The 121,896-nt window shown below is 49.8% G+C and overlaps 7 protein-coding genes across 29 annotated transcripts in view; 5 read left to right on the top strand and 2 right to left on the bottom strand.

Annotated features, from left to right (window-relative positions):
* The first annotated feature begins 1,034 nt into the window (after window positions 1–1,034).
* Window positions 1,035–45,927, top strand: MTMR14 (myotubularin related protein 14). 6 transcript variants are annotated; one of them, XM_046661574.1, is made up of 19 exons: window positions 1,035–1,287; window positions 3,004–3,152; window positions 8,855–8,963; window positions 14,820–14,895; window positions 15,209–15,269; window positions 16,751–16,873; window positions 18,005–18,078; window positions 22,294–22,364; window positions 22,981–23,055; window positions 27,887–27,953; window positions 29,226–29,311; window positions 29,586–29,662; window positions 29,922–29,958; window positions 32,441–32,511; window positions 33,298–33,356; window positions 33,518–33,656; window positions 34,638–34,817; window positions 41,984–42,139; window positions 45,322–45,927. In XM_046661574.1, the coding sequence occupies exons 1-19, from the start codon at window positions 1,132–1,134 to the stop codon at window positions 45,503–45,505; spliced, it is 1,950 nt and encodes a 649-aa protein (XP_046517530.1). In that variant the 5' UTR covers window positions 1,035–1,131; the 3' UTR covers window positions 45,506–45,927. The 6 variants fall into 6 exon arrangements, with proteins under 6 accessions (XP_046517530.1, XP_046517561.1, XP_046517551.1 ...); XM_046661605.1 differs by having other exon boundaries at window positions 42,025–42,139; window positions 45,322–45,460; XM_046661595.1 differs by having other exon boundaries at window positions 41,989–42,139; window positions 45,322–45,460.
* Window positions 45,928–47,261: 1,334 nt separating this feature from the next.
* Window positions 47,262–66,510, top strand: CPNE9 (copine family member 9). The gene is made up of 20 exons (XM_046681801.1): window positions 47,262–47,329; window positions 47,847–47,887; window positions 48,002–48,048; window positions 48,142–48,245; window positions 48,575–48,611; window positions 49,100–49,176; window positions 52,734–52,797; window positions 52,914–53,017; window positions 53,267–53,371; window positions 55,346–55,387; window positions 55,723–55,798; window positions 55,907–55,960; window positions 56,381–56,442; window positions 57,160–57,206; window positions 58,145–58,326; window positions 58,600–58,727; window positions 63,328–63,430; window positions 64,028–64,085; window positions 64,468–64,541; window positions 66,161–66,510. The coding sequence occupies exons 1-20, from the start codon at window positions 47,262–47,264 to the stop codon at window positions 66,344–66,346; spliced, it is 1,659 nt and encodes a 552-aa protein (XP_046537757.1). The 3' UTR covers window positions 66,347–66,510.
* A 2,296-nt stretch (window positions 66,511–68,806) lies between these two features.
* On the top strand, window positions 68,807–84,128 carry BRPF1 (bromodomain and PHD finger containing 1). 11 transcript variants are annotated; one of them, XM_046683540.1, is made up of 14 exons: window positions 68,808–69,164; window positions 71,067–71,675; window positions 75,093–75,337; window positions 75,590–76,052; window positions 76,889–77,051; window positions 77,452–77,583; window positions 78,001–78,147; window positions 78,930–79,239; window positions 79,563–79,886; window positions 80,208–80,492; window positions 80,981–81,128; window positions 81,658–82,015; window positions 82,362–82,516; window positions 83,266–84,128. In XM_046683540.1, exons 2-14 carry the CDS (start codon window positions 71,077–71,079, stop codon window positions 83,447–83,449), a joined length of 3,513 nt encoding a protein of 1,170 aa, XP_046539496.1. In that variant the 5' UTR covers window positions 68,808–69,164; window positions 71,067–71,076; the 3' UTR covers window positions 83,450–84,128. The 11 variants fall into 11 exon arrangements, with proteins under 11 accessions (XP_046539506.1, XP_046539496.1, XP_046539480.1 ...); XM_046683524.1 differs by having other exon boundaries at window positions 68,809–69,164; window positions 75,093–76,052; window positions 78,001–78,129; ... (1 more) ...; window positions 81,897–82,015; window positions 83,266–84,127; XM_046683504.1 differs by having other exon boundaries at window positions 68,809–69,164; window positions 75,093–76,052; window positions 81,658–81,794; window positions 81,897–82,015; window positions 83,266–84,127.
* Window positions 84,129–85,879: 1,751 nt separating this feature from the next.
* OGG1 (8-oxoguanine DNA glycosylase) lies at window positions 85,880–104,839 on the top strand. 4 transcript variants are annotated; one of them, XM_046640650.1, is made up of 7 exons: window positions 85,887–86,168; window positions 86,490–86,737; window positions 87,297–87,476; window positions 88,898–89,091; window positions 90,142–90,292; window positions 90,417–90,466; window positions 90,736–90,877. In XM_046640650.1, the coding sequence occupies exons 1-7, from the start codon at window positions 86,035–86,037 to the stop codon at window positions 90,823–90,825; spliced, it is 1,047 nt and encodes a 348-aa protein (XP_046496606.1). In that variant the 5' UTR covers window positions 85,887–86,034; the 3' UTR covers window positions 90,826–90,877. The 4 variants fall into 4 exon arrangements, with proteins under 4 accessions (XP_046496629.1, XP_046496621.1, XP_046496606.1 ...); XM_046640658.1 differs by having other exon boundaries at window positions 85,897–86,168; window positions 88,898–89,079; XM_046640673.1 differs by lacking the exons at window positions 90,417–90,466; window positions 90,736–90,877 and adding an exon at window positions 103,922–104,839 and having other exon boundaries at window positions 85,880–86,168.
* CAMK1 (calcium/calmodulin dependent protein kinase I) lies at window positions 91,007–101,951 on the bottom strand. Of its 3 annotated transcripts, none has more exons than XM_046640635.1 (12): window positions 101,809–101,951; window positions 99,602–99,716; window positions 97,745–97,876; window positions 96,483–96,557; window positions 96,235–96,373; window positions 95,006–95,132; window positions 94,835–94,910; window positions 93,756–93,868; window positions 93,092–93,170; window positions 92,908–92,995; window positions 91,395–91,512; window positions 91,007–91,286 (listed from the first exon to the last, which is right to left on the bottom strand). In XM_046640635.1, the coding sequence occupies exons 2-12, from the start codon at window positions 99,682–99,684 to the stop codon at window positions 91,204–91,206; spliced, it is 1,113 nt and encodes a 370-aa protein (XP_046496591.1). In that variant the 5' UTR covers window positions 99,685–99,716; window positions 101,809–101,951; the 3' UTR covers window positions 91,007–91,203. The 3 variants fall into 3 exon arrangements, with proteins under 3 accessions (XP_046496591.1, XP_046496583.1, XP_046496599.1); XM_046640627.1 differs by lacking the exon at window positions 101,809–101,951 and adding an exon at window positions 101,634–101,776; XM_046640643.1 differs by lacking the exon at window positions 99,602–99,716 and having other exon boundaries at window positions 101,809–101,934.
* A 6,731-nt stretch (window positions 104,840–111,570) lies between the features above and the next one.
* Window positions 111,571–121,663, bottom strand: TADA3 (transcriptional adaptor 3). 3 transcript variants are annotated; one of them, XM_046680703.1, is made up of 10 exons: window positions 121,529–121,663; window positions 121,114–121,171; window positions 120,191–120,423; window positions 118,363–118,613; window positions 118,138–118,243; window positions 116,754–116,895; window positions 116,559–116,662; window positions 115,226–115,335; window positions 114,253–114,438; window positions 111,571–112,152 (listed from the first exon to the last, which is right to left on the bottom strand). In XM_046680703.1, the coding sequence occupies exons 3-10, from the start codon at window positions 120,395–120,397 to the stop codon at window positions 111,960–111,962; spliced, it is 1,299 nt and encodes a 432-aa protein (XP_046536659.1). In that variant the 5' UTR covers window positions 120,398–120,423; window positions 121,114–121,171; window positions 121,529–121,663; the 3' UTR covers window positions 111,571–111,959. The 3 variants fall into 3 exon arrangements, with proteins under 3 accessions (XP_046536659.1, XP_046536650.1, XP_046536668.1); XM_046680694.1 differs by having other exon boundaries at window positions 121,515–121,650; XM_046680712.1 differs by lacking the exon at window positions 121,529–121,663 and adding an exon at window positions 121,292–121,360.
* A 226-nt stretch (window positions 121,664–121,889) lies between these two features.
* Window positions 121,890–121,896, top strand: part of ARPC4 (actin related protein 2/3 complex subunit 4) — a 10,050-nt gene continuing 10,043 nt past the window's right edge. Inside the window, exon 1 of the mRNA XM_046680726.1 lies at window positions 121,890–121,896. This exon is cut by the window's right edge and continues 128 nt beyond it. The gene's annotated coding sequence lies outside the window, so the exon portion shown is untranslated.

Below are 121,896 nucleotides of genomic sequence, written 5' to 3'. Positions count from 1 at the left end.
AACTCAGATAACTTTCTGTCCCTGTAAATGTTCTGCTTGACCAGAAAAGCAGTGTATCTGGTCAGGCAATCCCCAAACGCCAAGCCAATTCTGGGCTCTCTACTGACTTTCTTGTTCCTTGTTCCTTCTTCATTTTCTAATTTTCTCTTCCTTGTTCCTTATTCCTTATTCCTTATCCTATAAAAGTTTCCTGCCTTCTGGCCCATTTTGCAGTTCTCTGGACCCTTGGGAACAGAGACTGCTGCTGAATGAAGTGTTATGTTGTTTGTAACACCTAAATTGTCTCCCTTAATCACTTTTTAACAGTAGTCATCTGTTAGAGACCAACACTGAAGTATTCACAGAAGAAATAACGAAATTTGTTTTAAAATAATTCTGCTGGATGGAGATTGATTAAACAAGATACACTGGCATGTGTTGATTATTGTTGAAACTGGCTAATGGATAAGCGAGGGTTCGTTATGCTATTCTGTCCACTTCTGTGAATGTTTGAAATATTCCACTAAGAATAAAAGAAAAATACGGGGCTTTTCGATCACAGAATTTCAAGCCAGTCGTAACTCCCGGCTTTTTCCTCAACAAAATGGGTTGAAGATACTGGCATTATAATCACAGGGACGTTATGAGGAGCAGTGCAAGTAAAGTGCCTTATGAATGCTGTTTTATTGCTAGTTCACACTACTACTATGGTTGCCACACCAATTAGTCATCTCCAACTGTACCCTCCTCCTCGCCCTGTTAATGGTTCATTCCGCTCTTCCTCTGGTTCCGTCCTCCCAGTTCCCGCACTGTCTCCCCACCCCCCGGCAGCCCCAGTGGTTTAGCCCGGCTTCCCCGGGGGAAACCCCTTGGGGCGGAGCTCGAGGTGTCTGCAGGCGGCAGCGGCCCCCTTGCCGGAAACCACTTGGATTGCTCCGCGTCGCGGGTGGGCCGGTAATCGTGGGGCGGGGCGCGAGTCCCGCGCTCCGATTGGCCAGAGCCGAAGTAAACATCCGGCAGAGTGGGGCGGGGCCGGAAGTGGAAGGGGAAGGCGGTGGCTCAGGCGGTTCGGGAGGTTCCAGGCTTGGGGTCGATGTCTCCAGGTGCCATGGGCCGGGCTGCGGCGCGCTGAGGGGGCCGCGGGGCTGGGCCATGGCCGGCGCTCGAGCCGCCGCCGCCGCCTCAGCGGGGGCCTCGGCGTCTTCGGGCAACCCGCCGCCGCAGGAGCCGGGGCTCGGGGAGCTGCTGGAGGAGTTCTCCCGGACTCAGTACCGGGCCAAGGACTGCAGCGGCACGGGCGGCTCTAAGGTGAGTCCGGAGTCGCGTGAGCAGAAGGATAAGGTCCCTGGCTTGAGGAGTTAACAGAGGAAAGGCTGAGGTCAGGGGTCAGAAGAAAGACAGGGAAGTTCCCCTGGACCCGGAGAGGAAGGGTCCGGTTTAAAAACCAAGGAGGAACTGGGGTCAGAATGAGCAAAGGAAGGAGCCCTTTTGGTTTAAGATAAGGGCTTTAGGAGGTCAAGGATCAGAGCTCAGGGACCAGGTTCAGAGATTAGAGAGGAGGAACTGAGGAGGGTTATTCTCCTGCATCAGGTTTAGGGTCAAAAGTCCCCAGTGTCTAGATAAAAAAAGACTAGGGGATTTCTCCTTGTCACAGGTTAGAATGAAGGGGCTCGAGTAGTGGGGGCAGAATGGAGCGAGGAGATGAACCGAGTGTGTTGCCTCCTTATAAAGTCTCTGCATGACTTTACACCTAGGTCCATCCCTTTCCTTCCCCTGTTAGAACAGGACAGCCTCAGTTTGCTGATTGCCAGACCTGGAAGGCTTCCAGTCTGGACAGGCCATTCCCACCCTGGGCACTGTCTGGCAGTCCAGTGGGAATCTTGCTGAGCCTGCCATCTCTCATTCTGCACATGGTTTTGGCAGGCTTAACATTAGATTTTCCAGTGGGATTCTGTTTCAACCTGGGCCATGAAACTCTTGTTTGGCTCCAGAAGTTACCTATGCTGGGACATTCCGCAGTTGGCATCTGCTAGTCTCTAGAGTAACCCAGCAAAGACTTCAGTAATGTTGGGACTACCTCACTCTCCAAACAACCAAGTAATTATCAGAACTTAGCCTGAGGACTACCTGCTGTAGCATCATCTGAGGTTGCTTATTAAAAATAAAGATTCTTTGGTCCCACCCAGTCCTACTAAGTCAGAATTTCTGAGGGTGGGAACCTGGAATTTGCATTTTTTAAACAGACTTCTTAATAATACTCCTGTACCTTCAAATTTAAGGATTCCTAGTTTAAGCTACTGTGAGTTTTTTCCTCCCCATTGGTCTTTTGAGTGGCTGTAGTGGTCAGTTTTGCCGGACGACTCTTCCATCTTACGTGCCCCTGAAGATCACACTTGTCACAAGTTGTACCTGACTTTCACTACAGTTGGCCTTGAAGGCTCTCTGAGACTCCTGATCTCTTGCAAGCTTCTCAAGATGTTACAGGTCTTATGCCTTTTTTCTAGTGGACCTTTCCCTAAACTGTGAACAAAACGAGCAATTTTAGGGGGAGCTTTTCCTTCTGTTTCATAAGCAAATGGCAAGTAAGGCGAAAACTGTCTGCAGCTTTGACTCATTACACTAACTAGAGCTGCTAGGTACTGGTCTGTGGCTGGAGAATGGGGAAGAATCTGGAGCCAAGGGAAGATAATTATTGCTAGTTAAAGTAACCTGGAGCAAGTTCTTAATATTTTATGGATTATGGACCCCTTTGAGAATCTAATGACAGCTGTAATTCTCTGCTTCAAATGCTTAACACATAATTTCACTGCAATGTTGAGGGGTTCTGAGTCCCTCCAAAAGTGTATGGGTTAATGAACTACACATTTAGGGCCTGTGACCCAGCAATTTGTCTCTTCTTGGGATTGAATAGTAGTCACAGAGGCACATGTCAGTTCCAGTGACTTCTCCAGGTCAAAAACTGCCTAATTCTCACACTCAGAACCACAGAATCTTCTTGATGCTCAAATCTCCTCCTCTGTGCAGGTTGAGCGCATTGAAAAGAGATGTCTGGAGCTGTTTGGCCGAGACTACTGTTACAGCGTGATACAAAATGTGAATGGGGATATCTGCGGCCACTACCCCCAGCACATCGTGTTCCTGGAGTATGAGAGCTCTGAGAAGGAGAAAGACACGTGAGCATCATGTGACCAGAGTAGTGCATGTCTGGGGAGGCCTTGATAGCTCATCCCCAGGGCAAGAAGACTACAGCTGGGCAGGAAGCTGGGCGGAGGCAGACTCACTTTCCCCACGTGTTAAGTCTTATTGGCACCTTTACTTACTTCAGGGTTTGATAAGTTAGATTGGCAAGGTAGCATGGCATAGAATGAGGCATTGTGAGTCACAGCCCTGGACCTCTATTTCACTCCCACCTTAGAACTCATTGTCCTAAGACAGCTGACTTCACCCCTTGCCTCTCTGAACCTCAGTTTCCTTTTTTTCTTTTCTTTTCTCTTTTTTTTTTTTGGTGAGGAACATTGACCCTGAGCTAACGTCCATTTTCAATCTTTTTTTTTTTTTTTTGCTTGAGGAAGATTGTTGCTGAGCTAACATCTGTGCCAGTCTTCCTCTATTTTGTATGTGGGACACTCCCACAGTATGGCTTGATCAGCAATGTGTAGGTCTGTGCCCGGGATCCAAACACATGAAGCCTGGTCTGCCAAAGCAGAGTGTGTGAACTTAACCACTGTGCCACCAGGCTGGCCCTTCAGTGTCCCTTTTTAAGAGAGTGTAGGTGGGAGGTATGCTGTGTCGACATGCTTAAGAGCCTAAGTCTGGAGTCAGACTGCTTGAGTTTACATGCTGGCTGCCCCACTTGCTGGCTGTGTAACTAACTTGGGCAGGTTATTTAACCTCTTTGTCTTTTAGTTTTCTCATCAGTAAGTCTCTACCTCTGTTTAGAAAAGTGGCTAGTGCAGTCCCTGATGATAAATGGGGCTATTGTAAGCCTGATATGTTTGTTGTAAGAATTAGAAATCGCAGGGGCTGGCCCACGGCCGAGTGATTAAGTACACACGCTCAGCTTCAGCGGCCCAGGGTTTCACCAGTTCGGATCCTGGGTGCGGACATGGCACCGCTCATCAGGCCATGCTGAGGCGCGTCCCACATGCCACAGCCAGAGGCACTCACAACTGGAATATACAACTCTGTACTGGGGGGCTTTGGGGAGAAGAAAAAGAGAAGATTGGCAACAGCTGTTAGCTCAGGTGCCAATCGTTGAAAAATAAAAAAGAAACCACAGCTTCCATTTATTGAGAGCCTCCCAAGGCCTGAGTGCTTTCTGTGGGGTAACCGTTCATATCAGAGCGGACATAAAGCGCCTGGCGCAGGATGCCGCCGATGAGTAGTCAGCAACTGGTAGCAGTCGTGTGACACTAATAAATTATCACAGCATCGAGGTTCCAGGAAATGCTTTATTGATCTCTAAGTTTGTTCCCCAGTCTCCCTGCTTGCTGCTGATTTTCAGGGCATCCCAGGAGCTGTTGTCAACAGTATCTGTGAAAGCCTGCCCTGTGGATGCAGTACTGTGATGAGAGCTACAGTAGAGTCGTGCTGCAGAGTGCAGCAGGCCCTCACTGAAAGCATGCGCATCAGGAACCCAGGGACTGGGTAGAGGTCCAGAATCTCAGGCTCCGGAACCACTGAATCAAAATCACAGTGTAATAAGATGCCCCCGCGATTCGGATGCACATTAAGGTTTGAGAAGCTGCTGTCCGCAAACCAGGAGAATGCTTGATTCTGCCTGCTTTTGAATGTTTGGCAAGATCTCCTGCTAGAGATTCTTTGGAGCTGGAACTGGAAGAATGAGTAGGAGTTTCCCTGAAATGTCCTTAGGGACCAACTTGTATAGAGACTTGATTGTCAGGCCAAGGAGTGTGGACTTGTGGGTGTTACAGGTTTTATGGTGCCAGCATCCCCTGAGCACTCATTAAAATCGCAGGTTCTAGGGCCTCTCCTAGGCCCTCTGATCAGAATTTCCAGAATTTCCATTCCCAGAGAGCTCCTTAGATGAGTCGTACCTATGCTATAGTCTGAGAACATCTGCTCCCGGCCACAGGGAGCCACAGAGGGCTTTCAAGCAGAGGAACAACCAGGTCGGAGGAGTTTAAGGACTGAGCTTTAGTTTCCTCACCTGTGAAATGGGAGTGTCTGTAAGTGTGCCCATCTCACAAGGTTGTGGTGAGGTTTGCTGAGAAAAATGAATGTGTTAGAAAAACAGGGGCTGGCCCCATGTTGTGGTGGTTAAGTCCAGCGAGTTCTGCTTCCACAGCCCAGGTTCGCAGACATACACCACTCCTCAAGCCACACTGTGGCGGCAACCCACATAGAAAATAGAGGAAGTTTGGCACAGATGTTAGCTTAGGGCCAGTCTTCCTCAAGCAAAAAAAGAGGAAGATTGGCAACAGGTGTTAGCTCAGGGCAACTTTTCCTCACCAAAAATAATAAAAATTTAAACTATCATTATAAAGAAAAAAAATGGATTGTATATAGATCACAGAAATTGTATCCTTTCCTGGGTTGTATAACCTAAGAACTCGAGGGATCTCAGAGCCTAAAGAATTGGGCTTTGTGATAGCTCTGTTATTTATGGTTCTTATCTCCTCCTAACTTCTTCCAGAGTTAGGTAAACTCACCTTCTAGGAACCTTACATTTTCTGAGAAAAAGCTCTTTTTCCTTGCTCTTGCCCTCCTCTCCACCTCTTCAGTGCCGGCTGGTGGTTTTCTGTCTGTGCCCTGAGGGCACTCTGATACTAAGCTCAGCTGTGGTCAAGGTGGTGCTCCTCCAACTTGACTTGGTGAGTGAATCACCTGGGGCTCTAGTTGCACCGCAGAGTCTGACTTGGTGAGTCTGGAGCGGGGCCTGAGCGTCTCTGTGTTTTCTTATTATAAATCATAGTATCAGGTGGCTAAGATCATGGGCTTCAGTGTCTGCCCAGAAGAGTTTAGAATCTCAGCTGCCCTACTTACCTGTACTGTGACCTTGGGCCAGTGATTTCACTCACTAAGCTGCTTCCTCTGTAAAATGGGGCTAATGAGGACTGAGAGAATGTGGGTCTAAGCTCCTTTTTCCCAAGTATCTCTTAAATGATAGCAGCAGTAACATTTATCTCAGGAAGATTTGGGGTACATAGTAGGAACAATTAACCTAGTCTGGGAGTGTGGTGCTAGTCTGGAAAAGCTTTCCATTGGAAGTTATGTGACAATAGCACTTGATTTTCTTTGTTTGAATATAGTTTGTGTGTAAATGACACTCATGAAAAATGAAATCCAATCAAATAATTCAATTAAATAAATATCAAAAGAAATCTCACCACCTGGCAATGTCTTCCCAGAAATTTCAGTGCATATGTTACAGACATAAATACACAAGCCTACATTTGTTCATTCAAGTATGGGTATCGTGTGACAGACATAGCTCAGTGCTTAGCACTACAAGAAAAAGATCTTAAGGTGGACAGATAATAAAAATAAAAACAGGAACTACTGACAACAGAACCTGGGTTTTTTGAGTAGGGGAACCAGAAAATGAACCATTAGCTAGTCTAAGAAGAAAAGGTTGTGCCTGCCTCTACGTTAAAAGACTGCCCAGAACCCCAAAGAGGGAAATATTGGCACGTTCTCCACATTGGTTTTGTGGAAAGTCTGCTGACTGGAAGGACTCAGTCTGGGAGAATCAAATGCAGTTTAGTTTTAAGGTGGTAGAGCTCAGAGGACTGCTGATGTGAGCTCAGTGAGAGTCACTTGTGACAGATGGTGCTGACCAGATCTGGGAAAATGGCCTGGGGCTGCCAGAGGTGGGAGGAAGACTACTGTGAGCAGTATTGTCTGTGCTGTTTTATATTCCTGTGGAGTCTGAGTTTAATTAGGCAATCGTTGCCTTCTTATTTCATAGAGAAACTGAGGGAGGGGAAGGTGGCAGAATGCCGTTTTCCAGGAAGCCGTGTGTTTTCAAGGGGCTGGCTGGTTGGCTTATGCCCCCTACAGCCACCCCAGCCTCTTCAAGTTTGCCATTCTTCCTCCTTCCTTTGGAAAAGAAAATAATTTTGATTACAAAAGTAACATCTTAAATCAGACCTTAGAGAAAAATACATCATGGGAAGAGTAAGTCCTGTTCCTTTACCCTCTGTTCTCTTTCCAAGATCATCAAACTGTTGGTCCAAATTTTTATTTGAAGACCCCTTTTTAACTTCAGTTTCAGACCCTCACTTGATAGTAGTTACAATTTTAGTAACTGTGACTTGAGAATATATTTATGAAGCCTGCTAAGAAATCAGCAGTTTTTTTTTTTTTTAAGATTTTATTTTTTCCTTTTTCTCCCCAAAGCCCCCCCGGTACATAGTTGTGTATTCTTCGTTGTGGGTCCTTCTAGTTGTGGCATGTGGGACGCTGCCTCAGCGTGGTCTGATGAGCAGAGCCATGTCCGCCCCCAGGATTCGAACTAACGAAACACTGGGCCGCCTGCAGCGGAGCGCGCGAACTTAACCACTCGGCCACAGGGCCAGCCCCAGAAATCAGCAGTGTTTTTAAAAGACTTTGTATTTTTATTAATGCCAACAGTATCCAGATATGCTTAAAAAGGTACCACAGATGTGGGGAGTCACTGAACTTACTCCTTCTGAAACAATTATTTGTATGCCTGTGCCATGCAATAACACGCGGATCCCTAGAAGGATTAGGATGGAGAAGGACTTAAACGCCCTCTAGGACTTGACCTGGAAGCTCAGCCCTTGTAAGGAGGAAACATGAGAGTCTTCCCTCCCATCTGCTCAGCTTCTCTGCATAGCTGGGATCACTTCCCACTCTAACTTTCCTGGCTCTTGTTTCTCTTGCTACCAGAAGCTCTGACTGGCTGATTTGAGGCATTTTGGTAAGGATTAGTAGGTGAATCTATGAGAGTAGACCCTTATTTTAGGGGTCTTCTTATTTGACGTGACTTGATGTGGGTGTGACTTGCTGGACCTCATTTCTAAACCTGACTCTCTCTCATGTTCTTTAGAAGCCCCCTTACTATATCTGGGTCATTAACTACTGTGTGTCCCACTGCCACAAATACCTTCTCTTTCCCCTCCTTTGCTCTAGCGTTCCCTGCCATGTTGGCTATTTGGACTGTTAAAGATAGTTGGAGGGGCCAGCCCCGTGGCCGAGTGGTTAAGTTCTCACACTCCGCTTCGGAGGCCCGGGGTTTCGCCGCTTCGAATCCTGGGTGTGGACATGGCACTGCTCGTCAGGCCATGCTGAGGCAGTATCCCACATGCCACAACTAGAAGGACCCACAACTAAAAATATATAACTATGTCCTGGGGGGCTTTGGGGGAGAAAAAGGAAAAAAATAAAATCTTTAAAAAAAAAAAAAAAGATGTTGATGAGGTATCAGAGGCTTATAGCCATGTGGAGTGGGAGCCTTCATCTTATCCTTCCCCTTAAAAGATCACAAAAGTGGCCCTGTGATTTCCCGAGGATCCCCAGGCACCTATTATCTTACTGTGAAAGTAAAACAACTGGACACTCTAGATATAATTAACATTCAGTTTATGTGTGTATTTCTGTTTTTTATACGCCATGTCTTCAGTTTAGCTCACTTATGTTTTCATCTTAAAAGTTCTGAAGTCGGGATGACTTAAATTTTAATAACTATAATATGGCACTTTTTTCTTTTCCTGAAAAACTTAAAATATCCATGATTAGAATTTAGGAATTATAGCATTTATTAAATTTCAAGTGAGTATTCACACACATATATGCAGACCTAGCATGGGGTCTGTGTGAGCACACACACACGTGCATAAAATGCCCACTTAGAAGCCAACCTGACCTGCTTCTCTTGCCCATGTGTTAGGTTTCAGAGCACTGTGCAAGTGAGCAAGTTGCAAGACCTCGTCTACCGCAGCAAGACGGCCAGGTGCAGGGGACGGTTTGTCTGCCCGGTGATCTTGTTCAAGGGCAAGGTAAGATCACACCATAGCCTTGCACTCCCTGAGACCCTCTTCTGGGGTAACCAGCTTAATGCAAAGTGTAGGGTCTTCTTGTTCTTGGTGTTTGCCCCCTGAGTGTTGGGTGGTTACTGGGTGCCTGGTGGTGTGAGAAGTAGGCCCCAGAGAAACAGACCAGTTCTGATACCACCTTCGAGAATGAGTCTAAGTAAGGAAGGGATGTTCACACTAGTGTACCCCACCCTGTGTTCTCGAGCCAGACTGCCTAAGTTCAAGTCCTGGGTCTGTTACCTGCTGCCTGTGCAAGGCCTCAGTTTCCACCTCTATAAAATGGGAACAGTAATCATGCCTGCCTCAAAGGTTTATGGAATAGACTAGATGAAGTGAGTTAATACATTGTTGTTTGTTCATTCTTGCAATCATATAATTCACCAAGTATTTATTGAGTGCAGCACTGTTTCAGACCTAAAGATGCATCAGTGTGTAAAGCAGATACAAACGCTTAGCCTCGTGGAGCTTATATTCTAGAGACTTTTGTTAGTTTAGCTCCCCAATATGGTTTCATTTCACCTATTTTATTATAATCCTTTGGTGTAAGAGATGTTCCCATTTTGCAGATGAAATGAAGGCTCAGAGTGATTAAATAACTTCCCCCAAGTTTACCTTAGGCGCCTAGAGATCTGGGATTCGACCCTATGCAAAACTCCCTCAGGCTACCACCCTGTGACTTAGGTCACATATGTGGTGGAAGAGGCACTGAGAGGGGCAGTGTGGGCTGACAGAGTGAGGGCCTCGTTCAGTGAGTGGGACTTGACTTGAGAGCGTTGGAGGACAAGCAGAATGCTAATTGGCAGAAAGGGGTAGGAGGGTCTTCCAAGCAGGTGACGCAGGATGGGGAAGGCATGGAGGCAGGAACACAAGCGGCCCAGAGACCTCCCTGAGTGGAATGTTGGAGCAGAGCATGAAAGGGAGTGAATGCAGGAGGCCAAACACTGACCAAGAAATTTATATTGGCAGGAGAGCCATTGTAAATTTTGAGCAGGGAAGTACAGGGTGAAAGTAGCATTTTGAGGTCCAGGAGAATGGACTAAAGCAGAGCCTGGAGTGGAGGAGGTGAGCAAGGACAGTCTCTTTATTCATTTAGCAGATATCTGAGTGCATGTGCGTTGGTCCTGACGGCTTACCGACTGCAGCTGCGGGTACCCAGCATGCGTGGTCAGGGGCCAGGGCAGGGCGGTGGGGAGGAGAGATGTGAGGCTTGTGTCAGTCCCTCAGTGTGCTTTTATTTCGTAAAATGGGAGATGGGCAACTGCGAAAGAGGAGGTAGGAAAGGAGACTTGGCCAAAGGCTTTCTTGAGCGGTCGATTTTAGGGAAGAGTGTGTGTAGAAGTTAAGTCCTAGAAGTTGATCGTCTTAAAGCTGTTTGTTCCTGGTGGCGCAGTGGTTAAGAGTGCACGTTCCACTTCGGCGGCCCGGGGTTTGCCGGTTCGGATCCCGGGTGCAGACATGGCACCGCTTATCAAGCCATGCTGTGGCAGGCGTCCCACATATAAACTAGAGGAAGATGGGCACGGATGTCAGCTCAGGGCCAGTCTTCCTTAGCAAAAAGAAGAGGTTTGGCAGCAGATGTTAGCTCAGGGCTAATCTTCCTCAAAAAAACAACAACAACAACAAAAAATACTATTTGTTCCCCCTTACCCTTAGGAAAGTCTTCATGTTCCTGGAAGTTATTGGAACTCCAGTTGAAAGACCACCATGTTTGTCACTAGAAGTTGCATAGGAAATACTCAAACCAGTGTTTCCCAAAGTGTGTTACATAGAACACTAGTTTAAGGATATGCTTGTGAAAAGCATTCCCTGTCAAACGAGAGTGAGAAACACTGCATCCTAGAATGACCTGACCTCTGATCTCCAGATTCATAAAATTCATGGATGTGTGTCCACTGACATAATAAAGGCTCTGAGAAGTCATGTAGCAGACAGGCCTGTGCGGCTTTGTCAGGTGTGGTGTTTCTCACTCATTTGTCTGCAGACCATGAGTAAGTAACTTCCCTGAATGCATTTGGGAAAAGCCACACTGAGTAGCTTAGCCCAGTGGCGGAACTGAGTGGTAGGTTGTTAGCCTTTGCAGGCGAGGCAGGCCTGTGAGAAAAGAGCCCTGGGCCGGCTGATTTCAGAGGGAGTGTGAGGAGTTGCTTCAAGGGATGATTCTGAGGCGGCTTTGGCATTCTTCAATGTTCATGAGGGCTTTCCATTAATCATGCTTTCTTCTCCCTTTGCACCTTCTTGTACAGGCAGTGATATACCATTTCATACCCGTTAGCTTCCCTTGACTCAATCAGTGTTCACTTACTTAATACCTGTTTACATTGTTCTATTCTAAGTGAGTGTTTGAAAGTCTGTCATTTCCTCTCTGCTATGATCCCTTTGAGGACAGAGGTCTTGTCAGACTGTTGTCTTCCCAGCACCTAGCAAAGTGCCCGCCCAGCTTTTAAGTGTCTGCTCAGCAGGAAGAAAACGCTCTTGAACGAAGCAGTAGTGGTCCTATGCTAGGTTCTCAGAGACAGAGATGAATAGGACAGTCCTTGTCCTCGTGGAGCTCAGTGAGTGGGGAAGGCAGGCAAGTGAACAAGCCGTTGAGAGGAAGATGGGGAAGGCAGGAGAGTGTCCTGGTGAAGTGGAGAGCTCGTCCTCAGAGATTTGTGGCACCCAGCAGGTGCTTGGTAACTGGCGTGCTGATGGCGGTGTTTATTACCAGCACTCCTTCAGAGGCCCCTACCTCTGCCAGATTGGGGAAGGGAGGAATGTTAAGAAGTGCGTGCTTCCTGCTTCCTTCAAAACTCAGTTCACTGTGGCTAGTGCGACTGAGGGACTAAATGTTTAAATTTATTTCTTTTCAATTAATTTACATTTTATAGCTGAAGCAGTGTAGAATTTTTGTGGTTCAATACAACTTTCTTTTGGGGCAGGACTACATTTCCGTTTGAATACTGAAAATAGAGCATCCTAGTTGAGATGTGCTGTAAGTGTAGAATACATAGCAGATTTTGAAGAATTAGTACAAAAAAGTAAAATATTTTTAAAGTGATTACATGTTGACATAATATTTTGGGTATATTGAGTTGAGTAAGATATTAAAATTTTTTTAAAACTCAGTTCAATTATTTAAGGTTGAGATGTTCTCCCATGCCATTTTTCTCCCCCAACACATGTATCTTGCTTTTAGAGAGTTAAAATCAGGACAAGATACTTTTCTCTTTGTTTCCTCCTTTAAGAGGTTGGGAGCAGAGGTCAGCCACCTTTATTCTGAGAGCCCAAGTTGGTTACTATGAGCAAATCCTACAGAGTGGTATTGCACATGCAGAATTAGAGGCCATTTCTAATTAAGTAAATGGAGAGCATTCAGAGTGCAGCCTGCTTTTTCAGTCAAGAAGGAAGCTTAAAGTGCAGAAATGATGGGTTATGAATCAGAGCCGTGAGGCTAGGGAGCAGGGGTCAGGAGTTAGACTCTGCAGTGGGGTACAACTTCCCTCAGGCACTGGCTCAGGAGCATCCTGTGGAGTTTGGTGCCTGACTTGGGGAGTTGGCCAGCTCTCCTGCTCTTCTTGATCTGAGGAGTCCTCTGGGCCCAGGTCTGGCTGCCTCGGTTACCAAAAAGACAAGGACAGGTCGAAGGGATATGGGAGAAGAACTGAGAGCAGAAAGAGATAGCTGAGAACCTTGAAAAGAGTTCAAGAAATGGTCTTAAAGCTCAAAAGCCAAAGAGGGGGTGTGTTTCTGCTCTGAAAGATTTAACAGAAAAAAATGCAGAGAAGATTGAGATTTGATGCCAGCGGTGTAGATGGTGGGGGAGGATGGGCATGATAACACATGCTGGTCAAACTGGAACTCAACAAGCCACATCCCCCCGTTGTCTTGCTCTCAGGAATCAGACCTCCACCTTACCATTAGAGTCTTGGGGGCCCTCATCCTGGGGATTGACACTTCCTGCCACAGCTCTCCATTTTGCTGCTCCTAATCCTGGGCTGGTCCCCTTAGAACAGGGGCTCTTATCAGGGGCTAGAGATGGGTCCATGGATGGACTTGGGAGAGACCAGGAACCCCTGGAAACGTAGGTAAACTATGGTGTGTACATTTTTTTCTGGAGACAGTTTATCATTTTCGTCAGATTTTCAAAATGCTTTTGGACCCAGAAAAAGTTAAGCAGCCCCCTCCACAGTACGTCTGCTTAGACCAGCAGGAATCCCAGCCCAGGTCCTTTGGAGGCTTTCAGGATAACCTTCCCCTGAATCCTTTCCTGCCGCCAGCACTGAAAAAGCGCCCCACCCTGCCCCAGGTTATATCTGGGTTGCTTTTCTGTTACCTGCTCCCTCCCCCAGGCTGCCACTACCTCAGAGAGCCAGAAGATGAGCCAGTGGTTCCCACCCACACGCCTTTCTGTAGCAGCGTCTCTATCTTACAGGTAGAGAAGGAGAAGCCTTCAGGCAGTATTTTGCAGTCTTCCAGGGACCCACTCTACATTGTCAGGCTGTGTGACCCATTCAGAAATGAGCTCCATGACCTGTCTGTCATCTCTTAGCTTCCCCTCTGGCATTTTCTCCTAGCCACCCTCACCGCCACTCCCAGCCTGTAGCTAAACTCTGGGCTGGTTTGCTTCCCCATCACCAGATGTCTCCTTCCATTCCCCCAGTGCTACTGGATCTCATCAAACACAATTTATTTAAAGATGCAGCCTTAAAATTAGATACTGAACTTCATGCCAGTTGTCTGGTTTCTAGAATTCTAGGTATCAAAATGATCCTTCAGTGATGAGGAAGAGAGTAAAAGAATATGTAAGCATAATCACAGCTACTGCATTTCCTTCATAGAGAGGAGAGAGAAGATATAATTTCTTTAAAAAAAAAAAAAGCCCCCAAACATTTCTCCGTTAATTGGCTCTCCTGCTACAAAGGTTGCTCTGCGCACCCCTTTGCCAAAGAGTTCCAAATAACGATAAGCGTGCAGACTCTAGAGGTAGGTGGGTCTCCATCAGATCCCAGCTTACCCCTCGTTGTCTAACCTTACACCTCACTTCACCCCCCTGCCCCTGTCTGTCTGCTCTTCATCTGTGAAGCAGCAGCAGTGCATGCTGCCTGCCACATCTACCTCGTGGGCTCATTGTGACACTTCAGGGAGAAGACTGAATGTTTTAGTACCATGCCCAGCACATATACACGTGATAACCACCAAATCTTACACAAGGACATGTGTGACAGCCACTAAATCTCTCCGTCACTGTTAGTAACACTCTGGTGCCTCTTGTTGGGGAGAGAGACCCTCTGGACAGAGGCTGTACATTAAGTTCTAGGCATATTTCAGACTAAATGCTGTGGCCTCGATAAAACCTTGAGGAGTGCTCCTGGGCCCGTTTTGCTGGCCTAGAAGAGTCAGAGGAGTCCAAGGTGTTCCTTCAGCTGTGAAGGAACTTCACCTGAAGTACTTTTCTGAAGGTGCTTCAGAAAACCATCTGACTGTTGGTCAGAGGGTACAAACTTCCAGTTATAAGATGAATACTTAAGTCCTGCAGATCTAATGGACAGCGTAGTGATTATAGTTAATGATACTGTATTATATACTTGAAAGTTGCAAAGAGAGATGATCTTAAATGTCTTCACCACAAAAAAGAAATGGTAATTATGTGATATGATGGAGGTTGTAGCTAGCTGTGGTGGTAATACTTTTGGAATATACGGTATACACATATCAAACCAGCATGTTGTGCACCTTAAACTTATACAATGTTATGTCAGTTATATCTCAGTAAAGATGGAAAAACAACAACAACAAAACACAGAAAACCATCTGATCCTAAAAATGCTGTTTCTCTCCCAGCACATTTGCAGGTCGGCCACACTGGCTGGATGGGGGGAGCTGTATGGACGCACTGGCTACAACTATATTTTCTCAGGTGAATGTTGAGCTGCATCCTCTGTGACTAAGAGCAAGAGTGCGGTCGTAGAGAATAGCCGCCCACAGCCGCGGTGGCATAGGTAGAGGGTGCGAGTGAGCTGGGGAGACACCAGAGACTCTTCCATTCGTCACCTGAGGAGATGCTTGGGGTAAAGAAGACTGCCAGGCATATGGGGCATCTGGTGCTGCAAGAGACATGAGGGCTGTCCTTGGAGGTGGAACTGGGAGGCGGCGCGGGTGCTGCTTGGGAAGCCCCTGGGTGGAGCCCTGTGCTACTAGCCTTGGTGCTGACAGACAGGTTTCTCTGCCAGGGGGTGCAGATGATGCCTGGGCAGATGCAGAGGACGTCACGGAGGAGGACTGTGCTCTTCGGTCAGTGCCAGGTGGTTATGGGTCAGGGCTTGTGTTGGGGACGGGGTGTCTGACGAGTGGTGGCCCTTTACATACTGATAGTGTGTTCATCACTGATCCAGGTAAGTGGATTGGCTCCCTTCCTCCTGTTGCAAAGTCTGTGTCCCTGAAATAGGGTTGTTGAAGTCTGTTCTATAGCTCCTCACCAAAGCTCACTTTGTTGAATACCTGAGCCGTCTGTCTCCATCCTGGCTGCACATCAGGATCTCAGAGAGGATGGATCCCTGGGTTCCTGCTACTGCAGATCTAGTACAAAGTCCTGCAGTTTTCAGAGTGCTGACTGGCCTACCAGATGTCACACAGCACACCTGGTGCTGAGGCTAGAGTCGCCATGTGGGAGACACAGACTGGAAGATCCACAGCTTGAGATTGCTGCTGGAATAGAGCTTGATACAAAGAAGTATTTTAGGCCCCTATAAAGGGAGGAAATGGGCTGGTTCACACTATTCCTACCTCCTTTCTAAATGTTTTTAGAAAACAAAACTATAGGATATTTTGGAAAAGCTCATTTGCATGGTCTGTACCATGTGGAAAGTCTTTAACTGGCATCAAGCATCTCTGGAATGCATATGAGCACCCTAGAAAGATCAGCTGCCCCACATCATGGTTCGGTGCATGAAAAGGTGTCTTGCTCTGCTGAGGTTCTGCCTGTTAGTTCCGGGAGCAGTGGCTCTGGCTTGTGCTCAAGAATGTTTGGCTCTTCCCCTGAGATCAGACGACCTCTGCCTCAGCCAGGCCGTCTTCCACAGCATACGCTATTCTTGGCAAGGAGGATGCTGGGGACACCAAAGCAGTGGGCGTTAAAAAATAATAATAATGGTGACTGTTTATTCATTCTACTTTTGTCTTTATCTGTATGACTGATCAAAAGGCAGCCTGGAGATTGGGAAAACTTTATCTTTCTCCTGCTTCCTAGGCCTGCTAAGTAGAGGGAATTCACTTGCTAGTATTTCGCAGTCAGTTGGTAAAATAGCTGTAAAATGTCCATCTCCCAACAAGAATTTCAGTGTTATATTATGAGCAAGCCATATGGCTAAAAATGGTCATAAATGGGGGAAAGGGCAGCGGGGGAGGGAGGTAAACTCTGATGGAAGCTCAAAGACTATCTATCAGCCACCAGCTTGCTGCATTTTAGAACTCGGAGATTATCTTGAGTCTTCTGGCTTAATGTCAAGCAGTGCCAAAAAGCCCTTTCCTGTTCCCGCTGCAAAGTGTGCCTCTTTGAAATGCGTCCCTGAGAGCTGGGTAATCTCCTAGAAAGTCACCTTCTCTGCACCTTCCCTGGAACCAGTTGTCCTGTCTTGGCCCTCCCTCCACTTCTGGAGAATGGAAACAGAAGTTCTTGCCAGTGACATCTATACTTCCTTGAACACGGTCTCTACCCCCTAAACTTTCCTGAACGAACGTGCAACGCAGCTTCTCCCTCTGGCTCTCTGTTTCAGAAGTTCCGACACGCATCTTTTTGATAAGGTCAGAGGCTATGATATCAAGCTGCTTCGGTACCTGTCAGTCAAATACATCTGTGACCTGATGGTGGAGAACAAGAAGGTGAAGTTTGGCATGAAGTAAGTACAGGGCACCCACCGCAAAGTGGGCAGACGTGATGTGTTCACAGGCTTGTCAGGTTGGTGATAGGACGTAGCAGTTACCTAATGCTCACCACATGCCAGGCCTCGTGCTGAGGGCTCTCCGTGCATCCTCTCCCTGTATCATCAAACAGCTTTGCAAGGCAGGGACTGGTATCCGCCTCTTACACACAAGAAACTGAAGCACAGAGAGGTTAAGTAACTAGCCCAGGATTGACCAGGTAGTAAATGAGGGAGCCGTGAGCTCTAAGCTGTGCTCTGCTGCCTCCTCCTTTTAGACACCCTAGAAGGCTTTTCCCCAGGCTCCAAGTTCTGCACCATCTCTGGCAGATTAGAATCTCTTTTAAAAGGAACAGAAAAATCAGTGTATACCCAATTTTTACTCCAATGACTGCTATTATATAAAAATACACACGTGGACCAAATCTTCATATAATACAGCAGAGTTTTTAAAAAATAGAACCTTGGTTAGGGTGATGAAATTGTAGGTGTTTTTCTGAAATCTTACTTATTTATTTTAATAATACTGACTTTTAATTATCCTAAGAGGTTGTCTTAGAAAATAAGGCATACTGAGGCTAAGTTAGAGCTCGCCTGTCTTCAGGTATCTGAATATTCCCTTTTCCCCTCCTCCCTTCCTCTGTCAGAGTAGTCCCAAGTCTTTCCCTTTCGGATGCTGTTTGTTCACCCCGTTTAGGAGCGCCCTCAATGAATATTGGAGAAGACAGTAGAGGCAAGAGTCCCCAGAGGGTCCCTTTTGGACAATGTCTTAGTTATTTGACTCATGTTTCACTCCACCGTCCTGGTCAGAGTGGCTGTGCTGCCTTGGTTTGTGGGGCTTAGGTGGAAGGTTGTTTTGTAACTTTAGGTTCCGGTTGTGGTTTGCTGCAGCATCAGAGGGGAGTAACGTCTCTGACTTGATAAGTTAGGGTAAGAGGCAGAGAAGGTAGATTTCTTAATTGTTCAGAGTTAGCACTGCTGGAGGGAATCCTTCCTAACTCTGAAGAGTAGTTTCTTCAGCTGGAGGTTCATTTTAAGTTGTTGTAATACTCATTGGGGAATGGTGTGTATGTGTTGTGATGCCATAACACATTGTGTCCTGTCTTGTAGTGTAACCTCCTCCGAGAAGGTGGACAAAGCCCAGCGCTATGCCGACTTCACTCTCCTCTCCATCCCGTATCCAGGTAGGGAGCTCTTTTCAGGGTCTAGTCAAGTGACAGGCTTCCTAGAATTGGAGGCGAGATCTCAGAGGCCATATGCGGGCCTTCTATATTTAGGTACACCGGTGCCCTGGGAGCATTCTGGGAGGAGCTTGTGTTGATCAGCATAGGCCACTGTGGCCCCCAGTCATAGACTGTCACACTTAGGGTAGGACAGTGTCCTGGAAGGGGCTTTCCACTTGGAGGGTTCGAGGGATGCAGTCTTGGCTCAGGTACTTAATACTACAACCTTGAGCAAGTTACTTCACCTCTCTGAGCCTCAAGTTTTCTCAGGTGTCACTTACAACTTGGAAAGGCGTAGCTTAGGGTTTTGTTGTGAAAATTAGATGAGATCATGTATATCAAAGTGTTCTCTGCAGGTAAAGTACTGTTTTACTGTAAAATGACATTAATACTCTGTGTCAGCAACTGATGATGTTGCGCTGGCCTGTGTGGATGTGAACCTTTGCATGTCAGTTTGCAATAATTGAGTTATTTATAGAAATTGCCAGATTGCCCCAGGCAAGGCTGTTCTGGTGGTGGAAGAACACAATTGCTCTGTCCAGTTGTGCATGGTTAGTGGCCTCACTGTGTGGCAGAGCACTTTGGTGTGCACAGAGCTGCGTTTGTCTCCAGCACACAGACATGTATGTGACCTGGGGCCAGGGCAGTATTCTCTGCACTGGACACTGAAGCTGTGTTAGTCCACTTGGTAACATTTAAGCTTTCTGGCACTGCCTGCTTGTTCAGCAAGGGAGGCCAAGGAGCCCTAACATGAGCATAAGACTGTCAACAGACAGCAGTACTCTTTCTCCTTGAAACCTTTCTCCTGCTTCTCAGCATCAGCATTTGCTTTCAGTCCTATGCTGGACCTTGTTTCCTCATCTTGGAGCCACATATCCAATATCAAGGGCAGGTTGCTGTACAGCCAGAAGGCCTTCTCATTAGAATTACGAGTTCATCTAGTGCCTGGTAGGGAGAGAGTATCCCCATTGGTGTAAGCTGGTGGGATTCAAACCACAATCCCTGATGACCTTGCATTCTTACAGTGGCCTCCACCAGAGTCTCTCCACTCTTCTCTGCCAGCTTAGCATTTGGTGCCAGGTAGAGCTGGGCATGAGTCCTAGCCTTAGCACTGTGTGTCCTTGAACAAGTCCCTTAACCCTTCTGAGCATCAGTTTCATCCTCCATAAAATGAAGATATGCAGATACTTATTTGAGGATAAAGTGTCACACCCATCCCTAACAGCTCAGTAAACACCAGGCTGAATGACAGGTACACAGGAGGAAAGGCTCAGGGAAGCTGCTCTTCCCTAAAAGCCTCTTTGGGCAGATGCAGACCGTAATGGCAATTCCATGGGCTTAACAGCATCAGAGCCGAGTTGTAACAGGAGTGTCCCACCCAACCTGTCTGCGCTGGAGCCGTCAGGTAGCTCTAAAGCTGGTTTTCAGACCAAGCTCCCAACTCCCAGGAGATGCTTTGGAGGGCCACAGACTGAAGTACTCTCTGCTAAACAGGAAAGGTCTGCACTGCCTGAGGAACCAGGCATCACTTCCTTTGTTCATATTTAGGTTCTAAGGAGGACTTGGTTTAGAAAAAATAGTTTTGCTAGAAGTTTGAATACCACTGTTCCAGAACAGTAGCCGGTATTCTTTCTGCTGACTCCCAAAATGTTAACACCCTTTAACCTAGTCATTCAGTAAGCCGTAATCCAGCTAACTTGGGGCTGAAGATGTTCATCATCATGTCTGTTTATATGAGCAAAACATAGGAAATGTTTTCATTAATTAGAATAATGATTATGTAAATGATGGTACAGCCATAGATAGTACAATGAAGTATTAAATAGTATAGAAAAATACTTAAACTTTTTGACATGAAAGAATGAATGCTTAAGAGACTAAGCAGGATACAAAATTATATAATACAATCCCGGCTGTGTAAGAGAAAAAGTGCTTACACGAAAGAGTAAGAAGGAAATATGCCAGAATGCTAAGATGATACATTCTATCTGTGAATTTTTTTCCCTGTTCTTCTCAAAATGTTTATGCACTGTATCTGCTAGTTATGTATGTGTTGAGGGGAGGTTGAGAGGGATCACTAAAATCAAAAAGCCAGGGGTTGGGGAGATGCCATTGCACATCCAGGTACGAGAACAGGAGAGGTACTTTTTACTTGCTATATTTGTGTTCCTGAATTTCTTTACACCCTGTATTACTTCGTAACAAGGAAAAGAAACAAAATTATCATTATCCAAACTGAGTCATGATTTGCACTTTGCTGCTATTTCAGAGGTCTCAGATGAGCCCTCTAAAGACTGAAACCCAGACAGGAACTATGTTGGTATCGGTTCCGGCTGTGTCAGACTAACTTGGGCTTAGACTGGCCCTTGAAATGAGAAGTGTTCTGGGAGCACTTCCTTCAGGGCACCAAAATAGACAGGACTGAAAACTCCACAACACAAATCTAATTTGTTTTCTCCTTGAGTGAGTGGCTTTTGGTCACCCTGCTTTTGGTCCCATCCTTCTTGCCTCTCAGTGGATTTGGAAGCCTGTTCAGGTAATGAACGTCAGGCATTGCCCTGGATGCCAAGTCTATTTTAATTCTATCCATTTCTCACAAAAATTGCTTCTGCATCATAGGCTGTCCTAAGCTGTGCCTACAGCCTGTGGTGTTGATTTGAGCAGCGAGTGTTTTGGAAAACAGAGCACTTGATAGGAGCTCTGAGAGATAATTGGTACCTCTTCTAAACCTGAGCTCAGAAGCTTAGGGCCTCTGTCTGATATTTATATTTCTTCTTTCTCCCAGTGAGGCACCCGAGAATAGGTTGAAGTGTATAGCTGAGGCTTGTCTCCTGACCTCTCAGTCAGCGGTGAGGCCTCGGGGATTAGAGTGCAGGAGTGTATGTGGGATGAGAGCCAAGTCTACAGAACATATGCGCTGTGGCTCCAGGCCTTCCTCTCCAGAGGAAACGTTCCTGTCTTCCTTTGGGTGGCCTTAGCCAGGAACTCGGCTCAAGAGTTGCTAGAGTTCCACCTGAATTTTTTTGGCCTGTGGCCACTTCCACAGAATTTAAATAATTGTTTTGTTGCCTTTGGGGACCTCACCAAACTTGGACCTGTGACCAAAGCCATGTGTGCCCTCCAAAGTTTGCGTTGGCCCTGGTTGAGGAACTGAGAGTAACTGCAAGAAGCTACTCTCGAAGTGCATTTTCCCACCCTGTGGCTTGAAGCCACAGCAGCCCCAGGTTGCTCACTGTTCTGTGGTGTGAGGGCCACCTTCATCCTCTGAGCCAGGCAGTTGACTGTAAGCTGCAGGGCTGGCACCGTAGGCTCTTGTTGCAGCAGCAGTAGGATGATGGTAATAGTGTGCTGTCATTGGAATGCCGCTTGTACCAGTGCTGTGCTCGGTGTTTTATGTGTATTATTTCATTTCATCCTTAACCACTTTACAGATGAGAAAATCAAGGCTTAGAGAAGTTAAACAACTTGTTCACAGTCACAGAGTTAAGTGAAAGCTGAGATCTGAAGCTGAGAATGTTGCCTAACCGCTTTTCTCTCCACTGTTCCTCTCTCTATTCCTGAGGGCTTACCCTGGTGGAGTTTCTTATAATTTTTCTAGCAAATGATACAGAAAAGTACCTCTTGGCCAGGTTTGTTGGAGACAGACATGTCTTTTGAGCTCCTGTCACATTTCAGGCACTGTCCATGGTCCTTTCCGGGATGTTACAATGTTCCGTCCTCACTGAAAGCCTGCAAGGTTGGTATTAGAGAGGAGGGAGAGTGAGCTTCTGTAACTAGGTAAATTGCTGAGAAAGTGCTGTCAGGGCTCAAATTGTAAGCCAAACTTTTGTTTGCTGGCTGTTGGCATTTCAGGGACATGTAGGATGAAAGGACTTGAAATGTGGAAGAAATGACCAGTAACCAGTGAGCAGAGATAGAGATACAGAGTGGTGTGCAGGCAGGCAGTACCTCATTGGGAAGGTGTGTAACTAGAATCCAGAGGAGCACTGGAGACACGTTCCCTGGCTCTTGCCTGCCCGTTCTGGTCCCTACCCGTGTCATCTGTGGCCTCCTCTGGGACCCACCAGTGTGGAGAAGTGTGTGAGCTGGTGGCCACCTCAGGCCTTCAGCACTCAGGGGTGTCTCAGGAGACTGGGCTAGGGAGGGTGGTGTCATAACTCTGCCCTTCTTTTCCAGGCTGTGAATTTTTCAAGGAATATAAGGATCGGGATTACATGGCTGAAGGGCTCATTTTTAACTGGAAGCAGGTATGAACAATAACTTGCATCAGCTTGAGGCTTACGTTTCTTTGTAAAGGAAGACCATAGAGGACAGCTAGCAATCTCTTTGGGGACAACAACTACCTTTTTCCTTTCTCTTCTCTTCTCTGAATGAGTCTTATTATTTTCTCTCCCTCTTCTCCTTGTATATACGTGTTTAAATTCTCATCATATATACTTTCTTCTCCCCCTTTAACTTCTCCCTTTCTTTAAAGGAGTTTTCAAGGACAAGATAGGAGAAGTCCTTCTCTTTGCTCTGCCATCTATGTAAAGAGTGAGACCAGTGTTCTGTTCCTTCCCCAGTTGGTGAGAGCAGGCCACAGGAGCCTGCCGAAGGCTGAATACAGGCGGCTGAATACAGGCTGACTGTGTCTGTCTCAGCAGCAATCAATCAAACGGCATACTGAAAAGCTCCACCCAGCAGCAGTACCTGGTCCCTTTGATTTTCAGAGTAGCATAGGCATCTGACCAGGAGAAGGCAAGCACTGTGGAGGGATGTCCTGCCTGCCTATGGCAGCCACAGCTTCAGGGCCGAGACCTGGCTTGTCACCATGACTTCTGTTGATGGACAGCCCACATCTCACAGGTGTCCTTCTGTCCCCAGGACTACGTCGATGCCCCACTGAGCATCCCCGACTTCCTGACTTGCTCTCTGAACATTGACTGGAGCCAGTATCAGGTGAGGGGCCTGACTTGAGAAGGGCAGGATAAGGGAGGGGGCCGTGGGGACCCCTGGTACCTGCCCTACAAGTCCCTCATGCAGACACCTGAATGCCTGGCTCATGCCCCCTGACCTCTCACAGCCTAGGAAAGGGAGAGGGGACTGCTTATCTGTTTAACTCTTCCTTTCCTGATTTGCTCTTGGCCCAGAAAAATCAAAGCTTTCTGAAGGTGACTCACTCAAAGATTTGCGTCCACCAAGGGCTTCTGTTTCCAGAGGACCTCATGGAGTCTGCTTTTCCAGCTCTGGGCTTTAGTGACTTTTTTTCATTTTTCCTTTTAAATGTGTGTTCTGCTAGAGGAAGTGCAGGGCTGCCTGACCTCATTTGATTATAGAAACTTTAAAATTATTTCCATTGTGCTTCTCTCCTGTCACTATCCACCATGGAAGCAGCCCTAGTCTACTGGATGGATCTCTCTCTCTACCATGTTCAGCCCACTGTATAAGCCCAAAAGCTGTCAGCAGTCTCCTTGCCACTTGCTTCAGCCAGGATAAGGAGCCTTGTTCTTCCTGCCACCTTCCCCATGTCTCTTCCCTCTGCCTGGCTGCCACCTCCTGGCTTCCTCTTATCTGATTGACACACTGCCTTCAGGATTTGGCTCATGTGTCCACTCCGGGAACACTTCCCTGATGTGCCTCCTCTCCCTTGTCCTCAGAGGGTCAGATGCCTGCATCTACATTCCCATTAATCCCTGGGCATATCTATCATGGAATTTTCCGCTGAGCTGTAGGCACTAATTTAGAGATTTGCTTCCCCATCTTCAGTAGACTGAGCTACAGGAGGATGGGGAACAATGGCTTGTGCGTCCCTAGCACAGAAACTGGCACAGACCCAGAAAGGCCAAGCTAGCGAGTACCTAGAAAACATACTGTTTCCCTCCTGTCAGGAAGCTGTGTGCGGCCATATTACCTTGAACTTTGTTGTCCTAGCAGCAAGTGGTCTGTAAAGGCAGACACCGCACTTACCTTGTTTTGTCTCGTGCATCCAGCCCTTAATCACAAGTAGATGCTCCGTAACTATTTGAGTGAATGAGTTAGAGTGGTGTCAAGTCTTCTCTACGCAGGTATTTCTATAAGAGCAGGAGCATTAGGAAGGAGATCAGACCAGTTGTTGTGCCCCAGCAGCCTGGAGAAGGAACATGTTGGGGAGCCCTGTTCCCTGGTCTCAAGTCCCAGGCTGTACCTGGAGGGATTGGAGTGGCCAAAGGAACCTTCAGGCTCCCTTCTTAATTTGTTGTATGCAGAAGTCTTGAGTAGGTCCCACCTAAAGCCACCCTTAGTCTCCCTTCTGGCACTATTTTTTCTCATTATGCAGATATAAACTGGGTCTGATAAACTATTTACTGACCAAGGTAGGACTATATGGGTTCAATGTGTTGACACTGCCAAGGATGTTTGTCTCTAGGAAGAAGTCCTGTGCGTGTGAAGAGGCATTCTGCTTCGTAAATAGAGGCCCTGGATCTAGGCCCCAGCTCGCTCAGCCCTTCTCGAAAGGCTTTGTGGCCTTGAGCAAGTGACCTCACTTCCCTTTCAAAGTGGAGTTGATAACGAGTTGTGGTGAGGTTCAGATATGATCACTGCACGAAAGTGTCCTCTTAGTGAAATGCCAGACAGATTTTAATGATGATAATTAAGAAGTAGGCTACTAGTTTGCTAACTCGAGGGAGTAAACACTAATAAAATACCAGGAACAAAAGTAGGAGGGCAGGGCTTCCTCCCATCATGCCCGCCTCACCAGTGTTGCTCAGCTGGCTGGTCCCACTGGGCCTCTTACCATCGTTTTCTCCAGCCAGGTGTGGGCTCTGCCCTTTCAGCCCCTTCAGCATGGGGGGTCCAGGACTCCCTGTTACTCTTCCTCATCTCCCCAGGTGATCTCATCCATTGTCCATTTCGTCAGCCCATTGCCAGACCTGGGGCTCTGGGCCAGATCTCTCTTGGTGATCCACACCTACATCACTTTTCACAAGTGTCCCTTCATGCAGCCACCTCAAACTCAGGCTGTCCAAAATGGGTTTGGCCACAACCCACAGCACTCCCAGGCCACTATCTACCCAGATGCTCAAACTCAAAACTTGGGTCGTTTTCTCCCCCTACAACCATTCCCAGGTCCCATCAGTTCTCTAAATCTCTGCCCCTGGTGAAACTCCGCAGTCCTCCTCGCCTCCATCTCTTACACCACTCGCCTAGCCCAGGCCACCGTCATCTCAGTGCATCTGATCTCTGAGGGTGGGGCCTGCATTGAGGTGTAACTGGAAATAGTGAATATAAAGCACTTGAAAAGGGCCCGGCAGATAGCACTGCTCGAATGATGGAGCAAGGTCATCATTGTCATTGCCCATCTTTAAAACCCGCCACTGACTTTCCTGTTTTCCTCAGAATACAGTCCAAGGACCCTTACATGGCCCACCCAGCTCCACGTGGTCCAGCCTTGTTCTTGTGACTGGCCGTCGTCCTCTCCCTCCTCTCCTCTAACCACACTAGCCTCCTTTCAGCCCCTTAGGGAAGAGTGTCTCCTGGTTTGCACATGCTGTTCTCTCTACAGAAACACTTGTCTGCTTTCCCTCCCTTCTTATATGCATGTCACCACCTCCAGGAAGGCTTCCTTAATGCTCCCCACAGATTAGGCTAGGTTCGCTTCACCAATTACATGGTCCCAGCATCCCAGAGGTCTCCTTTTAGTCAGCACACGTGTAGCAGTTCACTTTGCCTCCCTTCCCCTGTGGGCCTGTGAGTGCTGGGATCATCATGTTCACTGCTGTGTCCCTGGGCCAGGCCCTCTGGTGTTCACAAGTACAGGAACACTTCTGGTAGTACTTGTGTGGGGTGCCTGCCCTCCATGTAAGCAGACTGAATTCCATAGAGGTCTGCTCGTTCTTTCTGTTCCCTAAGACCCCTTCCAGTGGCTGCTGCTCCTCACGCTGGCTCCTGATCATGAACAGGTGGTGAAGGAACATTTTTCAGGTCCTCCTGGTACCTAAGCACTAAGCCTCGTAAATGCAGATGTGACAAGGGTCTTCACCCTTAGTGGCCTCAGTCTAGAAAAAGAGGCAATGACCTAACTGTCACCTGTGTAGAAGTATTGACCAGTGACCACAGAAGAAGACTCTGGAAAAGAATGGGGCTGAACCTTTGAAGGATGAGTAGGAGTTTGCCAGCCAGGGGGAATAGTACTCCTGGCATAGAAACATAAGCAGAGGCACGTGTTCAGCTCTGCATCCACAGACTTTTTCATGGTACATGGAGGATGAGAGAGTCAGAGATGAGCCTAGATTTTAGCACATTTCCCAGGTCCTGCTCATATTCTGCAGTCCCCTCAAACTTTTGTTTCTTACTCTGGTATTGTAGGAAAAGTCCCTGCAGTGTAGCATATGACTAAGAGCATGAACGTCACAGTCCGGCAGTCTGGGTTCATGCCACAGCTCAGCTTAGCTGTGTGACCTTAGGCCTCTACCAACCCAGTGCTCCCCAACCTGTGGTTCCTATCCAAGCTCTGGGTGCAGTGTGAATCTGCTGCCTCTCCCTGGCTGTCGGTGTCCCCTTCAGATAGCCACAGGCTGTTGGGGCTCCACAGGCTCCAGTCCTTGGTACGTTCCAGCCCTCTCCTGGCTGCTGCAGTCTTCCCCCAGCCTGCCTGACCTCCCTAGGCTTTGTGCTGCATAGCTCCTGCCTCCTGCTCCTGCTTTTCCTCACCCTGCAAGAAACGCAGCTCAGAGGAAATCTATTGGCAATGGTGTGTCTGACATGTTAAGCCAGATGCATGGAGAGACCCCTGTGCTACTATGGGTAATAACTTTATTAGTGCAGCGCTGCAGTGGCTGTCTCTGGAGTGGCTGAAAGTGGGTCAGAACTCTCCAGGGGCCATGGGAGGGTCAGGTAAATGAGCCTGTTTTAAAGTCCTGGGAAAACCATTCCAATTACAGGTGCCGTGTTCACCCTCCCCCTGAAAGTGCTTTCTTACTGGCATTCGCCGCCTTCTGCACAGCCCTAAAGCACTGATACGCAGTTGCGTGGATAGGCTGCCCCAGCTGGGGGGAAGGGGACCCCAGAACTGGGTCAGGCCCCTCCATGGAATTCCACATTCTAAGTGGACTTAGAGCATTTTAGAGTTTCTTAGAGCATCTGGTCTAGACCTCTTGCTTGGGCTAGAACAGAGGTTCCAATCTCTTTAAGGTTTTTGCTTGCTTTTTATCTCCCTCCTCGTGGGCCTCCTGTTTTAAAAGATTTTGTCTGCCAAACAGACTGCATTTATTATTCATCAAAAGACAGAGTATGCAGTGAGTAGCAGTAAAAAGCAAAGGAAATGTGGTTGATGGGAAGGTTAATATTTTCCTTAGTTTCTGTGATGTGAGAGCAGATGAAGGAATGGCTCTTCCATTTGGCGACAGTGGCCACAGGCTCAAAGCTCCTTGTTTGCTTCTGTTCACTCCCTGGACAGCTGTGCCAGGAGCCCAGGGCTAGAGGAGGCTAAAGTACGGCTGCTGCAGGTGCGTGTTGGCCTGTGGGTTGCCCAGGCCTCTGCCTCGCTTTCCCTTCCTCTCCTTCACATGGGATTAGAGTGCCCTGAGTGAGGGGGATCGGGGGTGAGGGTGCAAGGAAGGGTGAAGGGAGCCTTCAGAGTAAGGAGTGAAGTCTCAGATTATCTGGGATCTGGGACCTATTGCCAGTGGCCTAGAGCCTGGGGTACTTGTCACCCCAGAATAACTCTTAGCGTTTTATTCTTTGAATGGTTTAAATCCCCAGTCTGAGTTAAATATATTCCTTGACACCTTTTATCCTTCTTCCCCAACAGAGTTGGGACCTGGTGCAACAAACACAAAACTACCTGAAACTGCTGCTTTCCATAATTAACAGCGACGGTGAGTCTGCCTCTGCCTGAGCCCTGAAGCCGTTGGATCTTGTGCCTGTTCCAGATCATGACACCGCACATGGGTGTTTGTTGGGGCCACACACCTACCTTTGCTCTATGGGAGAAAGATTTGACCATACACCCTTATTCGTTGGCAGCTTTCTTCCATGTCCTCAAAACCCTACAAAACAAAATGATGAACTTCTTGTCATCTGAACCACATACAGAATGTTTCTGCACTGGCTCAGCTGGCCTTTGAGCGTTGAGCGTCAGCGTTTTGTTTGGGGCCAGAATGGCCTCTTACAATTCAGAAAGATGAGGAAAAACCAGTCCTGGCTTCTTCTTGGACACAAAAGCCCATAGAGGGCCTGTTCTCCGGATGGTACTCCAGCCGGTTTGGCTGTTTCAGTTGGACGGTCCTGTCACGCTTGATTTCTCTAGGGCAGGCTGACTGACTCCTCGATATCAGTCAGGACTTCAGTGGGGTTGCACTTGCTTGAACAAGTGGAAATGTCTTAGCTTATGTAACCCAGAAGGCCCAAGAGCAGAGCCTGGTGCCTAACAGATAGCACAAAGAATCTCTCCTTGTTTCTTATACCTGCTGTCCCATTGGCTTAATGGCCAGCAACTATTCCAGACTTGATTCCTGCCATCTTCACTTCCCCAGAAGAGAGAGACTGCCTCTGTGCCAGAGTTCATGTTCATTGGCCCAGTTTGGGTTAAGTGCCCATCTTTGAACCAGTCACTGTGGCTGGGTTTTCAAAAAAGTCACATGTCTGCCCCTGGAGTTAGGCAGTGGTTACCTAGAGCAGTACCACCTGCCAAGGAGGCTTCTGGAGAGTTGAGTGTTGTAGGAACTGGAGGAGGGCTACTAGCATTTGGTGGGTGTTTGCCAAGGATCCTAAATGTCCTGCAATTCCTGGGACAGCCCTGCAAAGTGAAGAATGGTCTTCCCCCAAAAATACCTGTGGTGCTCCCCTGAGAAATGCTGGGCAGGCCGTGCAGGTCAGCCCCACCTAAATGACCTGGGCAGAGTGGACTGTGCAAGTGGTACTGCTTCCCCAGAAGTACACCAAGAACTGGACCCAAAAGAAAGAAGAGATGCTGCAGACAGCGGGGAGTGCCTACCACTCACCCCTTTCTGGGAGTAGGTTGGCAGCCCACCGAGAAGAGGGAGACTAGGGGTGGCCTGGCTGTCTCGCACCAGGCCAGGGTGGTGGCATGTCCCCTTCTTATCAACCCATGTTTGCTTCTCTTCTGCCTTCCTGTGCTTCCTGAGTAGATGACAGTGGGCTGCTGGTGCACTGTATCTCTGGCTGGGATCGGACCCCCCTCTTCATCTCTCTCCTGCGCCTTTCCTTGTGGGCTGTGAGTATGGATGGGCTGGGCCGTGGGGTCAAGGAGCATTCAGAGGTCCCTACCATGATTGACCCTTTGGGAGCATCAGGGCTATCTCCAGAAAGTAGGGAAAATTTTGAGGGAGGGACCGCAGTTGTTTAGAGCAGTGTGTTGTGTTCCTGGGGCTGTGGGCAGCCTTGTTGTCACTGGGTCTGTAGTTGTGGTTCAGCTCCTGGGATGGGGAGGAGGCCTTATCATGGGGGACATCCTTCTGATCCCAGCATGTCTCCCCCATCTCCTCCAGGATGGGCTCATCCACACGTCCCTGAAGCCTGCTGAGATCCTCTACCTAACTGTGGCCTACGACTGGTTCCTCTTTGGGTAAGCATTTCGGGAGTGTCAAGTGTGGCGTGGGGGCTGTGTCTTGGGGACTGCATTTCTGTGTGTACGTGGGTGTGATGGCTCCTGTGACAGGCCAGAGATGGGGACATCCCACCCCCTTGGGAAAGACTGAAGGTGCTGGTCAGGCCCCACCAGAGGCTGTGGTGCCAAAACCATAGCTTGTCCCTGTGACTTCAGTCCCCCTTTGCCCTCCTGTCTTGGCACTGCTCGCTTTGACGTCTTCCCCTTCTTATTTCAGGCACATGTTGGTAGATCGGCTCAGCAAAGGAGAGGAGGTGGGTATTGCTCACAGTCTGCGAGCGCATGCCAGGGCTCCATGAGCTCGGGCTCCTTTACTCACAGGAGGGATAGGATGACAGTCTGTTTGGAGTCTACACTTTAGGGGCAGTTCCTTGCCTGGTGGGATCAGGGAAAAGCACCAGCACAGCAGCCCCTGTTCTGAGCCTCAGATCCTCTCCTGCGTGGTGGAGGTAACACTTGCCCGTACGGCTGCCTGCAACCTTCATCTCAGTCTTCTTCCCCTTCCTTTTGCTGCCGTCCTTCTTATGGGTGATCTTGCTTTCTGTGCTCAGCTCTCGAACCAATTTACAAGTCCTTTTCCGTGCCCCTCCTTACAGCTAACACCCAGAAGCTCTTTCTGTCCTCTCTCCTCTCATCCCACGCACTCAGCAACTTTTAAGCCCCAGGGCTGTCCGTGCAAGCAGGGTCCTGCTCCAGTCCTCACCACCAGCCCAGTGCCTGACCAGCCTCCAGGGTCCCCCTCCTGTCTTGCTGTCCTTTCTTCCTTCTCCCTCCTCTCAACCCTCTCCATGCCCATCCTTTTTGCTGCTTTGCACAGTCTCTGCCTTGTTCGCGTGCCTGTTTCCCAGCCTCTTTTCCCTGCTCACACACCTGAGTTTGAACCCTGGTTGTCCTGCTTATTACCTGGTGATTAACTTTGAATCTCCTGGTGTCACTTGTGCTGCCTCATGAAGAGAATGAGTCCAGATGCCCAGTATGGGAGCCATCACATGACGTTAGTTCTTTTTCTTCTGCCCCCCCCGGCCCCCTTATTTTCCTGAAGCATCTTTCTCACCCTCCTGAGGCTGCCATCTTCACGGGCGTCTTATCTTGCACTTCCTTCTTTTGTTCCTCCGTCTCAGCTGTTCCTCTCCCCATTCCAAATCTCTTCTTCTGAGCACTTATCACATCTGCCAGGGCTGCAGAGCTCATAAGCCTGTTCCTCGGAGGCCTCCATGAACTCTGTCAGAGGCGGTGACTTTGGTATTGAAATCAGCACATAAAGCCCCTGTGCAGCCTCTCATTTTGAGCCTCGCTGGTGCTCTAGGACATTTTGCCCTCTACGCCGTCTCGCCTACCCCCAAAAGCAGGCCTGATCATGCCTTCAGAGACTGGGCGGAGCTTGAGGCTGAGCCCAATGGGATCTGGATTCAAAGTCTGGCCATCTCTCAGCATAAAGAGGGTCTCCTCAACTGGGAGTGTTTGTCTTCAGTGTGGGCTTTCCTCTTACCCCCACCAGACACTTAACACACAGATGCTTTAAAAAATAAAAAAACAAGACCTATTAACAGCACTCTGTCCCCCTACCCTGCCTTTGAGGTTCACAGAGCCTATTAAAGACTAAAAAGTCTGTGGTAAAGACACCTGTTTAATTTTATGTAACACAGCATTCTCATACTGACCTGACCTGGGCACGCCCCCTCTTTTTTTCTTTGAGGAAATCTTATGGGGCTCTAGGATACATGTGGGTATTTTTCCCAGTGAGGGGTTGATGGACCACACCTTTCAGAATCACTGGGGAGTTTGTTTAAAAACTACAGAGACTGTGCCTTGTGTATTCTTCATGGAGGCCTGTTGGACTAGTGCACTGGCTGGAAGGGAGAAGAGAGAATTTGTTCACAGAGTTGGGGATGCAGCTAGAGGTCAGGAGCCTCCTCCTGCCTGTGCCCATTTCAGACTTAGACCTGCCTCTCACAGCTCCTAAGCAGTGCAGTCTTGGGCCAGACAGTTGCTGCCTCTCACCCTTAGTGGTGGTGGTGGTTCTTTTTTTTTTTTTTTTTTTTTTGCTGAGGAAGATTTGCCCTGAGCTAACATCTATTGCCAGTCTTCCTCTATTTTGTGTATGGGTCACCACCACAGCATGGCCGCTGCCAAGTGGTATAGGTCTACACACAGGAACCAAACCTGGGCTGCAGAAGTGGACCCACTGAAGTTAACCACTAGGCCACAGGACTGACCCCTACCCCCAGTTCTTCTGAACCACTATTTCTGGGCATCCTCCCTTCAAAATCTGATTCCCCTCCATTGTGTTACTGTTATGTCCATGAATCTCCTTGCCCCCAAATTCTCTCCCTCCCAGCTATCCTTCCCTGTTAGCCTCTCTCCCCGGGCTTCTTAGGAAAGGCTGAGGGGAGAAGCTGCTGTTCTCATCACCCTTTTCAGTAGCTTAAGAATATGAGTGTTGGGTTTGAAGATGGTTTGAAGACTTGCTGGCTTACTCTTGCATTCCCAGGAAGGAGACACGGTCCCTTCCTCCATTGCCCCCGCCCAAGCACATCTGCCAAGCCTGCTAAGTCCTCTCTGCCACCCATACCATTTACAGACCAGAATACCAGCAGGGTCCCCAAAACTGGGCTGCTCTCCAGCAAGGGGTTGACCAGGGTGGCTGGTTGCCCTCTCCTAGGAGTTCTGCCACCTAGATTCTTCTCCCTGGAGAAGGCTGTCTTCTCATGTGTGCTGCTTTTTGGTCTCCTTCAGATTTTCTTCTTCTGCTTCAATTTTTTGAAGCACATCATCTCTGAGGAGTTCTCTGCTCTGAAGACACAGAGGTAAGGAGAGGCCTGCTCTCTTCTACTGGGACCAATGCACTCTGGGAAGAGCCACTCTAGCACAGGCAGAGTCTTGCTTGCCGTCTTATCCCTGCCTTGCTTCCCTGCATGTTTAACTGGCTGGCCTCCTGTCCCTATCTTCCCTTGAAGCCAGGGTAGGGGTTCCCTGGTGAGTGCCAGTGGATGAAGAGGCTCTTCTGTACGTGAGGCAGGACTGGGATCAGCCTGCAGTCATACTAGCAGAAGGGCTTTGGGACAGATGAGTGGTCTCTCGTGACTAGGACAGGAAGGTGCATTGCTGCAGGGAAAAGCCATCCCAAGGACAGGAGGACTCCCAAGTCCCCATGCCCCCACTGAGGCAGCTGATTCTCCTGTCTGTGCCAATTGCTGCCCTCCCTGGGCTACTGCAGAGGTGTGTCTGCGCTGCTGTGCAGCCTACCACCATGGAGCAGAGTCCACTTCCAGCCTGGGAAATGCAGAAGTGTTGCCTGGCAATTGCCTTAGAACCTCTGTGAGAGTTGGTGTCTTTTCTAAGTTCCGTTGCCTTCCAAATCCAAGCTCCTAGTGTGTGGAGCTAGAGTTGAACTCTAAGGGGCCAAGCTGACAAGGGGGAGTCAGGCTTTGCTGGGCTCCTGGAATTGGGCCTGGCATTTTGCAATGCTCTAGGTAGGATCTGTCTTTGTGAGTTGCTGGTGAGTTGGACCTTCTTTCTTGGGCCAGCAGTGTGGGAGGGACAAAGAGACCCCAGCCCAATCTGGAATTCACTGTTTCGGATTCTGTTTACAGGAGGAAGAGTTTGCCAGCCCGAGATGCAGGCTTCACCCTGGAAGATATCTGCATGCTGAGTGAGTCCCAGGCCCCTGCATCTGCACATCTTTCTGAATATGGACCACACAGCAACTGTTTCTTCTAGAAGCTTCTCTCTCCAGCTATATGGTGTGGAAGAGGTGGGGGACTAGTAGTGGGAGAAGATAATGTGCTGATCAATGGCACTGGCTTCTTTCAGGACGAAAGGACCGTGGCAGCACCACCAGCCTTGGCAGCGACTTCTCTCTGGTCATGGAGAGCTCCCCAGGAGCTGCCGGGAGCTTCACCTATGAGGCTGTGGAGCTGGTTCCGGCAGGAGCACAGACTCAGGCAGCTTGGTGAGGGGGCCAGGCTGGAACTAAGCTTCCTTACAGGGCCACCAGCTCCAGGGAGCCCCAGGAACAAAGGGGGCCCCCGACAGTAGGGCTGAGAGCACAGCTCCGTGCCCTGCTGTCTCTACTGGGCCTTGGAGGCCAGCCATCTGGTTGGTGAGGGGCACTGCCCGTGGTGGCCCAGGAACATAAAGGGCCGGGGCTCCCTGTGGGATGAAGGAAGAAGCTACAGGGCTGGGCAGACAGGGTCGGGTGAGGAGAGGCTGGTGTTAAAGGGAACTCCCTGGGAGAGAGGTCCCTTGTATCATTTGCCTAGGAGGTGAGAGGCCAATTTAGGAAAAAACAAGAGGTGATTACAAAATGATGATTGAGAATTAGGAACTTGTTTGAGGGTCAACTCCTTTGAGAATCTGATGAAATCTGAGAACCTGATGACTTTCTCCCTAGACAAATGGCTCAAGACTTTGTATAACATTTGGAGAGAGGGGCGGTTACTGAACTGTGTTAAGAATCTGTTATCCAGGGGCCAGCCCTGTGGCATAGTGGTTAAGTTCCCACACTCTGCTTTGGTGGCCCTGGGTTCACTGGTTTGGATCCTGGGCACAGACCTGTGCACCACTTATCAAGCCATGCTGTGGCAGGCACCCCACATATAAAATGGAGGAAGGTGGGCACAGATGTTAGCTCAGGGCCAGTCTTCCCCAGCTAAAAGGAGGATTGCCGACAGATGTTAGCTCAGGGCTAATCTTCCTCAAAAAAAAAAAAAAAAAATCCATTTTCCAGCATGTGCTCTGAGGCAAATAGGCCAATGTTATCTGGATGCCACAGTCTCTCCATGAAGACCTAGCTCTTGCTGCCCATGGCTGACCCTCCTGTGTGGCATTTTCCCAGTGGAAGTAAAGACTGAGCACTGAAATTCAGTAAAAGTGGGCAGAGGGCTTGCCTGAGGCGGCCCCTTGGCCAACAGCCCTACTCTTTCCACTTCAGGAGGAAAAGCCACTCATCTTCTCCACAGAGTGTGCTCTGGAATCGGCCGCAGCCCTCAGAGGACCGCCTGCCTTCCCACCAGGGGCTGGTGGAAGCCAAGTCTTCCAGCTCCTCATCCTCAAACCATTCTGACAACTTTTTCAGGATGGGTAGCAGTCCCCTGGAGGTCCCCAAACCCAGGTGAGGAGCTCTAAAGCCCCTGATGGTGGAGGTGGCTAGGCCTCCCCCCTTAATGAGACTGGAGGGTGGGATTCCAGCACCTCAGCTGGTGCCTCAGGTGGTGTCTTAGGACAGAGTTCCTTGGCCTGCGGCCTGGTAGGCAGTATACCCAGGAGGCCAGAGGGCATCGGCGAGCTTGCAGGCCTTCCACCGTTTGGAGGATGGGTTAATGTTGGGTACAGAGCAAGAGGTGTTTGTAGAGTGGTTTGAGACCGTGCCCAGAGTCCTGGCAGATGGGAAATTCAGAACATACAGTGGTTGTGAAGTGATGGGCAGGGAGCCAGGGCTGCCTCTACCTGTTGCCTTTAGCGGGTCTCAGCCCTCTGGGGCCCTCACGTTTTGATTGAAGAGGTAGATCTGGATCTTCTGAGTCCCTTCTGGCTCTCACATTCCGTGTCTGAATTGGTGGGGCAGGGAGGAGAACAGACGGTAGGGAGATAGGCTAGATGTGTATGGCTGGGGCAAACCTCAGGAGACTGTACATCCGGAAAGAGAGCAGCTCAGCCAGGATGGACAGGTGTGGCTGGAATGTGCTGCAGGAATGATGTTTCCTAGGTGACATTAAAGCTGAGCACTGGGGCAGGGAGTTAGGATTGAGGGATGATCTGGCGTTTGGGGAAAGCATTTCCTAGCTGACCCCATACCACTTGTTCCATGCCATACCCCCACAGAAAGAATCTTTGAATTGCTTTGTTTTTTAAAGCCTTGAGAATGTCTGGCCCTTCTGGAGAGAACAAAGCAGTGTGGGACTTAAGAGGTCATTAATAAATTCCAGGGAGAAAGGGACATTTAGTAAAACAAGCATGAGCATTGGAATCCACCCCAGATTCAAGCCCAACTCTGTTGTGTACTGCTCCAGAAGTTTCAGGTCTTTCCTTGTAACAGGCCTATTACAAGAAGGAAACTGAGCCCCAAAGTCACAAGCATATTACAAAGAAAGACCCAAAACTTCTGGAACCCTCCTCTCATCACCATCCTCTGGTTTTTCTCTGTGGGCAAAAGCAGGTGATAGAGGAAGATGAGGAAGAGCACCCTCCCACAGAGGCAGAGCAGATCAGCTGTAAGCAAGTAGGAGCTCCAGACTGCACTGTCCAGGGGGGTCCTGTGTGCTCACCTCTGAAGATGAGCCCTTCAACTCGGAGCACTGACGTGTCTGCCAGTGCCATAGCTGAGTCTGTTAAGCAAAGAGCATGACCCCTCTGACCCCACAGGAGGTTGGGTGGAGGCTGAGCAGAGATGTTGCCAGGCCAACAAGCCCATGCACCTGTGCTCACTCAATCCTCTGCGTATGTCCACAGCCATGCCACCCTGGTCTGCACGCCTGCTTTCCTCAGGGTTACTCAAGCAACACTGCGTGACCCTCGCTATTCTGGGTTGGAGCTGTTGCTCATTGTCCCTGCCTCCTTTTCTGCCTGTGCAGCAGTGCTGGACAACTGGGAAGGCAACCAGAAAACTCTTCTTGTCCTCTGGGTCCTGCCCTGGTCTTAACTGTCCAGTTGCTGGGGGCTTCCCTGCTAAGCACTCCATTACCTCTGCCCACCCCAGTTTTTATCATTCCCTTCCTCCTGCCAGAAGCTCCTACTTTCCAATCTTGTGATAGTTTCCCTCAGTCTCACCAGTGGTTCGCCACCTGCATTGGGTGGCTTGGACTCTTATGGCTGGTCTGAGATGGCCACCAAAGCCTCTCCCTCAGAAAGCTAGGGAGGGTTGGGGGTGTCCTCCTGGCCTCACAGCTCTGTGTGCCAGGCCCTGGTTAAGGCTGGGATAGGTGGACCAAAATGGGGCACAAGGCCTTGGAGAGGCGTGGGGTGGGCGGCTGTGAGGTGTTTGATGGCTCTGCCAGTCTATTCTGGGAATGCCCGCTTGCAGCCTGGCTGGGCTGGCCAGGCAGCAAGGTTCCGGATTGGATGCCTGTTTGCCGGAGGTTTTGAAAGACTAGATTATTCAGATTTGGAGCATTCTAATTATGTATTTCCATTAACATTAAAATTAATTTAGTCTCTTATCTTAAAGTGCCTGAGGGATCCTGTCATTAGCTTCCCTGCCTCTCTTAGGTAACAATAACCAATCAGCTTTTTAATGGAGTAGAGGGAACTGTATGGAAAGAAACCCTTTAGTAAAGCTATCTGTGACAGCCAAAATGCTCCTCATAATGTGAATTCTCTGGGTTTCATATGCTCCAAATTCCATAAGCATATCTCTTTTAAAGAAGGACTTCCCTGTGAAAGGAATCAGTGAAGCTTTGTTCAAAGTTAAGAATTAGGTGTTGGTTGGGAAGAAAGTTCTGTGGGGTGCTGATTCTTATCCAGCCCCAACCCCACGTCCCTCACTGGGAAGACTGGTGGCCTTTTTGCATTATTAGTGCCACTGCAGCAGCTTCTGATGGAGCTGTGTTTCTGGACCATTGTTAAATCTCATCAGCCACAGGATGGGGGCTGGGAAGCTCACATGCCTCCCTGAGTCCTGGTTAGTATGCTGCCCACCTCCTTTTGGTCTTGTTTTCTGCTCCAGAGTCAGACGTCTGATTCTGCCCCAGGAGGGATGGTGCCACCACTGAGCTCAGCTTGAAGCCAAGCTGCCTGAAGAGCAGATGAACTTAGCTGAGGGACACCCAGCATCCTGATTGAATAGCTAAGTAGCAACATAGGAACCGACCTCTGCTGCCCAGTTAGCTGCTCTTCCACCACCTACAAACTTCTCATTGTCAGCAGTGAGCTCTGTCCTGGGCTGTTTAATGAAGCTGAGAAACTAGATTGCTTTCTGTTGCACTTAGGGTTCCTCTCCCAAGTTTGATGTGTTCTTGCATGGGGCCACTGCTCCAGACCAAGAATGAGTGGTGAGAAGCCTAAAGGCGTTGCCAGCTTGAGACCCATAAGAGAAAACTTGGAGCCCCCAAAGACTTCTCCTTGGGCTGCTGCGGGAATGCAGAGGTCCCTGGTTGTGTCACGCACGCTCACACACATTTTAAGGCCAGGCTGAGGGAAGGCAATTTTTTTTTCAAATGTGATAAATCCTATCTAGCCATCTCTGAAGTCAGTTGCTCTGTGAGATCAGGTCACTGTTGAACTGAAGGATTCTTCTCTAAGGCTCCATTCCTGGAGGTGTTCACTTAGGCAGAGGCTGTGGGACCATCATCTGGAGACTTGGGGTTTAACGGGGGGTAAGTGTAGGTTAGGTGACATTCAGGACCCCTCAAAGTCTAGGAGTCTAGGTCTTGGCTCAAACATTCATTTTCTACATGACTTCAGGCATGTCACTTGATGGCTTTGGGTTTCTGTTTTCTCATCTGTATAACAGAGGCTTAGACGGGCAACTCTTAGGTCCTTCCTAGCTGTGTACCTTCAAGCCTTCTGTGTCAGCCATCAGTTCAGGTGCTTTTAGATGCAAGTAATAGAAAAACCATCTCAAATGGGTTTAAATAATAAAGGGAAACTATTGGTTCATATGAAGAAGTCCAGTGGGAAGTACAGCCTTCAGGCACAGTCTGATCCAGGCTCTAACTCCATTTCCCTGTAGTTCTTTCCCCTTGCCTCCTGCCACATGCTAGCTTTGTCTTCTGGCCAGCTTCCCTAATAGTGGCCAGCTACTCCATGTGCTTCCTTTCTCATCTAGGGATCAGAAGCTCTGTGCTTTATTCTAATTGGAAGTTATGTGCCCATCCCTGAACCAATCCCTGAGTCCTCCACCACCCCTTATCAGGAAGGAAGATCAATGTATTATGGGGCTAACATGGCCTTTGGTCACACCTGGGTTGCAATTCCAGCTTTGCCATTCCTAGCTGTATGACTTGGAAAAATCACTTCCCTTCTGAGCTCAGTTTTTTCATCCCATTTTTAAAGTGGGAGTGATGATCTTGGCCTCCATAAGTTTGGATTTAAATAGATAATGGAGGGAAGTACCTGGCACGTAGTAAATACTCATCCTTTCCACAAATGCTCAGGAAACTGTAGCTGTGGCTAAGGACCTGTCCTTATCAGTCACATATCTGAGGGCCTGTGGGCTGTGTCAGGGCACTGGGAAGCTAGGTAAAAGGCCAGGGCAGACCCATTTCTTCTTGCCTTGTCTGTGTGGGTTGGGCCAGCTCTGCTCGTATGGGTATTCTTGTACCCGCTCCCAAAAAGGACTAGCTAAAAGACACCTGCCTGAGTCGGCTCATAGCAAGGATCTGGCAGGAGGCGGGGGAGAGTGGGAGGTGCAGCTCTTTTGGTGCTGTGAAGAGGGGCCTAGGCCATATCCATCTAAAGCAGTACAGTGTTGCCAAGAAGCCAACCTTGGCAGAGGTCTGAGCCCCTTAGCTCCAGAGATGTGAGCAGACGACCTGGGAAGCATTGTCAGCTCCAGAGTTCTCCAGTTTGAGGGGAGCTTGGCCCCATGTTCTCTCCAGTCCTGCAGGTAGGGGATCAGAGGAGGTGAAGCTCAGGCCTCTCTTTTTGCTGCCCTGTTTGTGCTTGAGTAAGGGGACATGGCAGAAGAGTGTGGGGTCTTATTAAAGCTGGTTGAGTTACCTATATACTGAGGCTGATTTAAAGGCTTTCCTTCTCTTACTAGGCAGGTGCAGGTGCTGCTTTCTCATGACTGTTTCCTTTCATCTTTGGGTGTCCCCTCTAACCAGCTAATCCAGATTGGCACTTCTGAGCTACCTCTCTGCTTAGCACAGCCGCTTGTTCTCAAACCTAGGAGCTGAATGGTTGCTTTGCAACCCTTTCTTTGACAAAAGCCTCAAGTAGGAGGATTCATTTAGAGCCTGTGTGCTCACTCTTGAAAAGGATGCAAAAATGGCTGCTTACCGAGATGGCTTTATGTCCCCCGGGATCGTGCATCCTGCTGCTCTCTGTGCTGCCTACTTCATCCCACAACTGTCCCCTAGCTACTCCAAGCATGGTTCTTGCCTGGTGGTGCTGCCTGCTGGATGTTGGGGATGTACAGGGGAGGGTCTAGCCTAGGGGACCAGGAATAATCCTTGCTGGGAATCTCTCTGTAATTGCATTGCTTCTTCTTTTTTTTTTTTTTTTTTTTTTTGAGGAAGATTAGCCCTGAGCTAAGTACTGCCAATCCTCCTCTTTTTGCTGAGGAAGACTGGCCCTGAGCTAACATCCATGCCCATCTTCCTCCACTTTTTATACATGGGACGCCTACCACAGCATGGCTTTTGCCAAGTGGATCCGAACTGGCGAACCCCAGGCCACCAAGAAGCAGAATGTGCGAACTTAACCACTGCGCCACCAGGCCAGCCCCTGTAATTGCATTCATTCTGTCCATCATTTTCCCACTGACAATATGAGTCTCTGATAGCTCTGGGGGAGTGGGGTTGGGGCATAAGAAACCCCATGTTCCCAGCCCCAGGAATGCTTCATCCTACCCAGCATCCCTGCCTTTCCCTTTCCCTCAACACTCTGGTATTTAGCAATTATTTTCCCACAAGCTGCTAAAACTGGAAAAGAAACTTTACCCTAAAGTTTGAACAATAGATGAAATTTATGGAGCCTGGCTGACCTTAGAGGGGTTGTGCTGACTGAAGGCACCAGCGTGACCTGGAGGAAGCATAGGGCAGACACCAGACTAGCATGTTGCTTGCCCTCTCCTGGGCGGCTGTCTCTTTGATTTACAGGCTGCCTGAACTCTACCAAGTTTCTCCATCTAGAAACAAGGAAGCCTTGTTTTGTTGGATACTAGGGGCTTCCACCAGGTAGCAGACCATGTCCTGTTCTCATCGCTAATGCTGCAGTCACAGAGCTTAGCAGGAATGATGAATGTGGCAAGTCTCTATGTTGCAGGGGGTTCCGATTCACTGCGGCCTCTATGTGGAAAGCCATCTTTTTTCCCTGGTCTCAAGGTGGTTCTCTTATAGGGCAAATCTGTAATCAAACGTGGCTTTCAAGATCTCTTATTGCACTCACTTGCTGTGGGACCTTGGGCAAGTATCTTCACCTGTCTCGGCTGCCATTTCTCTGTCTCTAAGATGAGGATGGTTAAAGATCACCAGAGATGCAGTGTCTGGCAAGAGCTGCACTCAAGTGACAGCTGTTTGAGGATAAGGCTGGCCTGATGACTCATGGGGGCTGTCGCCTCAGACTAGGAGCCCTTGATGCCAGCCAACTGGGTTGGACATGGTCAATGAATGTTTTCCTCTGTTCCCCACCCCCTATCCCACTATTCATGCTTCTGCCCTGTTTCTGGGTCCCTACAGGAGCACCTTCAGCTAGGCTTGAATTAAAGAATAAAGGGTTAAGCATCAAAGATGATGCATCTCTGAGGAGTGGGACCTGGGGTAGCTGATGGAAGGGCCTTGTTTGATGTCTCCCTATCTCCTCCCTCATTCCCACTGGCTGGGCTACTATGGAGAGGGGTTGGCTGTGAGTGGAGAGGTGGCTGCAGTAGATTCCCAATACAACTTTCCTCTCCCCACACCCCCAACCTTCCATCTGAAAAAGGCCTGATGAAACTGTCAGGTTGCCTGCCTGATTCATCCCTTCCCTCTGGGCATAGCCAGTGAGTGCTGGGTTGATGCTTGTGAATACAAATTATGGCTCCTGGAAGCCGCTGCAGAGGGAGGGGAGGGAGTATCTTATGTTCCCGTCACCTCACTCTTCAATCTAGGTCACCACTCGCCACCATCCCCAAGAGGGTTGTTCTCCCACCTTTCTGATAGGACCTCAGCAGCCCCTGAGTTCTGTGTTCCCCACCCTGCCAATCTGCATGCCAGGGAGTGTGAGGCAATCCTGCCTGCCTGGCTCCTGGGGCATCCAGCTTTGCTCCCCTCCTTTTGGTGCTGTTGAGATGGTACTTGCTGTGTCAGCTACCAGGTTGGGCATGCCCTGACTCCAGGCTGTGGTTGCAGGCTCACCTCTTGTCACTATGCTTTGCTCTTACTCTTTTGCTCCTGTATGTCTTCGCACAAAGCATTGTCTTCACGGCTGAGCCTACCCTGTGGTCTATACTCTTCTTTCTCGGTCACAACCTATCCAGCTGTTTTTGCACTTTTGGAGAAAATGGTTGACTTTACAGATACTCCACCAACAGAACCTTGTGACCCATGGCCCAGGGCCACCATAGCCCCGCCAGGGCCTCCCCTGTCAGGCATATGACTGACTGTGCATCATCTCCCCTCTCTCTCCTCTCTGCCCCAGATCAGTGGACCATCCCCTGCCCGGATCCTCTCTCTCCACAGACTTTGGCAGCTGGCAGATGGTAACAGGCTGTGGCAGTATTCAGGAACGGGCTGTCCTGCACACAGACTCCTCTCTCCCTTTCAGCTTCCCGGATGAGCTCCCTAACAGTTGTCTGTAAGTGTCTTGCTTGAGAAGGCAGGATACTCCCCTGCCCATATCAAAAGCTGGTGAGCAATCAAGAATGCTGGTTAGGAATGAGGCAGCAGCCAGCCCCAGGGAGCTGGCCTTGGATTCCTGCCCCTCCTCAGTGTCTCAGCTAACCCCCACTGCTCCTGAACCCCCGAGGTATGAAGGAGGCCTCGTGGGCTGCTCAGGAAGTGCCCTGGAGTGTGTGTTCACTCTCCTCAGGCTCCAAAACCCATCCACGGGTGTCTCAGGGCACACCCTGAGGGAAAGCTAGCTGGACTATAACTATAGAAGATTCTATTTCTGTCCAACTGTTGCCTGACATGAGAATCCTTTGAAAGCAAAACAGTGGGGTAGTGAAGGTAGGTGTATGGTGGAAACCAGAGCCAGAATGGAGCTGGGTTAACCAGAGGTCTGTGCTCCTCCCGAGCAGAACCAGGGGTTCCTTGCTTCCCTTCCCCCCTTTTGTCTTCTGCTTTTGCCTCTGGTCGGGAAAGAAAATTGGGTGGGGATACTAAATCTCAAGCCTGTAAAATCCTCTCCCTCCAAGGCCCCAGTACTGGGCTTCTAACTCTTGTAGTGCATCCACTTGAACAGCTGTCCCTGTGGCAGCCACCTGCCCCCTGCCTGCTCTGCTGCACAGATGTCAGGCAGGGGAGAGCCTCCGGCAGCCTGGGGAGCAGTGCCTGCTCCTCAGCTGTGGCTGCTTGAGGGCCTTCACCTCCCCACCATGGACTGAATGAACTTCAGGTGCTGGGGATTCAGCCCTACCCCCAAAATCCAGCTCATACCCACCAGTGCTGACAGTTGGAGGCAAGCTGCCCTGGGGAGTTGAGAAGGATCCCTGCGGAGGGCAAGCATGGGCTGGGCCTTGGGATTCCAGGATGGTGCTCACAGGCCCTGGCCCTGCAGCTAGGAAGTAGCCCAAGGACTTCAGAGCCCACTAGTGCCTGGCAAGCCTCCTCTGTAGCCAGGCCCTTAAGCCAGAAACAAGATCTCTGTCTTAGATTTTTAAACGATTAAAAATAATAGTTGTTTGCATCTTTCTGTAGGGACTTCCTTCTTTAGCCAAACTTGCTTAAGAGCAATCTCTGGAGGAAGCAGACATCTCTGCCCCTGCTTGATAGCACACCTCCCTTACCTGGCATTAGCCGCTGAAACAGGCAACTCCACCCCCAGATCCTATGATTTATACCTTGGACAGTTCTCCAAGCGTCTAGTCAACCCTCAGGTTCTTGGTGGCTCCCAGAAGATGGCTAGGTTCTACATGATCTCATGGCCTCTAGGATTGCAGGGTGGCAGTGGGGTCAGGGTTGATTCCTAGTGAGGTCACACAGTATGTGGGTTCAGTGCTTGGGCTTTGTTATTGGAGAAGTTTAGTCCAAATCCTAGCTGCTCTGCTCACCAGCTGTCTGAGGGTGTCAGCTTTGACTTACCTGAGCCGGCTAGCTCATCTCTTGAGAGGGAGTGGCACTATGGTAGCTCTAGTCCCTGTCTGCCCATTGTCTGCTGTATGTCCTCAAGTGGATCCCATATTCTCTCTGGGTTCCACTTTTCTCGTCTCTAAATAGGTTGTGATCTCTTCCCCCTTCCGCCTCCCAGAAATAGGGGGCAGTGAGAATGCACGCATATGGGCCTTTGGATGTTCCCTGTGAATACAAACTACTTATCTGAATTTCTCCTGGTTATATGCTCTAAGGAAAAGCTAAGAAGCGCATATGGCCTCCAGCCTATGTGAAACTTTAATTAGAAAGTAAAGAAGATCTAGGGCCATGCATCTCCCCCAAATGCTAAGAGAAACTTCGGAGTTATTGATGCCATCACAAGAATCCAGCATCAGCTCCATTTTCTTAGTGCTGCTGGGAGAGCTATTTGACTTTCCTTCACCCTGGAACCTACTGCTTCTCTCTGTCTCTGTCTCTTTCTCTCTCTCTCTCTCTCACACACACACACACATGTATACATCACTCCCACCAATTGCTTTCCCTAGGTCTGTTCTCCCCATGTTTACCCCAGGACTGTCATTTATCCTCATTCCTCCATCTGCTCCCCCAGGCCCTGGGGTGTAAGTTATTTGGGCTTGGGAACTGAAGACATTGCTGCTGTTTCTGAGAGATTCCCAGGAGGGATTACCCAGGGATTGGTCTCTTGGGAAATTTTGGAGTAAGTTAGTGGTTAGGGCTAGTCTTGGTGCTTAGGTGAGTGGGAACATGAGGGCTCATTTTATGTAGATCTGTGACCCCTGGAGAAGGCCCTCCAGGGCATAGGTAGGGGGAACACCATGTGAGATCCTGACCTTTCCTCTGATTCCATGTCTCCCGCCAGTAGACTGCATACCTTTTAGTCTAGAGGTTGAGTGTGACTGGTACCTCCCGCCTCTTCTATTAAAGACCCTTCAGGATGTCAAACAGTCTCATATGGAGTTCATATTTTGATAAGCCTGAGTTTTTGTGCACTTGTTCTCCTTTTTGACTTATAGTTCCAAGCCACAGAAAGAAGAGGGGCTTCCTATCTTCTTCTGTGATCAGTCCTATAGAGGGCAGAGAAGGAAAAGCAGATAGAATCAGAACAGGAATCCTGCTGAAAGAGCCAGCACCCTCCTAGCTGTTGACTTGGGGACCACAGTGACTGACGGTGTAGCTAGAACCTCGAGAGTTTCCAGTGAGGATCCTGACCTCTCCAGGGCACTGCCAAGAGCTTCCTCCCAGGATGCTCCAGGTCCTGACCTCAAGAAAGCTAAGGCTTTTGGCCTGATATCTGATCTTGGGGTCTCTCCTTACTGTTAGATGTAAGACTTATGCCTCAGCTTGTTCTTACTGAGGAATGGAAGCCAACAGCTATTGGGGCTAACTCCCTCTTGCTTTGCTTTCCCCCTCCCCAGTCATCATAGAGATGGTTGTTTTCCCAACACAAAGTCAGTCCAGTGCCCCAGTAAAAGGTGCTGCTTCTAGGTAGGAACAGTAGCCTGAGAACTGAGAGGGATGGTTTAAGAGAGAAATAGGGCCAAATATTTGGGGCCTGACCCACAAAGGTAGTACAGGGTAGTATGGCCACAGGACAGATGCTGGCTTTATGCTAGCAAAGGCAGAAGGATAGGCAGTGTGGCATGAAGATGAAGATGTTGGATCTTGCCCCAGGATAATGCATTCATTCTCCCTCCCTTCCCATAGGCTTGCAGCCCTGAGCGAGCGGGAGACTCGGCTACAGGAGGTACGCTCAGCCTTCTTGGCCACATACAGCAGCACAGTGGGGCTTCGGGCAGCAGCCCCCAGTCCCTCCGGTGCCATCGGGGGCCTGCTGGAGCAATTTGTCCGTGGTGTTGGACTCCGGGGCACCAGTAGCAGCACCTTATGAAGCAGCCAGCCCACAACAGTTTCCTGCTCCTCTCTCACCTGAGCCCTGAATGGAATCAAAGCTATGCCTGGCCAAGGGGTGCTTCAAGTTCAGGGGAAATCTACTCACTCTCCCTTCTCCATCATGCCCACGGCAGCCCCAAAGCCAAGCAGGGCCAAGAACAGGGTTTTCCAACCTCCAGCTTCCTGACTGGTGACCACCACCCCTCTTGTCACTGCCTCCCACCCACCCTAGTCTTTGCCCGGGATGCCCATCAACTCTCAGAACTGTGTGGGGTTTCCCTGGGGCCTTGTGGAGGCCAAGACTTCATGAATGACACCCCCTTCCCATTCTTGTTTCCTGGGGAGGAGGGGTCACCTGCACTGAGAATGGGGCAGTTTGACACAGATCACAAAATAAAATCAACGTCTTTTTGAACAGTTGTTCTCTTGCATCCTCATTTGGTTGCTGTCTTTCTGGATTTATTTGGAAGGTTCTCTCTGTCCTTCATTGTGCTGGAAGAAGGGGTTTTTATGGGGGGAGGGGCAGGTGAAGGAGGAAGAAAACTGGGGACTTGGGTGTGTCTCCTAAGCCATGATAATCTCAGGGACATGGGGACAAGTAATCACAGGCTATTAAGGTGGGAGCAGTGGTCCTCAGGCCCAAGTGGGCCCTAGTCACCTAGAGAGCCTGTTTATCCATGCAGGTCCCCAGGGCTGCCTGAAATTTAGACTTGGGGTTGCTGAGATCTTCCTTAAGCTGGGAAGGCGGGGGGAGATCTTCATTTGTAATAAGTTCTGCAGGCAGCACAGTCCTGGTACAGGTGACCTGCAGCCCCTGCCTTAGAGATCCCTGCCTGTGGTGGAGGGACTGGCTTCTGGGGCTTTGGAGGCAGTAGTTGGTATGGGGAGGATGCATCTGACTGACCACCGCCCTCATCTACAGTGTGACCTAGAGTAGGTTGCATCCTCACAGAGTGTGTCTACATCTGTAACACCATGAAGTCATGGGTGTTCAAATACATGGGCAAAGGGCTTTGCACAGTGCTGGAACAGCCACCGTTTACTGAACTCTGACTCAACACAAAATAGGTCATCAGTGTGAATGCCCAGAGGAAGGAAATAATAGCAGCAAACATTTCTTGAGTATTTACGGTGTACAATCCCCTGTGCTAAATCCTTTCCATGGATTATCTGGATAAAATTTTACAACACCCCAAGTAGGTGCTATTATGGCCTTTCTACAATGACGAGACTGAGCCACAGAGATGTCGAGTAACTTGCCCAAGGTCACACAGCTAATAAGAACAAATGTGTAACTCTTCCTATTCAGAGACCTAGGCAATGCAGGAATGGGAAGGAGGATAAGCAGATTGTTGAAGGAGCAGCTTCGGAAGAGGAAACGTCCCCTATGCCCACCCAGCGCCCCCAACCCTTCAGCACCGCGGACAGCTCTCAGGGGGCTTGGGTTTCGCCCCAGAGAAATTCACTGAGGACTCTCCCAAGATGTGGGGTGAAATTGGGGTCTGGGTAAGGTTCCCGGCCCGCTCGAGGCTGCTCCAATAGGGCGGGGGCCACCCGCAGGGCCGGGCGGGGCTCTGTTGCCATCTGGAGCCGCTGCCGCCGGCGGCCACAGTCAAGGCGCGAGCGGCGGGAGCGCACACTCGGCTGGAGAGAGCACAGGCGCCACCGCCGCGGCACATGGGCCCACCCCGCCGCCCCTAGCCCCGGCGGCCCCCGTCTCGCAGCCTCCCGCAGCTACGGCCACCCGACCAGCCATGTCTCTCAGCGGAACCTCTGAGCGCAGCGTCCCGGCCACCAAGATTGAAATTACCGTGTCCTGCCGGTGAGCGGGCCACTCTGGGGAGGGCTTAGGCAGTGCCCCAACCCCAACCGGCTCCGGGGCTCGGCGCGGACACGGGCTAGACCCGGGGGAGAGAGGCATCTGGGCGGAAAATCGCGGAAGCAGACTCAGGGGAGTCGCCGGCGGATTCGGGGAGAGGGTTTCCTTGAACAGCCCCACCCGCAAAAGACGGCTCAGCCTGCGGGTTCAAGGGATGGGTTGCAGGGACCCAGTAGGATCTGGGCCCCAAGAGGACAAAGTTCTAGAAGCTAACCCTCTTTCTTGGGCCCTTGGAGACAGTCTGGATGCATACGCGTCCAGTCCGCAGAGACACTGTTTTTGGGCTGAGATTTCCGGTGCTGTCCAGGATGCTGACAACGCGGACCCCGGCTGGGTGTAGTAATGGGAGAGGGAGGTGCGATTTGAGCCCCATGCCTACCCCGGGTACCCAACTCTGGGTAGAGACGAGGCGGTGGGCTCCAGGATGACCCTCTGTCCATCTGTCTGTCGCTTTCTCTAGGAACCTGCTGGACCTGGACACCTTCTCCAAGTCCGACCCCAGTAGGCGGCGCCAGGGCCGGGAGGGGGAGCCTGGGGTCCGGGCACGACTAGGGCGGGCAGGGGGTGCGGGCCGACCTGACGTCCTTCCCTCCCCGCCCTCGCTCCTGCCTGCAGTGGTGGTGCTTTACACGCAGAGCCGGGCCAGCCAGGAGTGGCGGGAGGTGAGTACCAGAGCCCTCTCCCAGCCCAGAGCCGCCCCCGGGAATCACCTGCCCCCTTGCAGGCCTCGCGCTGACTCTCCGACCCCCATCCAGTTTGGACGGACCGAAGTGATCGACAACACGCTGAACCCAGACTTCGTGCGCAAATTCGTCCTCGACTATTTCTTTGAGGAAAAGCAAAATCTGCGCTTTGACGTGTGAGCCCCGCCCAGAATTCTGGCTTGGACCGCCCCCCGCCCGACCTGGATCAGCCCAAAATTCTGGCTGGCCCCGCCCCGCCTGGACTCCCGGCCTAGCTCCTCCCCCAGGCCCAGTTTGGTCCCACTCTGAAGAGCTCCACTCCAGTCTTAGCTCCAGGCCTACCCTCTCTGACCCTGGCTCCTGACCCAAAGGAGATCCAGGTTGAATTCGGATCCAAGGCCGCCCCTCCCTCCACCCACAATTTTAACCAGAACTCGAAACCGGGCCCCTTTTCCATGCTCTCTCCCACCAGCTTCATCCCACGCTGGTTCCACTCTCTTCCCAGGTACAACGTTGACTCCAAAACCAACATCTCCAAACCGGTGAGCGAGCGTCCCCTCGCGGGTTGGCCGGGTACACAGGCGGAGTTCAGTGTGTTAAACGACCCTCCTTAGAACTCTCCTACCCCTCAACCCCGACTCTACCTTCTTCGGCCCCCACCCCACCCTCCTGGCCCTCCTGTCCTGCTCCTGCCTCGGTTTCCTGCCTGTGCCTCTTACTCACTGCTTCTCTTCCTTCTTGGCCGCCGCTGGGACCTGCAGAAGGTGAGGCTGAATGGGGCTGGACGGCGGGTGAGAGGTGAGGGGTGGGATGGCATCGTGGAGAGCAGCTTAAAGTGATGGCAAGATCAAGAAGCGGGGCTTGCCTGGGTGCCCCCTCCCCTTCCTTTAAAGCACATGCCAGGCGGTGGTTCTTGCGACGTTCCAGCGCCTCAGAAAGCCCTGGTCGGTGCGGCAGCATTACCAGGGCTGGGCTGGGACTCTGCGCCCCCAGCTCCTCCTAGCTTCACTGACTCCGTGTCCCGGCGCAGGATTTCCTGGGACAAGCGTTCCTGGCCCTGGGAGAGGTGATCGGAGGCCAGGGCAGCCGCGTAGAGCGACCCCTCACGTGAGCTGAACCGGAAGGGGTGTGGGGGAAGGGCGGGCACCTCCAAAATCTCCTCCCAAAGACGCTGCTGACCCGATAGCAGTGGAGGCTGGGATTCCCCGTGGTCCGGAGCCTTCAATGGCTCCCATCACCCTCGTGGGAAAATCCAATCTCCAGGGCTTTGCTCAAGGCAGTCTTATGCCTGACATGTCTCTTTCTCCTTACTCTAAGCCTGATTCAACCTTTAAGGTCCACTTCCAAGCCCTTCTCCTCCAGGAAGCTTCCCCTGACTAAGTCAAGTCCTCTGGAATTTCCATTACATTCACTCACTAAATATTTATCACCATGTTTTGTATGCCATACCCTGTGCTAGGCACCAGGGATTTATCCATTCCACAAATACTACTGGGCACATACTCTGTGTCAGCCACTGTTCAAGGGGTGTGAGTTGCACTGGTAAACAAAACAAAGTTCCTGCCCTCAGGGAGCTTATGCTCTGGAAGAGAGGTAGAGACAGTGCAAAATAGACATCATAAATAAGTGCATTACATAATATATTAGAAGACATTAAGAGCTACAGAAAAAAGGCAAAGCAGAGAAGCATTAGGGGAATTGGACATGCTGGGTGGGCAAGAGGTGCTCTATTCAACAGAGTGGTTGAGTTGGCCCCCTGGAGAGGTAATTTCAGGGCTATGACCTGAAGGAGGTAAGAGAGTGAGCTGTGCAGATATCTGGAGGAGGAATGTTCCAGGCAAAGGAAATCACCAGTGCAAAAGCCCAGCAAGGAGGCCAGTGTGGCTGGAGCCAAGTGAACAAGGGGGAGAGAAAGAGGAGGTGCAGTTGGAGAGTTGACAGTGAGGGCCTTGTAGCCACTGTAAGGATTTAGCCTTTAGTCTGAGTTGGGAAGTCACTGGAGGGTTCTGAGAAGAGGAGTGACATGATCTGACTATGCTTTCAAAGGATGATGCTGGCTGCTGGATTGAGAATAAAGTTTCAGGGGACAAAGGTAGAGATACGAAGCCAATTGGAAGGCTATTTACAGTAATCCAGGATGGTAGCAGTGAAGGAGGGGAGAAGTGGCCAGATCATGGATATATTTTGAAGGTGGAGCCAACAGCTTCCTGACAGATTGAATACGGATGTGGCAGAAAAAGAGGAGTCGAAGATGACACCAAGGCCTTTGGCCTGAACAACTGGAAGGATGGAGTTACCATAAACTGAGATGGTAAAAAAAAAAAAAAAAAAAAAAAATGAGGGAGGAATAAGTTATGGGGAGGATTCAATCAGGAGTTCAGTCCAATATGCTGAATTTTATAATTTTTATTAGACATCTGACATGTCAAATAGGCAGTAAGACACATGAGTCTTAGATGTTCTTTAAGGCCATGAGACTAGATGAGGTCACCAGTGAGTGAGGAGAGAAGACCAAAGACAGAGACCCCATGAGTTGGAGCTTGAAAAGGAGACTGAGAGGAGCATTAATGAAGTAGGAGGAGAACCAAGAGAAGGTGTTGTCCTGGAAGCAAAGTGAAAGACATGTATCAAGGAGGAGAGAGTGATCAGCTGTGTCAAATACTACTGCAGGTCAAATAAGGTGAGAATCGGGAATTGGCCATTGGATTTAGCAAGATGGAGGTCACTGGTGACTCTCACAAGCATAGTTTTGAAGGAGAGATGGGAGTGACAGCCTGATTGGAGAGGTTTAGAAGAGAATGGAAGAGAGAAATAGGAGTCAAGGAATCTTCAAGGGGTTTTGCTGCAAAGAGGAGAAGACAAAAGGAGGGTGGCTGGAGAGGGAAATGAGGTCCAGAATATTTTTAGTAATTTTTTAACATGAGAAAAATTACACCACGTTTGTATGTTAATGGGAATGACCCAGTAGAAACTGAAAATTTGACATAATAAAAAGAGAGGAGAATTGCTGGAGTGATGTTCTTGTGCAGACAAGAGGCTGTGGAATGGAGCACATGGTGGAGGGATAAACAGGCACGCAGGCAGTCATTTACAGTAATGGTAGGAAGGCACAGTTGTGTGGATGAAAATACTAAAGGCAGGGTAGGTGTGGTGGTGGGTCTGTGGACATTCTCTTCTGGTTGCTTGAGTTTTGTCAGTGAAGCAGGAAACAAGGTCATTGAGAGTGAGGATGAAGGACGAGGCTTTCTGGGTTTGAGGAGAGGCGAGGAGGAGTGAAACTGCCATCCAGCAGAACTGGAGAGTGAAGGGACTTGGGGCATATAGTATGGTTAGGATGCTCTTGAGGTTTGTGGTCATGTGTTCAAAATGAAACCAGTTAGCATAATTACATGTTTTCCTCTGACCATATTCAGCTGCACAGGTGCAGTATGGGATAGACAGAGAACTGGATTTAACTAGGGCTGTGGTTCTGCCAAAGAAGTATATCAAACTGAGAGCAGGGCAAGGGTAAAGGGATAGGATGCAAGGGAGTGATGGTTATAATCACTGAGTGGAATTCACACTGGGTGAGGAGGTGAGGGAGAACGCCAAAGAAGTGAAGAACAGCAAGAAGGCAAGAGATTGGTGACTTGGTTCTGGATGTGCAGGTGAAGAGTCCCTGTACTCATTACATTCCATGTTTTTAAAGCACAGAGAGTCAGAGATAAAGGAGCCAAAGAAATGGTTCAACAGTCTCATTTTAAAGATGGGGGAAATGACACAGCAAGTTGGAGTCAGGACTTGAACCCAGGATCCCTGATCTAGCTTTCTTTCTGCCACACTTTGGATTCCTTTGGGGATTGGGGTTCACAGGCCCATATCAACAATGTCCCTGACTGCTTGGAGACCCAAGGCAAGTGGGAATGGGTGTTCTGGTATGCATCCTTCAAGCATATGGAAGTGTCCTTTCTTGGGTCAGGAGAGAATAAGACTTCCTTTGTCTTTTTTATCTCACTCTTCACAGTATTTGGAAAGCATAGCATTTGACCTAACAAACCAGGCCTTTTGCCCCAGGTCTAGATGGAAATTCCTCTCCCTCATTCAAGACTGCCACATCACACTCTACTTGCCTGCTGGCTTTGACATCCCACCTCCTCCTGGAAGCTCCCCAAGGGCAGGGTCTAGCAGAGCTGGAGAGTGCCAACCAACCAATTCATACCCAGCACAGTGCCTGGCATATAGTAGATACCAGAGTCTGCTTTTAGAAATATAACCATCCTCATATCTATAAAGCTTACCAATTGCTTTTCCTTCTATGCACTCATTCAGATCTCTTCACAGCCCTGAGAGGTAGGCATGAGTTCTACTCCATATAGGAGAAAACTAGGGCCCAAAGAAAAGGGAAATAACTTGCCCAGTACTCTAAATCCTTTGTCTTTCCCATGCTACCATTATGAGATGTCCACCTAGGCTAGATAAACCCCTTCCTTCCAGACTACAGACCCCTTTCCAGTCAAAGTCAGGCCCTTCCCCACCAAGAGCCACCCAAGATACAAGGGGACACACTCAGGGGACTGTCAGTAATTGGCAAATTGAATCCCCTGGCCCACCCAATCCCAGATTGGCCACCCTAATCCTTGTTTCCTACTCCCCCTCCCTCACAAAGAGGCTTTTTCTGCTTCCAGGGGTGTACCAGGCAAGAAGTGTGGGACCATATTGCTGATCGCAGAGGAGCTTAGCAATTGTCGGGTCAGTAAGGGCCACAAGCTAGACCCAGGAGGCTCCCTTCTCTCTCCGAACTCCCTTTAGTGGACTCTCTGAGGCTATGGGCAATTTGAGTGTCAACAGCCCAACTTCACCCCTAGGACATTGCCACCATGCAGCTATGTGCAAACAAGCTAGACAAGAAGGACTTCTTTGGGAAATCAGACCCCTTCCTTGTGTTCTACAGGAGCAATGAGGATGGCACGTGAGTCACTGCCATCTCTGATGGCAGCCCCCTACCCCTCCACTGTGACCATGGGCCCATTAGGGCTCTTAGGCTGGTTGTGGGGCATCTTAGACTCCACCAGGACCAGAGCCCAGAATTCACTCAAGGCAGCACACAATATGTGCTTAACAAGTGGGAGAATCCCAGGAATCTCCAAGAGTATAAGGCCCTGTCTCTGTGCTCAGCCCTACCCCAAAAGCAGGTTCCAGTCCTCTTGCTCCTCTCCAGGTTCACCATCTGCCACAAGACAGAAGTTGTGAAAAACACGCTGAACCCCGTGTGGCAGCCCTTCAGCATCCCTGTGCGGGCACTGTGCAATGGAGACTATGACAGGTCTGCTTCAGCATAAGCTAGGGAGTAGGGGGACAAGGGTATGAGGTGAGGTTGCTGGGCCCCAGAATGATAGCAAAAGTGTCATAATAGTGTTGAAAGATCCTGCTCAGAGGGACAGAATTTTGGGCATGGAGATGGGGGGATGGTAAAGCAGATGAATAGCCACATGGATGGATAGATGGATGAATGGATGGGTAGGTGGATGAAAGGGCAAATGAACAAATGAATGAGCAGATACATGAATGGATGGTCAGATGGATAGATAAATTGGTGAATGGATGGATAGGTATATGAATGGATGTATAAGAGGATTGGTGGGTGGGTAGAAAAGGAGATGGATGAATGGATAGCAGATGAATGGATAAGTGGACTGATGGGCGGATTAGTCAATGGACAGATGATGAATGGATTAATAGATGGACGAGTAAATGGATGAGTGGATGGATGGGTATTTAAGAAATTGGTGGATGGCTGGAGAAGCAGAGGGATGATTGGAAAAGCAGGAGGAAAAATTGGTGGAGTAACAGGTGGATTGATGGATGGACAGATGAATGGATGGTAGATGGATAGATGGATTAGTGAATAAATTAGTTGATGGATGAGTGTAAAGTAGATGGATAGGCTGACCATATGAACTAGTAAATGTACAGTATGATGATAAGTGGGTGGGTGGAAGGAAGGATGGGCACATAAATGGATGGTTATACAGATGAAGGGATGATCAGATGGACAGGTGTCAGATGGTTGGGTGTTTGGTTGAACAGATGAATGGACAGACAGATGGATGCTTGCATGCATCAGTGAGTCAGTGAATGGCAGGATGTATAGTTAGAAAGATGGATATAGATAAGGATTAATAGGGAATTCGATTGGCAAATGTATGGGTAAATGGGTGGCTAGATGGATAGACAGATAGTTGAATGGATTGCCCCATAGATAGATGGACATATGGGATGACTTAGGCATAGTAATTAAGAACAAGGTCTTTGGAACCAGGATGTCTGAGTTTACAGTAGTCACCCCTTATCGGCAGGAGGATACATTCCAAGACCCCCAGTGGAGGCCTGAAACCGCAAATAGTACCAAACCCAATATATACTGTTTTTTCCTGCACGTACATACTTGTGATAAAGTTTAATTTATAAATTAGGCACAATAAGAGATTAACACCACTAATTTCTTTTTGCTGTATCCAAATTGCCAGTATCACTACTCTTGTGCTTTGGAGACATTATGAAGTAAAATAAGGGTTACCTAACACAAGCACAGCAATACCACAGCAGTTGATTTGATAACTGAGACAGCTACTAAGTGACTAATGGGCAGGTAACGTATACAGTGTGGATATGCTGGACAAGGGATGATTCACGTCCTGGACCGGACAGAGTGGGACAGCGCAAGATTTCAAAATGCTACTTGGAACGGAGCACAGTTTAAAACTTAGGAATTGTTTATTTCTGGAATTTTCCACTTAATATTTCTGGACCACAGTTGAGAGCAAATAAATGAAACCACAGAAAGCAAAACCATGAATAAGGGGGGACTGTAAATCTCAGCTCAATCACTTACAAGTTATGGTCCTTGGTCAAGTTATTGTTGTTTTTTTACTCCTGTTTCCTTATCCAAAAATAAGAATAATAGTACTTACTTTATAGGGTGGTTGTTAAATTAAATGAGACAATCTGTGAAAGTGCTGAGAACAATGCCTGGAACATAGTAAGACTCAATAAGTGGTAAAGAATAGTAATAGTGATACAAACACAGGAGTAGTAGTAATAGTGGTAGTGGCAGTAGATGGGTGGGCATGTGCATGGACTGATGAATGAACAGATAGGATGAATGTATGGATGAGAGGAAGGGTGATGGAAGGACAGAGGGGTGGATGGGAGAATGATTTGTGTATGGTGAAGTGGGTGGGGGTGTTTCTAGGATTTATTATACACACCCAGCCTATGTTTATCTCCTGCATTTCAGAACGGTGAAGATTGATGTGTACGACTGGGACCGGGATGGAAGGTAGAACTGCCTCACAGTACTGCCTTCCCTTGTACTTAACCCAAACAATTCCCTATAATATATAGTGCATTCACTAGGAACCCCAAAGTGGCCTTAGGAGCCAGGAAGGGTGATGATAGATGCCAAGACCTGGGGTACAACTGATCCCCTCAGTTGTCTCTCTGGTACACTGTCTCTTCCCTTCTCTTCCCCTTAGCTTGGCCCCTCTTCTGGCCCCAGCCCCAGTGCCCTGCAGCCCAAGTAGAGGCAGGGGATAGTGGGAATAAAAGACTGATTTCAGGGCTGGCTCCAAGCCAGCAGCAGCTGCTGCTCACCCACCCCTGGCCTCATTGCAGCCATGACTTCATCGGTGAGTTCACCACAAGCTACCGGGAGCTGAGCAAGGCCCAGAACCAGTTCACAGTGTATGAGGTGAGAGCTCTAGCTCTGTCCAAGTTGCCCAGGCCCTCCCTCCCACTGTGCTCAGTCTGCAGCTCCCTTCCTCTCTTTCCCACCATCACTGTTATCTTCCTCACTTAGGTACTTAACCCTCGGAAGAAATGTAAGAAGAAGAGATATGTCAACTCGGGAACTGTGAGTGTTCCTTGGAGCTCTGGCTCTCTTGGATCCTTCTGTTTATGTCCCCATTGACACAGTGTGACAAACACTGGGGGTATGGGCAGGCTGTGGAGACAGATGACTTGGATATAGTAATATTGGACACAAGGTAGCAGCATCTAAATTGTTTTGTTTTGTTTTGTTTTTTCTCACTGGAGGAAAACTTTTTGATCTTTACTCTTCTGTAGAATTTTTTTAAAAACCTAAGCTGCATTTCCCAATTTAATATACATTTGGAAATCCAAATATGTTTCTGACAGCTTCCCCTTTTTGCTCTTTCAGAAATTGCACAGAGTGAGACAGGGTGGGGCAGGAGGTGGAATCATGTGCCTCTCTCCCTTCTGCCACCCTAACTGCCCTTTCCAAAGTGGCAGGGCTGCCTATTCTGTCCCACAGGTGACGCTGCTCTCCTTCTCTGTGGATTCTGAATTCACTTTTGTTGATTACATCAAGGGAGGGTGAGTCACAGACCAAGCTCTGGGCTGAAAGCCCAGCAATGAGTTACTCCCAGTTCTGAGCCTCAGTTTTCTTATTTATGAATGGTCAGGGTCCAACGAGATCATGGAGATAAACTTTAAAACACTTGGCAAACCATAAAGTGCTCTGTAAAATGCATAGTATTGCCCATCTTAGTTCTCTTCAGGAGGGTGCCTTTCGTCCCTAGCTTCCAGTCCCCTCTGGGAAGATGCCAGACCAGTGGTCTTCATAGGTGGCCCCAGTAACCTAACTGAGGTCCAGAAAAAAAGTTATGGCCAAACAAGAGGGAGGGGAAAGCCAAGCACACTACAGAAGATATTCTGCTTGGTTCAGTCGAGGCAGGCAGATCTGGAAAAGGTACTTTGCTTCTCTGAATCTCACTTTTCTTCTATGTAAAATGGAGATGTTAATTACTACTTCAGGGCAATAGTAAGGGTTAAGTTAAATTACATATAATACACTTGTCACACAACAGGCATTTAATTCTGCTACCCAAAGTGTGCTCCATCGACAAGCAGCACCTGCATCACTGGAAGTTTGTTAGAAATGTAGACTCTTAGGCTCCACTCAGACCATCCAGATCAGCATCTGCATTTTAACACAATCCCCCGGAGATTCATATGCACACTAGTGTTGGAGAAATCCTGGTATAATAAGTATTAATTCCTCACTTCTCAATCCATGTACTTGCCCAACAGGACGCAGCTGAACTTCACAGTAGCCATTGACTTCACAGCTTCCAATGGTGAGCCATGGGTCGGGAAACAGGGTGTATGTGTGGGGGAATTCTAAGGAAGTCATTAGGGATTGGCCTGGATTCCGACCTGGGAATAAGAGTTCACCTACCCAGGAAACCCAGCCTTGAGGCAAAGCCCAGCCAGGCTGGCACTAGGGCAGGAGTGTTGGGGAGAGATTTTTGGGTGTAAGGGTAGGCAGAGGGTACAGGAAAATAGGTGGGTAAATGGATCAAAGAAAGTTGAAAAGATAGATAGCTCAAGAAGTGGATGACTAAACGAATGGATAGGAAAGAGTAGGGGCGTAAGGAGAGATGGATAGGTAAATGGGTGGTGAGCGATGACTGTGTGGGTAGATAGGTTGGTGACTGAGTACAACAGGTTGGACAAATGGATGCATGGATGGGTATGTAGGTGGACAAATGGACAGATGTTTAGGGAAATAACAGGTAAGTAGATAGGGAATGGATGAGTGGACAAGTGGATGGATCCATATGAGGATAGACAGACAAGTAAATGAATGGAATAGATAGGGATGGATGGATGGATGGAAAAAAGAATATGGCTGTCTGGATTTATGGGAAAGGAAGAGAAATGGCAGGTGGGCAAGTGGATGGATGGAGGGATGGACAGATGGATAGGTGGGTGAATAGTTGGATAAGAGAATAGAGAGGCAGTTGGATAGAGATGAATAGGTAGATTGGAAGACGGATTTATGCCCAGTGAATAGGAGAATGGACATGTGGGTAGGTGAATAAATTGATGGATATAGGGGTTTGTGGGTGGCTAGATGGATAAATGAACATATGGATGACTGGGTAAAATAATGAGGGAGTACATAGGTAAAGAATGGATGAATGGATAGGTGGATGGATGCATATAAGGACAGGCAGGTGAATAGATGGATGATCAAGGTGACCATGAGGCTGGGGCTCCTGTGTCCCTACAGGGAATCCCCTGCAGCCCACTTCCCTGCACTACATGAGTCCCTACCAGCTCAGCGCCTATGCCATGGCCCTCAAGGCAGTGGGAGAAATCATCCAGGACTATGACAGTGACAAGCTCTTCCCAGCCTACGGCTTTGGGGCCAAGCTGCCTCCAGAGGGACGAATCTCCCACCAGTTCCCCCTGGTATGGTACTGGCCAGAGCCTACACTCCATGCTCTGGCATCTGGCCCACCCAAGTTGATGAATTTCTTCTATTTACATTTCTTCTAAGGGTCAAGGACCTGCAGAGAAGCAGGAAGCTTTGAGAGGGTGACAGAGCAGGGAGGGGAGCAGGGCTGGAGTTTGGAGATGAGCATGAAAGAGCATGATGGAAAAAGGAAGGAGTGAGCTTGGATCAGAGCACTCCGGGGTATACCCTGCACTGGGCTCAGCCCAGCAAGTCATCTTCCCTGACAGAACAACAATGATGAGGACCCCAACTGTGCGGGCATTGAGGGCGTGCTGGAGAGCTACTTCCAGAGCCTGCGCACAGTGCAGCTGTACGGGCCCACCTACTTTGCTCCTGTCATCAACCAAGTGGCCAGGTAAGGGAACTGGGTCGGGGTTGGGGGGAATGAGGGGATCTAGACAGGGAACTTACTTCCCAAGGGTGCTCAGGATTATTCTTGGGTAAACTTGGGCTTTAGGGAGAGGGTGAAAGTTTCAGTGTTGGCCAGGCTCTGGTATAAAGAGGTTATGCAATGCCTTATTCTGAGGTAGAGAGGGTGTCAACAAACTACCCCAACCCCACTCCCTGGGAACAACAACCCAGGCCTCAAGTTTGGGGATAAGAGAGAAGGGCCTATAGCACAATAGCTAAGGCACAAGCTTTGGCATCAGATGTGGGAGTGATCCTGGCTCCAGCACTTGCTAACCATGTGACCTTAAGCAACTTAGCCTTTCTAAGGCTCCATTTCATCCCTGTAAATGGGTGTAATAATGGATAACAATAGCACCTTCTTAATAAGGTTATTGGGAGTTTAATATTAGATAACAATGTAAGAATTATTAGCACAGTGTCTGGTCTATAGTAAGTGCTCAATAAATGGTAGATTAAAAAATAGAAGAGTAATTTCTAAAAATAGATAACTCCAAATTTTCAGAATAAAAACATACCAAAAAAAACCCAGAGCACATATCAAATGATTTTTAAAATTCAAGTAAAATAAAATGACAGAACTAAAACAAAACATATCAATAAACATAAATTAGATAAGCTCACCTATTAAAAGAAAAAGATTCTCTGATTGAATTAAAAATACATATAAGTAAACCCTACTATTTGTGAATAAAAGAGACCCAGCTAACACAAAGTACCTTAGAGAGCTTGAATGTAAAAAGATGAAACAAAAACGGAGAATTAAAGTGGAAAGATTTCAGGGAGATTTATATGTCCATAGACTTCCTTTTTCCCTAATGAAGATTTGTTTATTTTCTAATTCATAATGAGGATGAGATTTCTTTAACTATAAAAGTAACATAACATTGTGTTAGAAAATTTCAAGGATGGAGAAATGAAATAAGAAATCACCCAGAGTACTGCCTGCGGGAATGTGGATGTATATATAGTTCTTGACAGTCTTTTCCTTATGCATCCATAAGTGCAGTCAAATTACATTTAATATTTCACTACTGATTTTTTCACTTAATATTGGAGCCTGAACGTATTTTTTTGTTATTAGTAAACAGACTTCTTGAATATTATCTCGGGCAAGTTCAATGGTTCATTCATTTATTCACTCATTTAATAAACATTCAGTAAAGGGGCAATGTAGCATGAATGTGGGCCATGGAACCAGACCAGCTAAGTTAATACTCCCACTCTACCACTCACTAGCTGTGTAACTTTGGGCAAGACTCTTAACCTCTCTGCTTATTTCCTCAGTTGTAAAAAGGGGATAATAATATCCACATCATAGGGTTGTTGAGAGGATTAACTAAATTAATATATGTCAAGCACCTAGAACTATAAGTGTGTTGGCTATTACTGTTACTATTATTATCATTATTACTATTCAAAGGGCATCTGCTGTGTGCTCAGTTCTCTACTGGGACACTGGAGACTCACAGATGAATCAGATCTGGTCTCTGCCCTTGGGACTTCCTGCCTCGGTGCAGGAGACAGAAATATAAATAAATCATTACTTTCTGTAGGCCAGAGCTTCCCAGACTTTTCCAGCAAGTCACCTGTCGGCAAAAGCAAGCAACTGATTCTCCCAGGGGAATCTGGGGGCACAGCTGAAAGCAGCCAGGCTGAAAATGTCTTTGAAGTCCCCATATTTTATCTTAAAAATGCATGCAAATTTTACATTCTTCTCACATTATGCTTTAATTTGGGGGAGAGGGGAAGGTGTTTCAAGTGTCTTTAGAGTTATCTAGCTTTATCCACCAGATATATAGTAGAATGAATGCTCCAGGTATCCTGTGGCCTTTGGTCCCTCCGGGTACACATGCTGGTACCCTCAGGGGTGTGAGACCCCATTTGGATGGGCAGACAGCCCATCTTGGTAGGCAGTATCCTAGAAGGCAGAGGGAGAGGAGGGGAGGATGTATAGTCTGAGAGACCCAAGGCAGCCTATTGGCGGAGGGGACTACTCAGCTAGGTCTAGAGGGCGAGGTGGACTTTATCAGAGAAAGAGGTGCAGAGTAGGCCTGGCAGAAGGAACTGCATGTGAAAATCACAGAGGCATTAAGGGGCAAGCTTAGGAAACAGAAAACAATACAGTAGGACCAGAATGTGTGTATATGTGGAGGAGCACCCAAAGATCAGGCCAGGACCAGAGAGTGAAAGAATCCAGAGTTCAGGCTTTAGGCTCAGTTGGTCAAGAATGGGCTTGGACTCTGGCTTCACCACCACTTGCTGGTGCTACTTAATGTCTCTGAACTTCAGTTTTCCCATTTAAAAAATGGGAATGAAAAATAGGCCTACCTCATAGAATGGTGGTGAGGATTAAATTAGATCACGTATGTCAAGTGTGCAGCTGTGATTCTGATGATCACAGATGGCTCTTTGTTGTTTCTCACCCAATAGCCAAGTGAGGCACAGACTGGCCTCCCTCAGCTAGTCACCCATCTCCGAGTCTAAATGGCCTTGGGAATGCCAGGTACCTATGGGGAACCAAAGATGTACCTCCTGTGCCCCTAAACCTTTCCATGCCCCCCACTGCCCCTGGTTCACAAATTCCTTCATGAGTGGGTCTTCACCCACTGCTCCAGCCTCATCTCTCTTCTGTAGTCCTACATGTGCCTTCTAGAACATTCTCTTGTACATGCCATTCCCTCTCTCTGGAACACTTTTCCCTTTACCTTCCCAACCCCGCCCCCCCCCCCCCCCACCACCACCACCTTCACCTGGCTAACTCCTACTTATTTTTCAGATCTTAGGTCAGATGTCACATCCTCAAAGCCCTAACCTCAATGCATCTTAATGGTATAAGCATCCATCTCCCACAGAATAATACTCTATTCTCTGCTGAAATCTCAGCACCAAGCTTGGTGCCTGACACACAGCAGGTGTGCAATGACTCTCTGTAAAACAAGTGAGTGACAGGAAATGGTATCAGTCCAGGCCTACAAGGAGGCTTCAGCCAGAATTCAGGAAGGGAGCAGGGGCCACTAAGGAGGATTATGACCCACTCCCATGCAGGGCACTGGGCAAACTGAGCCATAGCTATTTGAATTCTCCACTCTCACCCTGCTTTCCTCTGATTTTTTTATATCAAGCTTAAATACCAGCACTCTCCAATTGAACTCTCTACAATGATGGAAATGTTACCTATTTGTGCTATCCAATATGGTAGCCGCCAGCCACATATGGATATTGAGCACTTGAGATGCAGCTACATGAACAAGGAACTGAATGTTTAATTCTATTTAACTTAGTTATTTATTTATTTTTTATTTTTTAAAGATTTTATTTTTTCCTTTTTCTCCCCAAAGCCCCCTGGTACATAGTTGTATATTCTTCCTTGTGGGTCCTTCTAGTTGTGGCACGTGGGACACTGCCTCAGTGTGGTTTGATGAGCGATGCCATGTCCACGCCCAGGATTCGAACTGACAAAACACTGGGCCGCCTGCAGCGGAGCGCGCGAACTTAACCACTCGGCCACGGGGCCAGCCCCTAACTTAGTTAATTTAATATTCAATAGCCAATGTGGCTAGGGGCTACCTTATTGGATAGTGCAGCTCAATCCTTTCCAACCCACACGGGGTCTGAGACTGGAAGTCAAGAGACCCAGGTCTGTCATGGCCTTTGTGCTCTCTCAAGGTCTCATTTTTTCGTATTTGTAAAATAAGAAGACTGGACTCAATGACTTCTGAAGTCCTTTTCAGATGGAAAAATCTTGGATTCAAAGATTGATGGTGAGAGAAGAAAAAGGAGCTCTGGGAGCAGCTGTTAGACTGGCTGAGGACTCAGCAGCCCAGGCAATGGAATGTGGTCAGCAAAGGGGAGAAGGGAGAGAGAGAAGAAATGAGTGAGAGGGAAGAAAGAAGGCCTTCAACCTTTGGGCTTGCTCTTGCATAAACACCAAAATGTTTCCAGGGCCAACAAAGCCCTGTGTGGTCTGGCCCCTGCCCCATCTCAGCCACAGAGTCCACTCTGCTTCCCTCACTTTCTGGGCTCCAGACAAGGGGGGCTTCCTTCAGTCCCATCACAGAGGCTTTGTCTATGCTGTTCCCTCTGCCTGGAATGATCCTCCCTTCACTCAGCCTCTCCTTCATCCTCAAACACTTTTTCTTTAAAGAAGCCTTCACTGACCTTCTGGACCATGTCAGATCCCCTACTAGACACTGTCATACCAGTATCCCTTCCCATCACAGCACTTGTCTCAAGTATAATTTTATACCTATTTCTGTGATTCTTGGATCAATGTCCCCCCTCAAGAGGGCTAGAATGGATTTGTTTTTTTCTCCTAGTGTACCTCCAGTGCCTAACACAGTACCCATCATAGTAAGCGCTCCATAAATGTTACTGGAGGGATGGCAGGCAGGGGCAGGCAGCCAGGTCTGAGGAAGGAGCCTGAGCTTCAAAATCCCCAGTCCTTGCCCACTCCTTACACGCTGGCTGTGGAAGCTTTACGGGTAGGGTGTTCCCTTGGCCTCTCTGGGCTTTCAGCTGGATTCTGACCTTGCCCTCTCACCCAGGGCTGCAGCCAAGATCTCTGATGGTTCCCAGTACTATGTTCTGCTCATCATCACTGATGGGGTCATCTCTGACATGACGCAGACCAAGGAGGCCATTGTCAGTGTGAGTCCAAGGAGGAGGGCTTGGCAGGGTGGGATCACTGTTAATAAATGTGAAGGAGTTGAAATTTTACCCTACTTGCAAGTTAAAGAATTAACCTGCCAGTTTTATGGATACTGGCAGAAGACACAAGATTCCTGGATCAGAGACAAAGGACTTAGTTATCCCCAGCAATAGCAGTAACTTGGGTTTCAGCCTTTGCTCTGATTATCTAAGTCCTGATTCCCAAAAGATGATGTGAAGAGGGTCAGATGATATCTGCACCTACAGTGGGTTGCATTATAGGACAGAAACCTTGAACTTAGGGAACCTGAATCTTTTATAATAGGCAGTAAGCATGCCTGCCCTTTTTTCCAGTGTGAGACATTTTATTATACCAGACGTTAACAAACCTGCCCTTTGCTCTAAAAGAAGATACTGTGACTTTCAAGGCTGTTTGATATGCAGACATCCTTGCAAAGATAGTCTAGAACAAAGGGAATCAGTGTCTCTGCTTGCAAGGTGTGCAGAAACGTGACACACACAGAGAATTGTTTCCCAACAGTCACCTCCCTTGTTATGGCTGCTCACCCCAACTGTTCACCCTTTTTCCCCTCACAGGCCTCCTCATTGCCCATGTCTATCATTATTGTTGGTGTGGGACCAGCCATGTTTGAGGGTGAGTAGGATGAGGGGGTGTCTATGAGTGGGACCAAGAACTGGGGAAGATTGGGGCAGATCTGGGCACCCAGGCCTGCCTCAGAGAAAAGATAGGATGGATGCCTATGCTGGACCTTGGCCAAATCACAGACCTCTAAACCTGTTTCCTCATCATAACCGAGACTGTTGATACAAATAGCTTCCCTTCTGGGGTTCCTGGGAGGATGGAATACATGGGAAGGCATCATAATAATAACTCCATAACAATGCCTAATTTTTGCAGGACTTTGATACAACCATTGGGATTCTCATGGTGACTCTGAAGGGGAGCTAAAGAGGGAGGGAGGCGGCATGGGTTGGTGTGGGAGAGGCCAATCAGCTAAGGAGTGTCTTTTCTGCAGCAATGGAAGAGTTGGACGGTGATGACGTGCGCGTGTCCTATAGGGGACGCTACGCAGAGCGAGACATCGTTCAGGTAGACTTGACCAGGAAGAGGAAGTCATGGAGTCGAAAGGCATGGTGGGAAGGAGAGGCTAGACTGGCAGCCACTCTCCCTTACTGCCTTCTTAAATCACCTACCTTTCTCCCCCTCACTCTCAGCCTTCCTGCATTCAGTGAACAAATTCTTTTTGAGAAATAGGCAGGTTACTGCAGCCATTGTGGATCCATAGTGTAGAAGATCCCAGGGCCTTTCATCTCTAGTGGAGGCAACCAGTAATAATCACACAGTTAAATATCTCATTAGATTGTGATAGTGCTCTAGAGGAACAGCAAAGGCCACTAGGAGAGCCTATAACAGAAACCTGATTAGGTAGGGTAGTCAGGGAAGGCTTCTATGAGGAAATGACATTTCAACTGAAACCTAAACAAGGGGATAAGTATTACAAGCAAAGGAGCAGCACATGAGAAAGCCCTGAGGCTCAGAAGAATTGGACCAATCATGGAAAATGCAAGAGGCCAGGGTGGCAGATCACAGTAAGTGAGAGGAAGAGGGAGCCAAGGCCTTGCCGGTTATGGTCAAGATTGGGATTTTGTTCTAAAAGAATTGGAAAGCTCTTGAAGGATTACAGAGGGGAGTAGGTGGTCAAACTTACATTTTAAGAGGCTCTCTGCTGTGTGGAGGGTGGACTCTGGCAGGATGATAGAGAAGGCAAGTAGACCTGTTAGTGAGGAAGACTTTGAAGTAATGGAGGGGAGACAATAGGGATCTGGAGGAGAATGGAAGCAGTGAGGATGGAGGTTCAAAAGATTATTTAAGAAAATTTTACAAGAGTTAATGATCTGATTAAATGGTGATGAGGTGTGAGGGAGGCTTCAAGGATGACGGTCAGTTTTCTAGCATGAGCAACTGAGTGAGTGATAGGCCCATTTCCTGGGAAGGGGAAAGCTGGAGGAGGAGCAGACTTGGCAGAAAGGGCTAGAATTCAGTTGTGAACACATTAGGTTTGAGGTATCTACGACAACTGAATGGAGATGTGATATGGACAACTAACTCTGTGGCTCTGAACTTTAAAAAGAGGCCAGGGATGAATATATAAATTTGGGAGTCATCAGGGAAGAGTTTTTAAAGCTTGGAAGCATATGAAATCACCCAGCAAGAGAACTGAGAAGGAGAAGGGACCAGGTTTAGGGATCAGGTAGGCCCAGAGGAATAAGGAGGGAAAAAATAGGAGAGCATCCAGAAAAGTAAGAGAAAATCCGGGAGAGTATGATGTGTCAAGAGTAGGATATGTCCCGGAAGATTATGGCCAAATGTAATGGAAAGCTAAAGAGAAGTCAAGCTAGATGAGGATTGACAATTATTGCCCACTGGACTGATTTGGGAACATGGGGCTGCTGACAACATTAGCAAAAGCAGTTTTTAGTAGACTGTGTGAAGCCAAACTGGAGTGAGTTGAGGGTGAACAGAAGGTGGAAAAAAAAGTGGGTGGGTAGAAAGCAAATGTGGAAAGCTATCCAAAATAGGGGGAGACAGACAGTGTGATATTTGGAAAGAGATGTTAGCGGTCAAAGAGGAAGCCTCCCTACTGCCCTCCTCTCTACTCCGCTCTCTCCTGGCCACCACCCACACCTGATTGTCTGTGCCTGTCCCAGTTTGTCCCATTCCGAGACTATGTCGACCGTTCGGGGAACCAGGTGCTGAGCATGGCCCGACTAGCCAAGGATGTGCTGGCCGAGATCCCTGAGCAGCTGCTGTCCTATATGCGCACCAGAGACATTCAGCCTCGCCCCCCACCCCCTGCCAACCTCAGCCCAACTCCAGCTCCAGAGCAGCCCTGAGGAGCCCACCTATCCAACGCCTAGCAGTCTGCCTGCCTGCCCACCCACTGCTTCTGCTGCAAGCCATAGATTCCTGGAGCCCTGGACCTCACTGGGAGGCCAGCTTAGAGGATAGGAGGTAATTGGTGGAGCCCTCCACCCCCTCACCCATAGAAGGGCCTGGCACTGTCACGACCTCCCTGCCTTCATGCCAATAATAAAGCTGATCTTTATTCCACCTGTGTCTCATGGCTCTTGGGGAAGGAGACTGGGGGACCCAGGGCTTGGGGCCACACCAAGAGGAGGGAGCAAAACAGCTTCAGCTAGGGTTCATCCCCATCCTAACACATCCATCCAATCCCTTCTTCAGACATTCTTCAAACACTTTAGGAAATAAGTGAAACTGTGCGTGTGTACATTTTTTTCTGAGGAGAGAGACCTTTAGCTTTCATCAGATACTCAAAGGGTTCCTGACCTCAAAAGGGTTTGGCTTTAAGATGACTGTATATAAGTCTGCTCTGATCCATTTATTCTGAGTTTTTTTAATAAGGATAATAAAAAAAGCTAATATTTTCTTTGAGTATTCACTATATATCAGACACAATGCTAGGCGATTTACAAGCACCATTTTATTTAATCCTCACAATAATCCTATGAAGCAGGCACTATATTTTATGTTCATTTTACACATGAGGAAACTGAGGCTCAGAGAGGTTAAATCACTTATTAAAGAGAACTCATTAGTTTGACTCCAGATCACAACATCTTAACCAGAAAACATATTCTTGATGTGTCAATTTTATTAGGATGTTTTTGGGAAGACATTGTATATGAAAACACATACATTATATTGGGTACGATGCAAGGTTTGCATTAAGACAAAACTGAAGCTTCCAGATGCTTTGGAACCCCAGATGCTTCCAGACCCTTTCACACTCCTCTTTGATGGCAAAACTGGAGAGGCTCAGCAACAAGCATTGTTCAACAAGCGGACTCTCCCTGGCACTCGAGTTCTCCGAAGTCCCCAAGAAATGACTAGAGTTTTCGAGCTCCGTTTTACAAATAAGGGATTTGAGGCAGGAAGAATTTAACAACTTGCTCAAGTTCAGATAGCTACTAAGTGGCCCAGTGACATTAAAATCAGCTCTGTTTTTTTTTAAGATTGGCACCTGGGCTAACAACTGTTGCCAATCTTTTTTTTTTTCTGCTTTATCTCCCCCCCCCCCCCCCCCCCCACACCCCCCCCCCCCCCCCCGCCCCGTACATAGTTGTATATCCTAGTTGCAGGTCCTTCCAGTTGTGGGATGTGGGACGCAGCCTCACCGTGGCCTGACGAGCGGTGCCATGTCCACGCCCAGGATCTCAACCTTGGGCCGCAGCACAGGAGCGCGCGAACTTAACCACTCGGCCACGGAGCCGGCCCCAGCTCCGTCTGTTTTGACATCACCTTCTAACTGGCAACCCATAGCCATGATGCATCTCCAAGCCAACCTATGGAGTTCCCAGCATCTGAATTCCATTTTACCCTACACAAGCCCTTTTATACCCCTTCAGCCCTCTGCACCTCCCCAAACCCGGCCCTTCCCTCCGGATCCACAGCTTCCCTCCAGTCCCTCTGCTTTACCTTTCCCAAGCCCCTTCCCTTTCCTTCAGCCACGCCCCGTTATTCCTAACTTGGTCCCGCCCTTTCCCTCCAGCCCCGCCCCTTACCTTTTCCAAGCCCCACCCTTTCCCTTCAGCCTCGCGTCGTTTTCCCAGCTCTATCCTTTCTCGCTAGCCCAGCTCCACCTTCCAGGCCCATCCAAAGCCCCGCCCTTTCTTTCCTGAGGCTCACTCTTCTGTTTAGCTCCACCCTTTAGCTCCGTTCAGCCCCTATTCTCCTTACTGGGGCCCGCTTTACAAATAGCCCCGCCCACTCCCCCGAAAGTCCGGCCCCATAGACTGGTTCCTTCTCTTCCAGCCGCGCCCCGCCCCTACTCATAACTCGGGGCCCCCTTAGGCTCCAGCCCGCGTAACTCTTGCTCCCGGCCCTGCCCCCAGCCCCGCCCCGCGGCTCCGGCCCCGCCTCGCCGGTTTCCTCGGAGACCAAGGCCAGGTCCCTACCGCAGCCGCGGCGCCAGCAGGAGGGAGGGAGAAAGGAGGGAGGAGGGACGGAGGAGCCAGAGGGGGAAGGGAGAAGGGCGGGCTCCTCACCACCTGCCCCGCGCTCACCGTCCGTGGCCGCAGATTCGCCACCAACGGCCCGACCACTCCGGACCCCGAGTACCGCAACTTCACTCTCCAGAAACTCAACTCTAAGATAGAGATGCTAGAGAAGCTCTGTGGGGTGTCCAGGGGTGCCCATGAGTCCCAGAGAATGGCCTCTCGAGCCTCAGCGGGCCGGCGGGGAACTGTGGCGAAAGTGCAGCTCGGCAGCGCCGCGGCGCCGCGTTTACCCTGCGCAGACGCCGTCGCCGCCGCTGCTGCCGCCGCCGCTGCCACTGCCTTTGCCGCCACCGTCTCCGCCGCCGCCGCTGTCCCCGTGCTGCCTCCGGGAGCCTCTATTGTTCCGGCGGCGCCGGATCCCGAGGCCGGGCAACCTAGGGGTTCTCGAAACAGGCGGCGGCCGACGGAGTTGAGACACCCGGGCGCCGACGGGACCGGGAGCGGCAGGGGTCAGCGCGGGAATCCCGGAGAGCCGGGGCCAGAGCGTGGGGCGGCAGGGGGCCGGGGCGGCGAGGTCTGCAGTCTCCGGCGTTGAGGATCCCCCTCCCCGGCCCGTCTTTCCCCGCCGGCCTCCCAAGTGGGGTCGGAGCCCCGGCGGGCGCTCCCGGCGATGAGCCCGGACTCGAGGTGGCCGGTGAGTGCGGGCCTGGGACCAGGGCGGGAGTGGCCAACGGGAAAGGGGTAGGCTGCTTTCGTGGGGCGCGCACTGAGCTGCCCGTCCCTAGTGCACCTTGGGCCACTCCAGCCAGGAGAACTGACAGTGCCTTCGCTCCCAGCCGGCATCTTGGGGCACCAGTGTATCCTTCGGGGCTGCCTGGGCCAGTGGCAGGAGAGGAGCCCTGTCTAACTTGTTACACTTCGACTAGGGGAAACGTCGCCGCATCCGGGAGAGGGCTGCGGGCACCGCCTTGGCCCGACCTGATCCCTCCGGCCCCCGCCCCTTACTTCCTCCAGCCCCCTGAGCTCCGCCGCCGCCCTACCCCTGAGCCCAGGGCCCTCCCCAAGGGCTTTCAGGTCTAAGTTCTCAATTCCCTCCCCTCTGCTTCTGCCGCCGAGTCCCAGCGGGACATCTGCTGGGGGCTCTGTACTGCTTAGGGAACCAGGGCAGCAGAGCCGCAGCATTCACCAGGGACCCATCATTGAAAGAGAGCTTGTCTGTGCCTCCAATTGGTTTGTGTTTAGAGACAGACGAAGGTAGGAAGTAGAAGTCAGTTGGAGTTGAAGGAGTAGTTATACTGATTTGGAAGTCAGGGGCTTTTACAGAAAGACTGGAGTAGCCCACTTGCTTGGTTAAGTCGCAGGAGGAGAGGCCAAGAGTGGTCACTGTTTGTATGGGAGCTCAGGGTGGCTTTGCCTGGAATGATGCCAAGCCCCTAGCTGAATTGTTGAACTCAGCTAGGCCTGGAGAAATTGGGGCAGGTTCTGACCAAGCTGGGCTTCCTGGGGGCTGGTGCCATCTGCTGTCTCCACTCACTCAGGAACATTGGAGAGGAGGAAAGGAGGGCCCTGAGGACTAGCCTGGAGCTGACTGTGCCTGGGTTGTGATGTTCCTGTTTGTATCCTTAAGGCCTGGTACTACTCCCAGGGCCAGGGCCAAGGCATGGGCTTCCCCTAAAGACCTCAGAAATGAACTAATTCTTCCTATAATCCAATGATTTCTGCCTGAGTCCAGGACTAAATCATTGGCTGCTCATTCAAGCTTCTACACAGGCTAACACTAGCCTTTATCCATCGCTCTCAGCTCCAAATCTGGTGATCCCCTCATTCAGCTATTCAGTCAACAGGTTATTCATTCATTTGCCAAAGACTGTGTCCACTATATGCCAGGTACTGGTGATATAGAGGTGGGTAGGCTCTGATGTCTACACTGCGCAGCTCCCAGTCTAGTGGGAGGAGACAACTTCCAGTATGGTAAGTGCCATGGTGGAAGTAAGAATGGAATGCTGTGGAAACACAGCTCTCCATGAGAGAGACAAAAAAGTCATAACAGAAGAAATGACATTTGAGCTGGGTTTTGAAGAATGAGTAGGAGCTCACCAATTAGGATGGAAGGCATCCCAAATTGAGATCATCTTATAGAAAGGAGAGGTTATAACATTGAGGAAATAGCAAGTTACCCTGGGTAGACAGATGCACAGCTGTAACTGGTGAAAATAAGAGTCTAGAAAGGAAGACTAGGGCCAGACAGTGAAAGGAGCACCTTGAATGTCCTCATAGGGAATTTGGATATTAGGCTGAAGGAAGTGGGGAGCATCAGGAGGCTTTTAATCAAGAGATTGACATTATCATTGCTATTTGGTAGAAAGATCAGCCACATTATGTGAGATTAGGCTAGAAGAGTTGAGAGATAGGGCAGGATGGCCAGAAGTCATGGGGCCAAGACCTTGGCCCTGGTGTGTAGGAGATGGCATTTGGAGATGCTGTAGAGGTGGGCTGGTCAGGTCCCTTGGAGAGAGGGAGGGCCGCAGGGAGTGGAGTAGAGTGGGTGGCCAGGAACTCTTTCTCAGGCCTATGCTAACTGATCTGTACATTCTAGATGTGACAGCATGGGGGTGGACTTTGACGTGAAGACTTTCTGCCACAACTTGCGGGCAACTAAGCCACCATATGAGTGCCCCGTGGAGACCTGCCGCAAGGTCTACAAGAGTTACAGTGGTATCGAGTACCACCTGTACCACTATGACCACGACAACCCACCACCTCCACAGCAGACTCCGCTCCGCAAACATAAAAAGAAGGGGCGCCAGTCACGCCCAGCCAACAAACAGTCACCCAGCCCCTCAGAGGTATCCCAGTCACCGGGCCGTGAGGTGATGAGCTATGCACAGGCCCAACGCATGGTGGAGGTGGACTTGCATGGCCGCGTCCACCGGATCAGCATCTTTGACAACCTGGATGTGGTGTCAGAGGATGAGGAGGTCCCCGAGGAGGCTCCTGAGAATGGCAGCAACAAGGAGAACACAGAGACACCGGCTGCTACTCCCAAGTCAGGCAAGCATAAGAACAAGGAGAAGCGCAAGGACTCCAACCATCACCACCACCATAATGCTTCTGCAAGCACCACTCCCAAGCTGCCAGAGGTGGTATACCGAGAACTGGAGCAGGACACCCCTGATGCCCCACCCCGGCCGACTTCCTATTATCGGTAAGGCCACCTCCGCCTCCCAACTCTGGAAAACTGGTCAAGCAGGGCTTAGGAGCCAGAAAGAGGTGACAAGGAGCAGATAGGAGAGTGGCAGGGATAAAGGATAGTGGAAGCACAGGGGTACTACCAGGGCAGTGAGAGGAAAAGTGCCCCAGCTAATGACAGTGGCACTTACTGTACATTGCTACATGCACTGGGTGTTTTATAGCCACTCCTTTATTTTATTCTCACAACTTTCTCAGGTAGGTATTGTTCTCACTGCACTTAAGAGGGAGCCAGAGTCCAGAAGAGGGGCCAGACTTCGGGAAAGTCACATGCCAGTAGATAGCTGAACTGGGATTCAAACCCAGGTTCCTCTGACTCCAAAACTGCATTGTTTTCACTGTATCCCTTTCTGGTTCCTGACCCTGTCCATTCCATCATTGTGTGACTTTGGGAAAGGCATCCAGTTTCTGGTGTTTTAGTGACCCCATCCGCAAAGCAGGTATAATATTCCTCTGCCGGCATAAAGGTAGAAGACTACGGACACTAATTTCATAAGGTCCTCAAAGCAATGTGTAAATCTGCAAGGGCAATTTTCCCATTACTTGTTCTGTTATTGTCACCCAGGCTTTAGCATACATAAGCAGTATTTTCATCACCTATGTCTTATATTCGTCCAATGGCCCTTTGATTTATTTCATTTAATTGTTTCTTTGGTCCCCCACTTCCTTCCAAAAATTAATCACAGTGGCTCCTAATAAAATCACAGGTATAAGGCTAAATTAGTTCAACATGAGATAAAAATGAAGGGATGGGGGCAGTGTGGTGGTGAAACTACATACAGAAACCCTAGCTGAAGGATGGTCCAGAAACCAAGTATAAAACTTCTCTCTGAGTCTTGGCATCCAAGGCCAAGAGGGCATTTGGATGAGTTAGTTAACAAGCAGTCTTTGGTGTCAACTAATCAAAAGGCCTGATCTCTGAGAAGCTCTTGTAAAGGTTTTTATATGAAAGGTAGTTTTTACCAGAAGTGCAGTCCGTGTGATGTTATACTAAATCTCGGTTCTTTAATAGCATATCTGTGAGAACCCAAGTGATTTGGCCCGGTATGTCACTTTCTCCCTTGTTCACGTGTTAGCCAGTCCTCTCTTTTCTTTGATCAGCCCAGCTGGTTCAGCCCAGCTCCACCTCCTTCTGGCTTTCCACTCTCTTTACTGTTAGCACTGACTGCTGTGACCACCACCAACTCACAGACCCCTCTCTGGGCCTGCTGTCCCTCCTAATGTCTCTTCAGCACTCTCTGCTCTGCTAGGCATCCCAGCTCGCTCCAGTCCTTTTCTTCCTCTCACCACTCAGATTTACTCTTTCCTCCTGGGGATGAGATCTGTTCTCCAGGGCAGCCATTCTCAGCTGGTGTACTGCAATCAGTTGGGAGGTGTATTGCATGTAATTTGTTACTACTATTAGCAGAACTACCCAAGTTTTGGAAATGATTTGCTTTTTATATAAATTTGAGAAGATTTGAGGTCATCTCTCTAATAATATCACTTTCTCTTGCTTGCATCTGATATGCTTTCTTGAGAGGGAGAGGGGGTGGAGCGTCAGCTGGTGTGCTAGGAATTGTACATGACATGCAGCCTGCCTTATCTGTGCTGCAGCCTGTAATCTGGGTGCACTGTGGGAGTATGTTATGCACCATCACTTAACATCACATGTGTCATGGTAGAGAAGAGTCTGAGAGCTGGTGGTAGAGCCTGAAAGGGGCCTGATGGTTCACACTAGCCCTGAGCCACACCCTTTTTCAAGGATGAGGACATTGCAGTCACCTTGGGGAAGGGGTACAGGGCTAAGAAAGAAGCTGCTTCCTATAGACACAGCATTTTAGTCTCTCTCCACTCTTCTACCTGCAAAATGCCTTTCAAATGAACAACACTGAGTGCCTCTTTCTGTATGGTGAATCACACATGGTCCTTGCCTCTATCCTGTAGTGGAGGAGTTAGACACATAAACAGTTATAATACAAAGCAAGGTGGGTCAGAGCTATACAAAAGCTAATAATAAAGCTGACATGTATTGAGTACTTGCCCCATCCCAGGTACTGTTTAAAGCACTTTACCTGCATTAACTCATTTAATGCTCACAACAGCTGTGTGAAATAGGTTCAGGTTAGCGTCACCACTTTCAGCTGAAGAAACCAAGCCCCAGGGAGGTTAGCTCACTTGCCTGCAGTCATACAGAGCATGGCTCCAGAGCCTATGCTCACCTGGCCTGCTCTAGCACCCAGAGCCCCCAGTAGGGGCAGGGAGGGACAGGAACTAACATTAATCTAGGACCTGCTATGTGCCACTAGACTTAGCCCGTTCATTTCTGTAATTCCACTTAATCCTGACAGCATCTTTGGGAGTAAGTAGTAGTAGTCTCATTCTATCATCAATAAAACTGAGGTTCAGAAAAGAGCAGTGATGTCCTAAAGGTCACAAAGTGGCAGAGCTAGGATTTAAATCCAGGTTTGTTAGAAGCCAAAGCTCCATTCTTTCCATTGTAGCTCCCAATACTAGAGTTCAGGCCACTTAGAGCATGGCAAGGGTGTGAGGAGTCTGCTCTGTATCCCATGCACCTGCAGCAGCCCTCCGCTCCAGTCCTGCTGGCCCAGAGAGTGCTGGAGGGTGGAGTTTGAATCCTAGCTCTGCTACTTCTTGGTTGTGTGACCTGTCTGTGTTGGGCAGTTAATTAACTTCTCAAAGCTTCAGATTCCTTATCTACAAATGAGAGCAATAAGAACACTGACCATATGGCTGTGGTGAAAATAAACGTGGTAACATACCACAATGCCTGGCTCATGGTAAATGCTCAGTAAATCTTAGCTATTCTGACTTATCTCTCAAGGTTATCCAGAGAACAGTAGTACCTAGAGCTTGAGGGAGCCCTGAGCTGATGCTGCACCAGTGGACAGAAGACCATTTAGGACGCTACCAGCTAGTGCTAAAACTTATATATAATTTGCAAGTGACACCTGAGGACCTTCCTTCCCCTGACGCTTTGCACTGTCATCTAGACCACCCAGTGGGTCCTAGCTGCCCCACCCTCCTCCCTTCGGGAGTCTGGCTGAGCCTCTGCACTGCAAAGGAGGCAGTGTAGCACCTAAGAAGCAAGCTTTGGAATCTGTAGGCCTGGGTTCATATCCCAGCGTTACCACTTTCTCACAAGGGAGCTAGGGCAGGTCAATTAACCTCCTCAAACCTTAGGTTTCCTTTTCTGCAAAACAGTAATGATTATGGGACCTATAGTACCTGGGATGAAGGTGAGGATGGAATGAGACAACATGTATAAAGGCACAGGCCTGGCATGGAGTAAGTGCTTGGCAAATGTAACCCATTGTCTTTAAGGGAGGGAAATCTTGACCATATGATGCTGAGCTGCCTGTGTGTACTGCAGGTACATTGAGAAGTCAGCGGAAGAGCTGGATGAGGAAGTAGAGTATGACATGGATGAAGAGGACTACATCTGGCTGGATATCATGAATGAGCGGCGGAAGACGGAAGGAGTGAGTCCAATCCCGCAGGAGATCTTTGAGTACTTAATGGACCGGCTGGAGAAAGAGTCCTACTTTGAGAGCCACAATAAAGGTGACCCCAATGCGCTAGTGGACGAGGATGCTGTGTGCTGTATCTGCAACGATGGTGAGTGCCAGAACAGCAATGTCATCCTTTTCTGTGACATGTGCAACCTGGCTGTGCACCAGGAGTGCTATGGTGTCCCATACATCCCTGAGGGCCAGTGGCTGTGCCGCCGCTGCCTACAGTCACCCTCCCGTGCTGTGGACTGTGCCCTGTGCCCCAACAAGGGTGGTGCCTTCAAGCAGACAGATGATGGGCGCTGGGCCCATGTGGTATGTGCCCTGTGGATCCCTGAGGTCTGCTTTGCCAACACAGTCTTCCTGGAGCCTATCGACAGCATTGAGCACATCCCACCAGCTCGCTGGAAGCTGACCTGCTACATTTGCAAACAGCGGGGCTCAGGGGCCTGCATCCAGTGCCACAAGGCCAACTGCTACACAGCCTTCCACGTGACCTGTGCCCAGCAGGCTGGCCTTTACATGAAGATGGAGCCTGTACGGGAGACAGGTGCCAATGGCACCTCCTTCAGCGTCCGCAAGACGGCCTACTGTGACATCCACACGCCCCCCGGTTCAGCACGCCGCCTGCCTGCCCTGTCCCACAGTGAGGGTGAGGAGGATGAGGATGAGGAGGAGGATGAGGGTAAGAGTTGGAGCTCAGAGAAGGTCAAGAAGGCCAAGGCCAAGTCCCGGATCAAGATGAAGAAGGCACGGAAGATCCTGGCAGAGAAGCGGGCAGCAGCACCTGTGGTATCGGTGCCCTGCATCCCGCCACACAGGTATGTTGGGAGCGGGTAAATAGGCTGATGAGAGAAGCAGCAGCTCTCTTGGAGACTGACAGCCCCCTGAGTGGGGTGACAGGGTTGGGTTATCTTCTTCCTATCAGGAGTTACATAGAAGTTAAAGAAAAAAACCCAAAATTCCAAAAGAAGTTAGCTCTAGCAGGTCACTTGACTTTTACAGTAGGAGCCAGAAACTTCAGCTTTTATCTGGCAGACCTAACAGGTGTTTTGAACTGCCCTTCATTTTAATGGTGTGGTTTAAGTTAGGAAGAAAGAGGATGGAATAGCCACCAGCCACAATGGAAGAAATGGTCTGACCCTGAAGGGAGAAATGGAATGAAAAAAGGGGGAAGGAAATGCTCAAGGAGTTGCAAAGTGGTTACTGCCACAAATGAGTCCAAATGGGGGCTGCGGTCATCAGTTGTTTTTAACTCTCTCTTGTCCGTATGTATTCAATTTCCTATAGTTTACTGCTGTACAAGCGTACTTCATTTTAAAACCTTCCAATGCTCAGTCTGAGTGGGGTATCCCAGGGTTACACAGTGCTCTGGGCTACAGTGACAAGAGCAGTCTTAGGGGCCAAGCTCCCAGACCCCTTGGTGAACAGGGTTAGGGATCTGGCTTAGTGCTGGGAGCCTGGCTTCCTGTCTGCTGAGGTGCCATTGATGACACTGTTTGCTCTTCTTTGTCTTAAGCCCAGTGTCACAGACCTTTTTGACAATAGACATTGCCTCTTCAGCCCCATTCAGGAACTCTCACTGACCAGAGACCCCCATTCTGCTTAAGAAAATCAGAGCCCAATTGGTCTTTCTCTTTGTTGCCCGGCTTCCCAGGCTCAGTAAAATCACCAACCGCCTGACCATCCAAAGGAAGAGCCAGTTCATGCAGAGGCTGCACAGCTACTGGACACTGAAGCGGCAGTCACGGAATGGGGTCCCACTGCTACGTCGCCTGCAGACACACCTGCAGTCTCAGAGGAACTGTGACCAAGTCGGGGTACTGTGTCAGATTCCCTGTGGGCTCTGGGAACTAGGGCCAGAGGGACGAGGACTGAGATTTGTGACAATGGCTTCCAGTGCTCCAAGGGCTTAGGCTGTTTCCTCCTTTAAGCTAGCTCTCAAACCAGGCTCAGGATGAAATCCTTAGGGATTAGATCAGTGGAATGTGTTCATTCATTCATTCAGTCCATAAGCATATATTGAGCATCGACTCTGTGCCAGGCCCGGGGACTTGTAGGTTGAGGAGCTCTCATTTTAGCTGATGAGCCTGCCAGTAAATCACTGTGCTCCCTTCTTTGGTTTTACCTGCCCTCAACGCAAGTTTCCTGGGCTCTCCTCCCCTCTGGCCATTCCTCTGGCTCCCTCTTCATCTCTTGATCTCCTTTTTGCCTCTACAGAGAGATTCTGAGGATAAGAACTGGGCCCTCAAAGAACAGCTCAAGTCCTGGCAGCGGCTCCGGCATGACCTGGAGCGAGCTCGGCTGCTGGTCGAGCTGATTCGCAAGCGGGAGAAACTCAAAAGGGAGACGGTGAGTGCTCCTGGGCCAGCTCTGTTTTACAGAGGAGTAAACAGACCCAGGAGAAGGAAAAGTATGTGTCCCTTGGCCAGGAAGCAACAGGGCTGATGCTGGAGTCAGGTCTTCAGACACTCAGTGTGCTCTCAGGCCCACCAGAAGCAAAATGTCACAGGAGAGTATGAAGGGAACCCTAAATTATGTGATACAGGTAGCTGGCACTGGGAGTTCAAAGAAGGGAAAGGCCAGAGTAGTCGGGGGAAAGTTTCACTGGGTGGGGCCTTGAAGAAGGTAGACCTGAGTGAGTATGCCCAACTTGGGGTGAGGGGTGGGAAGGAAGGCAAGTTTCCAAACCAGCTGCGACCATCTCCTCAGACCTCTCTGCCAAGGGATTGGCCTGGGCCAGGCTGATTGGGCCTTTGTGTGTGTCAGATCAAGGTCCAACAGATCGCTATGGAGATGCAGCTGACCCCTTTCCTCATCCTTCTTCGCAAAACCTTGGAGCAGCTCCAAGAGAAGGATACAGGCAACATCTTCAGCGAGCCGGTCCCTCTGTCTGAGGTAACCGAATTGGACGAAGTAAGAATCCTTTCCCCTCACTCCACCTTCTTTCTGTTCCTCTCCCAGTTGGACCCCTGCTGCAGGTCTGGGCCAGGGACTAGGAGGGGACCTTGAAGAGAGGGGCTGGTGGCTTTGGGGCTCCAAGATGAACTGGAGCCACATGCATCACCTGGACTCTGTCTTATCCCTGTCATACCCTAAGGGCCCAGAATGGGAGGCAATCTGCACTCCTTCCCCAGAGGCAGGGACTGAGTCTGCCAAATGAATAATCCCAGGGCAGGAAGACACTTTCGGGGTGCTGAACCCTAGAACGGAGACTTTAGAAGGCTCAGCACCTAAAGAACCAGCTCTGAAGCCCTAGGTCCTGACTGGCAGACTCTTCTCTCTAAAAGGTATAAAATGAGAGGCCTGAGGCAGCAGCCTCCTTATAAGTCTTAACAATAAGTAAAAAGAGCTATAGGAATGCAAGGTGGTGTTATTGCCAGAGGGTTTCCCTAGCCATTTTCTTACTGAAGCCTAATAATGGCTCTAGGAGGTAGATTCGGCTGTAATTTCATCACTGTTTTCCAGGCGAGTAAAAGAATGCCTAGGGAAGTTAAGAGACTTGCCAAGGTCACACAGCTTGTGACTGGTAAAATTAAGACTAGAATCCAGTTTTCCTTTCCCCTGTGCTATATGCCTGCCTCTAATTGTGGTGGGAGGAGGTTGCTGGAGGCATTTCGTGGGGGCTTGTTAGGAGCAGGAGTTTGGGGGAATGAGGAGCATATCTCCACTTAGCCACACTTACCCTGCTTTCCCAGGTACCTGACTACCTAGACCACATCAAAAAGCCCATGGACTTTTTCACCATGAAGCAGAACTTGGAGGCTTACCGCTACCTGAACTTTGATGATTTTGAGGAGGACTTCAACCTCATCGTCAGCAACTGCCTCAAGTATAATGCCAAGGACACCATCTTCTACCGGGCGGCAGTGCGGCTCCGAGAGCAGGGTGGTGCTGTGCTCCGCCAGGCCCGGCGCCAGGCAGAAAAAATGGGCATTGACTTTGAGACGGGCATGCATATCCCCCACAGTCTGGCTGGAGATGAGGCCCCACACCACACTGAAGATGGTGGGTGATAATTCACACACACACACATAGAGGCCAATGCCAGGGATGAACAGCTTTCTAAAAGTCCCCTCCTGGGATCAGGCAGTGTAGGCAGGAAGCAGCTAGGCTGAGCAGTGGTGAGCTATCCCCAGGAATGCTCCCTAAGAAGCCAGACTGGGTGAATGGATAGCAGTGCCCCCCATTCCTCATCGTGGTGCTGCTATTTTACAGCTGTTCCTGGTGAGAAGCTAAGGGGAGAAAAGTGGGTTTCCTACTGCCTGCCCAGGTTCAGGGGGACCAGAGCACAACCTGAGTCTGACCTTTTCCCCCATCCCCACCCCTAGCAGCAGAGGAAGAGCGGCTGGTTCTGCTGGAGAACCAAAAGCACCTGCCAGTGGAAGAGCAGCTGAAGTTGTTGCTGGAGCGGCTAGATGAGGTGAATGCCAGCAAGCAGAGCGTGGGCCGCTCACGGCGTGCAAAGATGATCAAGAAAGAGATGACGGCGCTGCGGCGGAAGCTTGCCCACCAGCGAGAAACTGGAAGAGATGGGCCTGAGCGGCATGGCCCCTCCAGCCGGGGCAGCCTCACACCCCACCCAACGGCCTGTGACAAGGACGGGCAGACAGACAGTGCCGCCGAGGAGAGCAGCAGCCAGGAGACAAGCAAAGGTCTGAACCTCATAGCAAGGTGGACCCCAAAGCAAGCTAGACTTTGACTCTGCAGCACACACTCAGCCCCTGCCATTCCCCAAGGCAGAGGTCCCTCCTGCACAGCTAGCTGCACTTTCTACCTCATTCCCCAATCAGGGGCCTCTTAGCTGCCTCTTTGCCTATCTGTATAAGAGAAAATGTTCCCAATTCCATGCCCCTCAAATCATCTTCCCAACTCTAGTGGAATAATGGTCCTATATGCCCAGAGCATACCCTGGACATCTACCCTTCCCACATCAGGCCCCTCACCAACTCTCCTTCTCTCTTTCTCTGCTCCAGGCCTGGGTCCCAACATGTCCTCAACCCCCGCACATGAGGTGGGCAGGAGAACCTCAGTTCTGTTCTCCAAAAAGAACCCGAAGACAGCTGGACCGCCCAAGAGGCCGGGCCGGCCCCCCAAAAACCGGGAGAGCCAGATGACCCCCAGCCACGGAGGCAGTCCTGTGGGGCCCCCCCAGCTCCCCATCATGGGCTCCCTGCGTCAGCGCAAGCGGGGTAGGAGCCCCCGGCCCAGTTCGAGCTCAGACAGCGACAGTGATAAATCCACAGAAGACCCCCCAATGGGTGAGCCTCACCATCACCCAGCCCCCTCAAGAGAGTGAGCAAAGCTGCCATCCCTCCCAACATAACTCTCACCTATCCCTCCATTTGCCTATAAAATGTCAGAGCTAGAAGGGCCCTCAGGAATCCTTTAATTCAATCCCCTCATTTTACAGATGGGGAAACTGAAGCCTAGAGACACTGATCTAGCTAGATTCTCATCCAGGGCCCCCTCCATTGTATCACTTCACCTTTTCTCTTCTCACCCTCCTTGGGGATCTCCTGCCCTTTTAGGCCATTTGTGTCCTAAGGCCAGTAACTGCCAAGGGGTGGGGCAGGGCTGTGGCCAACTGTGATGGACACTGTCCAGAGCTAGCTCTGCTGGCCAAGGTTGGAGGAATTTTCCAGCACAGAAGGGGAAGCCAAGCTCTAAGTCCCTCTTACCCCCATGCCATCTCCTATCTACATCTTCCTGACCGATTCCTCTCCTCCTCCCCCTCCCCCCAACCAAGACTTACCAGCCAATGGCTTCAGTGGTGGAAACCAGCCAGTGAAGAAGAGTTTCTTGGTATACCGTAATGACTGCAGCCTTCCCCGGAGCAGCTCAGACTCTGAGTCCAGCAGCAGTAGCAGCAGCAGCGCTGCCTCAGACAGGACCAGGTACCAGCCCTCCAGATCAAGGCCTGCCTCTGGGATGCCCTTCCTTTTTCCCTATGGGAAGTGGGGTAGCATCCATCTCATCCTAGATTAAGATGGCTCAAACCCAACATTCTCTGCAAAATAAATGAAATAGATGAGAATGTCACTATAATGAAATGGAGGGAACCATCCTGGGTTAAGCTGATGTTTTAGAGCAGAGGGCATAAACTGATGCTTTGTGGCCTGGATTTGGCCTGCAGACATACTTTTTTTGGTTATCCCAGTTTTTGTATTCTCTTTAAAAATCAGATCTGGCTAATCTAGCCAATATTGCCTTTAGACAGTGCATGCACTTATCACCACCGCTGCTAAATCCACATCAGTCAAATCACAGCCAAGCCCCTCAAGGTGTTTGAGTTTGAAATGCTTCCAGTAGACTCTGCTTTCCAAAAGCATTAGACCCTGGGGGATTAAAGAAGAGAGGACACCCACCATGCCCTTCCCCACTCTTCTCCTCCTTTGAGCTGAGCTCCTGTTGTCTTTTCCACAGCACAACACCCTCAAAACAAGGCCGGGGCAAGCCCTCCTTCTCTCGGGGCACGTTCCCAGAGGACAGCAGTGAAGATACCTCAGGCACTGAGAACGAGGCCTACTCCGTGGGCACTGGCCGCGGCGTGGGCCACAGCAGTAAGTACCCTCGCCCAAGGCCCAGAATGCCGGGGGCCCAATGTCAGGGCCTTGCCAGCCCCCTGGCTGCTGATCCATCCCTTCTCTCCCATTCCTGTGAAGTGGTAAGGAAGAGTCTGGGCCGGGGAGCCGGCTGGCTGTCGGAGGACGAGGACTCCCCCCTGGATGCTCTGGACCTGGTGTGGGCCAAGTGCCGAGGGTATCCTTCGTACCCAGCTCTGGTAGGCTTCTGCTTTTCTTGTCATACCGCTTCCCTTCCAACTCCAGAATGCAGACTCACAATTAACAGACTTTTCCTACTCTCTGCTGAGCTGCAGAGTACACAAGGGTCTTTGGCAGATAGACACTTAGAGGTCCCTGGTTAGTTTTTCCATCTCTCTTTTCCTTCCCTTTGCCCCTTGGGCTCTGAAATAGTTTGAGAGGAAGCCAAAGGACAGCATTGCAGCAATAGTAGCATGATAACTTTTTCTCCATCCCCTCTTCAGAGGTAGTCTCCAAATTCTTGGGTCAGGTAAGCCTTCAGGAAGAAGGGGACTGAACCAAACCAAGGTCTTATTACACCCTCAGATCATTGATCCAAAGATGCCCCGGGAAGGTATGTTCCACCATGGGGTTCCCATCCCTGTGCCCCCACTGGAGGTGCTGAAACTTGGGGAGCAGATGACCCAGGAAGCCCGAGAGCATCTCTACCTCGTCCTCTTCTTTGACAACAAGCGAACCTGGTAAGAGAGGAGGGGAGCATTAGATGTGACTCACAGCCACAGATGCAGCCCTGGGTATAGAGACAGGCTGCTAGGAAACTCCAGCAATAAACAGACAGACTGGACTATCACAAATCAGTGGGGGAGGGACTTAGATCTTTGAGCAAAAGGGTTGAGTTGACCATGAGACTGAGACTGAGTGGGCAGTAGCTGACAAACAGCTGTAGCTAGGAACCAAAGGACCATCAGTGACTGTGACACTTGTGGGGGTGGCTCCCCACCCAGACTCAGGTAGCTTCTAGTCTTAGATTTCCACCTCTGCCTCCATGGTGACAAGATGAGGATAAAGCAGGCATAAACATTCAGTCTCTGAATCCCTGTTCTGTTACATTTACATATGTAGTCTTTTTATTAATTGTCTGCAGAGGATATTTAATGTCAGTAAAGTCTGCCTGGAGCCTATAGGACAGGGTAACTATTTCAGGTTAGGTCAGGGTTCCTCCTTTTTGCACCCATAAATACCCTGTGGTGATTCACCACCACACCACACCTCCCCCCGCTGTGACTGTTGACTGGGCTCTTTTCATCACTAGACTGTGAGCAGTTCCTAGAGGACAGGGACTGTCTCTTGATCGCTGTAACCCCAGTGCCCACCAGAGCTTGGCCCAGAGTGGGCGCTCATTCATTTTTGAATGAATGAAGGAGTAAGGAAGGCTGGTGTTTGTTGCTCTCCCAGAGATGACTTATTTGATCCTCACCTTGTCCTACAGGCAGTGGCTGCCCAGGACTAAGCTAGTTCCTTTGGGCGTGAACCAGGACCTCGACAAGGAGAAGATGCTGGAAGGCCGCAAGTCCAATATCCGCAAGTCAGTGCAGATCGCTTACCACAGAGCTCTGCAGCACCGCAGCAAGGTGCAGGGGGAGCAGAGCAGCGAGACCAGCGATAGTGACTGATACTGCCCAGCACAGCCCAACCTACAGTGCCCTGCCACCTCTCTCCTCCCCTTTGCTCAGTGTCCTGGAGTGGCACCGGCCTCTGCACTGACTCATTCCTGGTCTTGGGGCCAGTCTCAGGGGAAGCTGGGTGGGGGAGGTCCCTCCCGCCCTGAGTGCAGCTGGACTGTACAGAACACTCCGAGAGCCCATGGCTCTGCGCTAGGAGAGGGGAGGTCCCACAGGCCAGAAAGCTCCAGAGACCTCACGGCATTGTAGTACAGGGTGGTGAGCCAAGGTTAGGACACTGCATAAAACAGGCCATCCACCACCTCTGCCTGCTCATGCCAGGAGACTCTGTAACTGCCTAGTGGCCTGAGGCCCCTGCAGGTGGTGTGGTGAGCGGGCATCTGCCCAGCCTAGCAGTGGGATTGATGTCTGTCCAGCCCGGAAGAGGGGCACTAGGTGACCCCCTCCCCTGCTGTTGTAAATACTGTAATTAGCGGAGAATTTAAATTATTCTCATTTGTAACTGCGTTTCCGGGTCGCGCCAGAGTCATTTGGTACTAAAAAAAGACTGGGGCCTGTCCCCACTTCCCTTCTTCCCATAGATTCCCTCACCTTTCAAACTGGTTTGTATTTATTTCAAAGGAAGAAAATATATTGATTCTTAGAAAATAAATGGTCTATTTGGAATTCTTGGTTCTTGCCTTCTGCCAGGGCAAAAGGAGGTTCTGTCCCCAGGGAAGGTAAATAATTGGGTCCAAGAGGTGATGGCTGCTGTGCCTGCTGCATTTGTACAACAACAAGGATAAAACGACAGCTCCCGTTCCCCAGGCACTTACTGAGCGGTCGGCCCTGTGCTGAGCACCTTTAGATACAGTTTCATGGAATTCTTGCAGTAAACATGGGGAAGCTTAATAACAGGGTGGTTATCTCCACAAAGACACTGAGGTTTAGCAAAATTAAGTAACTGCCTAAGTTCCCACAACTAGAAGTCGCAGGGCTAGGATTTGAACTCAGGTGTGTTTGTCTGCAAAGCTGGCTCTTGAACCTATGCCGAAGCGCCGCAGGAGGAGCCTACTGCCCATTCCTTCTTGCCCGTCAGAGCCTCGCCTGCTCTGCCAGAGGAAGGGTCCAAGCGCTTCAGAGACACTACGCCTGTGACCTTCCCGTTTGCCGGGACAGAGCAGGAATGTCGAGGGTTGCTCTTCATTCATGCCCGACCTTGGCATCTTCTCTTCTGCCTCGAACACACTTACTGAAGGGATGCCTTCCGAGTGCTAGGGCCCTGGGGTGCTGCCCGCAGACAGTCACAGGAAGCGGCCGCCCCAGGGGCTGGCAGCCTAGCGGGGCGCTCCCTGCTAGGTGCGGGGGTGCAGCAGCGGCAGATCCTACCCTTAAGAACCTGCAGTCTGATCATTCAGCTACAGCAACCAAAAGCCACTGTTAGATACAGTTCATGTCCCCTAGCTCCGTGCTTTCCGTGCCTTCTCCAGAGGGAAAGACGACGTCTGCATCCCTCCTGGGCCCGGCGGCCGGGCCTGCACCTGGGCAGCAGACAGGCGGCCTCAGGGCGACACGTCCTCGGATGCCGAGCTGCCCCAGAGCAAGCGCCCGCTCCGGCCGCCCGGGCGCAGGGCGGGGAGTGGGGAAGGGGCGCCCTGAGGCAGCGGTCGAGGCGGGACAGCCCGAGGAGACAGGCCTCCGCCGGCGCCAAGTCTGAGGAGGCCGACTGCGGGGCCGCGGCCAGCGAGGCAGCCCTGGAGGGGCGGCTCGGCGGCGAGCTCGAAGGCAGCATCCTCAGGAGACGCCTCCCGCGGGCGCCGAGGGCCGGAGCAGCGTTCCGGTCCGCGTGTCGGTCAAGACTGGGTGCGTGGGAGGCCGACTGAGGGCGCGACTATCGTACTGTGTGGAGAGGCTCGGCGGAGAAAGGCTCGCGGAGGCCGGCGGGGAGAGGACTTGGTTCTGCGGGCAGGCAAGCCCTGAGGAACCCCAGGGCTCTGAGATCAGGCAGAGAGGACTGGGGCCTGAGGGCGCGCGGGCACAGGACACCCTGACGCGCAGAGCGCAGACTGCCCCAGAAGGAAGGCCAAGAGCGGGCGGCGAGCCCAGCGCGCGCCAACCGCTGCTGAGCCTCAGAAAGGTCCGCCTACCCGCCGCCACGCCTGATTCTCATTGGTGCCTCTTACTTCTCCGCGGATTGGCTCGCTCCGGATCCAATAAGTCGGCTTGAGCCCTACTTCCGCTGAGAGCCAGGTCCGTCTCAGGCGAAGCCGGAAGAGTGCGCTTGCGCGCGCTTCCCGAAATCGCCGCCGCGCAGGGGACCGTGGTGTGCGCCCGGAGGCGGTGGAGAGCGAGTCCGGAAACGTCGGGAGGAAGGGCGGGGCATTGGGGCAGGAGGAGGGACGGAGTGGGAGGGGCGAGGCTTTGGCGGACTACAAGGGGAGGGGCCTGTGGGGAGTGGAGGAATTAAATAAAACTGGGCGGGCCTTAAATAAACGGAGTAAGAGGCCAGAACTTGATGGGCGGGCCCTTAAGGGGCGTGGTCTTTTGCGGCGACTCAATGGGCGGGGCCGTTATGGGGCGGAGCCTGATATGGAAATATGGCTCCCTCCGTTCTGGCGGGTAGCATGGGGCATCGTACTCTAGCCTCCGTCCCGGCCTTGTGGGCCTGCATCCCCTGTCCACGCTCCGAGCTGCGCCTGGACCTGGTTCTGGCTTCTGGCCAGTCCTTCCGGTGAGTCACCCTGTCTCCTGGTTCCTCAGCAGTGCAGGCCTGGGGTGCAAAGGAATGTTGGAGGTCATGGGAAAAACCTCAGGGTACAAAAGAGTAAACCAAGGCGCGCATGGTGAGCCTGTTATCTCCTTTATAAAGTGGAGGTAATAAGCCTGTGCAGTATTGTGAGAATGAAACGATATAATTGATGTAGAAGAAGGCACTTTTACTTTGCAATTCCTAAATCAGTTTTGTATATGGAGCAGTTGTAGGGTGGGAGGGCCCCAGAGGGTGCAGGAAGGGAAACTGAGTACTAGGGCTGCCATGTGCCTGGGGGCTCAGGTGGAGGGAGCAAAGCCCAGCGCACTGGAGTGGCGTGCTGGCGAACCAGGTGTGGACACTGACGCAGACTGAGGAGCAGCTCTACTGCACTGTCTACCGAGGGGACAAGCGCCAGGTTGGCAAGCCCACACTAGAAGAGCTAAAGGCCGTGCGCCAGTACTTCCAACTGGATGTCAGCCTGGCTCAACTGTATCACCATTGGAGTTCGGTGGACCCCCACTTCCAAGAGGTGGCTCAGAAATTCCAAGGTGAGTACAGGGCCTAGGGCACAGATTGGGGTTCTTGTATTTTGGATAAGTTACTTGGTTTCACTATCTGTAAAATGGGGATTATATCTACCTCATAGGATTTTATGAAGATTAGAGGAGCTAATACGTGTAAAGTGCTTAGACTATTGCCTGACACATAGTAATTATTATTACTATTATTATTGTCCTGCTGATCACCATAGAAGAGGGATAAGGATATTGTGCAAATCCTGGATTTGTGATCTGGGGCAGGTGATGTCATTTATTCTGTAAATATTTACAGAGCATTCGCTATGTGACTGGGGATACAACAGTGAACAAAACACACAAATCCCCACCTTCATCGTGCTTGCATTGTGGCTGCTTTATCTATGGAATGGGATGATAACCCAGACCTCACAAGAGGCTATGAAGAATGAGAGCTCTGATGTTGCTCTAACAACACTGTCCCTCATTCCCCTGGGCTCCCCTGGAGCCTTGGTGCCTAGGATCTAAGGGTGGGCGGGGGCCAATCCCAACAGCAGGTGCTTCTCCTACCCCCTGCCTTTCTGATTCCCAGGTGTGCGACTCCTGCAGCAGGACCCCATCGAGTGCCTTTTCTCCTTCATCTGTTCCTCTAACAACAACATTGCCCGCATTACTGGCATGGTGGAGCAGCTATGCCAGGCCTTTGGACCTCGGCTCATCCAGCTTGATGATGTCACCTACCATGGCTTCCCCAGCCTGCAGGCCCTGGCTGGTAAGTAGGTGGGTCTCTGCCCCTAGACCCTCCAACAGCTTTCAGATCTGTTCACTTCTCTCCTGGTCCCCATCTCCCATCTGTAAGCTTCCTGCCTTCCCAAACACTGCCCTTGTCCAGACCCACCCTGCCTGGTCTGATGAGTCCCATTTATATCTTACCCTCTCTATCTGTCCCTGAAATGTCAGCACCTTACTAGTCTGTGCTTTTTGCCCCATGCATTCAGTGCCTCATCAGCAAAACATCTGTATACATTGTGTGGTAGTTTGGGGTTAAAAGCATGCATTCTGGAGACAGACTGCCGGGGTCTAAATCCCAACTCTGACATTTGACTTCCAGTTATAGACCTTAGCACATTGTTTAGCCTCTCTTTGCCTATGGAATGGGATAATAATAGCACCTACCTATCAGAGTTGTCACGAGGGTTGAATAAAGGAATACACTTACTGCATCTAGCACACGTTTGGCATTTGGGAAGTATGCAGAAAATTTAAGTTGCTGTCTCTGCAGTGAATCTAACAATTTTGCATCCAAGAACACATGTGTTCTTCACGGCAGCCCTACGAGGCAAGTATCTCAGTTGGCATTGTGAGAACCAAGCTAGGGGAAGTGCTTGGGGACTGTATAGCAAGGAGACAGCCCTCCTGGAGAAGAGAGAATGTTTTTGGTGCTTAGAAACCCAGTCTTGGGTCTTAGCTCCCAGCTTAGTAGTCATAAGACCTCAAGAAATTCATTCACCTCTCCAAGCTTCTGTTAATTTCTTTGTAGAATGGAATAACAGTTTCTATCTAGAAGAGCTTGAGGGTTGAATAAAGCAATCATGAGGCGGGGTAGAGTGATGGGTTAAGAGCACAGGCATTGGTGTCCCAGACCTGGGTGCAAGATCCCATCTCCACCATGTCATTTCTTGGGAAAGTTACTTAACCTCTTCTAAGCCCCCATTTTCTCCATCTGTAAATGGGGAAAAAATGTCAAGTGTCATGAGGGTCCTTGAGAAAAGTAAACATGATAATGTACCTAAAGCACTTCACCCGTACTTGATACCCAGTGCTTGATAATAGAAGCTGTTGCTGTCATTATGGTTATTATTTTAGATCATGGGTGTGTACGCCCTTTGGAAAGGTTAAGGAACTCAATTAGCGAGTTCCTCCAGAGCAGCAAGTCCTTCTCAGTCCTTGCTCCAGTGCCCAACACGTAGTAGATGCTCAGAAAACATTTATAGAGGGGCAGAACCCAGGCCTTAACCCTTTTCTTTGCACATGCAAGTGTCTCCTGTGTTCCAGAGGGTGGTGAGGTGGGAGAGGGGTGCTTAGAGAAAGCATTCCTTTGGGCCAGAGGGCTCACAACGTTAGCCTGAGGACAGGAAGGATTTGAGGATGCCTGACCCGTGCTCCCCTCCCCACCCTACCCTACTCCCACAGGACCAGAGGTGGAGGCTCAGCTCAGGAAACTGGGCCTTGGGTACCGTGCCCGCTACGTGAATGCCAGTGCCCGAGCTATCTTGGAAGAGCAGGGCGGGCTGCCCTGGCTGCAGCAGCTGTGCAAGTCCCCCTATGAGGAGGCCCACAAGGCCCTCTGCAACCTGCCCGGGGTGGGCACCAAGGTGAGGACCCAGGTGTGTAGGAGCTGCCCTCACCACCCACTCGGAGAATAGCAGAGTAGGAGACAAGGCAGGCCTAAGACCTGGGTGCAGGCTTGGCTTCTGGAGGCAGAACAGGAAGGAGAAAGGATGCAAACAGATGTTTTATTAGAGAAAATGCAGAGTGCAGGAAGGGTATAAAGGACATTACCTTTTGAATGCATTTTTAGAAAGGCCGTTTGTTCAGGTGCTTATATACGCTGTTATATGTGTGCAGAAATTTCCGAAGGAATCACAGGAAACCTAATAGTGGTTACCTTTACAAATGGGAAGATGTTTCCGCTTTTTATTTTGTCCTTCTCTTGAAATTATATGTACTTATAAAACTTTTTGTTTAATGTCAACAGGTTTAGCTAGCAGTAAGATGATTGGGAATTTGGCATTTATTGTTTTCTTTATACTTTTCTGTAGCTTAAAAAATGAATTTTTGTTTAAAGAACTTTTTATTTTTTCTGAGCTAACATCTGTTGCCAATATCCCTTTTTTTGCTTAAGGAAGACTAGCCCTCAGCCAGCATCTGTGCCAATCTTCCTCTGTTTTGTATGTGGGACGCTGCCACAGCATGGCCACTGATGTGTGATGTAGGACCACACCCGGGAACTGAACCCAGGCTGCTGAAGCAAAGCACACTGAACCGAACCAGTAGGCCATGGGGCCGGCACCTTAAAGAACTTTTTTAATGGGCTCTGAATTCCAGCCTAACATTAACTCTTGGTTCTGCCCCTTCCTGACCATGTAACTTTGGTCAAGTCCCTTCACCTTTCAGAACCTCAGTTTTCTTGTCTGCAAAATGGATATAGGACTACCTCCTTCCCAGGTTATGATGAGAACCTGGCCCACGTAGATGTTCATGCATCTTTTTAAAGCCATTTTTAAAGTTATTAATAGATGGTATTTATTGATTGAGAAAATAGAATAATAGTAACCTCAGAGTGGAGGAGGAAGCAGCTGGCTTTGGGGCTAGAAGCAGGATGCTGGCTGGATCCTGCCATTCCTCCTCTGTGGCTTACTCTGTGTCTGTCACAGGTGGCAGACTGCATCTGCTTGATGGCCCTAGACAAGCCCCAGGCCGTGCCTGTGGATGTCCACATGTGGCAGATTGCCCAGCGTGACTACAGCTGGCACCCCACCACGACCCAGGCCAAGGGTCCGAGCCCTCAGGCCAACAAGGAACTGGGTAAGGAGAGAGAGTGGGATGCGGGGCTGGCAGTGGGCTGAGGGAGTGGAAACTTCTCACACCTCTCCCTAAAACCCCACCCCAAGAGGGGCCAATTAATTTTGCCTCATCACTTCTGGTTTAGGAAACTTTTTCCGGAGCCTGTGGGGACCTTATGCTGGCTGGGCCCAAGCAGTGAGTGTACCTAGGCTTCCCCTCCTCCTCCAGCCCAGACCCCATAGGACGTGTCCCCCAGCCCAGACCCAGTGGACCCTTACACCACCACCACTACCCCAGGTGACCCAAAGGACTCTCCACCCACCCCAGCCCTGACTCCAGTGCACTTTTGTTGCCCTGGCCCAGCCCACCATGAACTCTTCTACCTCCTCACACTGCCACCAGCCCCACTGGCCCTGCCCCAAGTTGTACCCTCTCCCCACACAAACTCCTCCGCCTGCCCCCAGGTGCTGTTCAGTGCTGACCTGCACCAACCCCATCGAGCTCAGGAGCCACCAGCAAAGCGCAGAAAGAGATCCGCAGGGCCAGAAGGCTAGGCGGGGACGCTGGACAAAGGGATTCCCCAAACACCTTTCCCCTCCATTTCCCCTACTCTCCCCCATCCAGCCTCATGTTGGGAAGCGGGCATCCTGCAACTACCTGAGGGGCCAGGCACCCTCAAATCAAGCAGTTTGCACAACAGTGTGGGCTGGGGGTTATCTGGGAGACAGAGCTGCCTACGGTTTTATCTTCTTCCCTTTATTACAAGAAGGAACAATAAAATAGAAATATTTGTATGGAAAATGCTGTGGAGGAAGGGTAGGGAAAGGGATAGAAGGGGGTGGGGCAGGGTAACTTCCCAGTTCAGGGAGGGAAGGGAGCAGGCCGCCCCCAACCCCCCTCACACAAGGGATCCTGAGCCTGGATCCAGGGCCCTAGAGCTGGGAGGGCAGGGAGGGGGACAGCTCCGGGCCTGGCTCCACGCAGCAGTCTCGACAGCAGCAGCCAGCCGCTGGCCCTACACGAGAAGAGAGAACAGAGTTGGCTCTATGAGCAGACCCTTCATTCCAGCTTGGGTGCCTCCTCATGACCCACCCATGCCCTTCCACAGAGCCCTGGTCCTCACCCCCAGCTGCTGGAGTCAGCAGCTCCCCGTGGCTTGCCGTCTGTCCCTGCCCCTCCTGGCTGGTGCCCAGCTGTAGCTTCCTCATGTGCCGCACCACGGCCGTAGCATTGAAGGCTTGCTGTGGGGAGAGCGGGGACAAGGGACTTTTGATAGTGGGCGATCATGGGGTAGTCTGGCGGGATTGTTGCAGTGGTTCTGTTATTTCATTCAGGTGTTATTGATTGATCCCCTAAAAGCCCATGAAACCTCTGCAAGCCTTTATTAAATTATATCTACCCATATTATATATTTACACATACATACACACACAGATATAAAATGTATATGTATAAACACATAGATAACTTTTTATATATAATTAATTCATATTCATATTTAATAGCAAACAATATAGCATTATGTATCAGGCATTGTTATAAGCACTTTACATAGTAATTAATCTTCACAGAAGTCTTTGAGGTGGGCACTATTAGTATTACTATTATCAAAGGAGAAAACTAAGGCACAGAGAGGTTAAAATAACTTGCTCAGGTGTGTGTGTCTCATTCCCTATTCAACATATCCACTGAGGTGTCCCACATACCCCTCAAATTCACCATGTCCCAAACCAAAATCATTCCCCCAAGATAAGTTTCTGCCCCTGGGATCTCCATCTCAGTGACAGTACCACGGTCCGCCTTTTCCCCTATCAAAATATTGAGCCAGCCCTCGACATCTCTTCTCTCCCCAAACATCCATTCCATCATCATTTCTTGTTGGCTCTACCTCCTGAATGACGCCTTGACCAACCACTGTTCTCTGTTCCCATTGCCACTGAGCTCGTCCAGGCCCTCACCCTCTCCTGCCTGCATCTTTGCCACAGCTTCCTCAGGGGTCCTCCAGGGTTCACTCTGTGCCTCTGTGAATGCTGAGAGCCCTTTCTAAAAGGCAAGTTCCTGCTGAAAATCCCTCTGGGGCTCCTCAGTGCCCTCAGGATCAAGTCAGTGCTCTACTGTGGCATTCGAGGCCCTGAGCAGCCCAGCCCCTACCTGCGCCTCCAGCCTGTGCTCCTGCCCAGCAGCCACAGCAGCCCCCGCAGCCCCTCCAGTCCAGCCAGGCCTAACACTTGCACTTCCCTGGCTGGCTGCACTCTCTTGGCCCTGGCCCTTTGCACACCAGTTCCCTCTGCCTCAGACATTATTCTGCTGTGCCAGTTGTCAGGTCTGACAGGTCTGTCGGGCAATTACCACCTTTATGCTCCCTCCAGGACCCTGTAGATTGGATTAGATGTCTCCTTAAGAATTTTACACTGTTCTCCCTCTAGACTTGGAGGTCACAGACCTTCTGGAATAGAGTAGGTGTCAGGGAGTGTTGAATGAATCAATGAATGAGTGAATGAGGTTCTTCAGTAAGAACCCCTGAGCAGCTACTGTGTGCCTGACTTGGTGCTAGGTGCTGTGCACACCGAGGCCTGGATGGGGGTGGGGAGGAGTCCTGGGGAGGCTGGAACCAAGGACTAGGGTTGTCGGCTCACCTTCCACTTGCTCTTGGCAAAGTTCTTCTTGATCTGCTCACTCACTGACTGGTGAATATTCTTATCTAGAGCCGTATCTCCTGCAATCCTAGGATGGGGGCGTGTGGAGGGTTATCTGTGAAGGCAGAGGCAGGCCTGGGGGCCCCAGACCCCACCCCAGTCCACAGCTTGTGGGAGTTCTCACCACGGGTGCTGCAAGGCCTGCTCACAGGTGAACCTCTTCTCTGGATCCTTCTCCATCAAGTGCCGGATGAAGTCTTTAGCTGAACCCCCAAGACAAGAGCAAAGACAGAAACAGCGTGGCGGTGCCTGTGGACACCCCCAAGACAGAACCCACCCCCTCAGGTCTGCCCTGGCATCCAAGCAAAACAAGAGGCCAGATCTGTCCATGTACTGCCCTACCCCACCTATAGCCTTTCTCTAAGCCCCCCACCCACCCCAGCCTTCCAGCTGTCTCCTTTTCTCCTTAAGAAAAAGTTGTTCTTAGAGAAGATTCTACACAGTGTATTCACACTGATATGTAAATGATTGATAATGGCTTCACAGGTTTGCCTCCTAATAGGAGGCACAAAAGGCAGATGAAAAGTCTTATGGTGGTGTTTTAGCCAATAGGAGGTCAGTGGGGGAGGTATTTTCAAAAATACTATGTATGAAGACAGAATGAATGCATGCCTACAAGTTTCTCAGACCAGGGCCAGGCAGAGGGAAGCATCTGGGGTGTCTGATCTCAAGACAGGTCTTAGTCTAGGGCTGGGGAAGCTGACCAAAGGAAGGCAGTGAGGAGACCCCCAGAGCAGATGAGGAAGGCACCAGAGGCAGGGCTCAGGAGAAGGCGAAGCCTCAAATACCAGAGTCAGAGATGTCGTCCCAGTAAGGAGAGTCGAACTCGTACTCGGCCTTCAATATCTGTTCAAAGAGTTTGGCATCATTCTCGTCGTAGAAGGGGGGGTAACCGCAGAGCCTGGGCAGAGAGAAACTCATCCTCATTTCTACTTTCAGTGCATCCATTGGCTCCGGGATGGAGCTTTGGGACAGTCCCAGGGGTCAGGCAGGAACCACAGCAAGGAGTTGGCCCTTTTCTGAAGCAGGGGAAATTTACCCCTTTCTGCCTTGCTCACCGGGCCCAGCTACACTGGCCTTCTTTCTCTTCCTTAATGTGCTGCCATCTTTCCTTCCTTAGGGTTGTTTTTTTTTTTTTTAAAGATTTTATTTTTTCCTTTTTCTCCCCAAAGCCCCCCAGTACATAGTTGTATATTCTTCGTTGTGGGTCCTTCTAGTTGTGGCATATGGGACGCTGCCTCAGCGTGGTTTCATGAGCAGTGCCATGTCCGCGCCCAGGATTCGAACCAACGAAACACTGGGCCGCCTGCAGCGGAACGCGCGAACTTAACCACTCGGCCACGGGGCCAGCCCCCTTCCTTAGGGTTTTTGCACTTGCTATTCCCTCTGCCTAAATCATTCTTCCCCCAACACCTCGAATGTCTGGCTCCCTCATTTCATTCAGGATGCCACTCAAATGTCACCATCTCAGAGAGGCCTTCCCTGACCTCCTTATCTAAAATGGCATCCATCCCCGTCTCCCTACCCTGCTTGATTTTTCTTCATAGCATTTTTTTTTTACCACCTGACATTTTATAGATTTATCTACTTGTTACTTACTTGTTTACTTGTTTATTTACTTGTCTGTCTCCTCTACTAGAGTGTCTGCCCCTTGAGGGCAGGCACTTTGTTCGCTTTGTTCTCTGCCAAATCCCCAGTGCTTGGCACATGCCTAAAACATAGTATCTATTGAGTGAAGTAATACTAGTCATTAATTGCTAGATAAAAATATGGATGGTAGGAAAGAAGAAATAGCAGAGGGGAGGAAGATGGGAGAGGAGAGGAGAAGTCTGGAGCCACATGCCTCAATGGCCAAGCCCCCACTCACAGAATGTAGGCGATGACGCCAATGGACCAGCAATCCACTGCCTTGCTGTAGGGCTTCTGGGCCAGGACCTCAGGGGCTACGGAGGGAAGGGGACATGGTAGTGATGAATCTCTGCCCTGCAGCTCCTGGTTCCTCCCCAAGCCCACAGCCCCAGCCCAGGGCCCTCCGCACCCACGTATCCTGGGGTCCCGCAGGCCGTGGAGAGCACGCTGCCAGGGTCCTCCATTTTGGAAAGGCCAAAGTCAGAGATCATGATCTTGGAGTCTTCCTCCAGGCTGTAGTACAGCAGATTCTCCGGCTAGGAGGGCAAGAGGGACAGTCAGAGAAAGCCAGAGGCTGGCAGAACCTTCTGTCTCCCCAAGCACCTCCTGAGAAACTTTGGGCTCCCCAAAAGCCCCTGTGGCTTCATTGCTGCCATCTTGTTTGAAAGCACAAGAAACTCGAGGAAGTTCTCAAGGAAGTTAAAAGTTCCAGAAAGGGGGCCGGCCTGGTGGCAAGGGTGTTTAAGTTCACACGTTCCGCTTCTCGACGGCCCGGGGTTCGCCAGTTCGGATTCCGGGTGCGGACATGGCACTGCTTGGCAAAAGCCATGTTGTGGTAGGCGTCCCACATATAAAGTAGAGGAAGATGGGCATGAATGTTAGCTTGGGGCCAGTCTTCCTCAGCAAAAAGAGGAGGATTGGCAGTAGTTAGCTCAGGGCTAATCTTCTTCTTCAAAAAAAAAAAGTTCCAGAAAGGATAAGGGCCTCGGGAATGTGGGAGGGAATTTTCTGTAAACCTCAAGTATGTATGGTGAAGCCCTAAAGAAATAATTTCTGAGCACCTACTGTGTGCCAGATCCTGTGCTAGTGCTTGATTTCATTTCATCCTTACCACATCATGCCAGGCCAGTGTGAATAATCCTAATTTACAGGTGAGGAAACTGATGCCGTGAGAAGCAAAATGACCTGCCCAAGAACCTACAGTTAGGGAGTAACAGGGCAAGAATTCAAACCCAGATCTGTCTCACCCCAGCGCTCTTCTCCTAGACCAAAATGAGATGTACTACAAAACGTGAACCCCACGATAATCTCTGAGAAGTAGGATTTCAGGGGTTTCTGGCTTTCTTCGTTATATTTTGCTGCCCCATCTAAGTTTTCTACAGAAAGCAAGTGGGACTTTTATTATCACAAAAAGACACAAGATGTTATTTTGATAAAATAACAGCACAATTCACCTTTGTGTCCATTTGAGTGTCCAAACTGAAGTGGGAGGAGGCAGGTTAGGGTTTACAAGGTTCATTTTGCAGATGGGAAGCTGAGGCTCAGCGAGGGAGTGAGTTACCCAGGGTCACACCCTGAGGAGTCTGCAGAGCCCCCACCCCTGGGTGCCCCAGCTCCCCACACACCCTCACACCCCACCTTGAGGTCCCGGTGTACAATGCCCAGGTCGTGCAGGTACTTGACTGCATCCAGCACCTGGAAGATGAGGCGGCTGGCATCCCGCTCTGTGTAGAAGCCTTTTTCCACAATGCGGTCAAACAGTTCCCCGCCCGACACCCTGCAGCCGGGGACACGGCAGTCTGACCAAGGGAGCCGGGGAGGCAGGGAGGCTGGGGAGAGGGCAGCAGGGAGAGGTGCAAGGAAGGCGCAGAGGCGGAGCCACTCACAGCTGCATGACGAGGTAGAGGTGGCCCCCACTCTCATAGATGTCATCCAGGGCAACAATGTTGGGGTGCTTGATCCTGAAAGGAGAATCGAAGTGGTTCAGAGCCGAGGACAGCTCAGCCACCTTCCCACCCTCACCTTGAAGAACCACCGCCTGCAGACCTAGGCGGGACAAACCAAGGACCAGGGTCCCAAAGGGAAAAGCTGATTTACCATGATTGATTATAAGGTATTGGAAGGCAGCAGAGTACAGAGGTAAACACTAGGCTCTCGAATCGGGCAGAACAGGGTCCAAACCTGCCTCTGCCACGTGCTATTTAGGAACAAGTCTTTTCACCTCACAGCACTGATCAATATATGATTTTTTAAATTTTTCTGTGTTTATAAGTTTGTCAGCCTCCTCCACCAGAACATCAGCTTCACAAGACCAGGGGCTTTATCCTGCTCACCACTGCTCCTGCAGCTCCTGGTGCCGTGTAGGTGCTCACTAATATTCATTGAATTGAGTGTGACCTCTCTGAGTCTCAGTTTCTTCCTCTATAATATGAAGCCAATGATAGTACTTCCCTCACGTGAGATAATGCAGGTAAGAGGCTTGGCCCAGTGCCTGGCACACAGTGAGTGCTCAATAGATGACCCAGTGATGGTGATTGAGCTTGATGGAAGACTCGGCTCAGCTACAACTTGCTGTGTGACCTCGGGCAAGTCCCTTGCCTTTTCTGGGCCTCAGTCCTCCCTCCGACCCCACCACCAATCGTGGAAATGATCATTTAGTCCTGCCCAGGGTGGTTGAAAAGCTCAGAGGAGAGACTGGAAGTGAAGATTCTCTATGGCAAGTTTCATATCAGCACGAGCAACTCACAGACCAGTGGTGTTGACTTAGGCGGTCAGCAGACAGGCATTTGCAAACTTGCTCAGTGGCTTTAATATGTGGTTGGAATGTGAGGTAGGTCTAAGGGTAACACCAATTGAGATGCGTGGGTTCAAGCATGCTCGAGGGTTGATCTTTACATTGATGGAACAGAGTAAACCACTGTAAATAAGCTGTGGCATCTCAATCACTCCTGTCACGTTAGCGCTAGTGCCAGCGCTCTAAGTAAAGGACCTCTGATGTGCTCCGCAACCTTGCCACCTGGAGATTATTACCCCATCTTATAAATGAGCAAGTTGAGGCTCAGGGAGGTTAAATGATTTGCCCAAAGCAGCGATAGGAGGGGTCAAGGCAGCATCAACCCCAGGCAGGGACAGGCAGTGGCCCACACACTTGTGCAGGACAGCGATCTCATTCTCCATGCTGCCCTCCTTGCCCTCCAGAGCCTTCTTGGCGATGCATTTGATGGCCACCAGCTTCTGAGTCCTCTTATCTTCTGCCAGGATCACCTCGGAGAAGGCCCCCCTGCAGGGAGAGGGGACTCATGAGGTGGGGAACTGGAACCCCAGCTTCCCTCCAGCCTCCTCTCCATCCCCCGTGGGTTATGTGAGCACCTCTGGACCAAGGACGTGGGATGAGCCTCCCCCTATCACTCATCCACTACCTGGTGTCAGAGGTGGTCACGTGACCCAGGCCTGGCTAATCAGAGTAGTCTATGCCGTGGCCACAGTAATGTGATGCAAGCCAGGTTATTGGCACTTTGAGAATGAGGTGCTCTTTCCTGCTAAGCTGGTAGAATGTAAGCCTGGAGCTAATGGTGGTCCTTCTTGCCACCACTTCGGGAGAGCCTGCTTGAGAATGAAGCCAACACAAAGGAAATCAGAGCTGAGAAATGGTCAAAGACAATTTCCTGATAATATCATGTGAGCCCCTGGATCCAGCCATGCCTGAAGTTTATCCCCTGGGCTTTTTGATTACGTGCATGATTGGTTCTGTTTTCTGCTAAAGCCAGTTTGAGTCATGTCTAATTTAACACCCTATAGAACCTTGAAGAACCATCAGCATCACCTGGGAACTTTTTAGAAATGCAGAATCTCAGGCCCCACCCCAGACCTACTAAATCAGAATCTGTATTTTAACGAGATCCTCCAGTGATTCGTATGCTCACTGACATTTGAGAAGCAGTGCTTTAGAACAGGCTCTTAGATTTGCACTACTGATTTGAACTAAAGTTCACTGATTAAAGAGGGTTTACTAGAGTATTCTTTCTACAACTTTTTGCTTTCCCTGGGATAATAAAAGTCTTAAGTCAAAGAAAAGCATCTCTCATGATGAAATCTCAGTAATCAGAATAACTAGTGACTGTGGTAGCCTCATTGCTGGTTTCTAGTCTTGTCTCTCTCCAATTTACCCTTCATGCTGTGACCAGAGTGACCATCTCTGAACTGTAAACCTGCCGAAAAGTCTTAAATGTCTTCCTATGGCCTGTGGGATAAAGTCCAGCCTCCATGGCTTGGCCTTCAAGGCCTTCCATGACCTGTTTCCCTCTCTAGCCTGTTCCCGTCTTTCCCCAGCCTCCGATTATAAGCTCCACCAGACTGTTTACCTCTTTCCACACAGAACATGCCTCTGAGCCTTTGCTTGTGCTATTCCTTCTGCCTGGAATGCCCTTCTCCCTCTCTGACAAGTGCACTCCTACCCATCTTTCAGCCCCCAGCTCTTAGGCCCCCTGCTCTCTCTGGACTCCACAAAGTCCTCATTCCCTTCCTTAACTGGAGCACAGCACACACCCTGTTGTCATTTTCTGTGAGTCTGTCTCCGCACATGTCTGGAATCAACTTCAGGGCAGAGACCAGGTTTGAGTTATTTCTGGATTCCCAGCACTGAGAAGAGAGCCATGCCCAGCTTCAGTTCCCAAACCCAGGCCAGAACTCCCAGCTCTTGGCAGCAAGTTGGATAAACTGGCTCCTTCATTCTCCCTCACTTCCTTTTCTTCACAGAAACCCAGAGCTGTGGCAAGAGCAGCCCCTGTTCCACCCACTGTCAGCCAGAGGTGAAAAGCCGGGGCCAGTCTGAGCCATGGCAAGGTCACTATAGGGCCTAGGCTGTAGGAAACAGGAAGCAGTACTCAACTGACCATAGGAAGTACCACTCGGCCTCCGCAGCCAGCCAGGGCCAGCAGTGAGGACCTTCCCAACCCCACCCCCAGCTCAGGAACAGCCCCCCTTTCTCTCCTGCCGCGAGACTCACGTTCCTAGAACATCTCGGAAGTCGTAAATGTCCCTAATGTCTTCTGCCTGCTTCCAGCTGGGGCCTTTCACTTCCCCCGGCATGGCCCACTGCCCCCCGGCCACAGCCAGGACTCCTGGGAAGGGGAACGGAGGGAGAAGACTCAGTAGGGCCCAGCCTTCTATGTGGGAACTTACTTGGGGCCCCATTCAGTCACCCAGCCTGCATTTATTCATTCCTTGATTCATCCATTTGACGAAATCATTCAACAAACATTCATTCATTTACCAGTCATTTGTTCATTCAGCAAATCCTTATGCCTAGAGGAAAATCCTTCAGGGTGGCAGCAAAATTCTTTATTCAACAAAATCATTCATTCATTCATTTATTCAGCTCACCTAGTTTCTCCCTCTCCAAATCCAAACACCCAGGGGGACTCTGACCTCTGGGAGGACAGCAGAGTAGACTCCAGAGCAGCTTGTGGAAGTGCACAGCCCCGGAAGATCCCTCTGGCCCCAGAACCGGTGATGTCCCAGCCCCACCCTGGGACTTGCTGGGGTGTCTCCTCTCCCTCCTCCTTCTCCCTCTCGGAAATCAGGTTTCCGGCAGCCTGGGCTTCCAGCAATGTCTCAGCCACGTTTTTAAATAGCTCCTCTGCACTGTTACCACAGCAACAGCAGCCACAGCTGGAGCTCCCTGGGCCTCCTATTACCCCTCTCCCTTCTGACTCCCCATCTGGGTCCCCACAGCCTGAGAAATGATCCCACCCAGCCTATCCCTTCCTGGCTTCTTCTCACTCTGATCTAGCCTGTCCCTTCCTCCGCTGATACCTCTGTCTCATCCAGCAGGAGAGGGTGAGAATTCTCTCCCATTTATCAGATGGAGCATGGGGAGACTGAGGTCGGTGATGGGTAAGAAGCTGGTCCAAAGTTGCCCAGTGACATCTAGCTGGGGTCCCAGCTAAGTTTGCTCAGGGCAAAGGTCTTGGAAGGGGCTGCCCTCAGCTAGTCCCGATATGCAGCTGCACTGGGGCCCATTCAGAAAACACAGCCTCTCAACCCCATTTCAGGCCCACAGAGGGTAAGACCAAAACAGCACAGCATGCTGTGTGACCTCAGGGTGGGCACTTTCCTTCTCTGTTTCCTCTGTGGGAGAATGAGGGGAATATGCCCTGACTAGAGCCCCTGGTGTGAGATCCCACTCCTTGGATGAGATCTTGTTCCCAGGGAGAATTGGCCACCCATCCCAGGGGCACAAACTTCTAGGAAAGGAGACTTGATGGTAAGCTCTAGACACAGAGTTTTAAAACCCACCTGGAGGCCTGGCAAATACAACCCTCACAGTTCCACACATATCCCTGCAGCCAGACATACCATGCCAAGCCCCACCCACAACCCTGAACCCAAATACCTGCCCCCAGATGCGGCACACTCCACGCTCAGATACCCTGACACCTGATCATACATGTACACCCAGACATCAGCACACACGTCCAAAGATACTGCCCCAGACATCCTCACACCCAAACATCCCTCCCACAGATCCCCCTCCCACCCCCAAACACACATCTGCACACACCTGGACAGGATCACACACATTCACACAGACCTCACCTGTATACCAGACAGCCCAGATTCACTCACACCTTTCACCCTCCAGCTCCAACACACCCTAGAAGCTCCTATACTCCAAACCAAACCCCAGCTCCTTATACACCTAACTCCAAACACAATCAGTACACAATCGTATACTCCCCAACTCTGAGTTACCACCCTTTGAGCCAGATGCCAGCACACACAACACCTGGATGCACATCCGCAACAAAAACACTGATTCCCAGATGTCCCCACCCATAAGGATGCCCTTAGACACCAACATAACGCAACTCCATATCAGATCCACATGCCTGTGCTAAGACAGCACACCCCAAGACGGCCACACTCAGCTATACCTCCAAATGCCCAGCCCTTCCACAGTCAGGCCCAGCTGAACTGAGACACACACACACACCCCTCCCCACCTTCCTCTGTTACCCACTCAGTTTCCCACCGACCTGCCTGGCACCTGCTGGGCCTGGAGCAGAGGTGGGGGAGAAGGGCCCAGCCCTGCCCATCCAGAGTCCAGCCCTCCCGGGCAGCCCCTCCCATCCTTGGGCAAGACTATCCAGCGGCTGAGGGTTCCGCCGCCCTCAGTGCCCAGGGGCGCAGGCGAGCGTCCCCGGGCGGTACCTGCGGCTGCCCCGCCGCGGGGCTGGCTGGGAGGCCCGAGGTGGCTGGCGCGAGCTCCGTCAGCCGTCCGCCGCCGCTGCGCGCCCGCCCGCCGCTCTCTCGCTGGGGCTCGGCTCGGGCTCGGCTGACTCCCTCCTCCCTCCTGCGGCTCTGATGTCAGTGGAGGAGGAGCCTGCGGCGGGGGGACCAGGGACTGCCAGGCGAGGCGAAGCGAGGCTCCCTGGCTGGGGAAGGGGCGCGGGGTGGGGGAGAACCTCTAACTCAGGTCAGATGCTCTGTGGACTCTTCCCGCCTTCGTCTCCGGCAGGGCCCCCATTTCACGGAGGTGACAACTGAGACCCAGAGAGATGAAGGGTTCAAAATCAGCAGTTAGTCCGAGGCAGAGTCGAATTCGAACCCCGGTCTATCTGATGCCAGAGGCTGGCCAGTTTCACCCTGTCGCCTCGTGGAATTTCTTTAAGACCAGTTCTGGGAGCTCCCTTAGGGCTCTTGGGCTCTGTCTTTCCTCACTTTTTCCCCCGCCCGGTGCCCAGAAGGAAATTAGGCCCTCGGAAAGGCTCGGGAGACTGAGAGAGGTGGGAGGGTGGGGGAGTAGGGAAAGGACAGGGCAAGAGTAGGCAGCGCAGAGAATCGAAGCGGTCGTAGGGTGGGGGCCCCATTTGACAGGCAGGAAAACTGAGACCCGAGGTCCCTCAGCGAGGCGTCGCTGAGGCTCCAGTCTCCTACACCTGTCTCTCAAAACGAGTGTGGTGCCCAGAGGGACTGGTGCCAGCAGGGAAGGGGGAGGCGGGGGAGCTAAATCAGGATCCTGGAGGAAGCAGGCGAAAGAGGACCGAAGTGGCACGTGACTGGACAGGCGCCAGGGGCTGATGGCTAGGAGCCAGGTTGGAGATGGGGAGCACGAAGCCGCTCCTGGGGCGGCAGGCAGGGGGCCAAGGGACTTGACTGAGGCCCTCTTGTGCAAGGCCTTCCTTGGGAAGAAATTCTGCGCGGGCTGAAGGGGGGGAGCAACTCGCAGGAAGTGGGGGTGGGGCTGGACTAGGGCCAGCCAGAGGAAGCACCCACATTATTTTGGACCCCAACTCCAACTCTATCACCTCTCCGTGCCTCTCCCCACTCCCGAATTCCTACATTTTCTAGCTGGGTTTGGGGAGAGGACAATGCTTACCTGAACTCATTTTCAACTGGCTTTTCCCTCCCTTATCCTGGGGGCTAGGTAGAAGGTGGTCAGTTTATTATGCCCATTTTACGGATGAGAAAGAAAGATGGCTGAGGTCCCTAGAAAGGCTTTAGACTTATCCAAGTCACACTTTCCCTCTCTGAGCCTCAGTTTCTTCATCTGGAATATGGGAATATCAATGACTGACTCGGAATTCTCTTAAGAATCCCAAGAGATAATGGATGTGAAGTGCCTGGAATACTGTAGGGGTTCATAATACAAGAGCTAGACTTAGTGTAAACTGAGGCGCAGAGAAGGGACCTGATTTGTCCAGGGGCGGGGGGGCTAAGGGGCAGTTTTCCTTCTCCAAATCTCAGTATGTCAGACTCCCTAGTCCATGGAAAACACACGTCCTGCCCAGGGCTAGGCCCTTACTCTCCCCTATGCCCACCTAACACTCCCACTGAGCTGGGGCTGTTTCACCACAAATTCCTGCTTATCTAACTGACAACATTCCCAAGGTGATAAGGTGGCCTCTGTCCTTCTGAGGACTTGTACAACTTTTATGCTCTGTTTTACATTTTGCCTGCTTTTGAAAATGTCTAAGGGCACTTACGCTTTCTTTTTTTAACACACACATTCTTTTTTTTTTCCTACTAAACAAACAATACAAGGTCATTGCAGGAAAATTACATAAAATACTAAAAACACACAAAGACCACCCTTGCCACTGGGCAGATTCTTTCACTTGCCAAGTAGCAGAATCCCAACCTAAGCCAGCTTCACCAAAGAGGAAGCTATGGCTCATAGTAGCTGATGCAAGATGGAAGGAAAAACACCATGGACCAGGGGCTTGGAGATTAGAACTGGAGCCGCAGTACTCATAGGATTTGCTCTCTCTCATCTCTCCTTGTCTCTATTTCTCTTTGCACACTGGCTTCCTTTCCTCCGCAGAGTGATCTCTACCTGGCCAGAAACGTGGTGTGCAGCAGACCCAGCTTTCCAGCTGAAGCCAGTGGAAGGAGAGAGAGACTCAGTTTTGTGTATCAGTCTCAGGGAAGACTCTGACGGGCTCTGCGGGAGTGGCATGCCTACCCCTTGACCCCAAAAACAGTTGCCAGGTACAGGAATGAGGTACTATACTGAGCAAGCCAGCTGTCATGGGCAACCACACCAGAGTCAAAAGGAATGAAGGGGGGTATCTTGCCCAAAGGAAGTAGGGGTGCTGGGCAGGCATGAATAACAAATCCATCCCAGCCCTGCTCCCACCAATCGGAAATAACCAGTGTTCATATGTTCGGTACATATTCTTCCAGACTTTTTTTTACGTACACACATTTCCTTCTACAGTCCCCACCCTCAATGAGCATATGTCAAGGTACTAACACAAAAAGTGAGTCAAGGAAAGTCAAGTAGGTGCAGAAAAAAAAGGAAATAATCATCTTCTCTCCTTTGTTGTTCAGAGGATGACAAAACAGCTCAGACTTCTCATCACTTCTTGAACCCAACAGAAAAGAAGCCATTGGAGGAGTGAATGATTTTCTAGGATTAGAGAAAATGAAAGAAGTCACAAAGAAAAGATGGGCAGGTTTATTTACAAAACATTCTTTAACTTCTGTTGCTGGAAACAAACCAAAAAACCCTACCCTATTCCAGAATCATAGCCAACAGTAAAAGGCAAACTTCAGAGTGGGGAAATGTCTTACAGACCATGGGTTAATATTTCTATTATGTAAAGAATACATAAAATTGATAAAAAACAGATTAAGAATCCAATAAATGGTCAAAGGAGACAGATGAAACACAATAAACATGGGACGTTTTCTAGCTCACAAGTTATCAAGGAAGTACAAACTAAATCATTTTTTAAATTTAACTTTCTTTTTTTCTTTTTAAAGATTTTATTTTTTGCTTTTTCTCCCCAAGGCCCCCTGGTACATAGCTGTATATTCTTCACTGTGGGTCCTTCTAGTTGTGGCATGTGGGACGCTGCCTCAGTGTGGTTTGATGAGCAGTGCCATGTCCGTGCCCAGGATTCGAACCAACGAAACACTGGGCTGCCTACAGCGGAGCGTGCGAACTTAACCACTCGGCCACAGGGCCAGCCCCTAAATTTAACTTTCAAATTTGAAGTTTAAAAAACCAGTAACACGAAGACTGGTGTTAGTGTGAGCGCTGGATACTTCTACATTTCTGGTGGGAAAGGCTTAAGTAACATCCAGGCCTTTTGACCCAGGAGTTCCTCTGCTGGGAATTAATTTCAGGGAAATAATCCTAAATTAGGACAAAGCTATATGCTCCAAAATTTTTTAAGAAATATTTTTATAACTGCAAAATTTAGAAGAAACCACCAAGAAAGGAATGATTAAAAACATAAAGTTTGTCTACCGGATGGGATATTTCACAGCTCATAAACTGATGGTAATGCAACCTGCTTAATAAAAGGAAAAAATGCGTATAATGTTAAGCAGGTATGCAGTTGGATAACTTCAGTGTAAAATGCAAACCACAAATTATTCATAGCAAAGAGTGCAGAGGCACACCACAAATGTTAATAATAGCCAAAAAATTATCTGATTGGGTTTTGTTTCTTTTACTTCTCTCTACATGCCTGTATTCTCCAAACTTTTTTTGTTGAGTAATGCTAACTGCATAATCAAAAAGTCACTTTTTAAAAAATTCTGCCAAAAGATAGTGGGTGTGTACCAATTTGGTGTTCAATTATTTAAGTTTTATTTAAAAAACAACAACAAGAAAGAAATAGAATGGATTTAAATGTCTATCCATAAGATCTTTTCTCTCCTACTATTGAAACAGCGGTGGCGCATTAAAAGAAGTTTGGGAGTCAGACAGACCCAGGTTCCAACTGCACCTCACCCTTTACCAGCTGTGGGGGCCTGGGCCAATCATTTCACTGTTCTGAGCCTGTTTCCTCATCATTAACATGGCATAATCATACCTACTTTGTAGGCTTATTTGGAGAATGAGACAACTTAGAAAGTGCCTTTCACCCAACGGGCCAGTTCCCTTGTCCCAGCACCGGTACCTGGTGCATACATAGCAGGTACTCAGTAGGAAATGAGACACAAGAGAGTTTTCTCCTGTTCCAGACGTCAGCTGCCCTAGGACAGCTGCTTTGAATATTATTTCTCCTTCCATTCTTGAAGCCCCACATGTTCTAGTCAAGCTCCTTCTGCCCTCATGAGGCCGACCCCTACTTTCTCACCCCATCAGGAGCAGCCCATCTTAAGAAGCCTGGAGGTTTCTCCAGCATTTACCAGATCTCACTGATTGCTCTTGGCTAACACTGACGGATTCTGGGGCAATGATTCTTGTGCTTTTCTGATTCTCAACCCACACCACTTATAATTTTGTATGTGGTGGTGCTGGCAGGCCCAGGAGGAGGACATTTAGAAGGGCCTCTAAAGTCTAAGACCTGGCTTACAAAACTGGCTCACCACCAGCTATCTGATCTGACCCTTCCTCTCTCTGTATCCTAGTTCCCTCATCTGTAAAATAAGGGTAATAATTTGACCTGCTCTGACGTAGGGCTGTTGAGAGGAGCAAATGAGAGAATTCGTGTAAAGTGCTTGGTACCACCCTTGCTTGGTCTCTGGCAGAATAATTCTCCTAGAGTTATGTTTTAACAATATGCCCTGAGCTTTCGTCAAAGGTTGTGATTAGAAATCACCATGTGAAACTTAATCTCCATTTGCTGTCAGATTTATGCAGAATATTATCAATATGTGACTCTAGTTGAGAAATTTCTCCAGCATGAAAAATTACTGGAATTTTTGTCCCGAAAACTAGGAGATGCCCTTTCCTCTGATAGCAAACCTTTTGAGACTGATTCGTCTTGTTTCTATTTTTGCCTTGGCTTCCAGGAACCTTAGAGCTAAATCTGATGCTTAACGACAGCAGCTCCATTAAACCTGATGAGTTTATATTTGTTATTTTGTGAAACTCATTGTACACGTCATCAATTATAAACTTTCTCAAATTCTTTTGAGAAAGAAAAAGAAAGAGAGAAAGAGAGAGAAAGAAGGAAAGAAAGATGGAAAGAAAGAGGAAAAGTGGGTCAGGGAAGGAAGCAGGTATAGTTTGAAAAGAGTGCTTGGCATGCCACCTGCCCACTGTATCAGCTAGAATACAGGTTTGTTTTCTCTAACAGACACCCAAAATAATTGTGACTTAACTAAAATGGAAATGTATAACAATCTGGCCATAACCAGTCCCAGGCTGGTATGATGACGACAAGGTAAGAGGGACCTTGCCTGCTTCTTATCTTGCGCCACTGTTCCTATGGTGTTGTCTTTGACCACATGTTTCAAGATGGCTCGCCACCATGTCTCATCGCAGCCAGGGAGAAAGGAGAATGTAGAGGGCACACCTCTTGGGACTCATGATCTCAGTTACATCCATTTCTTCCACTCACATCCTATTGGCTGAAACTCAGTCACATGATCACACCTAACTGCAAGGGAAGCTGGGCTATTTAGTCTTTCAGAGGCATATGTCCAACTAAAAGTCATGTGTTCTATTACTATAGAAGAAAGGGAGAACAGAATTTGGAGGACATCTTCCAGTTTCGGCCGCACCCACCATCTCAGATATATTTCTTTGCATATCACTGTGCTCCCATCTGCCTCAATTTCATTCTCACCCCCTCTAAGTGGTCCAGCCTCCATGCTATCAGAGTGCTTTCTGATTCAGAGTGCTATTATGCCACTCCCCTGCTCACAAACCACCCCTGGCTCCCTACTACTTAGAAAAGTGATTCTCAGACTTTAATGTGCATCAGGAGTCATCCAGAAGGTATGTTAAAGCAGAGGTGGCTGGGCCCCACCCCCAGAGTTTCTTATTTGAGAGGTCTGGGACCTGAGAATTTGCATCTTTATTAAGTTCCCAGGTGACACTGATGCTGCTTGTCCAGGGACCACACTTTGAGAACCACTGACCTCAAGATTAAGGCCCTTGCTCCTTAAACTGCCATTCAAAGCCAGTCCCAGCCTGGTCTCAACCTACTTTCCAGCTTCCTTTCTCATCCTTCTCCTCCCCCGCCACACACCAAGGCCTCCAGTCACACTGAAGTTCTCACCTCTCTCTAAGCAGGCCAGCTGTTCACACCTCTGCGCCTTGCTGTTCCTTTCGTCTAGAATGTCTTCTGCCTGGCAACTTTCTTGCCACATCCTCCCTGAAGCCTCTCCTGACCCTCTAAGCTGTTGTTAAGTCATTCCCTGCCCCAGGGCCCTGCAGACTTTGCCCATTCTTCTATTATTGCTCTTATCACCTGTGTCTTGATTGTCTTCCCAGCTGTCTCTCCATCTCTGGAGCCTTAGTCACCTACATAGCTCTGAGCTATGGCAACAGGGCCACTGAGTGAGGAAACAAAAGCACGAATGGGGAAATGGAGGCGAGGAGACTAGGTGAGTGAAGAGAAAAAATGATGAGTGAATTAATACATAACGAGTGAGTTACGGTCCAGTTGTGCTTGGTTCTCTCCATTGAGTCCTGAGCACCAGACCAGGGAAGGAATTTGCTCTCTGACCATGTTTCCACAAAGTTCCAGCCATCGCTTCCTTCTTAGCAGGAGTCAACTGGGACCCAGCATCCATCGACTCAGTCCCAAGAGTGCTCAGGAGCTGGCAGGGGCTGGGGCCGCACACTGGGTCATGTTCCCGACGTCAGGGATTAACTTTCGCCCAATCCTCCCTGTTGTCACTCACCCTGCTGTTTCTGAAAGTCAGTTGTAAGGCATTTGGGACTCTGGAGAAACAATGATGGTGGACACCTTGCAGAGCCAAGACACAAAAGGCTATGTCACCAAACTAGTTATAAGGTGTCTGGATTGTTTCAAATGAAAATTGGAGCCTTGAGGTGCCGGAACTAATCTCCCCCTCCTCACGGGGAACCCGGCTTCCTCCAAACCCCATAAAGGAAGCCTCCTTTGACTCCAGCAGACATGAGTATGGCCGTAAGAAGGGACTCCCTGTCCCGCTGCGGTTATTAATTCTCTTAGGGATGGTGCTCCTTGGGGCCGATAACTGTTCCTGCACCAAGGCTGCATGGCCTCGGGAGGCATTGCACCTCTTTGAGCCTCAGTGTCCTCCTCTGCAGGGTGGGAATATTACCACTCACCTTGTAGGTGAGTCAAATGAGACATGAGTGTAAAGGGCCCAGCACGGTACCAGGTAGATAGTAGGTGTGTAACAGAGAATAACTAGAGTTCTCACAACTGACCCTTGAAAGTTGCCTTTTCCCTAATGAACCAGGCCCAGTCAGTCTTCTAGGGTTCTTCCTTCTATTTATAATATCTACCCTCCCCTCTCACAATTCTACCTAATTTTGGGACTTCAGCTCCCATCCTATCTCCTCCACAAAACTGTCTTTGTTCCTGGAACTCTCTACCAATGATGCCTACCATACTTATGGTCTGGCCTAAAGAACATGGAAGTGAGTGGTTAATTAAGAGAAGGGGATCTGCAAGTAGGGCTGCTGTGTATGGCTGCACAGGTTGTGCACTGCCCAAGCCTAGGAGTACCATTCACATAGACTATGCAGGGGACTGGGACACCAGTGAGTTGTATAATGAAGAGGCTCTGTCTGCAAGTCAAATGGACTGAGTTTGAATCTTGGCTCAACCACTTACCAATTGTTTGAGCAAGTAAAGTATATCACCGTCTAAGACTTATTTTCCTCACTTGTGAATGGGATGCTATTAGCACCTACCATATGGGGTAGTTGAGAAGATTCAGTAGTTTAATGAGTTTAGAACAGTGCCTGGTACAAAGCTAACAGTTAATGAGCATTTAATTTCACATTAATGAAATTAAGCGTGGGTGTTTTCTCTCTGAGAAAGCTGTAAGCAATCATCGTACAATGAGTCTCTGAAAAATTGCAGCAGCTAGGCCCTGCACCTAGTGAGAGGCAGGGCCTCATGCTGTCCTCTCTCTCAGGACACTACTCCATCATTCTTTTTGCCAAAATCCACTTTTATTAGTCATTTATTAATCCATTTGTCAACTTTTTTAGTTGACAAATGACGAAACTCCAAAGCAAACTAACTTAAGCCAAAAGAAGCATTTGTGGGCTGATGTAATTGGAAGGCCCAATGAAGGATCCAGGGCTCCAGCTATATCATGAGGACTCTGTCTCTTTCTCCATCTCCTGGCTCTGCCTCTCTGAGTTGGCTTTATTCTCAGGGGGGTTCTTCCATGTGGCAGGAAAGTGGGTCACCGGGTGGTCCAAGCTTACATTCTATAGCTTTTGATCCAAAAGAATAGAAACCCTCTTCTCTCTCAGCACCCATAGAGCAATATTATGGAAGGCCTCTGACTGGCCCTGCTGAGGTCGCATGCCCATTCTTTGGACCAATCATTGTGGCTAAAGGAATGGGGTACTGTGATTGGCCAAGCTGGGATCACGTGTCTACCCTAGTTTGACAGTTCCACAAAAGCCACATGGAATGGGGAGGGTAGTTCTCCAACAGGTGAGGTGGTGGGCAAATAGGAATGTTGGCTGTCCTCACCATCCTTTTTTTTCTTCTCCCCAAAGCCCCCCAGTACATAGTTGTATATTTTAGTTGTGGGTCCTTCTAGCTGTGGTATGTGGGATGCTGCCTCAGCATGGCCTGACCAGCAGTGCCATCTCCGCGCCCAGGATCCGAACCAGCAAAACCCTGGGCCGCTGAAGCGGAGCGAGCGAACTTAACCACTCAGCCACAGGGCCGGCCCCTCCTCACCATCCTTCTTTATGGCTCAGTTCATAGGTCACTTCCTCAGGGAACCTTCCCCTCCCCTTTCCCATGTGGACTTCAACCTTCCCACAGTAAATTGCAATTATTCTCCAACTCTCTCACTCCCTGGGAACCACTTGAGACAAGGACAAGAGTATACTTATTCATCTGTATTCCCCAGGCCTAGCTTCCTCGCCAGGCTGTGGAAGACACGTTGTTGGTGGCCTATCCAGCATCCATTTCTACTCAACCTACACTCTCCTCGCTGCCTTGGACTTAGTGGGGTTGTAGACTCTACTCTCGCCAGTTTGAACCAGTTAGCGTCATCCCTTGTCACAGTGACTGGTTCAGGAATGGGCATGTCAGATAGTTTGGGCCGGTGAGACGTAAGGGTATCTGGGAAAGGCTTCTTGCTCTTTGCTTGGGCCATGGAAACCAGCTGGCCCATTCCTGCCCTCCGTTGCACTGGACATAAACGAGGAAGCATTTGGCCTCCCTGACTGCTCCTGGCTGCCACCACACAGATAGAGGGGAACCCACTTTAGGCAAAGGCTGACGCTGTGGAGGGCAGTGTGGAGAAACCTGGACCCTTGATGGTCCAGATGAGTTGATGGATTGGCCAATACTGAAGGCCACCTACCCCAGCACCACCAAGCCCCCAGCCAACACATTTCCTTGTTGTTAATCCACTTTGAGCTGGGGGCTTACTATTACCTGAAGCCACAAGCATCCTCAGAAAGTTCTCCCTGAATGAATGACATGGGTTAGTGGCCACAGGCTGAGAGCCACCACGCACATCTTCCTGAACCTTTGCCACCCACACCAGTTCCTTTCTACCCCACAATAACAGACATTCAAAGATTCTGGATGCTTTTTTAAAAACCACAGCAGTCACTTTATTCTTAAGTTTGCACTTTACAAAACCACAAGGGAGAAGTCCTTAAGGAAGACAAGGGGGGGCGGAGTGGGGGATGGTGAAGAGGGTGAAGAGGACCGCCCAGAATGAAGGACCCCATCATTCTGGGGACCAAGCAGAGACTGGGCCCCAGGCCAGCCCAGCAGGGCCTCCTGTGTCCTGGCTGTACAGAGCTAGGCCAAAAGACCTCAGGGAAGGACCACAACCTCTAAAGGCTGTCACTATTTGACATCTGACAGGCAGCCACAGGCCGAGACTTCTGGCAGCCCAAAGAAGGAAGTGGGCCTCCCCTCACTCCCTCACCCAGGCCAGGAGGAGGCAGCCTGAGGCAAGGGTGCAGGCTACCCATCCAGTAGCTTTAGGATGCTCTCGCGCTCCTTTAGAGTCTTCCAGGCCTGGTCCTTCTCCTTCTTGGTGGGGGTCCGCTTCTTCTGCCGGGCAGCCATGATCTTGCGGAAGGCATCCATGACCTCATTGTCTGCCATGCGGACCCGCTGCCTCAGCTCCTGGCGGCTCACCTCCTCCTTTGCCAGCCTGCGGGGACCAGCCGGCCCGGTGCCATGGGAAGCCCATCTCCAGAGTGGAGCCCCTCCCTCTTCTAGACAGAGCCTACCCACCACCCCATGCTGACACTCCTATGGACCATTTCATACCAAAAAGCAAAGTTAATGAACCAGGCTTATATGGTGCTATGTGCTAGGTACTATCTTAAGCTCTTAAAAAATATTAGCTCAGTTAATCCTCATAATCCTGTGAGGTAGTTACTATTATTCCTATGTTACCAGTGAGGAAACTGAGGCTCAAAGAGGATAAGAATTGCCCCAAGATCCCACAACTACTGAGTAGGAGATCTAAATCAAAGCAGGCTACTCCTCATAATCTTCTTTATAAGGGGTTTTGCAGGGCCAGCCCTGGTGGCCTAGTGGTTAAGTTCAGTGCACTCCACTTCAGCAGCCCAGATTCAGTTCCCGGGCGTGGACCTACACCACTCATCTGTCAGTGCTGTGGTGGCAGCTCACATATGAAAAAAAAGAGGGAAGATTGGCAGCAGATGTTAGCTCAGGGAAAATCTTCCTCAGCAAAAAAATAAATAAAAGGGGTTCTGCTTATTTCAGAAACCAAATTCCAGAGCAACTTGAGGGCCTAGGCAGCCTGAGATCTACAGGAGGTGGGTGAGATGCCAAACTGACCCCTCTGAATAGAATCTAACCTATAAATTCCATGCATGGTGGAACTGGGAGGTTGCTTAGAGATCCGATCTAGTCTAACCTGTGAAGTTTCCAGAAGAGGAAGCTGCTGCTCGGGGCAGGAGGGGTCTTGCTTCAGGCCCTGCAGCTGGTCTGTGGCTGGGCTGAGGGCTGCACTCTGACCTGCTGATAGCCCCAAACTAGTTCCTTCACTGCCCATTACTTCTGTTTCTGCACATCCATGCTTCTCCTTCTCTCTGTCTCTCCCCCCACCCTACCCCCAGCACTTCTTTCATTTGTATTTCCCTCTTCTTGCCCTTGAGAGGGAATGTGAATGAGAATGAGGCGCTGGATTCAGCCTTGGGCCCAAGTCTCAGCTTGGCTGTTTACTGGCTGTGTGACCTTCAGCAGAGCACTCACTTCACTGGGCCTTTATTTCCTCAGCTGGTAAACAGGGAAAATACCACCTACCCCCTGGGCTGTCTCAAGATTAAACAGGAGGGTGTACACAAAGCCCCTGGCAGACAGTACACACTCAGTATACCCTTATTCTTAAACACCCTAGCAGCTTGTCAGCAGCTACGTTTCCTTTTTAATGGCACTTGTCTTTACCAATGATCCATGTGTCGACTGCAAGCCCTTTGTCCTGCCTCTCTTCCAGCCCCCAGCACAATGTCTAACCAAGGGAAGGCAGAGCTGGCCAACTGAATGAGTCTGCCCTGCCCTGTTAGGGCTCCATGAGGCGAAGACACAGCACCTGCCTGTGAGAAGCAAGGAGACTTAGTTGGGTTGCTTCTCTATCTTCCTAACAAAAGGGCAGCCATGACCATGATCTCCTTCCAGATGTCATCTATACCCTTGTTGTGACCAGCGCGGGGCAAGATGAATGGGAGTCCAATATAAAATGAATGATACTGCAACCAATTACTTAAAGAACTGGTCCTAAAACACTGGGCAATTTCTGGTGAAGGATCAATAATAATCACAGATGTCCCACAAAATGTTAACAGCTGATAAATCTAGGTGAAGAATATACTGGTGTTTCCTGTACTACTGCTTCAGATTTTCTGTGTGTATGAAACTTTTCATAATAAAACTTGGGGGGGGGGGGGATAAGGATGAGAAGATTAAAAAAATAAATCACACAATGTGAATATAACACCACTGAACTGTACACTTAAAAATGGTTTAGATGGTAAATTTTATGTTTTTTACTACAAGAACAAGTAAATCAATCAGTCAATCACAGATGCCTGTGGAATTAGAATCTGTTTGAGACATAACCAGTGGAGTGGTAACCAGCATTGATTTTTTTTTCAAGATTTAAAAAGTGATTTAGAGGCCCTGCTGGGTTTGGGAAGCCTGTCATAAAGCCTCTGAAAGGTGATCAGCAGTGGCCAAGGCCTCTCTGGCCACCCCCTCGCCCATGCCTCCTGTCCACACTCACCTCAGCAGGTCATGCTTCTTGGTGCGGTTGTGGGCACTAAGTGCCTTCAACTCAGCCTGCCGTTTGCGCAGCTCCGCGAGGACCTCATCCTCCGAGTCCTCTACAGGGCGCTCCTCAGACTCCAGGAGGCCCTGGGCAATGAGCTCCTCCTTGATGCGGCTTTCCAGGGACTTGGTATGTGGCACACTGCAGGGAAGACAGCCCTCAGCAAAGGGCCAGCTTGAAGGCGGGACCCCTCAGGGGTTCCCATGGTTAGTGAACATCCTCCTCTCCCTTTGGGCACCCCCTCTATATCTATCTAGGTCTAAAAGGATAGAGACGGACACATCTGGTCTTGTTTCAAACACAAACAACATATATCCATTGTCAAAAAAAATACTGAAAAATTTGTATTACCAACAACTCAGAGAGAACCATTATTATTTTGTTATCATTACCGTTATTTTGCTTCATGTTATTATAATTACTATATAAAATATATCTTTGTTATATGTTATTATATATACTATATATATTCCAGATTTTGTTACATATATTACTTTTAATCTCTCATAGGTTAAGGTTTTTTTCCCTATGTGCCCATATTTAAGTATATCTTAAATAAAAACAGGATCATACTGTCTGTACTGTGCTACAAGTGAAGTTTTCCTCACATGGCACTCTATTGTTTACATCTTTTCATATCAATTAAGTATATTTCTCTAATATGAACAACAGTTGCAAGTTATTTCATCATGTGGAGTTACGACAACTTAGCCGACCAATCCCCTTCACTTGGACATTTAGGACAAACAGCGCTATGATGAACCCTGTACTAAGTCTGTGCGTGCGGAAATGCTGGGCTGGCACACACATTTGAGACTTCTATTGGGCTTTATCACACTGTCCTTGGCCTATTAGTGAAGACCATGTTGAGATGGACAGAACCCACAGAAGCAGGGGGTAGGCTGGGTGTGGAGAGGATGGCACTCACCTGAAGGGCTTATTCTGATTGCGCGGAGAGGTGCTTGCGCCATCAGCCCCCGATTCTTTCCCAGACATGTCAGGAATAGGAGAGTCCTCCATTGGGGAAATGATATTTTCCTAGAAGACCAGAGACATGGGGCAGGAGGGGAAAGAGCAATAGGATTTCCATTTTCCTGCTCCTCTCTGACCTATGTGGACAGTCTTCGCAGACCAGAAACATCCTGTATCTTTCCTATCCCAACTCCTCTGGGAAGCCTTCCCAAACTGACTCCAAAAGCTTTGATCATTTTAGAAATCTCTTTTTCTGTACTGATCCCGAAAAAAGGGAGCACAGAAGAGTGATGAAAACACTCAACACGGTAATGAGAATAGTTAAGGTTTGCTAAGCGTTTGCAATATACCAGGCACTGTGCTAAGCCTGTTGTGGCACAGGCTGCCAGCTGTCCAAAAACCATTCTCACCTTTCTTCTATAGTAGCTGGGCTTCTGGCTACCCAGCTACACCACACTTCCCAGCCTCCTTTGCAGTCAGGTGTGGTCACACGACAAATTCTCTCCAGTGGAAAGTGATCAGAAGAAATAAAAGCCACAGCCAGTTATGGCCCATAAACTTTCCTTCACACACACCTTGCTCTTTTTCTGTGTGCTTGGAGTGGCAATCACACCCAGAGTGACCTTGTGCAGAGTGCAGTTTTAAGACAGCAAAGCCACTATAAGCTGGGCTCCCTGTCTGATGGTGTGGGGCAGAGAATTTCCCCCACCTCAGCCAGTGTGGAACATGTGCCCCAGACTGTTACTTAAGAGAGAAATAAACTATTGTGTTTGAGCCAGAGGGGAAACTGAGGCTCAACAAGGTGAAGAGATAGGCCTAAGGTCAGCCAGTGGACATAAATAAAGAGACCCTGAACCTGGGGTTTGAATCCTGCTTCTGTTTATTAGCTGTGTGACCCCAAGTAAACAGTTCCCTTTTTTGAGACTCAGTCTTCTCATATGCAACCCAGGGCTAACCAGTGTCCTGGCCTCCTATGAGAGGATGTGTGGAAAGCCCCATGCACAGGGCTCAGCCCTTAGCCAATGCTCAGCAAGGGTAACTGTAGAGAGGTGGCTGCTTCTGGGAGAGGTAGAGACTGCGAGGGGCATGGGAGGGGCTTCTAGAATACTGGTAATGTTTATTTTGTGATCTTGGGGCTAGTTATAAGGTGTGCTCATTTGTGAAAATTTATCAAGCTGTACATTATGATCTGTTTACCTTTCTAAACGTATGATACATTTCAGTAGAAAATAAAAATAAACATTAAACAGAAAGTAAACCTAGCTCTGGTTTTGGGTTGGGGTGCTCACCTCCACCAGGGCCTGCAGGAGGCGCTGCGTCAGAGCACCAAAGGGGCACCCATCTTCTGGCTGCTCATGCTGGGCCTCAGACTTCTTCAGCAGGGCATCCACGTCTGAACCAGGCAGAGAAGTAGTGGAAAGGTGGCTGAAGTCCTGGGAACTTAAGTCCTGGCCTGGGGTAGGCAGGGAGGTGAGGGGGCCTACCTTTAGTGTCCAGTTCAGTCAGTGGCCCCATGAGGCCTTTCTTCTTGTCAGCCACGGCTGCTGCCCGGGCCCCGTCCTTCTGCTCCTCCAGCAGATCCTCCTGTGCCCAGCGTTGAGAGTAGTGCTTCCCCAGGGGTGGGATCTGTGGGAGAGATCCCACCCAGCCCCAAAGGGTAAAGACACCCCATTCCTGGGGTGTGTGGAGGCTCTCTGTGTACTTGGGCACTGCCAATAGGCTCTTCATTCATTCCTCATTCCTTCATTCATTCACTTATCTGTCTCCCAAATACCCAGCCCACGGCCAAGGCCTGTGCCTGGAGTAGGTGAGAAAAGACAGGTACGTAAAGAACTACAACACACACACAAGACAATATGGAACAATTTCCAAGATAGAAGGTGCAGAATGGCGTGTGTACATGGACCATCTCAGGTCAAGGCTGCTTGTCTCTAGAGAGAACCAGGGGCCTTAGGGTCAGAAAGGACAGGGAATTATCTTTTGTACTGCATGAACTTATTACTGCCTATAGGGATTACTTTTTCAAATAAATTTTTTAAAAATTGAGATATGTGAAGTGACACAGGTAGACCAAGGTGTTTTTGTACCAGCACAAAAGAGACCAGCTTTCTGCAGGGAAAACTGCAAAAGCGTTATGGTGGAGGTAACATGAGATCAGGGCCTTGAAGAGTGAGTCAGTTTGCCAAGAGGAGATGTGCAGAGGCCCAGAGACCACCAAGGCTGGCGTGTGGGCCTGGAGTGAGGGCAAGGTACCTGGTGGGGCTGGTAAATGAAGCAGTGATAAGAGGGTGTGGCTAAGGAAACTAGAGAGGGGCACTGGGGCTGGGCCACCAAGGACTGAGACGCTTGGACTTGATCCTGTGGGTAACGAGAGCCAGGGGAGGCCTGGGAGCAGGGCTGTGTCATGAGCACATCTGATCGTGACAGCTGATGTATGAGAGAGTTCCCCCTCAACACTTTTCTATATTTTCTACATTTTCTTTAATGGAAGCTGTTTTATTTTCATCATAAAAAAGGTAAATTTTTACATAGTTAAAAAAGAAAAAGTTTTTCTGGAGGCAGGAAAGTGTTAAGAGGCCATTTGGGTAAAAGCTGATGAAGGCCTGAACCAAAGCAGAGGGCATGGAGTTGAGGGGACAAGGGAGGACCTCACTCAAGTAGGTGCCTTAGAACACGGTGACCATTTGGATGGGGTAAAGGGGAGAAAGCCGAGAGGTAGAGCCTGACTATCTGGGTGGGGTAACGGGGCAGACAGGAGGCTGGGCAGGGGAGGGGAAGAAGACAATATACGGCTTTGGGGTCTTTGATTCTCAGGCAACTCTGAGCCTCTTGTTGTCCATCATGTCTATCGAGGCCCAGGGTCTCTACCTTGTAATGCTCAGCCTCGTCTTCTGGGGGCTTCAGCAGTTCCTCTAGCGTGCGCACCTCCTCGCTGGTGATATCTGCACAGTAGGGCTCCACCGAAGCCCAGAACCTGCGAGAGAAGCAAATCCTGAGTGACCACTCCCCTGCAACACTAGCCTCAGCCCCAGTCCCCTCCACGGCCTCCACTGCCCAAATCCTGAGGCCCCTCTGTGTTCTCTGGGCCAGAACCTGTTAGGGGCGTCATTCTTGGGGATCCGTGGCACGTCAATTGGGTCATCAGTGAATTCATATTCCTGGATCTTGGGCTGCAGGTTTTTGGATTTGGGCCGTCCGGGGCCAGGGCCTGGCCCATGTCCTGCCTTCCCTTCCAGTTTCTGCTTCTTAGGCTTCCCGTGTTTGGGGGGAGCTCCAAGCTCATGGTCTCGACCAAGCTTCAGGAATCGTCGGTCACCTTTCTTATCCTGCCAATCAGTGAGGATCTGAAATTCACAGAGACTGTCACTAAGGGAGAGAAGGGAAGACACAGGACAACTCCTTCTTCCAGTGAAAAATGAGGATCTAGAACTCAAAGAGGCCCCACAGTCTTCCCCTATGCCCTTTTTATTTAGCAAATTCCTACTCATCCTTTAAAACTCAGCTCCCTTTCTGTGCCCATCTCACAGACCTTTATTCATGTACTTCTCATCATTCCACTCACTTGTTTGTCTGTACTCACTCACCTCTGTAGCACCCAAGCCAGTCATACAGTGTTTAGCAGAAAGGTGAAACAAATGATCACACCTCAGCGCATGCTGTCCCTGGGAAAACATGCTGGTCCTAACTTTTTGGTGAAGGCAAGTAAGCCTCCCAGCAAACCTTCACTTCAAATGTCACCACAACTGAGCAGCCTTCTCTGCATCAGTTACCCAGCTTCTTAGATGCTAAAATACAACTGACTGTGCCACAGCCCTGCTGACAAAGCTTCAGCGGATTCCCAGGGACCACAAGTTAATTTTATTCAACTTTGTTTTTTTCAGTGAGGAAGACTGGCCCTGAGCTAACACCTGTGCCAATCTTCCTCTACTTTGTATGTGGGATGCCGCCACAGCATGGCTTAATGAGCAGAGTGTAGGTCCGCAGCCAGGATCCAAACCCATGAACCCCAGGCTGCCAAAGCAGAGCATGTGATCTTAACCACTACACCACCAGGTCAGCCCTATGATTCATCTTTTGAGATCCAGTTGAAATGGCATCTTCTTCCTCTATGGGTCTCTGGTAGTTCATAACTCCACTGTAGGCCCAACTGTATTGTTTGGTCACACTGGAATCAACAGAGAACCTTGTCTCTTCTAGTAGATTATAAGCTACTAGAGACCAGAAAGTTCATCTTAACCATCTCTGTTCCCCAGGATCTGGCAGAGCACCTGGCACACAGAGCTCAGAGGATGTTTATGCTATGAATAGAAATAATCAGAGTAGTATCAATAAATAACATTTGAAATGCTTACTTTCGGACACTGGGCTGAGCCTTTGCAAAAAAATCCTTTAATCCTCACAAAAAGCTCTGAGGTAGGTCCTATTATTCAGCCCACTTTGCAGACAGAGGACTGACATTCAGTGCTAGGAGGTAACTTTCTCAAAGTGACAAAGCTAGGAAACAGCAACACCAGCAAGTGCTCAGGACAAGATTCAAACCCAGGTCTCCCCACTGCAGGTCCCCAAGTACTCATAAACATCACAGCATATCACTTGGTACTTGCCTGACCTCCCCCTCTCCTTAGTTGGCAAAGTCCCTGAAGGCCAGAATTGTCCTAATTATCTCTCTCTAGACTAGCACAAGACCCAGAACACAATGGGGGGTGGGGGTCAATAAACGCTTAGTGAACCAGAAATCTCGTAATTTATGAGGATGGTGAATATTCTTGCATACTTTACATGTCACAGCAAGCCCAGTTTGGATCTCTCTCCCCTGCTAAACTTCTGTACCCCAGGCTTCAGCAGATGGGGCTAACTCAAGGACCCATCCCATAATGTGTCAGAGTCCATCCCTGGTGATATCCCCTCTGTGGGGTATCACCTGGGTTTCAGCCTCGAGCACTCGCAGGCGCCTGCTGGCAGAGGAAAGCAGGGTCTCCAGCTCCAGCTGCAGAGTGTCCAGCTCCTCGATGCCGATGCCATCATCCTCAGAGCGGGCCAGCACTGCCGTGTAACGGGGACAGACCTTCAGGTGGTCCACAGACTTGAAGTCGTGGAACTGCAAGGGGCAGTCCTTCAGCTCACTCATGGCCCAGGACACCAGACCCTGTGGAGCTGGAGAGGAAAAGACCACTGATGAGAAAGAAAGTGGCAAGAGAAAAGCACAAGGGCTCCTTCTATCTAGGGATAGCCTCAAGGAGAAAGCCAAGCTTCAGTACCCTATTCACAAGGCTGGTGGCACAGCTCCTATTCAGGGAGCAGAGCATGTACTCTGCAACAAGTTAGGTGCAGACACTTTACCCGCTTGTCATTGAGTTCCTCACTCAACCCCATGAGCAAGGACCATGATGATCTCCACTTTACAGATAAGGAAACTGAGACTGTAAAGCTTACCAAGATGCAATTTGAATCTAGGCAGTTTTGAGTTTATGCCCACTGTGATATACTATGCTGTCTTTCTGATGCTCTTCTCTTCTGTTCCACTCCTCCTGGGTTCTGCTAAGCCCCTGAGTTCGAAGCATCCCATTCTTAAATGATAATGTTCTCTGTGCCTCTCAGCCTCTCCTTGCCTCACTCCTCCCCAGCTTTGCCCCTGACAGCGGTTAAGAATGTGGGCTAGTAAGCCAGATATACCTGGGTTGGAGCCCAGGCTTTACCATTCGCTATTTACGTAGTCCTGACCATGTTATTTAACCTTCCTGAATCTAGGCTTTCCCATCTGTAAAATGAGGACAAAAGAAGGCTGAAGTCTGTTTCCCTACAATAAGTCTGAATCTGTAAAATGGGGATAACAATAGTACCTACCTCCCCGGGATGTTCTGAGGGTTAAGAGATGATGCCCGTCAAGAGCCCAGTTCAGTGCCTGTCACAGAAGAAGTGGGACTGCTTAATGGCTGGCCCCACCAGGGGGTCCGCCCCAGTGTCCCGCCTTCAATGTCCTTGTTCTCTAGGGACCCCCTGACGCGGCCCCCGCCCCCTCTACCTCCTCACTGCGGCCTACTACGGCCCCTCGGGCCGCAGGAGGGGGCGGGGAGTTCCGGTCGGTCGGAGCAACCGCCCCGGAACTGGCTATGGGCCGGCCCCTTGCAGTTGACGCGGGGGCGGGGAGACGCGAGGCGAGCCTACTGTGGCTTGCGGAGGTGGGGGTTGGCGGGCCGCACTCGAGCCCACGGCACGTGGGGTGGGGCGCTGTGCCTCGGGCGTACCCTAGGGAACAGACCGGTGCAGGGGGCGGGGCTCGGTGGTCGGGTTCTGCGCCGGGCAGTTAGTCCCGCGGAGCCCCAGGAGCTGCAGGTAGGAGGGGCGCGAAGGGAGGTTGGGGGCGCAGAACCGGAAGAAACGAGGGGCGCCTCCGCCTCGCCTTGTCCTAATATGGTGCCCAACCTGAGGCCGGCTGCACCATTGCATGGCTATGGGGGAAGACGGCGGCAAAGACGACAAGAAAGCCAAAGTCATAAGCGAGAGCTGCATGGCTGACGGGAGAAGCTTCGGTAGCGATTTGAAACTTCAGGGGTCTAAACATACGAAGACAGTCCTAGCGGGGAAACTTACGAGGGACAAGTGTTCCTAGGCTCGCTTTCCCCCGCT

This window comes from Equus quagga, chromosome 1, assembly GCF_021613505.1.
Source record: "Equus quagga isolate Etosha38 chromosome 1, UCLA_HA_Equagga_1.0, whole genome shotgun sequence".
Classification (NCBI taxonomy): Eukaryota; Metazoa; Chordata; class Mammalia; order Perissodactyla; family Equidae; genus Equus; species Equus quagga.
The sequence above is the reverse complement of the archived record's forward strand: the minus strand, read 5'-3'. Positions and strand labels throughout refer to the sequence as shown.

What these genes read in the sequence shown, in the direction of transcription:
- MTMR14 (XM_046661574.1), top strand. Translation starts at nt 1,132, where the DNA reads ATGGCCGGCGCTCGAGCCGCCGCCGCCGCCTCAGCGGGGGCCTCGGCG. An exon ending in TTGACTGGAGCCAGTATCAG is followed by an intron (nt 23,056 to 27,886) that starts GTGAGGGGCCTG and finishes CTTCCCCAACAG; the next exon opens with AGTTGGGACCTGGTGCAACA. An exon ending in CTGGAGGTCCCCAAACCCAG is followed by an intron (nt 34,818 to 41,983) that starts GTGAGGAGCTCT and finishes TCTCTGCCCCAG; the next exon opens with ATCAGTGGACCATCCCCTGC.
- OGG1 (XM_046640650.1), top strand. Translation starts at nt 86,035, where the DNA reads ATGGCTCCCTCCGTTCTGGCGGGTAGCATGGGGCATCGTACTCTAGCC. An exon ending in GCTTCTGGCCAGTCCTTCCG is followed by an intron (nt 86,169 to 86,489) that starts GTGAGTCACCCT and finishes CTGGGGGCTCAG; the next exon opens with GTGGAGGGAGCAAAGCCCAG. An exon ending in CAGCCTGCAGGCCCTGGCTG is followed by an intron (nt 87,477 to 88,897) that starts GTAAGTAGGTGG and finishes CTACTCCCACAG; the next exon opens with GACCAGAGGTGGAGGCTCAG.
- CAMK1 (XM_046640627.1), bottom strand. Translation starts at nt 101,727, where the DNA reads ATGGGAGGGGCTGCCCGGGAGGGCTGGACTCTGGATGGGCAGGGCTGG. An exon ending in GCCCAGCAGGTGCCAGGCAG is followed by an intron (nt 99,717 to 101,633) that starts GTCGGTGGGAAA and finishes TCCCCTTCCCAG; the next exon opens with GAGTCCTGGCTGTGGCCGGG. An exon ending in GGACGACATCTCTGACTCTG is followed by an intron (nt 93,171 to 93,755) that starts GTATTTGAGGCT and finishes TTGGGGGTTCAG; the next exon opens with CTAAAGACTTCATCCGGCAC.
- CPNE9 (XM_046681801.1), top strand. Translation starts at nt 47,262, where the DNA reads ATGTCTCTCAGCGGAACCTCTGAGCGCAGCGTCCCGGCCACCAAGATT. An exon ending in AGGAGCAATGAGGATGGCAC is followed by an intron (nt 53,018 to 53,266) that starts GTGAGTCACTGC and finishes GCTCCTCTCCAG; the next exon opens with GTTCACCATCTGCCACAAGA. An exon ending in GACTGGGACCGGGATGGAAG is followed by an intron (nt 55,388 to 55,722) that starts GTAGAACTGCCT and finishes GCCTCATTGCAG; the next exon opens with CCATGACTTCATCGGTGAGT.
- TADA3 (XM_046680703.1), bottom strand. Translation starts at nt 120,397, where the DNA reads ATGAGTGAGCTGAAGGACTGCCCCTTGCAGTTCCACGACTTCAAGTCT. An exon ending in TCCTGCAGGCCCTGGTGGAG is followed by an intron (nt 115,336 to 116,558) that starts GTGAGCACCCCA and finishes CTGGTCTTCTAG; the next exon opens with GAAAATATCATTTCCCCAAT. An exon ending in AAGAAGCATGACCTGCTGAG is followed by an intron (nt 112,153 to 114,252) that starts GTGAGTGTGGAC and finishes TGGTCCCCGCAG; the next exon opens with GCTGGCAAAGGAGGAGGTGA.
- BRPF1 (XM_046683472.1), top strand. Translation starts at nt 71,077, where the DNA reads ATGGGGGTGGACTTTGACGTGAAGACTTTCTGCCACAACTTGCGGGCA. An exon ending in ATCCTTCGTACCCAGCTCTG is followed by an intron (nt 82,016 to 82,361) that starts GTAGGCTTCTGC and finishes TTACACCCTCAG; the next exon opens with ATCATTGATCCAAAGATGCC. An exon ending in TTTGACAACAAGCGAACCTG is followed by an intron (nt 82,517 to 83,265) that starts GTAAGAGAGGAG and finishes CTTGTCCTACAG; the next exon opens with GCAGTGGCTGCCCAGGACTA.